The sequence below is a fragment of the Tamandua tetradactyla genome, assembly GCF_023851605.1.
Source record: "Tamandua tetradactyla isolate mTamTet1 chromosome 15 unlocalized genomic scaffold, mTamTet1.pri SUPER_15_unloc_4, whole genome shotgun sequence".
NCBI lineage: Eukaryota > Metazoa > Chordata > Mammalia > Pilosa > Myrmecophagidae > Tamandua > Tamandua tetradactyla.
In genome coordinates, this window is record NW_027518247.1 from 454,779 (window position 1) to 598,957 (window position 144,179).

Below are 144,179 nucleotides of genomic sequence, written 5' to 3' on the forward strand. Positions count from 1 at the left end.
AAATCAATTTAGGTAGAATTGACATCTTAACTATATTTACTCTTCCAATCCATGAACACGATATGCCCTTCCATCTATTTAGGTCTTATGTGATTTTTTTTAACAGTTTTTTGTAGTTTTCTTTGTATAGGTTTTTTATCTCTTTAGTTAAATTTATTCCTAAGTATTTTATTCTTTTAGTTGCAATTGTAAATGGAATTCGTTTCTTGATTTCCCCCTCAGCTTGTTCATTGCTAGTGTATAGAAACACTGCAGATTTTTGAATGTTGATCTTGTAACCTGCTACTTTGCTGTACTCATTTATTAGTTCTAGTAGTTTTGTTGTGGATTTTTCCAGGTTTTCCACGTATAGTATCATATCATCTTCAAACAATGATAGTTTTACTTCTTCCTTTCCAATTTTGATGCCTTGTATTTCCTTTTCTTGTCTAATTGCTTTGGTTAGAACCTCCAACACGATGTTGAATAATAATGGTGATAATGGAAATCCTTGTCTCGTTCCTGATCTTAGGGGGAAAGCAGTTATATTGTTTTTATCATAATATAACAGACATTAAATATGCTTTAAGGAGCAGGGCATAGGTTCTTTGATGAGAATGGGTAGACTGTGATGGTTAAGTTCATGTGTCAACTTGTCCAGATTATGATGCTCACTTGTTTGATCAACACACTAGACTAATTGTAACAGTGAGGATATTTCATGGACTTAAATTATCAGTAAACTGATTACATCTATGGATGATTACATCTACAATCAACTGAGATTGTTTTCAACAATTTGTGAGTACCCATCCAACCAACTGAAGGCTTTAAAAAGAGAAATGATGACTTCAGCAATCAGAAGAGGGAATTTCCATCTGTACTTCATCCAACCAACTTTTCCATCCATGGAAAACCTTCACTGAAGTTCCCTGCTTATGGCCTGCCCTGTGGAATTTGGAGTTGCCCATCCCCACAGTCATATGGGACAAGTCTCTTAAAAACATCAGAATAGTTACAGTTCCCTCCTAACGGTTCTGTTTCCATAGAGGACATTGACTTAGAGAAGGTGATATGTGGTGGTTTCAAGGTGCATGTACCCCAGTAAAACATGTTCTTAAAGTTAATTCATTCTTTTGCATGTGAACCCATTTGAAGTTGGACCTTTTGATGAAGCAAATTCACCAAAGCTTTGATCAACCAGAATCAGAATAAGCCTAATGAAATGAAATTCAGATAAAAAAGAGAAAGCATCAGACAGAGTGTCCTGAGGCTGAATTCAATGAAACCCAGAGGAGACATGAGATGCTATCCAGGACCAACATGTGCCATGCCATATGCTATGCTAAGGAATCACTATCGATCCAAGAATGCCACAGAGTTGGAGTCAATCTGAGAATGTCACAGAGTTGGAGGAAAAATCACTTTGATAAGGCTTTAATTTCATCTTCATTCTGACATCAAATATTTACTAGTAAAGTCTTATTATTTAAGTGGAACATTTCATATCATTTGCTTAAGCAGACTGTGAAATTAAAATGTATGTGAAGAAAGCATCAAGGTGAAATATCGCAGCCACAATTTTTTATCTAAAATAAAATAGTGTCAAAATGTCGATCACTTTTCATCAAAGCATAAGGTAATGAATGTGCCTGTAATAGTTTGAAATTTTGACATACCCCAGGAAATCATGGTCTTAAATTTAACCCATTTCTGTGGGAGTGGACACATTGTGGGTAGGATCTTTTGGAGAGTAGGATCTTAAGATATGACATACCTGTTTCAGGGTGCATCTTGATCCTCTACTGGAGTTTTTATAAGACGCTGAAATTCAGATAATGAAAGAGAAAAAGACACAGAGGCTGATAGAGAATGACAGAGACACAGAGGGAAACCATTGAAGAGAAAAGGTGAAGCAAGGATACCAGGTTGAGTATGGGAGATCAGCAGACACTACCATGTACCCTGCCATCTGACAGATGGGTTCTGGATCACCAACAACCTGTTTTTAGGAAGAATATATCATCTGGATTGTTCTTTTGAGGGTATGGCCTACCCCCTTTAAGTCATCTCCTTTAATCCTGATTCAATACTGTTGAGTAGAGACCTTTGGTTAGATTGTTTCCATAGAGACTTATCCACTGAATTGTGGGTATGACATTTTGATTAGATTACTTCCATGGAGATGTGACCCAACAAATGTGGGTGTGGCCTTTTGATTGGATGGAAATGAAACACTTGCCATTTAATGTAGGTCTTGGTGAGTTTACTAGAGTCCTTTTAAAATGGAGGCATTTTGGAGACAACATAGTTGCTTCAATGCTGACAGAGACATAGACATTTAGAGATGCATGGAGCACCAACAGAGCCAGCTGACACAGACAGGAATTTGCAGATGTAAAAAGAAAACACCGCTAGAGAGTTTGAAACAAGAAAGCAAAGGGCCAGCAGACATGAACCAAATGACTTCCCACCTGACAGAGGTGTTCTGGACACATTGGCCTTTCTTGAGTAAAGGTATTTTTCCATGGATTCCTTAGTTTGAACATTTTGAAGGTGTTAGAACTGTAAGCTTGTAACTTAATACATTCTGATTTTAGAACCCAATTCATTTCTGGTATATTGTATTCCAGCAGCACTTACAAAACTAATAGAATAATGAGTAATTTCTTGAGCTAGTGGTATACTGAAAAAAGTGTTTGTTAGGTATAATACATAATAGGAGCTCTCCTAACTAAACTGTTACTGAGAAGCATTGTAATATAATATTTGCTTCTGTTGTAATAGGGCAAACAACATCATTCAATTCTAGATAATTGACTATCATTTTCCAATTACCATCATATTTCTTTGCTGGCCATGGAAGACTACTAAATGATCTTTGTATTGGTCATATGACCCCCACTCTGGCCCATTTTTGTAACACCACACTGATTTTAACATGTTCACCCAGAAGATAATATTGTTTACTATGGATGACCCTCCTGGATGAAGCCAGGTACACTGGGGACCAATGAGCAACACTTGATTTCACTGTGCTGATGAACAGCACTATTTACTGGTGATAGTAGCAAGATCTGGGTCTTGTAACACATCTACACCTAGCACATATTTGGGAAATTTCTGGAGGTGAGATGCATGATCTTTAATGTTAGTGTAATTTTTACTAACAATATGGCTTTTCCCCCATACCCATCTATCAACTTTATGGGCCCATTAGGTCTCCAGTGATTCCCATTCATGACTGTACACTTTGATCCAGTATTGATAAGGGCTAAAATGTGCAGTTTTTCAGAGGCAAGTTGTTTAGTATCTTATGTGAGGCTTCCAATCACCAACTATCACCTGTATTTGCACACAATCAGAACTTCATCCCTAGTCTTTAGGGTTAGGGGGTATCCACCGTATTATAAAATACTTTTTTCCTCAGGGGTACTGTGAGGGTGATAACAGCTAGAACAGATTTTGACATAGACAGGTTGAAACATTTTCTTCTTAAACAGCTTTTGCTAGAGGCCTACTAATGTAACATTAGGTTGTTTATCTATTACTTCTATTGGAGATCTTACAGCAATGAATTGTTTATGGGTTACACATATAGGCCCCTTCTTCTCTTCCCCTTGTGAGGTCTATTGGTTACTTTCCATATACTTTGAGTCCATATTATTTAAGTCTCATCCAACTCTGCTGTTGCCTCTGCCACACTGTAAATGGTATGGCCAAGTGGTGGGCTTAGAATGGCTATTAAAATCCCATACCTGGCTAAAGATGCAATGTGGAAGATTTTACCCTTACTACTGATCATTAACAGATCATTATAAGGTCAAGGAAAGTGCTTAGCATATGCTACATGCTTCATTCCTAATTATATGACTATATTCTGCAATTCATCCATATATGACCTTCTGCCCATTGTGGATGACATAGCACATTCATTAGGCCAGATAAATCTAGCAGCTCAAATGTACAGCACTAATACACTTGGAATGCCATCTGGTCTTTGCCATGCCTGCTAAAGATGCTGATGAAGAGTGGGATGTGTAGCTATACTAGCCATTTTTCCATTCCCATTCCTGAAAGCATAATACCACATCCATCTACTAAGTCCCATCACCTTAGTAACCAAGTGCTATGCTCTGCTAGCCCTCCTGTTTAGACTTTTCTGTTAATTTTACTAATTCTGTAGGGGTATGTTCCCTTATTGTTGTTTGTTTCTGAACAGGACTATCTTCCTGACAGCCTTTGGGAACCCTGGTTGATTTTATTTGTGTGATTATTATCAACCTTGTTTATTTAGGCTTATTGCAATTTCTATTTCTTTTTCCCACAATCCCTCTTCTGCATTCTCCAGGGATATCATACCTTCATATCCCAGCCTTCACTCTGGATAATGACTCAGACTTTCTACCATTGCATCCTCAGTCCATGCATTTTTTGCCTCTTTATATGCCATTATTTCTATGATAATGATTTCTATGATTTGCACTTTTTTTTGCTAATGCATCAGTGTTGTTGGACCATACTAATTTAATACCCTATTCTAGAGATAAAACTTCTTTAAATATCCTCACTTCAGCTTCCACTTTTGTCCTAAATTGCTAGCTGGCAGAATGTAAAATACCAGAAATGGAATGGCTTTTAAAAAGGGGAATGTAATATGTTACAATTTTATAGTTCCAAGCCCATGAAAAATGCCCCAATTAAAGCAAGTCTATAGAAATGCCTAACCTAAGACATCCAGGCACAGATACCTTGATTCAAGAAGGCCTATGAAGTTCAAGGTTTCTCTCTCAAGTGGAAAAGCACTTGGCAAACACAGTCAAGGTTTCTCTCTCATCTGAAAAAGTACATGGCAAACACAGTGGCATCTGCTGTCTCTCTCTCCAGATCTCTTGTTTCATGAAGCTCCCTGAGAGATGTTTTCTTTGTTCTCCAAAGGTTGCTGGCTGGTGGACTCTCTGCTTCTTGTGGCTATGTAAATCTGTCATTCTTCTCTGCTCTCTCAGAATCTTCAAAGGTAACTGGCTGGTGAACTCTGTGGTTCTCTCAGCCTTGTGGCTCTGCTTGGCTCTGCTGTGGCTTTCTTGTCATACTCAAAAGGCATTCTCTCCAGAAATTGTCTTCTCTTTTATAGGATCCTAGTAAACTAATCAAGACTAACTTGGAATGGGTGGAGACATGTCTCCATCTAATCAAGATTAATACCCAGATTTGATTGAGTCACATCTCCATGGAGATAATTTAATTAAAGTCTCCAGCATAAAGTTCTGAATAGGGATTAAAAGAAATGGCTGTCTTTACAAAATGGGATTAGGATTAACACATGGCTTTTCTAAGGTACGTGAATCCTTTAAAACCAGCACAACTTTCAATTGGGCTTCAGTAGCATATCTGACTGCCTGTAACAATGGCCATACTTTGGAGCAAACTAATTTTCCTTGCACTTTCCATTTGCACTCCTGATTTACATTCCAAATAGCATGCTGACTGGCATTTTGGGGGCATTCCCATATTCACATACTGGGCTAAACTGTTCTAAAATAGGACTACTGCTCCCACATACTAGCAGTTGGCCACCCTGGGATATATCTCACTGACTGTGACATGGTGTTCACGAAATCTCATATCCTTCTGCTTGTTTCATTTTCAGTCCTCTGGCTTATTCTCCAATTGTCTGGCAGTGAACACACAGAAAAGTTTCCACCAGTGTTCATGGGCCCTTAAGACTGAAAAACAAAACAAATCACTCCATATAGCAAAATAGTAACAGTTTATTGGGGAGCACATGTATTTGGAAGCTGCTCCTGTATGTCTGCAGGACATTCAGAGTAGCCCTCCATGCTGCAGGATGGGTTACAGAGGGCTACACAGGGCAAGGGGAAGGAAGGCAAAGAACCAAGTCAGGATTTGCAAAATCATAAACATGTCTCTTTGAAATTACTGATATTGTAGCAGGAATGGCTCTAGTAGAGATAGTTATATTGCTTAGGATTGTACTTTTTCCATGTAAGATGGTCTTATGGTAGGCAGGGGTCAGGGGGAAAGAGCTTGTTTTATCCAGGAATTTATGGCTTTTCTGGTTAATAGCCTTATAGCTCCTGTATTCCAATGTCACAGAATGGAAATCATTGGAACTTCTTATTCATTCACCACCAGTTCCTTTACATTTTTAGTTACTATACACACACACACACACACACACACACTAAGGAACTATATATACATATACATATGTATATACATATACATACATACATACATACATATATATGTAGGATTACTTGCAGTAGTGGACTACAAAATGCATAAAATTTAATGCAAATCTATGAAATCATAATGATAATAGTTCACATTTGTATAACAGTACACAGAGTTGGCAGAATAACTTCATCAAATTGAATGATTATGTCTACATCAATTTACATATTACTCATTATAAACTTTAATACTTCTGTCCTATAGATAAAGAAATTATTCTCATACAGGTTGAAAATATCACACCTCCAGTGACTTTTTTCCAATTAAGACACATCATCTGAGAAAGATATTTTGTCAATTTTATCATGAGATCCTATAACAGAGATCTTTATTTAGGTGAGAAGTGAAGATAATAAGTACATAATGTTATTTTTCCAGGAAATCATCTAAAATTGTGGAGGAAACAGTGCTATAGCATGTTCCTGGATATAATACTCCCCTGTTTCCCCATTTGCCCCTCAGGTCCTATCTACATTCAGTGAACACTCTGTACATCACTGCCATGGGAATGGACACAGTGATTTAGGAACCACTGAAGCATGAGCAGTCATGTTCCTTCCTTCCTAGAATCAGGTGGTGAAAGATCTCCATGAGCAATAAGCCAAAGCAACAAAGAGAAATCTACCATGGCTAACCCTGACTCTCTCAGAAATTAGTTGTTGCTTAAGGGTGGTTATGAGTATGTGTTAGGCCTAATTACAAAGGTGCTGGTGGTGCAGGTAACAACAAGGCAAGAAAGTGATATGGTTTTATGCAGGCACTCCTCTACTCCAGCTTACTAGAGCACATAAATTAGATCATATAAATATCTATTTGCTTGGTGCTTTGGTGTTCAAATTTTGATTCATAGGAGCAAGTAAAAACATAATCATATGGTTTATAACATGAAATCCCATGCAGATTAAGAAAGAAATACAGACATTTTACCATTATTCTTTTACATTTATCTACAAAATATCTAATATTATAGCTGATAAACAATAACTAAATTGTCTCTACTCAACCAAGAGTAATAACAATTAATTCACCAATCACAATAGAGGCATTTGTTTAAATTCTGTATTACAAATTCACACACACATGCACACACATTTTCATTAAATAAATTTAAGTAACACAGTAATTTTTTTATGTAGATAGAAAACTCTAATTTTAATCATATTTCCTAAAGATAGTCATGTTGCTTAAATTCAATCTTGTGGGTGCAGATATATTTTCAGTGGGACTATTTGATTAGATTATTTCCATGAAGCTGTCAACTTATCCATTCAAATATGGTCTTAATTAGTTCACAGAAGTCCTTAAAAGAACTCACAGAGAGAGAATGCAGAACCAACCCAGCAGAAAAATAAAACCAGACACAGACACTTGGAGATACAGAAAGAAATATCCTGGGAGCTACTAAGCAAAGATCACAGAAATAGCCAGAACCTGAAGAAAGCCAAGGGAAGCTAAGAGATGAAATCCAGAGTTTGCCCCAGATAACCTAAGGGAGACCCAGAGACACTTAGTGAGAAAGCCTCTGGAATCAGAAACTGAAAGCAATTGTCCAGGAACATGAACATCAGAAACCAGCCATGAGCCTTGCTAGATGATGGAGGTGAACTGTATGATAGTGGGGCTTGTGGTAAAGGCAACATTATAAATGAGTTCCCTTAGGGTTCTGGTCAAAATTAATGAAAGAGGTAGAATTAATATAAAGTCCATTAGAAAAGCTACTGTGTGTTGCTTATAATGCTATATTACAAGAGAACATCATACACAGAAATATCCCATCACCTTGAGGATTGCCTTTCTTATACAGGGGTGGATTAAGGACATAGCCAGTAAACCAAAGCTGGCAATGGACCATTAAGTACATTCACAATGTAGAAAGCTTACTTCATGCAGTGCAGGTTTTTCAATTCCAGATTGAAATTTCCAAGATTAATGAGATTATAGGACCAGTGTCACATGTAAAAGATTCAATAGCTAAAATCATCATACCTGAAATAGTAATTGAATTACCCACAGTAGAAGGCAGAAAAACAATTCCCAGATCTGCTTCATATACTGATGGATCTGCTAGTGGGCAGCCTCCCAAATGAACAGCCATCGTTGTACAACCCAGTGATGACACTGTATGTTGGAAGTAGGTGCTTTGCAAAGCAGTCTGTGAACCAAATTAAGAGACATTTGATGGTCATAGTGAAAGAACTAGGAGACAGACATATCTTTACTGACATTTGGGCTGTTTACAAAGGCCTCATGTCTGGATGACAACCTGGAAAGAAGAAAAATTATAGTCATAAAACACCCCCTATAGGGATATGATCTCTACTAAGACATCTGGGATGCCTGCCTGTGACAAAACTACCATGTCCCTTCTGACAGTCCTGACATGCTATGCAGAAACATTGAGGCAGATGCCCTCATTTGAGGACAAAGCCACACTAATGAAACTTAAGAAGTGGGCTAGTGGTTTCATCAAAACAGCAGGTACTGAGTGTATCAAATCTTATGGTGCTTAGCTTAGTAGTTCCAACTACCTATCTTTACCAATAACTTATAGACATTACAAAGAAATGTCCATTCTGCTCCCTGAGACTACCATGCAGTTTACTCCAACAAATGTGACACATTGGCTGATCACAGGCTCCATGGCCCAGTGGAAAGTTGACATTGACTCCCTTACACTCTCAGAAGGGGCAAATTAAGATTCACCCTGGTAGATACTGACATGGGACTTCTGTCATCTTATCCAGGGAGGAAAATTAATCAACAAGTAACCATACAGTGCCTGAAAAAGACAAATACCTATACTGGGCATGTACAAAAGTAAACAGTGATCAGCAAGCCCTTATCACTGAAAAATGACCAAACATGGATCATGATGGAATATGGAATTTTTATCTAAGCTGTAACCCTACAGGCACAGGCCTTATAGAAAAAATGAATGGCTTATTAAAGAAGTTGAAAGTTGATTTTTAAAAAATCCCTACAAAAATGGATCAAAGGACTATATCAGGCCCTAAGCTGGTGAAAATGTACACCACAGGCTGCAGCCTGAGGTGTAGTTGAAATGTTAATGGAAGGGCTGATGCAAATATTAAGAATATAAGTAAAACATCAGAGACTTTACATTCTAAAAGGGAGAATAAGAATAATTTAGTGTTGCCTGTACCTCAGACCTTATAATCAGGGGAAATGGAGGTCCTTTAGCCTTTGTGCTGGCCTTTAAAGCCATGCTGGTTAGAAATATTAAGCCCATGAGAAATAGGAGCCACCCCAAACATTGAAATACACCAACAATTAATTTTTTTAAAAAAAGAGTCTGCTAAAAATTTTGCTCCTAATCCAGAGTCTCCTATTTCCACATAAAGCTTATATGCAACTATGTGGGTCTTTTGGAACAAAAATGTAAGGTAGCTACCCTCAGAAGTATGTAATTTTACCATTAAACTTCAAAATGATAGACTTTTCCAATGGCAAAATGTCTCCCACTGACATGGAACACGTATCTCTCCTATGGGATGCTTATAAAACTGAAGGCAGTATGAATGACCCTATTTACCTTACAATTGGACAGGTCAGTGAACATGGTGACAGCAGTATGTCCCCACCACATTATATGATTCTTTATCATACACTCCCAGCAATTAGGAAATGGTTAAAACTAGATATCAATGAGGCATACCCATGGTGGTTTTATCCTATAGCTGTTATTGCTCCAGGTGGAGCTGCAATGGTCACTGAAATGCATATAACAACTTTAGCTAATCATATGGCTCATGTACTTAATGAATCTAAATCGTCAGTGTCATTGTTAAATAACAAAACCACCTATCATGCTTAGGGACATGTGTCAACTTGGCCAAGTTGTGGTACCTGCTTATCTGATTGGACAAGTACTGACCTGTCTGTTGCAATGAGGACATTTCATAGGATTAGGTCATGATCACATCAGCTGCATCCACAGCTTATTCCATTTGTAATCAGCCAAAGGGGAGTGTCTTCTACAATTAGTGATGCTAAATCTAATCACGGGAAGCCTTTTAAGGAGGACTCAGAGGAGACAGGTCCTATTCCTGCTTTGGCTGGTGAGCCTCTCCTGTGGAGTTCATCCAGACCTTCCATCGGAGTCATCAGCTTCACAGCCTACCCTGTGGATTTTGGAGTTTGCATTCTTGTGGTCACATGAGATACTTTTATAAATTTTATATTTACAAGTGTTCCCTGTTGATTCTGTTTCTCTAGAGAACCCTAACTAATACATCTTGGTAGCAGGAGTGGGTCTTAAGAAACAGAATCTTAAAAATGGGTTTTTATGAATGGTTTTCTACTCTGACTGGACTCAGAGACACTAAGGACTCTGATTCCCATAATCAGAATGACACTACCAATCCATGGAGTGAGTTGGAAAAGGAGATAGTCAAAATATCGTCATTCAATTCTCCTAATGCTTCACTTGTATGAAGCCAGACTCTGGGGGATAACGTTTTTGACACCTTTACAGAGTTTTGTAGAGATAAGAGTTATAGAGATGTTGGTTGGTTGTTGTTAGATACACTGTCTACATTAAGGGATGAGAGGGATGGGTTTAAGGCTTCAAATGAGAAGCTTAGGTGCCGTGTGAAAGATGTAAAAGTTTCTATGAGTATCCTGAAGGAAAATCTTATTTTCTATAGCTGTAGACTTGAGATCTCTGAAAATCATACTCAGAATCTTATTGTTTGAGTAGCAACTTTACAATGTAAACTGAAATCTCAGTCTTGCATGGTGTCTGCTGTTAAAATGAGGGCATTGATTGGAAAGGAGTGGGACCCTGAAAACTGGGATGGTCATACGGATTGATAATGATGTTGGGGGTGAGGTTGAAACCTTAGGTCATGTTGAGTCTTCTCTAGATAACCTAGCAATAGTTTTCCCTGAGGACATAGCTGCCCCACCTCCAACCTGCCTTGAGGAATTGGCCACCCAACCTCCTCCTGAAGGGATTAGCCCTAGAGTGATTAATCTTGTTTCACCAGATGAAACTGCAAATGAAGGCCCTGAAGCAAATGGCTTGGAAGATATTTCTAATTTTTTTCATGACCCACCTCCACCATCCCTCATTTCTTCCAGACCTATAACTAGATTAAAGTCCCAGCAGTCCCCTAAAGGTGAAGCATAAAGTATCACACTTAAGGTATGTTATGCTCCAAAAGGACTGTGTGAGTTTTCCAATTTATATAGACAGAAATCATGGGAATATGTGTGGCAATGGATTTTAAGAGTGTGGGATAATGGTGGGAGGAATATAAGGCTGGATCAGGATGAATTTATTGATATGGGACCACTAAGCAGAGATTCTGCATTCAATGTTATAGCTCAAGGGGTTAGAAAAGATATTAACAGTTTGTTGGGATGGTTGGTCAAAACATGGATCAAAAGGTGGCTGACATTACCTGAGGTTGAAATGCCAGAATGACCATAATATAATGTAGATGAGGGGATCCAGAGGCTAAGAGAGATTGGAAGGTTAGAGTGGATTTATCATGCAAAGCCTACTCTTACACCCCAAGAATGTCCAAAGAATGCACTGTTTACCAGAACAGTGAGAAACTAATTTGTGAGAATAACATCATCATCCCTGAAGAGCTCTGTAGTTGCACTTCTCTGTAGGTCAGATATTACTGTAGGAACTCCTGTCACTGAGCTGGAATCCTTAAACACAATGGGGATGAGGGGATCCTGAGTTGGCAGAAGCCAGGTGGCAGCACTTAATCATCAAAGACAGGGTAGACATGGCTATTATAATGGACAGCAAACTCAAAGCAGGAGTCAAAATTATATGACTCACAGAGAGTTGTGGTATTGGCTGGTAAATCATGGGGTACCTGGAAATACAATAAAAGGGCAGTGTATTAAATTCTGGTTTGAGCTGTATAAACAAAAGAGTTCTAGGTGAAGTGAACAGAAGTCTAACCTGAATTACAAAAACACAGAGTCACAGCCCCTTCATCAATTTCCAGACTTGAGACAGTTTACAGACCCAGAGACCCTTGAATGAAGGGGAGTCCAGGTCTCTTTGTGGGAGAACCCTGTTACACTAATTGTACTGTTAATCTTCCTTCAAGCCTTCCCCAAGGAGGCTGATGGTCTTTTACCAAGGTAACTCTGCATTGGGGAAAAGGAAAACTCAGATATTTCAGGGATTATTAGACACTGGTTCAAATGTGACATTAATTCCAGGGGCATGTCGAGATATCCCTTCTAAGGTGAAGGATAAGTTGCTGTATCTGGCCCCTCCTATGACCAAAAAAGAGATACAATGCCTAGTTGGTCTTTTTGGATTTTGGCAACAACATGTTCTTCTTTTGGGTGTGCTACTCTGGCCCATTTATTGAGTGACCAGAAAAGCTGCTAATTTTCAGTTGGGACCTGAACAGGAGGAGACTCTGTGACAAGTCCAGGCTGCTGTACAAGCTGCTCTGCCACTTGGGCCATATGATCCAGCAGATCTAATTGTGCCAGAAGTGTCAGTGGCAAATAGAGAATCTGTCTAGAGCCTTTGGCAGGCCCCAATAGGAGAATCACAATGCAGACTCTTAGGATTTTGGAGCAAAGCCTTACCATCTGTTGCAGATAACTACTCTCCTTTTGAGAAGCAGCTTTTGGCCTGCTACTGGGCCTTAGTAGAGACTGAATGCATAACCATGGGTCACCAAGTTACCATGAGACCTGAGTTGCTGATCATGAGCTGAGTGTTGTCTGACCCACCAAGCCATAAAGTTGGGCATGTGCAGCAGCATTCTATTGTAAAATGGAAATGGTATATATGAGATAGGGCCAGAGCAGGTCCTGAAGGCACAAGAAACCTTTTTCAAAATTTTATACCATTAAGCTAAGTGGAAGCCAAGCATTCTAGAAAAGCATACTTTTCAGGCATATAGTTGAGACAAATTTAAACATCATATTGTACTATCTGTGTTAGTTTTAGGTTTGAGTATGTAAAGAAAGTCCTTTAGATGGTCTGCATTTATGTTTCTTGAAATCAACAAACTGCCCAGGACCAGCTTTGGCATTGCAAGCAACTGACTATGTTTGTTCCTTGTGTGGAAAGCCTCAATGCATTAAGTGCATGCTAAATAATATCCTTTGACTCCTTTGCCTCAAAATCCTTGACTCACACCAATCCTCTTATGTGAAAAACCAACCTGTATCCAAACTTTCCATCCTTAATTAATTCTGACCTTGCCATCCCCGCTCTGAGATACTGCCCAGGCTTTGGGAAGCAATATTCTCCCTAAGGTAAGCAGTATCCTAAGCTTCTTCTTATCACCTGGTCATGTCTGTGATAAATATGAGTCAGCTTTCACATCATATCTGTAAAAAAATATGGACTAGACTAAATATAATCAAGAGAGAGTGAAACTATTTAGAGGTGAGCAGAAGGCCTGAAGATGTCCCTTCAGGCATTGACCAATTGTATGTGTGGGTGAGAAGCTGAGTGCATAGACTGGTCCAGAATTTTGGGTAGTCACATAGTGCTGGAAAACCAAAACTGGAGAAACAATGAACCTCAAACAAAAGACTGATTTCCTTCTCAAGATGTTTTCAGAAATCTAAAGCATCATCTGCAATAATCTAAAGGCACTAAAAAGATGTAAAGCAAAATGGAATGAACCCAGGGTAGTCTGAAGTTGGCTCAGTGACAGAATTCTTGTCTGCCATGCCAGAGACCCGGGTTTGATTCCTGACACCTGCCCATGCAAAAAGAAAAGAAAAGAAAAGAAAGAAAGAACTAACAAAATAAAATAAAAAAGGAATGAACCCAATTTCTGATGTTCAGATAGAAAGACCTGCTTGGGATTTTGTTCTAAGAACAAAGACAAGCATGGGAACTTCTGGAACAAGAGGTCATTTGAAACTGACAACCTATAAACAAATGTCCTTGAGATACTTGCTGATCTAGGCACGTGTATGCTGGTCTAGGGCTAGATGCCCTTTTTGTGCATTTGAAGAGCTGTGACAGAAGCTCAGGATTATGCCTTCCTGGGTTAGGGGTGGATGTGACCCAGTTGCACAGGTCAATGCTTTCTCAGAGCTGTGAAGTATGACTGAGGGCCATGTGCATACATGGGTCTAGAAGTGCCTAAAACTGATGAATTTCAGGGGTCATGAGGCTGTGCAACACTATGGACAGGAGGTGGAGGTAGCCTGGGTATGAAGGTATGCACCAGCAGTTTTATGCACTGTCAACAGCTTGCAGGGTACAGAGGGGGGGAGGTAGTGCTTGGGAGGGGGGGCAGGAGAGGTGGGTTGGACTACCCTTGGGGTAGGGGGTCAGGGGAGTGGGGACATGCATTGGGGGTGGTGTGGTGGGTGTGCATGGAGCACAAGGAGTGGGGATAGGTGACAGGGTTCAGGTGCATGGGATGTGGTGAGTTGTGGATCACAGGGCTTCACTGGTGAGGGTAGTACATTTAAAGAACATGGCCTGGCTTACTTCCTAACCCCATCTCCTGGTCCAAGCCAGTCTCATTATTTCTACTTCTCAGTTCCTCAGCTTCTTCAACCTGGGCCACCCTATGTGGTACAGAAGGCTCTCCAGGCCAGTTGCACTCTTGAATCAAAATCTCAGTTGCCCTCCAGTCCCTTCCCTAATTTTCCTGTGAAGCAGGGCAGAACACAAGCTAGCCTATTTGGACATCTTCCCAGGGCTCCTGCAGAGGCTTTCATTTTGATCAGCATATAGCATATATTTACTAAATTAATTACTAAACATGGGATTAGGCAAGACCTTATGACCAAAAAACAAAAGAAAAATACTAGAAACAAATGCGTATTTTATCAGAACATGGAGTTGGGAAAAAAGTGACTTTAAAATAGCAAGGGATAAGATGGAAAGGGAAAGTCAGAACAGTTTATGTAAAGAATCTTTGCTTGGCACTAATGTGATATATGATGCCATCACAAAAACACATGCTTCTATCACCCAAATACTCAGAATGCCCACCTTGGAAATGATCTTAGGAAATCAAACATTCCTTGACCCTGTTTGTTCAACTTGGGTTGATGTGCAATCTAAATGCTTTCCTTTTGAAAATGTGAAAACCTATGGTGTTCTTACATATTCCACACACTAGATGGCACCAAAGACAATTTTCAAATCACCTAAGCAAGGCTCTAAATCCTGAAGTCTCTAACATTCTTTGAGTTTAGAGATCATTGGTATAATTGGGATTTCAATTAGGCTGGGCTTTATTCTGTTTCTCTCTCTATATATGTTTGTTTGTTTGTTTGTTTGTTTCATAATTGCATATTATCTTTTAAGCCACAGTCCTGTTACTTTGGCAGATAGATAACATACTTCTCTGTGCACATGAAACTGCAATTTTCTGGTGTCATTAAACCATCATCAAACCAAGAGGGCTGACTTTTGTTCATGCCACCTTTTGTTTCACTACACCAGTTAGTTGAATTCACATTCTAACTGACCAATTAAAACACAATTGAATTAAAATTGAGTTCATGTTTTAGACAAATATCAAACTAACAAAAGTTATAGGTCATTTCCCTACAAATGAATCCTGACGTTAAAAAAGAAAAAATAGAGTTTGTGTTGAAAAAATGGAGTTTACAATGAAGTAGGGAAATAGCTTGCAAAGGAGAAATGTCTCATTTGGGAATACGGCAAGCTAAAATACCCAGACCAGCACACTGGAGGGAAACACATAAAATTGAGAAAACCTAATTTAAATCAATTCAAAAGCATCAGGCATTCTGTTATCACCAGATCAAGCACTAAGGAAAGACATGCCCTACTATGTGTGAATAACATGTATGTCATGACCAATGCAGCTCAGTGTCAGGACTGAAGGGAGGCAACAGGGAATTGAGAAAGAAACATGGGAGACAGAGACATAACAAAGCTGGGGCCAGGTGGGACTCTGAGCTCAGATGGAGACTCAAAGACCCCAAGAGGTTCAGCACAGTTTATTTTGTAGGTTTGCAAGGTAAAGAAAGTAAAAATGTAACTAAAGAATGGGGGGAGGAGGAAGCACAAGCAGAACCATCTGCTTCCTTGTGACCAGATGAGTCCTAAAGTTTCCCATGCCCTCCTACTGCCCTAGACTGAAGCAGCTTTGCAACACTTTAGTCTTTTCAGGACATCAAGTGTAATCTCTCACAGAGACAGCTGCACTATATCACTGCAGCAAACATGTGACCTCTGTCTCATCTGTGCCTAACACATATATATTTAGAACTGGTGGTAACATGAATGTAATTGAAATACCACAAAATGCAGACCATGATCACCTACAGCTCAAATGTTATCTACTTGAGTCTATGCTGTTCTTTTACACAAAATGGCCAGCATGAAATGAAGAAATAAAAAATAAAAGATGTGTTCAGAAGGAGAGAAATGTGATCCTCAGTCAAGAGAAAAACAGTCATTCCAATTAAAACACAGGTAACTTAGATATTATGAATATCAGACAAGCCAATGAAACAATGACAATACATGTGCTTCACAAACTTACCATAATTAGATGGTAGACTTTAGCAGACAATTGGAAACCATGAGGAATAACTACATGCAAATTCCAGAGTTGAAACATCCCAAAAAACAAAGAAGCAAAACACAAACAAAACACAAAAAATGCAAACAATCAAACATCCCAACAAGCAAAACACAGACAAAACACAAACAATCAAATTAAAATTCAACAAGTGGTGCTGTAATAATGGGATACTCACATGGAAAAATCATGAAATGTGATCCCATCATACAACATACAAAAAAAGTTCATTTCCAAGCCTTTGAGTATTATGTGGAACAATACTAAATGGCATAACACATGTATAATTTCAACTTAGAATGAGAGGAGAGCAAAATGGAGTAGAAGAGTTATTAGAAAAGATGATATCTGAAACAAAAATTAATAAAGTACATCAATACTCAGATCTAAGACTCTCAGTTAGCTCAAAGCATAATGAATGCAATGTGAATTATTTTACACTTCAGCATAAAAGGAAGTAAAAACTAAATATGCCTAAAATATAGATAGAGCACTCAGAAAAATATCCATAAATATGAGTTCATACTTTATCAGAAAATAACAATAGTTTCATCAGAAAATAATTACAAAAGACATTAAGACAGCATCTTTATAAAGATGAAATTAAATTAAAATTATGAATCTGTTGTCTTCTGTCTAGAAAAAAATATGCTTCAAAACCTTTCTTACAAAAATATCACTCATTACAAAGAGCTTCACTGGTGAATTCTAAATATGTTAGCAAGAAACAATATCAAATTATACCAAGTTGTTCAGAGAATGGAGAAATATAACTTCTTTTCTTATTGGTTCTATGACCAAAATAATTGAGAATACAAATCTAAAAAGGATCTTACAAAAAATAGTATTTCAAACTAATATCCCTTGTAGGGATACATACAAAAATTCTTAAAGTATTAGCAAGTATAACACAGTTTATATAAAAAAGATAATCTATACAAGAGGGATAGTCCCCAGAAATTCAATATTGATTAAAATTTGATATTCAATCATTAAACCATATTTTCAGATTATAGGAGAAAAGCCATCATGTCATCTCAATAGATGTGGTTAAAAAATGTGAGAAATTCAATATGCATTCCAAATAGAATGCATTCCAAATAGAATGCATATTGAATTACAAAAGGACAGAAACATTTCTTAGGCTGATAAAGATTACCTGCATTAGTTATCTAACACAGCATAAGAAATTACCCCCAAAATACAACAGATTGAAACAATATATATTTATTATCTGTGGAACAGAAATGTTACACAACTTAGATAGATCTTCCACAAGGCTGAAACCAAAGCATCAGCTGGGGCTGGCAGATCAACTGAATATGCAACTTGGAAGGGCAGTTGAAAAATGAGGACCTTTTTTAGCTTGCTGGTTATGGTCAGGAATCTACTTTTAGTTCCTAAAGACCACCCTTGGTTCCTTGCCACATTGACCTTCAACAGAGTTACCTTCTTCACAAAAGCCAACAAGAGAAAGAGTCTCCTAGCAATCCATGTAAAAATGGAAGTAACAAAGGAGTCGCTGGTCCATAGCAATTCTGAAATCTAGTCAGGAATGCTCCCAAGTTTCCAGGTTTGGGATACTTTTCCATGTCTCTCAGCTCTACCCTCTGGGCTTTTGGTCCTGCTACACTCAAAGACATCCTTCCTGTTGAGGTCACTCTGCAGAACCATGATAGACCCCTTCTATACAGAATTTTTCTCAGAACTTGTGGCAGATGATCACACACACACATACACACACACACACACACACACACACACACACATAAACAAACAAAAAGGAATGAAAAGATTTACTACTTAATGAGGCTTTCTGAGGAGAGCATTCTGGCTCCAAAACAGGCCCTAAAATGCCCTGAGAATGTAGAGAAAAGTTATCTTTGAATTTTTTAAGTGGTGAATATGGAAAATAAATTGTGATGCTATACAGGAACAACAGACAATTAAACAATAAAATGTAAGAGACATTTGAGTTAAAATTAAAATTGATTATATGAAATGTGTAGCCAAAATCTATACAAACCCTGTCCAACAAAACTGACAAAACGTGTATTGATTAAAGTATAATTTCAAACTACCAACATGATGTCTCAGTGCAGAATTGGGTATATACGCACAAAATTGATGCTTAATAACCAGTATGAGTCAGTTCAACCACATTGCATTACAAACCTAAAAATAATATTATAAACTTCTAGAATATAACAAAGGAGAAATTGGGGTAGATAGAAATTTTCTCAAGATTACTTTAAAAGTAGTTAATGTAATAGAAAAAAATGATAAATTGAACTTTATGAAAATCAAAAACCAATTCCAGCAAAAAGCACCAGTAGGAGTAAATAAAGGCAACACATAAACTGGGGGGAAATATTTACAACTTATATCTGTCAAAGGACTTACATTGAGAATATGCAAAAAAAATTCCTACAATCAATAATAATTCACAAAATATCATGTAAACATAGGCAACCATGGCTGACAGCTTTGAGACTAAAAGAAAGTCCACTTCACGTTGTCATTAAAGCATTGTTTTCTTCCTGAAAATTGGTATTCTACAGCTGGCTAGTGATTCTTGGTCCTCGGCTCCTCTGACATATGACAATGCACCTGGTGGCCACTCCTGGCCTCTCTGTTCTGGTTCCATTGAACTTCAGCTTCTTGTTTTCCAAGACTTTCTCTCTGTCTACCTGAATTCAATTCTGCTTCTAAAGTTCTCTACTAATAAAGACCCATCCTGATAGAATTGGGCCATGCCTTAATTGAGTAACCTAATCAAAAGGTCCTATTTACAGTGGGTTTGCTCTCCCAAGAATGGATTAAATTTACAAACATGTTTTCCTGGGATTCATGCAGCTCCAAACTGCCACAGGGTCCATTACCTTTCTGTATAAATTTGATGACTGAGTTTCCTATTTCTGCAAAGGAGGCTGTTAGAATTTTTGATTGGGGTTATATTGAATCTGTAAATCACTTAAGGTAGAAGTGAAATCTTAATGAAATTTAATCTTCCAATTCATAAACATAGGATGTTCTTCCATTTATTTAAGTCTTCCTTGATTTCTTTAATTAATGATTTGCAATTTTTCATTTATAAAATCACTTATGTTCTTGGTTAAATTTGTTCTTAGATAGTTGATATTTTATTTTCAATTGTAATTGATTTTTTTGACAATTACTCTTTTGGTTATTCATTTGTAGTGTATAGAAACACTACTGATTTTTCCATGCTGATAGTGTACCCAGCTAAATTGTTGAAATTGTTTACTAAATCTAGTAGCATTATTGTGACCTTTTTAGAATTTTCATTGTCATCTGCCCATAGGCAAGGTTATTTCTTCCTTTCCAATATGGATGTCTTTTATTTATTTTCCTTGCCTAATTGCTCTGGAAAGAAGTTCCAGTACAATTCACAGTGAACACGCTTGCTTTCTATCTTTAAAGGAAAGCTTTAAGTCTTTCACTATTGAACATGATAGTAGCTGTGGATTTTCCTATATACTCTGATTCATGTTGAAGAAGTTTCCTTCTATTCCTAACTTGCTAAAGTTTTTACCATGAATGTGTGCTGGATTTTGCCAAATGTCTTTTCTGCATCAGTTGGAGTTATCATGTTTTTCTTTTCTTTCAGTCTATTAATATGTCAAATTATATTAATTGATTTCCTTATGTTGAAAAGATATATAGTACAGGGTAATGATGGTAAACAGGGTGTACAGATTAACTTAATACACAAACCAAAACATCAAAATAAAGGCATCTTGGGGAAAGGGTGCTGCTAAGCCTCTCATCACTCTTCTAGAATGGCTGTGGTTCCTCCCTGAATAACCTTTTTTTTTTTTAAAGCCAAGGAACTCCCATTTCAATAACAGCATAAAATTGAACTACAGGGTAGTGATTCCAGCAGGCCTCAGCTGCTGTGTCCTGGGCCTGAGGAAGGCTGCAAGATGTAGGGTCTCAGTCACAGGGTGAGCCTGGGTCCCCAACAATGTGTCCCCCCATGGATCATTCCAAATGTGATGAGTGATGCTGCAACACAGTCAACCTTCAAAACTTTTGTGACAAAATAGAGCAGCATAGAAAAACAATGAACCAATTTCTGTGTGTGTGAATGGTAGGGCATCACTTTAAAAGTTTATCTTCACCTGGAGAAATGCAGGGCAAAACACAATTCTTCTTTCAGTGAAGAAATTATTAATGAGTGCTCCCAGCTCAACTCCCAAGTTTAAATAGAACCATTAGAACTTCCTCTCTCCCCCATCTGTGCTTAAAAGTAGCATATTCATAAACTGGGGGTGAGGGGAATCAGTTGTTCAATAAATATCAGTAAGGATTCCTGTTCAGTTAAGCTATGCACAGTTTCCCTTAGTTATGGGTTTCAGATCCCTAGGGAGTCATATATTATGTACGGAGGTCTCTCAAATATAGTCATCAACTTCAATAGCCTAGAGTGTTTATGTTTTAAATAAATAGTTCAGGCTTTTCTTATCTCCATACCCAGCTTGAGAATAATGACAACCAGGCAGGTTTTTATTAATGATTCAATATCCTTAATTGTTAATGATTCATATTCTTAATTGTTATTAATGTGATGAGATTTTTTTAATTTCTTCTTGAGTCAGTATAGACAGTTTTTGTGTTTCTAAGAATTAGTCCACTTCATCTAGGTTATCTAATTTGTTGAAACCCAATTGTTCATATTATCCTCTTTGTGATAGTTAATTCATGTGTCAATTTGGTTAAGTTATAGTGAACAGTTGCTTGGTCAATCAAGCAGTGACCTGATTGGTACTGCAATGGTATTTGTGGATTTAAATCAATTAATTAATTGCATCTATACTGATTACATTTACAATAAACAAAGGAGATTGCCTTCACCATTGTGAGAATTCCCTCTGGTAAATTGGAGGGAGAACTGATGATGTCAGCATTCAGAAAGAATATTAGAGTGTGGCCACAAGAATAATCCCTTCATCTCAAAATTCATTACCTTCATTGCATCTGCAAGGTCCTTTTGCCATATGATGTTGCAGATTCATGGGCTCTAGGTATTAGGTTGTATCCATCTCTAGGAAACCATTTTCTTCTCTATAATGATCTCTCAATGAAATAAAGGTAACTTGGTTATTTGGTTTTCATTTGCTTGCATCCCTAATAGTGAAAAAGTATTCACTTAGACCTCATATAAAAACTGAGTAAAACTCAGTAAGTCATATAGAACTCATACTCTTTTTCCTCTTAATGGATGGGTTTTAAATAGTAAATTCAAATGATATGTTAAAAGAACAGGAGTACCTGAAGTTGATTCTTTCTGACTACCCCAAGCACTTAAGACACTCTTGTCCAGTTTGACAAGTTATCATTACTTTATGTGCATTATGCATTTAACTATTCACATGTCAGCCTCGTGACACAATTTTATTCTATTTATTTATTTTTTGCATGGGCAGGCATGGGAATTGGACCCGGGTCTCTGGCATGGCAGGCAGGAACTCTGCTGAGCCACCATGGCCTGCCCTCATGATATAATTCTAAGTGTTCATTTTTAATGCTTACTACAACATCCTCCACAGTTTTGTGTTTACTATGACATGTTATCACCTTCTTATCTAACTCTGACCAAATTTCTATTAGGTAAAGAATTTGGGGATTATAACCCATGAGACAAAATGTATTAGTTGTTAAATTTCCTTCTGTCAGTAAAGAAAAGCCCAGTTAAACCACAACTTTTTTTTTGGGGGGGGGGGAGATGAACTGTTTCTTATAACAGTCAATCTGATGATTGCTGGTTGCCATATGATTTCTCCCACCAGGAGTCACATGACAATTGGTCATTGAAATTGTAAAAGAAATTTTATGTCTACAGCTGAGAGGATTGTGCCTTTTGAATATGACAATCTTCTTGCCTGCACTTTTTGCAAAATGATTTTTTGGTGTCAGTGAATTTTACTCTGACTGCTATTAGTATGATTGTATATTCATTGAAAATTATTGGTAATTTCAATAAAAATATGAATTTTTTTACCAAAGCCAAAGAGAGAGGATCAATGTAAAACCCATGGATCATCTACAAAATTATATCAAATATTGTTAGATAGGTATTGGTTGGGTATAGGGCTGACATCGACATATAACTCATTCATAGTATTTGCTTTTCAGGTGGGAAACAGACATGGAGATTCATACATTTATATTTTTATCTTGGGCTTAAGAATTTGAAGAGATTCATTTTCTGTTGTCTAATCCATCATTCCCTAATGTCATAAATGAACATGCACCCAGGACAAGCCCATGAATATAAAATCTAACAAACCTACAGTGAAGTATCATTATATAGACCACACTCATCTTACTGAACAAAAATCTACCAATAATTCATTGCATCTAATCCACATTCACAAAAACACTTTTTCACACTAGCAAAAGGGCCATTCCAAAGTGAATTTAGTCATTAAAACTAGGCTTTTTGACTTTCTCACCCTGTTTTAGCTGACCTGAACTGATTTTGCCTCCGTGGCAAATCCAGGGGTGGGAGAGTGGACTGCATGGGAGGTCATTCTTTCCAACAAGACAAGGCCAGACAGCAACAATGGGAGCACAAGCTGGGACCATAGAGCAGCAGGATGGGCATGGGAGGAAGCCACAAAGGTGCCAGTAGCATCTCCCATGTCTTTTGAAAGCTGTATTTCCTTGACTCAACTCTTGTACAGTTAATGCACCTATTCATTGTTTTCTATAGTTCTGATGAAGGGTATTGTCTATGACACCCCTCTTCTGCTTTTGCCTGATGGGCTTTGAAACAAAGTCCACCTTCAGAGCTGTGTCCCACTGAACTGAAGTAACTGATCAAAAGTAATGCTCGGCTATCTGCCCAGACTCCCCAGGGACTTAGGAAACTAGGTTTTTGTATTCCACCCTGGCATGACAAGCTGTACCAGGAGCTGGGCCTACAGATCCCATTGCTGTCTGCTGTGAGGTAATAGGAAGGGGGTGGGGGGTTTGTAGTTACTAGACAGAGGGTGAAATTCACCTGTATTAATGCCATTTATCAGACTCTTCCTCCAGGTCTTCCTAGAATGCTTCACAGTGTTCTATTAGACTCCTGAGTTTCAAAATACATGATTCATACAGTTCCTACCAGTTCAATAGTTGTTCTTGCAGAGGGACTGATTCCTGGACCTTCCTACCCTGTTATTTTCCCACAATCTTCAGTAAGTAGCACAATAATTTTAAGATTAAAACTCTTTGGTAAAGGGCGGGCCACGGTGGCTCAGCAGGTAAAAATGCTTGCCTGCCAAGACCGAGGACCTGGGTTCGATTCCCGGTGCCTGCCCATGTTAAAAAAAAAAAAAGAAAGAAAGAAAGAAAAAAGCTCTTTGGCAAAAATCTCCAATTGATTTAAACTTTTCCAATTATGCAGAAGCTGACTGAGGGAATAAGTATATCTTTGATATAAAGTCCTACCACAGGTTTCCAAATTTTCATTTTATTATCAATAGAAATCACTAAGATCATGAACATGGAAAACATATGGATGAACTCACCTTGGAAGTGTGCAGTACTTCCCTCATGTGATAATGATTTTGTGCTTTCATAATAGGCATCTGTAGTAACCTGAAGGTCCCCAAATTGTTTTCAAATGGAACTGTTTAGCATTATGATAAGCATGTTAAATGGCTCAATTAATGAAATCAATATATCTTACTAGTGTTATACCTGAAAATTTAAAATTTACTTTAATTTCTTAATTGCTTCTCCTTTAATAATTGACTAAAATTTTGTGAGTCTACTACCTTCAGATTACAAAAATTTTTCCTTATAGTTTAAAATGGGAATATTTCCTTTCCCAAGTTCTTTCAAAATCAGAATCATCTGCAATTGAAATGCAATAATATTTGACACTTAGATAGTGAACTGGACATAAATATTATGGGGCAGAAATGTTGAATATGTGGCTTATCAATCTTATCCAATGTACAAATCTATTTGTACTGTAGTCATATATTTTCAGCATCAGCAAATAACATTCAATTGCAGAAAATTAAAAACAATCCTTAAATTGTTAAAATTTCAAATACTGTTTCAAATGTCCTTTGTACTTTTCTGAGTTTTATGATAAGATCAAGTAAGTGTAATAATGAGATAGGCACATGGAAAATTAATGAAATGTGATCCTGCCATACAGCATACAAGAAAGATCAGATGAGAACAAAATATGAAACACTTTGTGTTTCACCCCCCTCAAATTACATAAATATATCATCAGAGCTTAAAATGGGTATGTTTCCTTTCTCAAATTTTTTTGCAGATGTAATAGAACTTATTTAAATTTCATGCAGTTAAATAGGCATAAGTATAGTTATAGGAGGTTGTAGGACAATAATTAGTCTGTCCATAAAATAGCTTCATTTGTGAAATGAATGGGGATTCCATAGTTAAGAAAACAGGATAACATCAAGTTAGAGTCTATCTATGCATTTCTTTCTGAGGTTTCACAACATACTATTGCTGCTACTATCTTATGAATAATTATTTTTGGTTTTCATATATATTTTCTTATATTGGAAAAAATACATAATTAAATATCTACCTTACGCAATTGTGAGAATTACTGAGCAATTGCAGAATTTTTATTTATTTTATCATTTGGCATTTTTATTTTCTGTAATTATTATTCCATTTGTGATCAAGGCACCTCCAGAACATAACTGCATAAGAAAACACAATAATTGTTGAGCAAGTTTGCTAATTAAAAAAATGAAAAACACTCTTTCCTTACATGAATATCACCTCCATTCTTATCACTTTGACACTGACACCAATATACTATATTTTTGTATCAGCTTTCTTAATAGAAAATTAGTTTATTTACTACTTTTTCCATTTTATGTCATTAGGAGAATTTATTTTAACTTTCCTTTTGCTTTTATCAGACAGGTTGGCATTCAAAACTGTGCCCCTAGACTCTATAACCAAATTATTCATGGCATGTTTTACTTCATTAGAACCAAATGAATAAATCTGCTGAAGCAATTCATCTAAATCAGCATGACCACCTTTTCCTTCTTTTCTTCTTTTTTGGGCATGTCAACCAATTTATCCCAAATTCTTGTATTATAAGATGATGATGGAATAGGTTCTTTTCTGAACTCTTTTGACTTAACATCCCTCCCTGCTCCTGTGACTTTACCTATCTCATAAACCCTGGCTTTTCCATTTTTAATTCAGTATTTGCTAGAAGTACTTTACGTATGTTCTGTTCTGATATTACGGGATGCATCAATTTCAATTTCAAATTGTAATTATCTCCACAAGGAAGTTTCACCAAAGTATAAAAGACTTTATTAAGAAAGTACATCATTCTTCTCAACATTCTTGCTCATAGGTGTTTGAATACATGTAATGATTACTTGAGATTCTGTTAATAACAGTAATAATTAATTTTTGACTGATGTGTCTGTTGGGATGTGGATACCTTAGATTCTGATACATTCTGTTCCAGGGTATTATCTGCTATGTAAAGGAAGATGTGGTTTTCTTACATGGTTCTCAGTCCTCTATCTTGTGTGCATTTGAATATGTTTTATGTATTACATGACAAATTTAAGTCATCAAAGATGTTTTATGAACATCAATTTTTTAACCATCAATTTGGGTGGCCTTCATGAATTGCTTAGAGGTTATGATGTGTCAGTATGAGCTCAAATTTTATCCCTTATCAACTAAACTTTAGGTCACTTCATATTGATTTTAGAGCACTTTATGCCCATATCATATCTGCCCTTCACCCAATTACATCATATAAAGCAAGAATTGTGCTTAATAATTCTTGATATTTCCCTAAAGAAATTAACCAAGTTTTGGACAAATGCTTTTTTTGTGAATAAGTGTTCTATATTTAATTTAAGGTAAATATACTCTAAGAATCCATTATCTATGATTTGAAAGTGAAAAGAATATAAGGTCCTGACAAAATTTGTAACATCATAAGTTTTATGTTGTTACAATAAGACCCAAGTAAATATTGTACTATAAGACCCAAGTAAATAACAGTTCAAATATGAAGAAACAAAATGGTTTCAAGTGCTAACTATTACAAAGAAAGGAAACAAGCTCACAATTTTTATGTCATTATCACCTTTCATTATGTAAATGATTCAGGTAGTTATTATTTTATCCTATTTAATGACCCTTGTAAGAAGAAATGTGAGATATTGTCCCTGAAACCTTCAACACTAGCTTTCTCTCTCAAATTCAGTATTTCTCAATACTTCTCAAGGAAAAAAAATATTAATTAAAGTTTTTAGGCTAAGAAATTAGAAGTCTTGTTTTTGTGAATTATTAATACTAATTTAATTCCATCATTCTGAATAGGCAAATATCTTCTAGGAAATCATATGTTTGAGGGATTAAGATCAGAAACTTGTTGTCCCTTAAAATAACATGCTTCTTTTACTGTAGTGAGTTGTAGAAGCATCAGAAAAAAATTTAGCTTAAGATATTTAAATGTGTCAAATGTTGATTCTCAAAGTTGTATAGTGTTTTAAAATAAATACAGAATATCAATGCAAAAATCATGTCAACATTAAAGAGTTTAAATTTACTCTGCTATAATGGGTGATATCTTTTTTTTTCTTCAGTAGAATAGTATAAGAAAAAAGTCTAAAAATAAACATTTATATTGAGTAAGACATTTATGAATCTAAAAATAAACATTTATATTGAGTAAGACATTTATGTAATAGTAATATATATTAATTAGAACTCCAGAATATATGTGCTTTCAAGACACCAACTTTTGAAATATTTATTTTCAATAATATACATTTTCTATTCTACTGTATGTGTTTCCTTTCTCATATGTCACTTTAATAGTTAACTTGATGTCTCTGCTTTCAACTTTCTCTAATTTGTTTTTCCAGGCACTTTGGTTAAATCTTTTCCTACAGTCTCCATATATAATTCAGGTTCTCACCCTAACTGTATCTTGGCAAGAAGTAAGAATACCTACAGCAGAGCAGTATCGCATAATTGTCTGCCATTAGTCACTGGAGAATATTCAAACCCAAAGTTGTAGATATAAGGTCCTTTCTTACCTCCACAGACTCTTTATGATTTTCCCTGGATTCCTCTACCTGGACCTTGGACAATAGCAACCTTAGACTTCCCTCACCATCATCACCATCATAAATAGATGTTTTAATTTTGGTATATATTTTTAAATAACAACCTAGATGAAGACTAATTAATTAATTCTGATCACAAACAGATAGATGCTATTTTAAGGAAGAGTTCCAACCTGTGATAAATATAAACATTTTAAATCCAGACTATATCAGAAGAAAAAGAAAAAACAGGTTGTGCTCTAATTTACAATCTACTTCCTTATTCTTCATGAAAATAATTTATTAAATATAAGTGAGCTTTTTTGCTCCCTCCTCCATCATATCTAACTTGAAAGAAAATGGTTTTTGGTCTATATGCCTTTTATTTCTCTCTTCTAATTTGATTCTAAGTCTAAATTCACCATGCTTTCCTCAGTTTCTCCTATTCCTGACTGCCTATAAAGATAATCTGCCCACATTTTCTATACTTTAATTTCACCTTATATTTTGCACATTTTCAATGTGCAATGGAAAAGAATAGAAAGTCCAGAAGTAAACCAACACGTGTATGGTTCATTTATTTTCAACATAGTTGCAATGGCAGTTCAGCAGAGAAAAGATAATCTTAAACAATTTTTACCTCATATTTAAAAATGAATTTAGATCAACACCTCAAACTGCTAGAAAATTTACCTCAATTGGGAACATAAACCTGAATATAAAACCCAAAAGTCTTAACACTCTAAAAGGAAATATAGGATAAAGCCTTTGTGACCTTGGATTGGGCAAAATTTTCTTGGACACAATAGAACATCACTGTCCTTCATTGATGGATTTCTAAGGTGTTCATAACTGTTTCTTTGATGTAGTTTGCTTGTTTTTATAGTTGCTTCAATCTTGAGGTAAATCACATCATGTTATAACATCTTGGCTGGAAATGGAAATTCCGGCATCAAAAAATTCATTGGGCAAATTGTATCACATTATCCTCAGAATTTACTTTTATTATACCCACAACTTCTCCATTTCCCCTTCAACACATACTACATGACTCAAAAGAAATACGTGTAAAACACATATTTGAATATTTCATTTGTCAAAAGATCTTGAAAAGGAGAAATACTGTAGGGGAAGTGAAAATTATCATATCATTTTGAAATTAAGAATCAGAATTTTTTTTTATTTTGACATATTATCATGATAAATTAAATTGTGTCCATAAAGTGATGTTTGGCTCCTAGTGAGCACTGAGTAATATTTTCTTAAATTTAAATGAATTAATAAATTTTAAAATATTGAATAATGCAAAACTTTTGTCAACTTACAATTATTGAAGTTTTCTACTACAATTATGACCATATGTGTGTTTGCTTATACTTATGTAATTGTGGTGTTCATACATTTGGGAATATATGCATTTTGTTCTCTTATTTGTAGCTTTGGCAATATTTTACCCAAATACTCTCTTATAGTTAATTAAATCACCTCAGTTCCTTGGGTATTAATTTCTCCCACATTCCTAGTACTGACTATGTTTGCTTTGTTCTTCCTTAATAACACTTGCCATAGATTACTTAGCACAGTTTCTCAAGGGACTGCCCTGACAAACTGTACTACTTCCATTTTGCAAACTTTTATTAAATTTTTATATTTTTATCACTGTTTCCTGATTTTAGTTTTTAATCCTTTTATAACTATTGTAGGTAGAATTATAATATGGTCCCCAAGCTTTCTGTCTCCAAGTGTCACCACATCTTCTCTGAGTTATTCAATCAAACAGGAGTGCAAATGTTACTGAGAAAGGATTTCACAGATGTAATTATACTCCAAATTATTTGACTTTACATTGGGGAGATTTCCTGGTGGGCCTGATCTAATCACATGAGCCTTTTAAGTCTGGTTCTAGAGGTCAGAGAGGAGGATTCAGAGATTCAATGAGAGGGAGATGGAAAGAACACAGCATGGAATACTGGCATTCTAGTCAAAAGACAGAGATGGGCAGAGTGGATTAAATAGCACATCTCAATTATGTGCTGTTTACAAGGGACTCACCTTGGCTTATAATGGCTAGAACATATAGTCAGAAGATCAATAAGCAAGAAGTGGACTTGAATGACACTCTAAACCAACTACATCCAACAAACATATATAGAACAATTCACCCATCAGAAAAAAATGCATATTCTTCTTTAGTGCACATAGATCATTCTCCATGATGGATTATATTATGGGTCACAAAATAAGTCTGAATAAAGTCAAACATATTGAAATCATTCACTTCCTTTTCTCTGATCACAACAGAGTGAAGATATAATTCAAAATCTGGGGGAGAAATGGAAAATTCACAATATGTGGACATCAAACAACATATTCTCATGGATGGACCTTGAGAACATTATGCTGAGTGAGACTAGCCAAAAACAAAAGGACAAATACTGTATGGTCTCACTGATATGAACTGACATTAGTGAATAAACTTGGAATATTTCATTGGTAACAGAGACCATCAGGAGATAGAAATAGGGTAAGATATTGGGCAATTGGAGCTGAAGGGATACATATTGTGCAACAGGACTGAATATAAAATCTCAGAAATGGACAGCACAATACTACCTAACTGTAATACAATTATGTTAAAACACTGAATGAAGCTGCATGTGAGAATGATAGAGGGAGGAGTGCTGGGGGCATAAATGAAATCATAAAGAAAGATAGATGATAAATATTGAGATAGTATAAGCTAGGAATGCCTAGAGTGTATAATAATGTATGCATTTTTATGCATAAATATAAAATTTTTTATATTTTTATATATATAATATATATTTATATATTTTATATATATAAATATATATTTATATATATATTTATAATATAAATATATTTAATATATTTATATATTTATAAATATATAAATTTATAAATGTACACATTTTAAAAATGTTTGTGCATGAGGAAGAACAAAGGAATGTCATTACTGCAGGGTGCTGAAAATAGATGGTAATTAATATTTTAAAATGTCACCTTATATGTGAGACTAAAGGAAAAAATATTTATTTGGTACAAAATTTATATTTTGACTAGTGCATCTCCTAATATAACTTATGTAGATAGCTTAATGGAACACCATAAGTACTTGGAATCTTGGGTAGGACATGAGATGTTGTTGGTTTGTCCAGAGTGATGCCCCAATGAATCCCAGAGTGATTTGATCAGTGAGTGGAAAAGTATTTGCAAAGCCCCCTTTGGGGAATGGTGAGAAAGGGGAGAAATTCAACTTCCCCAAGTTGAATTCTTTATATTCTCACAAGCAGTGTGGACAACCAAAGCTGTAGGCTGAGCCCCCAGTCTTGGGGCTTGTTCATATGAAACTTAACCCCACAAAGGATAGGTCAAGTCTACTTAAAATTTAGGCCTAAGAGTCACCCCCAAGAGAGCCTCTTTTGTTGCTCAGATGTGGCCTCTCTCTCCAGCCAACACAACAAGCAAACTCACCACCCTCCCCTTGTCTACATGGGACATGACTTCCAAAGGTGTGAACCTTCCTGGCAATGTGAGACAGAAATCCTGGAATGAGCTGAGACTCAGCATCAAGGGATTGAGAAAATCTTCTCGACCACAAAAGGGGGAAGAGTGAAATGAGACAAAGTGTCAATGGCTGAGAGATTCCAAACAGAGTCAAGAGGTTATCCTGGAGGTTATTCTTATGCATTAAGTAGATATCACCCTGTTATTCAAGATGTAGTGGAGAGGCTGGAGGGAACTGCTTGAAAATGTAGAGCTACATTCCAGTAGTCATGTTTCTTGATGATGATTGAATAATGATATAGCTTTCACAATGTGACTGTGTGATTGTGAAAACTTTGTGTCTGATGCTCCTTTTATCTACCTTGTCAAGATGAGTAGAACATATGGAATAAAAATAAATAATAGGGGGAACAAATGTTAAAATCAATTCAGTTTGAAATGCTAGTGATAAATGAAAGTGAGGGGTAAGGGGTATTGTATGTATAATCTTTTTTGTTTTCCTCTGTATCATTTTATTTCTTTTTCTGTTGTCTTTTTATTTCTTTTTCTGGATTGATACAAATGTTTTAAGAAATGATGAATATACAACTATGTGATGGTATTGAGAATTACTGATCATATATGTAGAATGGAATGATATGTTAAAGTTTTTGTTTGTTCTTAGTTTTTTAAATAAATAAATTTAAAAAAACAAAAGCAACATATTCTTAAACAATCAAAGAGTTGAAGAAGACATTAGAAGTGAAATTAAGAATTATGTTGAGATGAATGAAAATCAAAATACAACGTATCAGAATTATGTGATAAATTGAAGTCAGTGCTGAGAGGGAAATTTGTAGTTCTAAATGTATATATGATAAAAGAAAAAGGACTTCAAATCATAGAAATAACCTCAAAACTGAATGTACAAGAAAAGAAAGGCAAACTAAACCCACAGTTAGCAGAGTTAAGGCAATTACAAAGTTTAGAATGGAGAAAAATGAAGTAGAATGCAAAAAGAAAATAGAATCAACAAAACCAAATATGGTTCTTTGTGAAGATCAATAAAATTTACAAACCTATAACTACATTGATACAGAAGAAAAGATAGAACACAAATAATTAAAATTCAAAATGAAAAGGAATCATCAATACTGACCCTGGTGAAATAAAAGGAAGTGTTATGATGATATTGTGAACAATGATATGCTAATAAATTGTATAACTGAGATGAAATAGACAGTGTTAGAAACACAGTGTATACTTACATTGACTTTGAGGAAATAGAAGATCTCAATGAACTAATTACTGGTAAGAGTTTGGATGAGTCATCAAAACCTCCCAACAAATGAAAACCCAGATGGATTCACAAGGGAATTGCACCAAGCATTCCAAGAAAATTTAACTCTGTTGAAACTCAAAAACATTGAAATTGTGGAACTCATTTTCACTAGTTTAAATGTAATAATGTCTCATCATAATCTCTGTGTCCTATAGATCCAACTGTGTACTATACTAAAAAATTAATTCTACATCAGGAAAGTGCAAAACCTTCTCTACATGTGGTCCCCACCTCCTGGACATCACCATCTTTAATGGCCCCATGATCTTTTATTCAATAAAAACCTAAAGTAATCCTACTTCTTGAAAAAGGAGCAAGTGGCCTCTATGTTTTGTACTATGGTGGTCCTGCTGAATCCACTCATTTATAGTCTCAGGAACAAAGAAATGTAAACTGTTCTCATTACAGTCATGCAGAAGAGAGAGAACTAGGCAATTGAAATGACAGTAATGCTGAAATTTTAAGGGCAAATTTCTGTCCTATTGAGGTATTTACTTGGTCTCTCCATAGAGTAGCATCTTTTAATTAGTTTGATTTCTGTTGAGGAGAGTAGCATCCTTTAATTAGTTTGAACTTCTATGAGGAATCCTCTATTACACCAAACATGATCTGGAACATTTCCAAAAATATGTTTTTAGAAATCCATAAAGTAATTGTAAGCCATGAAATATGTTTTAAACCTGTGATTTAAATACATATGTTTATAAGGAAACTAATGTACAAAAAGCAACAACAACAGCAAAAAACATGGTGCTATCCTCCAAATGCTATCAGAAATCTCCAGGCATATTTCAGTCTCAGAGAATTTTATTTTGGAGAGCACAATCAGAAATATAGCAGGAGTCTTAAAGAGTGCTATTTTGGAATGATTAATCCATATTATTGATTCTAGATTTGCCAGCTTTATAGCTGTATATCTGTTTATAAGACATTGAAAATTTAAATCTAGTCTCCTCAACTGCAAAAGAATAATAATTCTAAAACTATAGTTACATTACAGATAAAATAAGATGATATTAGAAAGAATGTATGCAATGTTAATAAATTTTGGCTAAAATCATCAGAATGCTTACATTCTTGCAAATTTTAAATATGCAATATATTTTGTTATGAAAATATTCACTGGTGCTGCATACATTTTAGCTAATCTTATTCATAATATGCTGACAACTAAAAAGGAAAAAGAGAAGTTCAATATTTGGTCTGAGAGCAAAGTAAAGTATTATGACAGAATTAAATTATGGAAAAAAGTACATGCAAACATTGAAGAAAATTTAGAAAATATTTAACATTATTAAAAATGTAAATATCCTAACCATTTTTGAGAGCTTTATTCATAATCTTCTATACTAATCTTCTTTATATGTTTATGTATATAAACATATATAAACATGTATAAACATATATAACACACACACATATAACTTTTGTCAACTGTTTCTATTTAGCAGCTTTTATTTCCTCTGATCATGATTAACTTTCATAATTCCTTTATCATTTCAACTTGGGGCATAAATATTTTCTTGGTACATGAGTGAAATCAAGAATCTCATCTTACAATTGTAAGTGTTGCCCTTCAGTGTATGCCCTGAAATGTTGTAAATTCATAAGGTTAAATATGTATGCAGAGAATAGTTCTTTGGATGTGCCAGCTAACCATTTGAAAACATTACTATTCTGTGATGCATCAACAAGCTTCAGCAATTACTATTTCTTTGTTGACTTTGGTGTGTTAAAAAACTCATTTCCTTTTCCCTAGATTCCATAAGTGTATGCTTTTTAAGAACATGCAAAATTTGAGTTTAATTCTTGATTCACTTGTTTTACAAATTGTAATAGAGAAAAGTTGCAAAGCTAACTGATAATGAATCCACATGTTATGACATATTGGCCAGAGAAGTTGCTAATATTTCCTTTTAAAAATATTTGTACTGGGGTTCCAGGAAGATGGTGGAATAGGGTAGATCTAGCTCAGCTCTGATCAAAGGAAATGTTAGAGAAGGAAGAGGAGGGTGACTGAGCTGGAGATTTGAGAGTGCAACTTGGGAGAATCTTCTGCACCACATATGGTAGCCGTGGTTGCAGAAGCTGAGAAACTGTGAAGCAGAGAACTGGAGCTAATGCAGAAGGTCAGAGCCCACAGGCGTGCACAGACAGGGAGATGGGGACAAGGAAGTAAGCCAAGTCACATTCCTCGAACAGGCTACCCTTATCAGTGCAGCTCCATGACTTGCAACTCACCCCACACCTCACAAACTTGAACCTTAACACCCACCCCTCATTTTCTACACTCCAAGCACCCCTGCCCCACCAAACCCCAGTACACATGGCCACCACTCTTCATACCCCAAGTACAGCCCATCCAACATCTCCTTCACTCCTGCTGAGTGCTAACTCTTCCTCCCTGCCCCTTGCAGGCTGTCACCAGTGCATAAAGAGTGCTGACATTTACCTTGATACCCAGTCTACACCTGCCTCTATCCCATAATGTCACAAACTGCACCCCATATCCCTTGAACTCTGAGCAACAGTTTACAGAAACTGTACATGCACTCGGTCCACAGTTACAGCATTCAGCTCTAGGAACATCACTTTATGACAATCCTAGATCCATGCATATGCACAACCCTCAGTCATGCCCTCAAGCTCTGGGAAAGTGCAGACCTGCACAGCCAGGTCACATCCATAGCCAGTCCATGTAGTCATACTGCCAACTCCCTGCCATAGCTGAGCAAGCGTACACAAAGAGCACCATACCTGAGACTGGGGCACATTGAGATTACACCCTCCAGACCTTTTCACCTGAAAATAAAAGAGTATAAAGAGGGATTTGAAAGAATAAATATAAAAATACAAGATATCACAGAGATTAAAGATTCTGTTGACCAAATAAAAATTTACTAGACACACAACAGCAGATCTATAGAGACAAGAGAAAGAATAAGAGAACTAAAGTACAAGATAACTGATTTTGAACCTCAAAATAAGAAATGGCACAAAAGATGGAAGAATTTGAATTGGATCTCAGGAAAATGATAGAAAAAAAAATCACACAAATATAAGAATCATTGTGTTCCAGAAGGAGAAGAGAGGAGTAAAAGGCTAGGAAGAGTAGTTGAGGATATAATGGGAAAAAACTTCCCTACACATGTAAAGGACATAAAACAACAAGTCAAAGAAGCCCAACAAAGTCCAAACAGAATAAATCCAAATAGCCCTTTCCCAAGATACATATTAATCGTTCTGTCGAATGTTGGAGAGAAGTAGGAAATTCTAAAAGCATGAAGAGGAAAACAACCGACTACATACAAGGGAAACCACAGAACACTGAGTTTGGACTATTCAACTGGTAGCATTGAGGTGAGAAGGCAGTAGTATGATATATTTCAGATTCTGAAAGAGAAAGACTTCCAGCTGAGAATTCTGAAAGAGAAAGAATTCCAGCTAAGTTGTACTTTAAAACTGAGAGAGAAATTAAAATTTTCACAAACAAATCCTGAAAGAATTTATCAGCATGAGACTGGCTCTACAAGAAATGCTAAAGGTAGTTCTGCCAGTGGAAAAAAAGACAGGGGAGGGAGGTCTGGAGGAAAGCACAGAATTGAAGAGTACCAGTAAAGGTAACTTAACTGATAAAAATAGAAAGAAGGAAAACCATATACAGATCTGACAAATAAAATAAAAAAATGATAAGATGGTGGGTTCAAGAAATGCCTTTTCATTTATAAATTTAAATGTCAATGGACTAAATTTACCAATTATAAGATATAAATTACCAGAATGGATTAAGAAATATAATCCATCTATGGGCTGCTTACAAGAGACTCATTTTAGACATAAGGATACAAATAGATTGAAAGTGAAAGAATGGAAAAAGATTTTTGATGCAAGTTGCAAACAAAAAAAGCAGAAATAGCTACATTAATAACAGACAAAATAGATTTTAATTGCAAAGATATCATAAGAGACAAAGAAGGACACTATATATTAATTAAAAGGACAATTCACCAAGAAGATATAACAATCATAAATATTTATGCTACCAATCAAGGAGCTCCAAAGTACATGAGACAGACATTGGCAAAACTGACGGGAGTGATAGTCTGACAATAATAGTAGGAGATGTCAATAAACCACTCTCCACTATAGATAAAACAGACAGACGATCAACCAGGAAAAAGTGAAGTTAAAAAACTTGACAAATGAATTAGACCTAAAAGACATATAGAGGTCATTGCACCCCAAAACACAAGGATATGCATTCTTCTCTAGAGCTCATGAAACATTCTACATATAATTCTTTCAGTGTATTGTTGGATTCAATTTGCAAATATTTTATTGAGAATATTTGCATCTATGTCCCTTAGGGAGAGTAGCCTGTACTTTCCCTTTCTTAGAGTATCTTTACCCAGTTTTGGTATTAAAATGATATTAGCTTTATAAAATGAATAAGGTAATGTTCATTTTTCCTCAAAATTTTTTAGGATAGTTCATATGCTGGGGCACAAAATAAGCCTTTACAAATTTAAAAACATTAAAATTATTCAAAGCACTTTCTTTAATCACAATGGAATGAAGCTGATCTTAATATCCATGAAAAAATAAGAATTTTCACAAATATATGGAGATTAAATAAAACACTCTTAAATGACTAGTGAGTTAAAGAAGAAATTGCTAGAGAAATAAGTAGCTACCTGGAGATGAATGAAAATGAAAATACAACTTATCAGAACTTCTGGGATGTGGCAAAGGCTGTGCTGAGAGGGAAATTTATGCCCTAAATCCCTATATTAAAAAAACAAGAATGAGCACAAATTGAGGATTTAACTGCCCACTTGGAGGAACTTCAGAAAGAACAGTAATCAAGCTACAAAGCAAATAGAAGAAGAGAAATAAAGATTAAAGCAGAATTAAATGAATGGGAAAGCAACAACAACAACAAAAAAACAACAACAAAAATTAAACCAGCAATTGGTCCTTTGAGAAAATCAATAAAATTTTAGGCCACTAGCAAGACTGACAAAAAAGAGAAAGAGAGTGGATGCAAATAAACAAAATCAGAAATGAGAAGGGGTGCACTAACATAGACCATGAAGAAATAAAAGAAATCATAAGAGGATACTTTGAATAGACATATGCCAACAAACTAGATAACTTAGATGAAATGGAAAAATTCCTGGAAAATAAAAAACAAGCTACATTGGCTTTGGAAGAAATAGAAGATCTCGACAAATTAATCACAAGTAAAGGGATTCAAGCAGTCATCAAAAATCTTCCTACAAATAAAAGACCAGGGCCAGATGGCTTCACAGGGTATTTTATTAAACATTCCAAAAAGAACTAAAGCCAATCCTGTTCAAACTTTTCCAAAAGATTGAGGGAAAAGGAACACTACCTGACTCATTTTATAAAGCTAGTATCATTTTAGTACCAAAACTGGGTAAAGATGCTATGAGAAAGGAAAAATACAGTAGAATCTCCCTAATGAACATAGATGCAAAAATTCTCAATAAAATATAAGCAAATTGAATCCAACAACACATTTAAAAAATTACACACCATGACTAAGTGGGGTTTATATCAGGAATGCAAGGAGGGTTCAACACAGGAAAGTTAATTAATGTAATACAGCACATCAACAAATCAAAAGGGAAAAATCACATGATCATCTCTGTTGATGCTGAAAAAACATTTGACAAAACACAACATCCTTTTCTGATAAAAACAATTCTAAAGAGAGGGATCAGTGGTAACTACCTCAATATGATAAAGGGAATATATGAAAAACTGATAGCCAACATTGTACTGAATGGAGAGTGACTGAAAACTTTTTCCCTAAGATCAGGAATGAAACACGATGCCCACTGTCACCACTCTTATTCAACATTGTGCTAGAAGTTCTAGCTAGAGCAATCAGGCAGGACACAGAATTAAAAGCACCCAAATAGGAAAGGAAGAAGTTAAACTTTCATTATTGACAGATGACATGATAATAAAGTTGGAATATCCTAAGAAAACTGTGAAAAAGTTACTTTCACTAATAAAAAAATACAGCAAGTTGGTGTGATATAAAATTAATGTGCAAAAATTGGTAATTTTCTATACACAAGCAATGACCTAACTGAGGAGTCAATTAAGGAAAAAAGTCCATTCAAAATAACAACAAAAGGAATCAAGTATTTGGGAAAGAACTTATCTAGGGATGTAAAGGACTTGTACATAGACAATTGCATAACATTGCTAAAAGAAATTTTAAAAAATCTAAATAGGTGGAAAGACATTCTCTGCTCATGGATAGGAAAGTTAAATACAGTTAAGATGTCAATTCAAACCAACTGGATCAACAGGTTCAGCACAATAACAATCAAAATTCCAAAGATCTCTTTTGAAGACTTGGAAAAGCTAGTTACCAAGTTCATCTGGAAGGGAAAGTGACCCTGAATAGCTAAAGCATCCAAAAAAGAGTAAGGAATATGAAGGATTAAAACTTCCAGACTTCAAAAGCTATTATAAAGCCACAGTAGTCAAAAGAGCATGATACTGGGTAGACAATGGTGGTGCAGTAGCAGAGTTCTCACCTGCTGTACTGGAGACTTGGGTTTGATTCCCAGTGCCTGACCATACAAAAAAAAAAAAAAAAAGAACATGGTACTGGCACAAACATAAAAGCATTGAGCAATGGAATTCAATAGCAAGTGCAGAAATACACCACAAAATCTATGGCAACTGGTATTGACAAGACCCCCAAATACTGTGGACTGGGAAAAAAATAGTCCTTTCAATAAACCAGCATGGGGAACTGGATGTCAATAGCCAATAGAATGAAAGAGTACTTCTACCTTAAACCCTATGCAAAAATTAACTCAAAGTGGATCAAAAACCTAAATATAAGAATGAGCACCACAAACTTTTAGAAGAAAATGTAAGTAAACATCTTCAAACCCTAGTAATAGAAGATAGCTTCCTAAACTTTACACCCAAAGCACAAGTAGCAAAAGAAAACATAGATAAATAGGAACTTCTCAAAATCAAATCCTTCTGCACCTCAAAAGACTGTCAAAAGGCAGCCAACTCCATGGGAGAAAATATTTGGAAATCACATATTGGCCAAAGTTTGATATCCTATACACATAAAGAAATCATACAATTCAACCACAAAAGTACAATCAACCCAATTGTAAAATGGGTTAAAGATATGTATAGGCATTTTCCTGAAAAGCAAATACAGACGGTTCAAAAGCACATGAAGAAATGTTCATTTTCACTGGCTAAAAGGGAAATGCAGATCAAGACTACAATGAGATACCACCTCACACTTATAGGAATGGCTGTATTAAGCAAACAGGAAACTGTAAACGTTGGAGAGGATGTAGAGAAATTGGGACACTTATGCATTGCTGCTGGGAATGTATAATGGTGCAGCCACTATGGAAGACTGGTAGTTCCTTAGGAAACTAAGGAACTGGATGTCAATAGCCAAGAGAATGACCCAGAAATAGCACTACTTGGTATATTCCTAGAAGAGCTGAAAGCAATGACACGAACAGACATTTGCACAACACTGTTCATTATTCACAATTACCAAAAGGTTGGAGCAAACCAAATGCCCATCAACAAATGAGGGGATTTACAAAATGTGGTATTTACATAGAATGGAATATTATGCAGCAGTAAGATGAAATGATATCCTGAAGCACATGACACAATGGATGAGCCTTGAGGACATGATGGTGAGTGAAATAAGCCAGACACAAAGGATAGATACTGTATGATTCCACTTTTATGACCATGGTAAAGGTAAAATCAGAAGCTTCTAATATAGAATATAGGGGACTTAGAGATACAAAGAAGGTAAAGATGTGTGAATGATTAACTAGTGAGGTTGAATTCCAATGTAAGGGAATAAAGAGAAGTAAAGGCAGTTCTCTAGTGGGTCCATAAGTAATATTACCCTATTAAACATGAACAAGACTGAAGAGGGTTGTATACACCTACATGTCCCACTGATTAACACTAGAAATATAATTAGTTCTTACAAGAACTACTTCAAAGGGATGATTCATGTACAAAGAGTGTTTAAGTCCAGGGTACAAAGGGGAAACTGCTATTGCATGCTATTGGCTATGTTCAAAAAGAAAACATCAGCACTACTACAGCAACAGCACAGGTAAATATGGTGGGAGGGACAAGAGTTAAGACTACATTTAGATTTCCTATTGGGTGAGGATGTGTTTATTGGTTTTCTTTCTCTTGGGAGCAATGAAATTATCTAAAATTGAGGGTGTTGATGGACTGTGGACTTTGGGCACTATACATCATGCCTGATGAATGCAGGTGGCTCGAAGGATGGACTGACTGAAAAGTAGATTGATGAATGATGGTGTGTACTTATGAATGAATGTTGTGCTACTACAAAAAGGAACAAAATTATGAAGAATATAATGATGTGAATGAACATGTGGGACATTTGGTGAGGCAAAATAAGCCAGAAACAAAAGAACAATTACAGTATGGTGTCCATTAGTAAATGCTTATAAGAAAACATAGCCCTAGACTGTAAGCTTTTATAACAGACATTTATTCTGTAGTGGTAATTATTATTTCTGGATTTTGAGTGGTGATATATATATATATATATAATCTGATATTTAGAGATAAGAATGAAGCCGATCAGGTCTGGGTTAAAGTAATTCAGAACACAAGGTAAGGAAGACTTTGTCTATATTTTAGAACCACACTTACTATAATCTAACTCAACCTATCTGTATAGCTCATTTGAACTAAACACCAGGAGCCCAGAATAAGAAAGAGTTCCTTTAATCATGTATAGCTTGGATACACCCTAGAGTATACTAAGCAGATCATCAAAAAGCATTGACAAAGTCCCTTGAAGGAGGGGAGAAAAAATATGAAACTATTAAACTTTACCATCAGGGAATTCCCTGATACTGTGTCAAACTTTAGGGACACCCAAATCTATGGGCCATGCCCTTAATCTTGAGGCTTACTTTTGTCAAGCTTATGTAGGTAGCAGAGAAACTTAGTCTATCTATAGGTATATCTGAGAGTTACTTCCGGAGGATATTTTCTGTTGCTCAGATGCGGCCTCATTCTGTCTAAGCCCAATTCTGAAAGTGAAATCATTGCCCTACCCCCTACATGGGACATGACACCCAAGGGTGAAAGTCTCCTTGATGGCATGGGAGATAACTTCCAGTGATGAGTCCAGCCCTGTCACTGTGAGATCAGCAATTCCATCCTGACCAAAAGGGGTAAAAGAAGTGTAACTAAGAAAGTATCAGTGGCAGAAAGAGTTCAAATAGAATCGAGAGGTTACTCTGGAGGTTCCTCTGAAGCAAGCTTCAGTTAGGCATTGCTGCCTATCATAACCTGCCAACCCCCCACCAGGACCATTCCAGCCAATCCTAAAGAACACCTAGAACAATATATAAGATTCCACAATGGTTTCATGCACTAGAGTATACAGTGAAGATAAGATTTAACAAAGGAACATGATTGCTGGATCATTAAATTGATATCTATCTTAGCCCCCAGTATCTTAGAGCAGCTAGAAGTAAAAACCTAAAATTATGGAATTGTAACATTTGTGAACTCTGAAATATGTTCTACAACTAATTGTGATCCTGTGCTTTGAAACTTATTGCTTTTTTGTATATATTTTTCACAAAAAATAAAGTAAATCAATTGTGATGATAAAAAAATATTTGTGCCTTCTAACCTCCTATATTTTGGAGCAACTAAAAGGAGAAATCTGAAAGGATCATGGGGTAGTCCATGACAAATCTGGGATCTGTCCTGTAACTACTTGTTGAAAAGTGCTTTGAAAACTATTGTTTTTTTCATTCTTTGCTTTGTATATATTCTATATTATACAATAAAAATAAAGAAAAATATTTGTACTAAATCCCAAATTAGAATTTTAATTTTCTCTATTACCAAATGTACCTTTAAGGAAGTATGTTTTCCTCATTTTCCTACATTTGATTATTTGCATTTAAACCTATACAATGGTTATTAGGTTTATTTTTTCCCTTTAAATGTTTTGTATCCTTTTAATTTACACTGTTTTTCCTTGTAGAATTAATTCTTCATTTTCTTAAATGATTTTTGAAAGATGAAAATAATGTCCAACTTCTGTTTTATGATTAAAGTTTTAATGAGTTCTCAAAATTTCATCACTCTTAATTGATTCAAAAAACTAAATCGTGCATTATTTTCCTCTACATCCTGAATTTACACAAACATTTTAACTTACATATTGTATCCATATATATTAATGTATTAATATTGAAATTTGTCCTGAACTCTATCATATTTAGAATCTATATATATTACCATTCTTCATTGTTTTGTTTGCAGTTAAGGTCTATGATAAGCATTTATTTTTTAATAAGCTTCTTTTGTGACTGATCTCTCACTGTGTACATCTATTGTGTCTTTTCTTATATTTATAGGTTCTTAACATTTTCTGGTGACTTTTATATACTGTGTTAGCCTTGCTTTCATTTATGTACATTTCTATGACATAGAGAATGTGTGCTGTAGGTTTGTGTTGGCACCGATTATCATCGATATTCCAAATTTTCAGACATTAGTAAGTTAAGGAACTATCTTTTAATTAAATTCACACTACCCTGCCTTCTTACAATATATTCTAGAAAGGGTTTAAGATGAATAAATATCACATAATTTTGTTGGAATGTGATAACGCTAAACTACTAAACATGTCCTTCTATTTTCCTTATCTATATCAGTGTATAGCATGTAAGATGTGGCATGAAATATTTTGTACAAAATTCTGCTTTTCATGGTGGTATGTAAAAAGTCTATGTATCAGAAAGTTCAAACTATAAAATGATAAAGAAAATAAAACTGGAATAGAGTATGACAAAATATGAACAATAATTTTTGTTTGCAAATGCATGGTGTTATGTTATAACAGTAAAAAGAGATTATCTTTACTGAGCACCTTCTGAGTGCCAGACAATATTTTAAGGGCCTTGGATGTTTAATTAACTTAGTTTATCTTCATAAATTCACTCTCTTTTAGGTATCTGCAATATCTAAAACTTACTCTTCTGTAATGGAAAACCATCCCCCTATTTGTTCAGGCAAAAGGCTTAAGACTTATCTAAGCTTTTTCTCTATGACCTGACATTGAGTCACCAGAATAGTATATTGATAGTCTGTGCATAGTATATTAGGAATTTGACTCTTTCTCAATACCTCCTCTTCTATCACCCTGACATAATTTCAGTCTTTAAATTATTACCAAAGCTTTCTTGATCGTCTTTCTGATTTAATCTCAAAGTAGATTCCAGAGTGATATATGTAGATTTTATAGCTGATGGAGAACCCAGAGAAAATATCCCCTTCCCTCTGGTTCTACATATCAATCCCCTGACATCTGAGGGGGCTGACTTCCTCAGTGCGGGTGTTTAGGAGCTGAAAGGAGGTTCCAAGTAAGTGAGGCCAAAGGAGAACCCAGAGAGGACGGCCTCGCAGGACTCAGCTCCACAGTGGCACCAAGACCACCAGTTTCTTGACATCTCCTTTTCCGCTTAGTATCTGAGACTCTTTACCACTTTCTCCTCTGTTAGCCTAAGTACTACTACCACCCTGGCTTCTAGCACATGTCTAATTTTTTTCACAATCAGAGAGAAAATAATTTAATGAAAAAGTAAAACTAGAGGTTTATGTGCTTTATCATCACAGAAGCAAGTCGTACTAAACAATCTTTCAAATCTAATTCTTTTATTCCAAGTTTGAAAGAATTGTTCATTATTGATTTTCTGTATCTTTGGAATTTAATGAGGCTTTCACCCCTGGATGTCATATCCCATGTAGGGGAGAGAGCAACTACCTGACTCTCTCTTATATACTGTTAAAAAGTAGTGGTATCCTACCAATTTTCTTCACAAAACCTAAAAGACTTCCATCACATTAAAAGAAAAAAATAAAAATTTAACCAGAGGCTACATAGCCAGCATATTCTTCCTCCTACTTTGTACTTCTTTCACCTCATTCATTGCAGTTGTGCCTATCATGCTCTTTTTGGAACAGCTGCAGTGACCTCCTTACCCTACCACGTGAGCATTAGTTCTGATGCTGCCTGGAATATTTGTATACTTTTTTCTCCTTGGACTTCCCTTTCCCCAGAAGGGTGCATGGCTTTTTTTCATTCTCTTCCTATTAAGGTTATTCCTTACAACCTATTTAAATTCCCACCTACCCCATCATCCATCAATTCTTCATTTGTTTTCCATAGCAGATATCCCCATCTAATATTCTGCACTTAAAAACTTTTTCTTTTGTTTTTCCTGTACCATGAAAGATCTTTGAGCACAAGATTTTGGGTTTTTTGCCAGTTATTTTCAATGCTGTAATTCCCATCACCTAGAAGAGTGTGTTAATAAATGCATTTGACAGCCTGAATTTTACAGATAATGAAACAGGACACAGAGAAGTTTTATAGCCTGCACATGGTTAGGTGACATGTTAAAGGACAAGCTCAAATTTGAATAAGGTAGACTAACTTTAGAGCTCACAGTCTTCATCATCACTTTTTGATATGAATTTTTCCTACAAAATTATAACAGTCTTATCAGAGTTAAAACATATAATACATTATTTATTATCCTTAAAAGTATTAACTGATACAGAGATGAGGGCTGAATGTTATTGACAGACTTCAGTAGAGCTGCTAAAAGAAAGTTTAATTTTGGAGATAGCTGCTAAATGTTCTCAAGCATGTATTTATACCCTATTTGAAGTAAGAAAGAATACTGTAAAGGAAAGGGTGATTTATGAGGTGATGTGATTGGGCTGGGAGAGAACCTATATTAGTCAGGTACTAGATGGTTGGTGTAAGAAATGGCTTTAGAATCAGGGTGGCTCAACAAAAAGGAAAGTATCATTCTTGGCTGTAATAATGCAGACTCTAGCTGACTAGGCTTTGTGGGAGACTCCTTTTTCCTTGAGGTCTCTTTCATGTTGCTTTTCTATTATCTACCAAGATGATGTCCTCTTCTGCATGGTTGAAGAGGTTTCACATTGCAGTGTCTGCATTCCTATCTGAGGGAAAGGGTAGGTTTCCACATTCAGAAAATTTTCCAAATTTTTGTCATTTTGAAGGATTTTAGGAAAAATTCTATTTCTTTAATAGACATAGGACTACACAGGTTGCATATTTCTTCAATGTGCACATAGAGGGAACTGTATATGTCTTCTAAATGATCAAATTTAACAACTAACAATTTTTTATATTTTATTACTATTCTTTGAATAGTAGTGACTAAAGTGATATCCTTCTTTAATTCCCTTTGTTTATAATTTTTGTATTCTCTCTTTGTATTGTTTGCCTTAAGGATCACTATATGCATGTTTAATTTATCATAGTCTACCTAAAATATTATATCACATAACTTAAAACATTAGAGCTCTAAAATAATAGAGCTTATATTCTTCTTTTGCATGTTATTATTTCCTAAATTTCTTGAAATTTGGATTGCCTCAACAATTCATCAAACTAGTTTGTTTTTGGCAATTACTTTTAAATTTGTTATAATTTTATACATCAACTATTTGATACATTTATCTTAAATTTTATATTTTTAGCATCATTTCTGTTTATCCTTAGACCCAACAGTCATCTATTATCACATTCCTGGCTGGATAATTTTTAAAGCGCAAGTCTTCTGACAAAAACATTTTTTCTCTGCATGTGTGCTTGTGTGTTAATTTTTCTTAAAAGTATTTATATTATTCTTAGAAATGAAAATTGTTTTCAGTGTGTATTGAGTTCTGGAATGTATTTTTGTTTTCCTGTACCTTAAATCTTGCATTATCTTTTGGCTTGTATTTTTATATGTTCAATAATTATGTTTTCTTCTGTATGTGATATGTATTTCTCTCTGAATACCATCATAACTCTATACTTTCCTTTTTTTTCAACAATGAATCTGATACATTTGTATGTGCTTTATGGTTGATTTGTTTTTTGTATTTATCCTTCTTAGGGGTTACTGACATTTTTGGCCCTATGAAATGATCATGTTTCCTTCTGGAAAAGTTTCAGCCATTATTTCCTTAAATATCACTGTGGGGTAATTTCCTTTCTATTCTTGTTATAGAGTTCTAATTAATGTATATTCAAATGTTTGATATTCCACAGTTTTTGGATATTTTTTTCCATTCTTCTTTTCTTTAAATTTCTTTCTGTTTGGATAATTCCTATTGATTTATTTCAAGTTCACTAATCCTTCCATCAGTTGTACCAACTCTACTGATGACCCTTTTTGAAAGAATTATTTGTTCCTGATATTATATTTGTCTATGTGTACTTTTCAAAATTTTATTTCCAGCCATTCGTTGAACACTACCTCATGAAACTCATCTCTCTGATAAAATGTACTATGTATCTGTGCATGTTGTTTATCCTCTCAATCAGATTTTTTTTTCATGGGCAGGCACCAGGAATTCAACCTAGGTCTCTGGCATGGCAGGCAAGAATGCTGCCACTGAACCACCATCATACCACCCTTAATCAGATTGTAAGCTAGTTATTGTCAATGCTTTTTAGTCAAAGGCCACTAAGAAACACCTGTGGTTCAACAAGTTGACTTTATTACTCACTGCAGTGAAGAGGAACATCCACCATGTAGAAATGTGCAAGTTCTAAGTAAGAGGATGTTAGTAAGTAAGAGGGTGTTAGTAAGTTAACCTATTTAAACTTGTTTGGATAAATTGAAGAGGCAGATATGGAAGCAAAGGTTTGTTGTGGGTTGAATCCTTTCAGAAAGCAGGAACTAGTATATGATTATGTATATCAGTAAATCTTATCTAACATAAGTGCAGACAAAAATAATAATAAAGCTGCAGTTTGCAAAGTATAACATTCCCTCATTTGGCTAGAGAAGATGTTTGTTATTTTGTGAGTTATCCAGTGATTTTTTCTGTCCTCAGTCTTTCCCATGAACATTTGGTAGAGACTTACATAGAAGACATTCAATGTGAAGGCAATCTCTTGAATCTAGGTTTCTCTTACTTTTCCAAATGATGGTACAGCCCACACTTGGATTCATCAATTCTTTATAATTTAGTTAATTTATATCTACCTGCTTGTGCTATGTCCACATCTTTCTTCACCCTTTGTCCAAGGTGAAATGGTTCATTTGTCACATGTCTTCTTTAAGGGTCTTATCTCTACTCAGAATTAAAATTTATTGGAGTTTTCAAATTCAACTTTCTCTGGACTCACAAAAAGCTGCAATTTTTAAGACTGTCTAGCTTTTTAAAAATGTTAGATTCAACCAAAAAAAGATAGATTCAGAGCAATTATTTTTGCACATTTCTACATCATGTTTCTATGTCCCCTTTTCAATTTATCCAGTGTGGTTGCTTCAGTTAATTCCTTTCTGAGTAATCCACACTTTGTTATATAATGTCTATCAAGGGTTCTAGCCCTATACCTTGAAAATGTAATGGATCCTCAGAATCATTATAGAGGTAATTGATTTCATTTCATTTGCTTTTCCAATTGTTCTTTCACCCATTCCTTCTTTTCTTTCTCATTTTCTTCTCCTCCTCCCTCTTCTTCCCCTTTCTCCCCAATCTTTTTCTTTCTCCCTACAAGATCATAATCAGGGAATTCAATTTTAAAGTCCTATGGCTTCAAGTAGCTTAGGTCTTTGTAAGACATTATGGTATCACATTATAATCAGTGCTATGTCTATGAAAATGTGTTTGTTTATTGTTGACTTTAGAGGAATTTTGTATATATATTTAGACTATACTCTACTGTCAAAGATCTGTTTGTTCCAATAAAGATGTATGATTCTCTTTGTATAACTGATTAGACGTGTTCCTGATAATTACTGGATTGTATCTTAATTTTATACTTCATAATTAACTATTAGGTTAGTTTCTTCTGAGGCAGTAGATTTGGTGGAAACATAGAACAAACATTCCTGCTGGTAAAACAATAAATTTCATAAAAAGAAAAGTAAATTTCCACTCAATATTTCTTCAAGTATACATATGGTACAATGATAATAAAGTAGAATAAGTAAGTCTAAAATAAATAAGTTTGTTTTTCCCAGAGCTTTAGTTATATACTCAATAAAGATAATCATATTCCCTCAATATATTTTTGGAAGACTAAGAAAGGATGTAATCAATTTCTGTAACTGAACACTGGGAAGGAAATAATGGAATAAAAATGTATTGTGTTGATTCAGATATTGCAAAAGACATCTCCAGAGGATGGATCTGAGAGTGTGAGTGTGCATCAGGTAAGAAAATAACATTTGGGACATTTTTTACATGATTCAAGAAGGATGATTCATTTGATAATGAAAGCTTATTATAAACAATGCAAGGTCATACCAAGTCATCAGATCTTGACAACATGACCTCTCACCCTAGTCAATATAAATTGAATTACAGGAAGACAAATAGCATCAATATAAATTAATCAATTAATAGTCAATATGCATCAGTTGAACATAGTCATAGGCATATAGCTGACACAATTTATCTAAATTTGTAAAATGCTGCATTCAAGGACAGATTCATGCTTTTTTGTGAGTATTTTAAGATATGGAAAATATTTCTATTAACTAAATACAAGACTTAATTCCTTAGCTTTGGCCAAAGAGATATGGACTTACTTCCAACATTCTTTCAGTTTCAGTCAATGCTAAGTATTCACTTTATTAATGACCAAAGTTCCCTCTCATATCATCTTAATATATTCTTCTCTACTAGTATTTTTCTTATTATATAAGAAATAAGAAATAGCTAAAGAAAAACAGCAGCAGCAGCAGCATCTCTACAATAAGAGATCTGGATGATTACAATGAAATGCACAGGGATTCAGAATCACAGATGAGGCCAAAAGTTAATGGTGAATTTGGTAGAGCTGCAAAATATTTTCTTTTTTGTTTGGTTGCTCATGAACCTGAAAATAGGAAGAATACAGTTGAAAAAGAAAGATTTTCTTTGGATGACTGACTAGCAGGTAAATATATTTCCATCACCCTGTTTTTTCCATAATTGTGGTTTCTATAAGCATTTATGTTCCCACATAAATGGGAACATAATGAACAAAACAAAATTCTTTTTTTTTTTTTTGCGTCCCTCCATGACATTTATTCTTCCTGTGTCTGGCGCAGGCAACACGTCTGCTCTAAATGCTTTTCCTGAGCCAGGACAATTCCCACTCTGGCGGGCGTCTGGCACCGGCACTCTTGCACCATTTCAGGAAATTAGGTTGGCGGGGACCGGCAGGCTCTCCCCACCCCCCATCCCCACCCGCGGTCCCGCCTCGGCCTTGCTCAGCCCCTTCCGAGACAGGAACCAAACTAGGCAAGAGCGCCCGCTTCGGCTTTCGGGACGCGCTCTGCAACCCGGCTCTGCCTAGAACCTTTTCCTCCTGCCCTCGCAGCCGGGAAGTGCCCCCTCCTTCCTCCCCTCCCCAGGGGCTTCCCTGCGCCACCCCGGAAGACGCCGGGGACTTCACCGCCCTCGCGGGCCCTCTGGGAGTCCGGGATGCGCCCGCCATCCCGGGTTGGGGGGAGGGGGGAGGCTGAGTCCGGCACAAGGCCCTCGCCCTTCACATCTTCCCCGCCCAGCGGTGCCCGCCCTTCCCCAGCCGGCCCCTGCCCCCATCTCGCACCCTCCCCCCGAGGCGGGGCGACCTCGGGGCCCCCCTCTCCCTCCGGGGTGAGGGTGGGGTGGTCACGCGTACATCTTCATGGCCTCGTGTGTCGTGGGGCAGTAGCGGGCGTGGAGCTGGGCCAGCAGCGCGCGCGACGTGGCCCGGAGGCGCGTGCCCTGGCTTTTCTTGTTCCACACGTGGACGGCGTAGGTGGCGTTGAGCAGCCGGGCCAGCTCCTCGGGGCTGACGTCCTCGAAGTACCTCTTCCAGCTCTGCCAGGGGATGGGGTAGAAGGCCTGGCGGGGCAGCGCGGTGACGCCGCGGCAGCCCCGGCTCTCGCCCAGGCTGCGGATGGAGCACCACCTCTTGAAGGCCCGCGTGAGCAGCTGCGGGTCCTTGTGGCCCCAGACCCAGCCGTTGTAAGTCCCGCATGCACTGCGGAGCGGCCAGGAAGGCGCCGTTGAGCACGTAGCGGGACTACACCCCCAGCGCTTTGCTCAGGTTACCGCGGCTGCTGAGGACGATGAAGTCAGTGGCCAGGTAGTCGCCGCCGAACTTCCACAGGAGCGCGATGGGCGCCGTGTCCGAGAGCACGGGCGGCAGGTACGGCTCCCAGCGGCGCTGCACCCACGCGTACCAGGCGGCCAGGGGCGTGTCCCGGAACAGCTCTTTGGGTCCAGCGGGCGCAGCCGGATATTGGGGAAGCAGCTCAGCAGCGAGATGCCCAGGTGCAGGGGCAGGGAGGCGTTGCCCCCGGGGAGCCCCTTCCTCAGGACCACCACCCGGGACCCCGGGTGCATCCAGGTGGCCGACTCCACCGAGCGCGTGAACAGAAAGATGGGATTGGTGCGGTCCGAGGTCTCCAGTAATAAGATATTATCCGGGGAGGGGTGCCCGAGGATGGCGTGGGGGCTGCCAGCCGGGGACAGGGGATGTCGGTCAGCAAGTTGTAGAGCTGCCCTTGGCCCTTGGGCTTCCCCGCAATATGCCGGTAGCTCAGGACCGAGACGAAAAAGGGTACATTAAGAGCCCTAATCTTTTCTTAAAAATGATTTTTATTGTGCTATAATTATCCAAAGTATATAATCAGTCTTTCTCAGTACAATCATAAAGCTATGCATTCTTATTTAAAATTGATTTTTGAATATTTTCATTACTCCAAACACAAAAATAAGAATAAAAATAAAAGTGAAAAAAAAAACACCCAAAACATCCCATACCACCTATATCCCTGTACTGTTTATTTATTTATTATTATTATTTTCTTATTCAGCTTCTATACACTGGATAAAGGGATTATCAGTTACAAAGTTTTCAGACCCATATGTTCACATACTAAAAGCTCTATAATTATTCAATCATCTTTAAGAATCATGGCTATTAGATAACAGATTCAACAGTTTCAGAAACTTTCTTCTAGGTACTCTAAAACACCAAGAACTGAAAAATGATATCTATATACTGCATACGAATAACATCAGAAAGATCTCTCAACTCTATTTGACATCTCTCAGGCACTGAAACTTTAATTTGCTTCATTTGCTTTCCTATTTTTGGTCATGAAGATTTTCTCATTACCATGATGCCAGGGCCAGACATTCCCAGGAATGATGTCCCACATTCCTAGGGAAATTTACATACTTGGGAGCCATGTCCTATGTAGGGGAGAGGGCTCTGAGTTCACCTGCAGAGTTGGCTTACAGAGAGAAGCCAATCTGAGCAACAAAAGAGGTTTTCTATAGTGGTTTTTAAGCATAATCACTATTAGTCTTAGCTTCTCCTTTGCAGGAATAACTTTCATAAGGGAAAGCCCAAAGATCTTAAGGACCCAGCCATCAAATTGGTGGTCACCAATGCCCATGAACGTATTAGGTCTTCCCCAAGTGGGGAAGATAAATATCTCCACTTTTTTCCCCAGTGCCTCAAAGGAATTTTTTTTCCAAGGGAACTTTTAAAACACTTTTTATTCTTCTCTGCTTACTCTGGGATGTATCAGGGCATCAGAACAACCTGTGCAAACCAACTATATTTTATTTCCTATTCATGGTTCCAAGCAATTATGATATGTGAATAAGCTGACCATGTATATTTAGTGTGCTACAGGACATAAAATTTTTACACCATATAAACATCCCTTACTTTGGTCTCACACAGAAGTTGAAGTTTTAAAATATATTCAATATTATCCTTTATGCTTTAGTCTGATTTACCCTAGTCCTACCCAGATTAGTATCATTCATATTTCTAAGTGAAGTCTGATAAATTTTTCAGTGTTTTTAACAGGAGCTGTATGCCTCAAGGGTAATACTGATGTTCATAGCCACAGACTCTATCCCTCAGTGTCAGGTGTCACACAAATATCCAAAGTTTCATGGGATGTCCAAGTTATACACAAAGAGTTCATCATCTCAAAATTTCAGTCCAGAAATCTTTACAATAGGCCTTCACCTTACAATGTATGCCCTTGAATTCAATTCTCACAGTTTGCACATTATAATTAGTCCATATTAGGGAAACATTATAGTATTTCTCTTCTCATTTATGGTTTATTTTACTCAACTTACTGTCCTCAAGTTTCATTCATCTAGTTGCAGGCCTCATGACTTCATTCCTTCTTGCAGTCACTTAATAATCCATTGCATGCATGGACCACAGTCCCCCTTCCTGTCTTCCATTAAGGTAACCTTAGGTCACCTCCATCCATTGCAATTTTGGACACTGCCACCATAAATACCAGTGTTCTTCTTCTTTGTCTGTGTCTTCTGTGGGGCCTTAAGAAAAGCACTTTTTATAACTGGCAAGACAAAATGCTTTCATCTGATAAATGCTTCCTAAACAAATGAAAGGATAAATAGGAATACTTGTGGACATGGGGACACTAATTGATTAAGTATACTTAATATAGTATCAAGTCCCTTCATATTACATAAGTAGAGTGTTTTATGCCTGAAGCAAACTGGAATTAACTTTACATATTGGTTTCAATTGTATTTATCAAATATTTATGTTAATCATATTGGGAAAATAAGTTAGCTAACTTATAATGTGAGATTATGTTATATTTTTAACTTTATGTTGCATATAAAAAATCATATCTATCTTACTGTTTTAAGTTTCTGATTTTGCCCTCAAAAACACTGTTGGACAATGAATTGGTTATCACCTGATATAGGAAAGTATGAGTCTTTATTATTTTAAACATACACACATACAAACACACATAAACATTGAAATATATCACAGATTTTAAGTTCCTTTTTTGGTTGTAGTTCAACAACAGAGGTAAAGGGCATGTGATAGAAAAATGCATTAAGTATTTTATCATAAACACTTAAAATAAGCAGGATATTTCTACTTCTTAAATTTTTAAAATAAAGTCTAATAAAGTTCAATTGAGTCTAAGAAACTATTAGCTGTTTTAATTTAAGTATTATTTAGATTCCAAAATGATTCTGAAAGTAGAAGTTAGGAGTTAAGAAAATAAGACAGCCACATAAAGGTGTCATTAAACTCACAAACTATGGATCAACCTCTGCTGGTTTGAAATATCATGCACCCCAGTAAAACCATGTTTTAATCCTTATCCAATCTTGTGAGAGTTTCTTTCAATCCTCATTCAATACTGTTGGCTGCAATTTTTTTTTTGTATGGGCAGGCACTGAGAATCAAACCCAGGTCTCTGGCATGGCAGGTGAGAACTCTGCCTGCTGAGTCATCATGACCTGCCCAGCTGCAGACTTTTGATTAAATTATCTCCATGAAGATGTGACATGCCCAATTGTGGGAATGATCCTTTGATTAGAGGGAGTTGACTCCACTCCTTCCAGGTGGGTCTTGATTAACTTATTGGAATCCTTTAAAAGAATAAATATTTTGGAGCAAGTCAAAATGACAGAAATGATGGAGCTGACAGAGAGAGAAAGCTGACAGAAATTTCAGAGGAGAGCTGACAGGCACAGAACAGAGATACAGGTGTTTGGAGATGCTTTGAGCCCAGCAGATGCCTCCATGAGATGTTAAGAGATCCAGAACCTGGAGAGAGCCAAGAGAAGTCAAGAGATGAAAGCCATCCCCAGAGAAGCCAGGTGAGGAACCCCCATAGTAAAAAAGGCTGAAAGTAATGGAGGCAGGAGAAAGGGACGAACAGATGCCAGCCACATGACTACCCAGCTCATAGAAGTGCACCTGACTCATTGGCCTTCCTTGGATTAAGGTATTTTTCCCTGGATGCCTTAGTTTGGGTAATTTTATAGGCTTAAAACTGTAACCATTGACTTATTAAATTCCCCTTTTTAAAAGCCATTCTACTTCCGGCATATCGCATTCCAGCAATTTACAAACTAACACATTGAGTTTTCAAAATGAGCTTTATATTTTCTAAGAGTATCAGAAGTAAATTATTTTAGATCCAATAATAGATGAGGGTAAAGGATAGCATAAGTAGAAATCTCTTTATGTATTTCAAATATGTACTTTTCTAAAACATGCTACTGATTTCAGACAATTGTGAACTTGATGTTTGTCAATTCTGTAAAAAAATGGAAATCTTGTATAAATTATCAACAAACCTTAGGTCATTAAATAATTGCTCTATGTTATTCTCATTATTTGAGTTCAAATGCTGTGTGTGATTAGTAGGTCTTCAGGCTTGAATTGCTCCCTGAATTTTGTTCTTGCTATTCCACAGCTTAGCTAAAGGCCTGAGTTAGAATAAATGGCTGAGTTCAACTTCAGTGAGGGGGTGCTCTTCATCCACTCTGGATTTGCACACCCCCCTGAACTACAAGTCAGCCTTTTCCTGCTGTTCCTCTTCATTTACCTGTTCACTGTTTCAGGGAACCTTGGATTAATAGTATTCATTGGAATAGACTCTCAGCTTCATATACTATTTATTTTTTCCTTAGCAATTTATCATTCATTGACATATTTTATTTCTCTACTGTGATACCTAAATGATCAAAATATTAACTATCTTAACAAAATCATTCCACGTCATCAAGAGACTTCTCCATATTACTCAGTGGCCCGATTAGTGCTTGAATCTCACTGAAATGATCTTTTAAAAGTAAAAAAAAGCTTTTACTTTTATTAGTTCTGTGCTCTGGAAATAGTTTTCTACTTATGACCCTTAGAAAAACATTTTTCACATATTTCTTCTTCAGACTATAGCTCAGAGGATACAGCTTTGGAATGACAATGGCATAGAGCACAGATGCCCCCTGTGCCTGGGTCAAGGAGGATATGTTATCAGACTGTAAATATGTGAAAATCAAGGACCCTTGGGAAATGGTTACACCCAGGAGGTGGGACACACAGGTGTGGAAGGTTTTCTGCCTGCCCCTTGCAGACTGATCCTAAATGGCCAAGATGATTGCACTGTAAGTGACTGTGATGATGGGAAAATAACTTATCAGGATGAAACTAGCTAAGACAAAGATCAACAACTCTGTGCAGGATGCACCTTTGTGGGACAAGGCCAAAAAAGCTGATATGCCACAGAAAAATGATTGATACTAGATTCACAGACACTAAACCACTTATCATGTAAATGCATATCAAAGAATTTGTGAAGCCTAACACATATGGCATAACTCCCAGAAAAATGCACTTTCTCAGTCATGGCTACTGAATAGTGTAAGGGATTGCAGATTGCTATATGGCAGTGATAGGTCATTAATCTCAGAAAAAAAAACTCACTGTACACCAAATCAAAAATAAAAGTACATTTAGGCAAAGCAGCCAACAAAAGAGATGGTTTTATGATTAGATTGGAAACATTAATGATGTTGAAATGGTAGGTCAAATTGACATACTTTGAAGAAGTCTAAGGTGCAGGAAAACTGATAAAGATATCTAATTATCTTTATGTACTCTGTGATTGCATAAACATCACCTACCAGTTCATCCAAGGCTTGTTCTTCCAAGTCTCCAATGTGCTGATTTCACAAAGGTATTAAGAAATTCATTATTCCTATGGAATTGGTTAGATGTGAAACCATGTTTTTTTGTGATGAAGAAACATTCTAGTTTTATGTCTTATATAAAAACCAGCTCATGTTGTCCTAGTAGGGAATCATAATCTCTTTACAATTCTCTGGCATAAGCCCATTTATAAGTCAGAATCCTTTGACTAAGAGGAAAGTGGACAACCTTTGAGGAAGGACTGTAAGCCAAGATAGATACTGTATATTCCTCCAAGAATTCACTTAGTTAGCTTACAGTTATCTTCCAAGGAATACAGTCATTCTTGAAGTTATTGTTACTGACTCTTAACTGTCACTAATTTCCAGAGACTGTAAAACACCACTGAGGTACACACTCCTGATGTGGGCTAAGCGCATCTATCAGTGGACCCACAGGGACCAGGTACACAGGCTGTTATTATTTACCCAGACTCAGAAAGTGTTTTGGGTGAATATGGATGGAATAAAACAGAATGTTCATATTAGATATTTTTACATGATCCCCAGAATGAAGATGTTCTAGTTTGCTAGCTTGGCTCAAGAAGGCTGGTGAAGTTCATGGTTTCTCTCTCAGGTGGAAGGGCACATGGTAAACATAGTCAGACTTTCTCTCTCATCTGGAAAGGCACATGGTGAAGACAGTCAGGGTTCCTCTCTCATCTGGAAGGGCACATGGAGAACACAGCGTCATCTGCTAGCTTCTTCTCCTGGCTTCCTGTTTCATGAAGCTCTCTGAGAGGCATTTTCCTTCTTCATCTGCAAAGGTCTCTGGCTTGCCTCTCTCTGAACACAACCTTTGGGGATATTGGGGAGATCACCTTTTTCTCAGCTCCACCCTCTCCAAGCATTGGAACTGCACCCAGATTAATACCACATGAGGATTTAACCAAATGTGGAACCAGCCAGCCATTTCAGAGAAAGTCAGGACTGGACATGGATTTATCAAGGAAGGATTTGTGGAAACTTCTTATGTCTGATGGGCATGATCTAAGGCTACTGTGTTCTTTCCTGGTCTTTTCTGGCTGGTGGACTCTGCTTCTCATGGCTATGTCATTCTGCTCTGCTCCCTCTGAATCTCCCATTCTCCAAAATGGCTCTTATTTTATAGGACTCCAATAAACCAATCAAGACCCACCCAAATGGGTGAAGCCAAGTCATCACCTAATCCTGTTTAACAACCACTCTTAAGCAAATCACATCATCCAGGGAAATGATTTGATTACAGTTTCAAACATACAGTATTGAATAGGGATTATTCTACCTTTATGAAATGGGATTTTGATTAAAACATGGCTTTTCTAGGGGGCATACTTCCTTTCAAGCCAGAGGATAACTATTATTATCTGATTGTTTAAGTGGAACCCACATTTCATTCACTGCTCAGCTGAGATTTTCACAATCTGTCATGTAATCACTCGCATAAACACGCTCAATTCTACTATTCCACTTGCCCTCCATTCTACTATTCTGACTGTAGCACAGGTTCAATTTAGCTTATTCCTTTGCCCTGGTCCTTCACCAAAGCTACTTATTACAAGTAGAGAAAATTCCCCAGCATTCCCTCTGTGGCCTTGATCTTGCTTCACCTTTTACCCCCTCCAAAAACAGAAATAATCAGATAAGTTCACCCACTTGTATACCAAGTTGAAGGGACTTAAAGTTCAAATATCCATTACCAGAAGACACCAAAAGAAAGCCCAGATTCTCAACAGAAAAAAGGGGTGTTCACAGCCAAGAGGACTCACTGACAAGGGCCTGGACCATCAAGATGTTGACAGAGCACAAACAGCTATAGCTAGTACCTGTGCTCAAATCCAAAAGTGGCTCTGGAATCAGATTGTGGCTTTTCAGTTAATCATTTCTGACACCATGTTTATGGGAGCCAAGAAATAACAAACTAAGCTGTAAAATATTCATATTTTCTTCCCTCCTATCAAAACTGATAATGTGCCACAATGCATCTTGTTCTGCTCTTACACCTAGACTTTTCTGCTTCTTTCCTCATTTTGTCAGGCAATGACACAGGTTTTTCCCTAATAAAATCCTTGTACATTTATTAACATCTTCACATCTCCCACACTGTCACTTTAAGAGTACCTGGAAGTGCTACTAGAATCTTATTTTCTGTCACTGTTACCTTAGGCTCACTGGATTGGGAAGTCATGCTCCCAAGGGAAGAGTGGTTTACCAAAGGAACAGCATCTGTGTCTCATCAATTGGAATCTGAACTGCCCCTGGCCATCTATGACTCTACTGGCCTTGAACAACAGGGATCACTCTACCGAGCAGTGTGATTGATCCCAATCACCGGTGGGAAATAAGAATTTGCTACAAGGAAAATGATTTGAAAATCCAGGTATTTAGAGGTATACCTCTTAGTAATGTCTTAGAATACCATTTAAAAGGGAACATACTATCGCACAGTAAAAACAAGATGATCAAACACTTGAGTCTCACAAGAAGGAAAATTTGGGAAACTTAACCAGGTAACATTCCCAGTCATATGAGAGACTAGGAAAGAATTAATAGACCAGAATCATGAAGAAAGCCTGTAGGCAATGATTTTTATAGGCAAGCATTTAATGATTCCATTGTATATGTAATTACATAATTATTTAATAGTTATAATTTTGCATGTCTCAGTCATACAAATATTTGTTACTTCACTTTCTTCTGTCTCTTGTTTAGACACAAAGCTGACTGTAAATACAAGAACCATTAGAAATTACAAGAAGACTGTAATCCTGGAATGCTCCTTCTCATGATCTATTGTGTGAAAGACCATCAAAAATTTTACATTTTCTTTATGGAACATTTAATTTCAAGAGATTTTTTGCATGAACACCCATGAACAGTTTTACTTTATATAATATTTAATGTATTAAACTCACATCTCAAAAGCATATCTTATGAACCAATTCCTCTTCAGATGTTAATTTTTATGTATAATTAGAGAAATTAAATTTATTTATGAGTTTATATATAAATATATATTATAAAACAATATATTATGTAATAATTAGAAAATATAATATAACATTTAGTATAATAATTATACATTTGTATAATTTCAAATTAGTATGGGAGAACATTTTTAATGTTTAAAACTTAATCTATAAATGGCATATTTCCAACACAGTGATAAAAACTTATTGCTAAACTTATACATATTCTAAACCCTCAGTGCCTTATTTTAATTAAGATACATTTATTTGTATTACACCTAAGATTATTATAAGCCTTGATTTATCTTCTTATTAAAGTTTTACTGATATTATCCAGACATGATTATATAGCTTATATAGTCTTTCTGAGATACAAAATAATATTAATATACACTTGGATATATACTTAGATAAGGGTGTATATTTATACTCTTAGATCTGGGTATATATTGATTTTTGTTTGGACAATGGAATTTGGATGCCTCTCCTAGGAAGATCAAAATGTAATTGGCCATCAGTTTTAGGTTCATTTTTGCAGTTAAATTTCAAGACTTACAAAATTTACACATCTTAATCAAAACTTTTTCACATCAGTTTGAGTTTTGTAACCATTATTTGTCTCTGATTTAGTATTTTCCAGTTTCATTTGGCTGATATTAAATAACTGATTTTCTGTCATTGAAACATACAAATTTTATCTACTTGCACTTAAAAAGTGTGTGTTTCATCAGAGCTGATGTCAGTAATAGGAGTTATTGAGTGTTGCATTTTAGAAATGGCCTGAGTCAGCATAAATAGATTTCCTTTCAGAACAGTTATCTAAATCAAGAAGTTTAGAATTCTACTGCTTCTATTGTGTTTCTTTTGGGTTTCTGTGTGTGAAAACTGACATGAAATGTATCCCTGTGACTTAACTGTCCAAGTTAATATGCATGGATATCAGTGCTGACTGGTCAGTAATGGTTCCACGTATCACTACTGCTTTTAAATTTGGGACTACATGGTTAAGTAATAGTTTCTTGCATTTTTTTATTACTTACACTCATAGACACCAATATATATTTATAATTTATTATCATAATTTATATTAACATAGCTTTACTTTTTAAAAATCAATCAAAATTACAAGGAACCTCTCATATCTCCCTCCTTTTTATAATTACCTGTTTGTATTCTCTCTACGAACATTGTTCTTTTTAATAACTTATACACATAGACCTTCATATCTTACCTTGTTTCATTTTTCCATGTTATTATCTGAATTATTATAATAATTGCATTTTGGTATTCAGAACAGCACAATTTGGATGGCAAAACAAAATAAACTTTAAGCCCCTAGAATATTACAAAAATCAAACCTATAGCATCTTGACTAATAGAAAGACCAAACATAGGAGATAAAGACATTGATAAGATCATGTCTTCTGAGACTATTTTGCACCAAGTGATCCCTGAGTGCTACAGTATCTCTGTGTTAAAGCTCTAGGGGAAAGGGTAAACTTGAAAATATTTCAAAATTCTGTGGAGAGAAGAGAAAGTGATTGTCTTACAGTTTTCAATAATAGGAAAATATTAGAAATTAATTCAGCACATTTGCTCTTATTTTTATGAAATTACTTACTACATAGATATTTATAATATGTATCAATGTAACAAAAATCAAATATGGTTTTTCTTTAAAATAAGAGTGCTTTTAGGTTTTAGTTTTGTTTTTAATAAAAAGTAATATGAAATTTTATCCAAATTTTTATATTTTATATTAGACTTCTATATCATAGTTTACCCTTAATTTCTTATGTTAGGTTTTGTGAATTGTCAGTGTCAAGGTGGGAAGTTCTGTAACTCTGGAACAATCCTTGATCATGATGGATCTCTATAGAAGTTGTTCCTGAGATACAAAAATCCTGACCACAGGATGTTTGCTTGCATCTTCTTCTTTTTGCTTTTTACTATTTTTATTGAGATATATTCATGCACCATATAGTCCACCTAAAGTATACAATTAATGGATCATAATATCATCACAAAGTTGTGTGTTCATGATCGTGATCATGTTTAGAACATTTTTCTTAAAGGTAGAGAATCTGGACTTAATTGAAAAGCTTATACAGAGCCTCTTTCACATCCTTATTCCTCAGACTATAGATCATGTGGTTCAACATGGGAAACACCACAGTGTAAAATAGAGAAATTATTTTGTCCCTATCCAGGGAATAGCTAGATCAGGGATGAGCATATATGTAGAGAATAGAGCCATAGTATAAGGTGACAGAGGTCAGGTGGGAGGAGCAGTTGGAGAAGGCTTTGAGGCAGCTCTGGGTGGAGCAGATCCTCGAGATGATGATGATGAAGAGGTACGTGACCAGGATGAACAGAGTGGGGGCAAAGACATTGGAGGATAGGATGAAGAACAGTGCAGCCTGGTAGCCATCCTTCTCCCCACAAGCGAGCTTCACCAGAGGAGGCAAATCACATAAAATGTCATCAATGATGTCCCCACATAATATCAAAGAAAAAGTTGTTTTGGTAATTAAGGTTAAGTTAGTAAACCCACCAAGATATGAGACAGCCACCAAAAATGCACATAGCTTTATGGACATTGCCTAAGAATAAAGCCGTGGCTTTGAGTAGTCATAAGCCATGGTAGCAACAGGAAACAGTCACTGTAGGCCAGCCCAGTGGAGAAGAGGAACTGTGCTACACAGCCAACAAAGGAGATGCTCTTGCCTTCAGAGATGCAGGTCACTAGAATCTTTGGGATGTAGACAGAGGAATACCAGAGATCCAGAAAAGCCAGATTTCCAATGAAAAAATATATGGATGTGTGAAGCTGAGAGTCATTGCAGATTAACACAATGAGAGTGGCATTTCTCACCACAGTCACAGAATAAACTCCAAGGAATACCCCAAACAGAAGCAACTGCATCACGAGATCTGTGGTGAAACCCATGAGGATGAACCGAGTCACAGTGGATTGACCCTCTCCATGGCTACAAGGGATCTCACCTAAGAGGGTGGAAATTGAGTGTTCATAATGAATCATTGTGCTGAATAAATTGAAAATATGCTAAGTAAATGCCATCACACCACTGGCGCTTCTAGAAGTTTAGAATGAGTCAATCAATACATATACATATTTTAGATTTTTAAATTTTCAATAATCAATCAGATTTGACAGTTGTATATTCAAATGTACACATTGTTTTTTTCTTCTAGAAGATACTGTTCAACTCAATGAAAGAGGATTATAATTCCTATTGTGTTGTGGTTTTGTTCCTCATGTTGACTTGCTTTTCGGCTAAATGTATGATTTCTAACTTGAAGTGTGAGTTTTTTCCTCTGAAAGACTGGACCATATATCAATTTTAATACATTTTGTAAAGAACCATATTTTTCTTGTGGTATATCCATAGCTTGGTACAGTATTCAGCCATTGTGGAATCATATTTCAGAATACTATCTATACTTATAGAAAATACAACAGGATATTATAAGGAAAAAACATAGTTACAAAACAGTATATGATAAAAAATTTTAAAATATATAGATAGAGAGAAGTATGAGATACAATAATGTGATTATAAAGCATGTGGGATAAAGTCCATTTTATAAATATTCAACAATAAATGTAAGACATAAAAATTATTTAAAGAACCAATTTTTCATTTAAGTAAATTTTTGTTTAGTACTAGAACATTATCAATTATTTTCTTTATGATCTTTATGTTTTATTTTTAAGGATTTTATTTAATAAAAATTAAGCAAAATATACACATTGCAATATGATTATGTGACTCAGTATTCAACGTACAAAGAGAACTGCCCATGCTTTTCAGGATTCTCTTTAAATAAAACTATAACATTCTAGTATACTGTCTACACAACAACTAGATACTTGCAATCTACTTAAAGAACAATTCCAGCCCCACTAACTGCCCACCAGTCATTTTGTAGCTAAATAATGCATAAATATCAGTGAATATGATCATCCTCTGGAGGTCCAACCTGTTGGGACCTAGAAATATGCTCTGTTTATACTAGACTCTGATACTAGTACTAAGTTGACTTCTTTCTTGGCAAAATATAGAGCAATGGAAGATTGATCCAATTAAGTATTTGTTCCTACAACCCCTAAAGTTAGTCTTGTTAAGGTCTGATGATCTCCAGGTAGATAAATGCAATAATCAAATTTCAGTTCTCGTCTGATTTGATCTATCTGCAGCATTTGACACCTTGTCACTCCCTCCTGCTAGAAACACTCCCTACACTTCTTTTGCAGGTCATCATGCTTGCTTGGTTTTCCTTCTACTTCACTTGCTACTTGTTCTCAGCATTAATGACCCTATCTTTGAAATTTGAAGTGTCCCGAAATCGACCTTTGGCTCTCTTTCTATTCTATGTCAACTCCTTGGTGATCATATTAGATCTGATCATTTTGAATGTTCTCTATTTGTGAATGAGTCTGATTTGTGCCTCTGCCAACCGCTTCTCTCCCTTGAACTCCAGACCCATGTATCCATATGCCGATTTAACATTTTTTATTGGCTGTCTACTGGATATCTCATTCAAAACTGAGTTCCTGACAAACCTTTCCAGACCTGTTTCTCCAGATTCCCTACACAGTAAATGGCATTTGTACAGTTTAGAGAACACAATTTAACAGTATTTAATATCAAGCCTTTCTATATTTTATACCATGTCTGATTAATCAGCAAATACTCTTGGTTCTACCTTTAAAATATATCAGAACCTGACCATTTTTTCCCAGCTCCAGGGTTTCTATGCTAGACCAAGCCACTAGCATTTCTACTTTAATTTTTACGGTAACTTCTGGAAGGACTCTCATTTCTGTCATCAGCCCACTTGAGTCAGTTTTCAACAGGAAGCCAGAGCAGTCCTGTTAAAATGCCATTTATATCCTGTTCTTCCACCACCCTGAACCTTCCAGTGACTTCTCAACCTAGAGTAAAAGCCAAAATTAGCACAAGAGTGTCTAAGCTCTATAAACTGTGGATTTCAACTCTCTAATCCCACTATTCTCTTCTTCTCTGCTTGCTACACTCTGGCAGTGCTCCCATCCTTTCTCCTCGAATAGGAAGAGCAAGTTGATGGAGTTTGCAGTTCTCCATATTTCTATAAATCTTATCCTAGAGGCATGCTCATGACTAGCTGCCTTACATTATCCGGTTTCAAATGTGCATAATTTTGCCTCTTTTTGGGGTCTTCCCAGTCTACCACAATGTCAGCCACTTCTCTGACATTTCTTTTGCCCTTTTCCTAATTTTTTTATTTTTCCCACTGCTTCTCACTATGTAATATTTTATACATCCTTCTATATTTAACCTGCTTTCTTTCACTTTCATTATAATATGCTTTTCCCCATGTGATTTTGATGGAAAACACATCAGTTTACTGCTTATCTCACATTCATTAGTAGATTTATTATGAGATTATTTCAGCAGTTTATTTTATATGAATCACTTAGTATGAATGAGAACTATTTTATACATAGGCAGAATCTTTGCAAACATGGAATCTTTGAGAACTAAAAGGGGCTACCTTTGTGAAAGAGTTATAAACACCTGGACTCCCTCTCAGTCTTAACCCTCTCTGATTCTAATATTCTCTGGTCCTCATACTGATACCAGTACTTCAGAATTTATAAAAATCATAGCAAAGGATTTTCAATGCTTTACTCTGAGTCAAGTCCTGGCTTCATATTCCACATGAATTACTTCTTTTTTATCCATAAATACTCAATGTAAACATGTTTATGGGTTAATATAAATGATTATACAATTGATTTGAGATTTAATAAGGTGCTAGTAGTTACACAGTTAATAAGTGGTGATGTTTTCTTCAGAGACCTCAGAATTGAACTACTAAACCACCTCTTTCTTATGTGATATCAAATTAGTAGTTGCTGGTGAGTTCTGTGTTTCCTTCTCTTTTTGGTATTAACTCCTTAATTAAAAACCAATATGGTAATACAGAGAGATTCAGGTGCTGTCTGCATATAGGTACCTCTTATATACAGGTTTACAGAAATGTTTCCCAGCAATGTCCATATCATCAATTGGGAGTTTCCTGCATCTCTTACTTTTGCAGCCAATCTTGATTCAACATGGAAACATTCCACTTTACCCCCACCTGGAATCAGAACCCTTACTTGTAATTTTCACTGTCACAACCAATGCAGGCTCGCACTGTGGATCCAGGAAACTGGCACCTGCTCAGTCTCCCTAGTTTATTTGATCTGTAAAGTACCTCAGGGGTTCATAGCTTTGTAAGTCACTGCAAAAGCAATAAACCATGTGCTGACTCATTAGGAAAATATTGCTCAGTGCAAAAGATGGGGGAAAAAGTGATGATAATTACTATGTATTGAAAACATACTCTTTAGAGCCAAGCTTCCTAGAAATTTTATATGTTAAATGACTATATGATAAATGTCTTGCAATTCCCTTATTTGTAAATAAGAAAATATATTAAGTGCCCATCATCCATGGGCTCATCCTGTATGTGCAATTTCTGAAACACCTGGAGATGTCATGCCTAGATCATCACTGAGAAACCCAATTTGGCCACAAACACATTGATTGGATCAGTTAAGCTTTGTTTCTAATAGTAAAGTTAGTGACAATGAAATGGAGAGAGCAAAGAAGGAAGAAGGAAAAACAATGGTTGGGTCCTAATCCAGGAACTCTATCTGATACTTACATGCATTATTTCCTATTTTAACAAAAATTATGAGGTAGATATCACTATCATTATCACCATTTTATCTTTACTTTTGTGGAGAGGTTTTATGGTTCAGAAAATATTTTGTTTTTTAATTAATTTTCCCCAATCATTCATTTCCATAATTGTAAAATGGGGATAATGCTCAATGGATTCATGCCAACTGAGCTGGAAATATTTTTTGAGTTTCTTAATTATTCTTAACAGCAAGCATATTTGCCTTTTTACTATGTGCCAGGTATTACATTTAGTGCTTGATGTGAGTTAGTTTTTAGAGCCCTTCAAGATATGTGCTACCATTACAGAGGCTTTTTGTTAAAGTTAAAATAGAAGTGCAAGCTGTTTTCAATGTTATTATTAATAAAATACAATGTCATGGAAGATAAATATTGGGAGAATAAGTTTACTGCATGATTTATTTAAACTAGTGTTTTAGAAAAAAATATTAAAAGTTAAGCACTAAAGAAGTTGACATAAGTTCATTTCTTATCACTACCCTATGAGGTAATTCTGTTTTATAGATGAGAAAGACAGGTCCTTCCAGAGAAGCAACATGGTTTCTGGAAGGAGAAAGAAAATCAGTGGGCAAAGCATTCTGTGACTCAGACTCTGTTCTGTGCTTTTACTACTGCAGGAAATGCCTCTAAGATTCCTCCTGCTGTGACATAAAGCCTCCCCTTTTATGTTTTGCTGCTAGTTGTATCTTGAAAAGAAGGAGAAAATAATTTCTGATCTCCTGCCCTTAAAGCTTAACCATTCAGAACAGTGTCTGATAATCTACTGTGAGGACAGCATAAGTAAAAATGACACAGCTTTGCAATAAAAGTGAACATCTATATCTCAGGAAGCCTTTTGGTTGGAAATGTCTGACTTCTCTGAATGAACTCCACACACATATATGTGCACAAATATTTGATTTGGTCAGAGCCACCATTCTGATTTCTTCTCTTGCCATCATTTGTAGCCCAAAGAACCTTCACATTCAACAGCTTTGTGCTTGCTACTCATTCTCTCCATTTAGTGTTTTGATCAAAATTTCTCCCCTTCTTAGCTTGATGTTCCATAATCACACAGTTCAAAATATCCCTTCTCCTTTTCCACTAACACTCCTTATCCTCTTTCCCTGCTTTACTCTTTTATGGAACATTTACAATATGGCTCAACATACAATGGGCTTATTTTATTTGTTCTGCATTTCCATCTACTAGGAGGAGAGCTCAAGAGACCAGAATTTGTTGCCAATGGTTAGAACATCATCTAGCACAGAATAAGAATTAGTACAGATGATATTTGTTAAAAAGATGAATGGACAGACTTCCTTAATTCTAGAGAAGCACACCATAAAATTCCCATTCTGCTCTGTTCTAGTGAAGACATTTAACTCCTACATGATTTGTTTATCATCCCACATAACTGCTGGAACTAGAAATCTCTAGTCATCCTGTACTCTTCACAGGCAAGTACAAGAATAAAGCAAGAGTAACTAAGCATACAATACACAGTCTGACTAGTGAAATACATGGGGAAATTTATTTCATGATAGGATGTGCTTGTGAGCTGTGCAGTTTCCATTTGAGTGGCAGATTGTCTTTCATGTTGAAGAAAAAAAGGAAACCATGTCATATAAATATGAATTATGCATGATTTGAGGGGAGTCAAATCAGAGATAGTTCTTCTGTAAGTACAGACAGCATGTGTGAGGCAGATGACTTAGATTCAAGGTCTGCTCAGTGCTCATCCACCACGAGATCTTATAGAAATGATTTAATCTTGTTAAGTCTCAGTTGCCTCCATGAAAAACAGGGAATATAATGATAATTACTAGATGGGACTGTTGTAAATATTATGGATGATGGAGTTTTAAAAATAATTAGTGGGGGGCTTGGCCCATGGAAAATATTCCAGATAGCAGGGATTCCCTGATTCAGATATAGCAAGTACTGTTGAAAACTTGCTGAAATTTGAGTTACATGAGCATCAAAACTAATAGTGAATTTGTAGATTATATTTGGTCCAAAGAATCCCCTTTCTGCAATATTTGCCAATATTAGAATGAGAGCAGCTCTACTTTACAGGAGTGGGAAGAGGAAAAGAATTATTACATTAAAAGGTTTTTGCAGAAGAGTATGCAATTTTGGTAGGCAATATAGGCTTGTCAGCATGAGATGTGGAGTAAGGAGGACTTGGGTCCAATTCAGATTCTAATCTTTCCTAGTTTGGTCACCATTGATAATTTACTTGATCTTCCAGAGAATCATGTTACTCCTATGTAATTTAAGCATTTCTATATCAATAATATCCCTTATAAAATTAGGTTAGGATTTAAAAGAGATAGTCTATTTAAAGGCCTTAATAGGCTGTCTGACATATAATCACAGAAATTATGCATTGGGTATTTTATTTTACATTGGGTGTTAATGTTACATAATTGTAAAACATTGGATTTTTATATTATTGTGCAAAAGAGTGCAGATTGTAAAATTAGTGGCAGCTATTGCCCCTTTTTTTCCCTCTGGTATTCTTCTGAGTTAGTCAAGCCTAATCCCTCAGGGTGCAGAGCTTTCTCGATGACCCCCAAATTTTGCAGCATGGAGCCCCACCCCATCTCTTCTTGATTACTTTATTACTCTGACTTATACCCCATTACTTTAGAAATATTTTTGGACTTTTATAAGGTCACGTATACATTTGAGAACTTAATTCTATAATTTGTATCACTAGAAAATGCTCAAATCCACAGCAAACAGTGAAATAGTTCACCAGCTTTCAGTTTTCCTTGGGGCTCAAACATAGGCCCCAGATCACAAGTTACAATTTTGCTTTAAGTAAGGAATGCTTTACTGGGGAGGACCCCAGAGCCTTTCACAACCTGAAAGTCATGGTAAGCTTTTGCGTTGCTTTAACTTTAAATGTACTGTATGCCTTCCTGCTTTTTGGAAGAAAAAAGCAAGCTGAAAGAAGCATAAACTTTTTCATTATTTATTTTGAGCATGAGTATAGAAATTTTTCTTTCTATAATCTCCATCCTCTTGGGTTTTTTGAGATATTCATAAAAGCTTACTCCTTTGGTAAATGTTTTTCAATGGCTTGTCTTATGATTTCCATGTCAATTATGCAGTTTTTCAGCTTTCTTTAATGCAAGGTGCATTTCCTAACTGCTTAGAATAGAGAATTATAACATTCTTTTTACTCTCAGTAGTTTTGGAGACTGCAATAGAATGAAGGAGGTTTTAGATCCTCCTCTCATATAACCATACCAAATGGCTATAGAATCATTATGGGAATAAAACAAAATTTGTATGCCAGCAGTAGTACCTGAATCACATCAACTTACCTAGAATTCACAGCAAAATCATCATTCTAAAATTCTCATAGTCAAATCAGCTATTTCTAGAAACATTTGTAACAATTAGTGGGTCCCAAGTGTATTAGATTCACGGAATACCTCATAGATTTATGGCTTTGGGAAATGGCTAACAAGGCAATTAAATGAACCTATTCATTGAGAAAGTCAGATCAATCTTATCTAATAAGACTCAAAAGGGCTTGTTTAGAGACTGCAATTCCCCATTGATAGATGCATTCAGTCATAACCATCCTTCACATTATATATTGTTTTAATGAATCCAAATGAAAATAAAATAAATGCACATGGATATTACACACATACATTCACATATATATATACATCTTAATATTAATAAAAATACAGACACTAATATATCTTTAATGTGCTGATATCTTCCATTTTTCCATCTTGCTCTCTGACCCAGAAGACCAACTTGTTGGGACTGTATTGATGACTCTTGGGCAATGTAGGGAAGAAGTGAATTGAAAGGAAAGAAAAGATCAAGTCAGAGTAAGTTCTTAACCCAGGTTCTTTCCCTGCGAGGTCAGTGAGGACCGCACTCCTCCCTTGAGCAAAGCCACAGTATTTGTCTTGTGCCACCAACACAAAACCTTTTTCTCTCAGGATTCTGGTAACTGCTCTTTCCTCCTGTCCCTTCAGGCCAAGCTATATCAGCATCTGTAGTACAGGGCTACTGTGTCTTCTGTAGTTTTTGCATACTGCATTGCTTTGTAAAGATGGTCCCTTTACTAATTCTTCTTAAATTACCCCATTTATATGGCCAGTGTTAGAAGATAGATCCTGAAATTTAAAGTAATTGATATTAAAAATAGCCCTAGAATCAAACCCTCAGATGGGCTGTCTGGATTAATTTGATCACATATTTAAGAATTCTCAGATAAATTTCCAGCTGGGGAAATGGGACACTGGTAATCTTTGCTGTGAGGGGTCATCATGATAATTTATTATCAGTGATATCATTTCATGGGATGTAGACAGAGAGTAGGGCAGTGAAAAATCTATTGATTATGGTACACAATGACTACCGTGATAATACTGATTATAAAAATGAGGGATCTTTTGAATTGAAATATTAATATACAATTGTAAGGTTCAAAGGGCAATTGGAATACTTTACCTGCAACTTTGAAGACATTTCTATTTGCTCACAGTCCATTAGGAAAAATGTATTTGAGTTCCAAGCCAGGACCTGACTGTAAAGATAGAAGAATTGCAATACCAATTAAATGCTAAACATTACCAGAGGCTCTATGCAGGCTGATCGAATTCTTGGAAGGAAGAGCCAGGACCATAAAATATGCAATAGGGTTGTCGGGCAGTCAAGGATGAGTCTAATAACAAGCATCCCTCCTGAAGCAGCAATCCGTATCCTTCCCTTGCCTGAGGGAACCAGTTCTACTCTGAATAAAAAATTTTTGCCCTAAGCATTTAAAAAAATGAATATATGTGTATGTATATATGTGTTTATGTAAGTGTGTATATATATGTATATGTGTGTGTATGTGTGTGTGTGTGTGTAAAATATATGGGCACGGCCACCACTGGGGGCGCCTGGCTCCTGCGTGTCACCTCCACTGCTTGTAGCTTCTCTTCCATGGAGCTCACATATTAACATCACATATTAACCATTAAAGTAAAAGTTGGTGACTCTATGCTAGATGTTGTGATTGAAAATAATCTAGGTATTCATGGTGCTTGAGAGGGAATCTTAGCTTGCCCTACCTATCCCCCTCACCCTTGAAGGCACATATTTGATAAGTTACACGCAGTCACTTTAACTAGTGGCATGCTTCATCCAGCCTTCAGACTAACAGGCTCATCACGTGGGCTGACAATTCTGTTAGACAAAGTCTATGGACAATATCACTGTTCAAGTACCGGACACAGTGGCCTATACCACAGTCCAGGAATATGGATAAGAATTCATAAACTAGAATAAATAGGAATATGTTCATGAAATTTTACCTATTTTTATAATTATCATTTCTTAATGTAATTAAATGAGATGAATTTATTATTATAACTAGCTTTGCTATTTGAATTCACCTTGTATAACTACTGAATTTTATACTGCTAAAAGTATGTAATCTTTATTTTGGTTAATTTATAAAAACCAAATTTTACCCAAAAAAGCTAATATGATAAAACCTAACATATTTTACCTTCTATTTGTTTAGTTACATTAGCAAAATATTTTCATATAAATCTTATGTCTGCTTACCATGAAGGTGGATTAAAAACTTGTCATTATCCTTCTTTGATCTGGGTGAAGATGGGGAACTAAAATTTCTAGTGCCAAACAACTAAGTAACTATGTGATCAAATTAATCCAGAACCTCCATTTGAGGGTTTGATTCTAGGGTTATTCCTAATATCAGTGCACACATTTGTGTGCAGTGGAAGTCAAATATCTCACCAGACAGGATGAAATAATCCAACCTGCCCTAAGTGGATGCATGTTCTGTGTTTACAGGCATAATGACCATTGTGAAGACAGGAACTTATACAATATGACCCATGGAATGTTAAGAGGGTTCTGTGGCCTTCTAAAGGCCTTCCCTATTATAAACTGACAAACCAATCCAAGATATCTATGTTATTGATTGATTAATGTCTAGGAGGCATCATTATATGGAAAGGGATCAGTTTAATTGTAGTATTCTTAATGCTCCATTTATTAAATGTTTAACCTAAACTTAAATCCTCTTAAGTTGTACATATATTTTCTATTGATTAATTAAATTTCTTTAGATATTTATCCTTTAATTAAACATTAAATACAGATGAGCCTTTTAAAGGGTTCATATACTTATTCAAGTCAAAGTATTCTCAATATAATGATGACAGTCCATATTGAAAATGTTCACTAAAACCTAAATAAAAACATCAAATATTTAGGCATAATTAATTTCCTCATTATGTCTATTTTTGCATTGTAATTTCTTCTTATTATTGTCATACATATTTATAATCTTCCTATATTTTAGTCACTTTCATGGAAGTAAAGTAATCTTTCCAGGGAAAAATAAATAAGAGTACTTTCTCATTCTAGCCAACTTAGAAGATCTACCCTCTCAAATTTTTGCTTCATAGTTGAAGAATGGAATAGTTCTTCTCTTGAAGTAAATAAAATAGGAACAATGTGTCAAAGGATTGCTTCTTCTTTTTATAGTTAAGCTTTAAATGTCAGTATGACTTTAACATGTCATTTTAAACATATTTTTTGTCTTTTTACCATCTATCTTCCTCTAAAAAAATGCACTTTCAATTCTCACTTAGCCAGATGAAGAAAAATATCTTAATGTTGTTATTATTATTGCTTAATACATAAGAATTATCCAAGACTAATTTAATTCTGTAATAACTATATTCTAATTAAAAAGGTTATCTTGAATCTCCAACTATAAGATCAGAAATTGAGCCAACATAATTAATTTTTCATGTATGAACTGATATCTAATTCAGAATATTGGAATTATCCTGTTTCTACTTGGTTCTTTTGCATGACAACTGTTGATGGTAGTCATTATGTGTATGCATCAATGCTGATTATTCCTTTCTGTTGCTTGTAGAGTTCCTAATTCTGCTGAGACTATGTAAAAAATTCCATAGTTTACATTTTCATTTGTTGCTTATATCAATAAAGCATGGGTGCATGTATATAAATTTGCATTTCTATATATTTATATATACTATGTATGCTTTTAGCCATATTAAATAAAGTACCTTAGTTTTAAAGCCCAATAAAATGAAATAATCTACTATATTTACCCTTCTTTTTTTTACTTGTTTCTCATACTCACCATATACATTTTTTGAGGATCATGATTTTCTTAGCTTTCATTGTTTCAATATATTTTAATTAAAAATAGGTATTTTTTACTTTTTTATTTTTATTTTTGGTGCATAGAATCTCACAACTTATCACCAAGAAAATCTTTAGGTTGATTCCTTTCTTTTGTTCCTGCCCCTGTCACTGACAGTATCACCCATGTTTTTTAGATACAACAGGATGTTTCAGGCACGTAGTATTTATTCTCTTACCTAAGACATAGTTCCAGCTACCACCTAAGATTTCCTCATTCTTTTAAATGGGTAGTTGTACCGGGGCTAAAATTTTAGATCCAAACTGTGCACATGCATATCAGAGTTTATACCAAATTGTCTTCTTTTAGCATAGAAGGAATGGTGGTCTTAAGTATTTCTCTACTGATTCAATGGCTATTGTGTTGACTGGGTGATCATGCATTGGAAAGAATAAGATTGGAAAATAAGTGGCAAGCAGGTCTGGAAGAGATAAAAGGTGTATCTCTGGGAAAGAACCAGGTATAAGTTATTCATGCTTATTTTAAATACCCAATATCAAGTATGAATTACAAAGAAGAGAATAATTGGGTGGACAAGATAACCCATGCTGAGGATATTGGTAAGCCTTTCTTCTAAGACCCCTATATTCAAATAGTGGACTCATTAAAAATTAGCCATGGTAGCAAGAATGGAAGATATATTTGAATTCAATTATTATTGAATCTCCTCCCACTAAAGATAAAATGGCTGCTGTCACTATAGTGTGTCCAAGCTCATAACAACAGAGGCCATAAATGAGCTACTGAAATGACACTATTTCCTAATAAGATGAAAAAGCCATATGTGGTCAGGTCAATCACACTTTTCCTCACTTCAAAATAGGTTATTTCCTTCTCTACATGAAATGATTTTGCCAGCACCCCATTCATTTAGGATTTATATTCATGGATTTCCAGAATGCCTTAATCATAGCCTTGGTAGGTATTCCACAAACCAATAAATTTGAGAATCATCAGTGTCTGTCTCAATTCAGGCCTACTTCCTCAGGTTACTTATATAAAATGGCCTAATTAATTTTTATATTTGTTCCAGATATACTAGAATTTTACATAGGTAAACAGAATTATTGACTGCCACCCACCTCGGACTATGGCTACTTCAAAGTCTTTCCTTTCTCCCTAAATGGAACTAGAGCAAACTGTTTTACACTGAAGGCAAACAACCAGAAAATTATGCCATTTTACAATTTTCATCATATTTCACAATGAAATCAATGGTGTGTCCTCTCTGTTTTACCTTGATTAATTTCAATTTCTTTCTTTTTAAACATCTTCATTCTGACAGCACTAATCAGAGTCACTGCCATCTCTTCTCATTTAACTGTTACTACTCTGTGTCTTTTGTTTTCTGGTACCTCATTCCATCTGGCATCCAAAGTGATTTTAAATCATTTATCAAATCATAGTACATTTCTGTCTAAAATATTCCAATATTATAATCAGAGTAAAATCCTAACTTCCTACCATCACCTAAAACCTTGTTATACAATATGTGGTTCAAAAGCCCGTAAAATGAATGCCTCATGTATCTTTTTCCAAATGAACACTCTTAGCATCTGGCCCATTATCTATGGAATTAGTGTGACATTTAAACAAGAAACTTATGTGATTCCTTTGCATATTAATGTTTTGGATGCAATGATTTAGAAGACTCTATATAATTTAGTCATGAACAATTTTTCTTTTTTTATTTACATATCCCTACATATCTCATAAATTACATGCCTAAAAGTAAACTAAGCAAAGTTCATATTTCTATGAATTTTGAAAGTTAACATATCCTTGTAAACTACAAATAGATTTTAAAAAATACAAGCATCCCAGACACCATGCTCATTCCCTCTTCCAGTCACTTGAAACTCCTCACTGAAGGTAATCACTATCTTGGCTTTTAATATCATAGTTTAATTTTATGTTTTTAAAATTCATATAAAGAAAATCATATCACATGTACTATTCTTTGCTTTCTTTAATGAAAGTTGTGGGTTTACAAAGCAATCATGCATAAAGTACAGAATATCATTCCATACCAAAAACGTGCATTGGTGTGGAATATTTGTTACAATTGATGATAACACATTTTTATAATTATACCATTAATTAAAGTCTATAGTTTAACTCAGCGTTCATTGTGTAATGGAATTCCATAGAGTTCCTTTTAAATTTTTATTCTGTTGCAACATATACAATCTAACATTTCTCCATTTATAAAATTCATATATATATTTCATTGCTGTTAACTGAGTTCAAAATGTAGTGCTATCATCACCACCTTCCATTATCATGCATACTATTTATACATAGATATATATATATATATATAATCATGCATAAATATAAAAATTACAGAGCTCTCATATACAACCATATTGTTGACACTTTGCATAGTGAGGTATATTTGCTATAATTTATGAAAGAACATTTTTATAATTCTACTATAACTATAGTTCACTATTTACAACAGGGTTCATTGTGTTGCACAGTCTTATGTTTTTACTTTTAATTTTTATTCTAGTAGTTACACATACAAACAAAAATTTTCCCTTTTAACCACATTCACACACATAACTCAGAATTGTTAATTACATTCACAATATTGCTACCATCACCAGCATCCATTACCAATACTTTTCCATCATCCAAATAGAAATTCTGTACACTTTAAGCATTAACTCCCATTCCCTACCCCCAACCCAAGCCCTAGTAAACCATATTATAGATCCTGGCCCTATGACTTTACTTATTCTAATTATTTCATGTCAGTGAAGTCATAGAATATTTGTCCTTTTGCTCCTGTCTTATTTCACTCAACATGACATGTATCTGTGTTGTCCCATTTATCAGAACTTGATTCCTTTTTAATGCTGAGTAACATTTCATTGTATGTATTTATCACATTTTGGTTATCTTTTCATTGGTTGATGGACACATGGGTTGCTTCCACTTTTTGGCAACAGTAAATAACATCATTATGAGTATTGGGGTGCAAATATCTGCTTGAGTCCTTGTTTTCAGTTCTTCTGGATATATACCTAGTAGTGGGATTACCAGATCATATGGTAATTCTATGCTTAGCTTCTTGAGGAACTGCCAGACTTCCAGAGAGTTTGCACCAGTTTACACTTCCCCCAGCACTGAATGAGTGTGCCTATTTCTCCACATCTCCTCTAAAATTCTTGTTTTCCATTTTTTTCTTTCAACAGACATTCTAATTTGTGTGTAATGATATCACATTGTGGTTTTCATTTGCATTTCCCTAATGGCTAATGATAATGAAAATCTTCTCATGTGCCTTTTGGCTGCTTGTATGTATCCTTCGGAGATATGTCTGTTTAAGCCTTTTGCCCATTTCTTAACTGAATTGTTTGTCTTTTTATTGTGAAGTTGAAGGATTTATTTATATATTCTGGACATTAAACCTTTATTGAATAAGTTGTTCCCAAATATTTTCTCCTATTGTGCAGATTGCAATTTAACTTTCGTGATAAATTCCTCTGAGAAACAAAAGTTTTCAAATTTGATGAAGTCTCATTTACTATTTCTTCCTCTGATGCTTATAATTTGGGTATAAAGTGTCAGAAATCATTGCCAAAGACAAGGTCCTAAAGGTGCTTCCCTATGTTTTCTTCTAAAAGTTTGAGCATTCTCACTCTTATATTAAAGTCTTTTGTTCATTTTGCACTGATTTTTCTTTTTTTTTACTTCTTTTTATTAATTAATGAGAAAAAAAAGAAATTAACCCAACATTTAGAAATCATAGCATTCTACATATGCAATCAGTAATTCTTAACATCATCACATAGATACATGATCATCTTTTCTTAGTACATTTGCATTGGTTTAGAAGAACTAGCGACACACCAGACAAAGATATAGAATGTTAATATAGACAAAAGAAATAAAAGTAATAATAATAGTAAAAAAGAAAAGAAAAACAAAAAACAAAACAAACAAATAAAAACAAACAAACAAACAAACAAAACCTATAGCTCAGATGCAGCTTCATTCAGTGTTTTAACATGATTACTTTACAATTAGGTACTATTTTGCTGTCCATTTTTGGGTTTTTGTATCTAGTCCTGTTGCACAGTCTGTATCTCTTCAGATCCAATAACCCATTATCTTACCCTGTTTCTACCTCCTGCTGGACTCTGTTACCAATGACATATTCCAAGTTTATTCTCGAATGTCCGTTCACATCAGTGGGACCATACAGTATTTGTCCTTTAGTTTTTGGCTAGACTCACTCAGCATAATGTTCTCTAGGTCCATCCATGTTATTACATGCTTCGTAAGTTTATCCTGTCTTAAAGCTGCATAATATTCCATCATATGTATATACCACAGTTTGTTTAGCCATTCTTCTGTTGATGGATATTTTGGCTGTTTCCATCTCTTTGCAATTGTAAATAACGCTGCTATAAACATTGGTGTGCAAATGTCCATTTGTGTCTTTGCCCTTAAGTCCTTTGAGTAGATGCCCAGCAATGGTATTGCTGGGTCATATGGCAATTCTATATTCAGCTTTTTGAGGAACCACCAAACTGCCTTCCACAGTGGTTGCACCATTTGACATCCCCACCAACAGTGGATAAGTGTGCCTCTTTCTCCGCATCCTCTCCAGCTCTTGTCATTTTCTGTTTTGTTGATAATGACCATTCTGGTGGGTGTGAGATGATATCTCATTGTGGTTTTGATTTGCATTTCTCTAATGGCCAGGGACATTGAGCATCTCTTCATGTGCCTTTTGGCCATTTGTATTTCCTCTTCTGAGAGGTGTCTGTTCAAGTCTTTTTCCCACTTTGCAATTGGGTTGGCTGTCTTTTTGTTGTTGAGTTGAACAATCTCTTTATAAATTCTGGATACTAGAGCTTTATCTGATATGTCATTTCCAAATATTATCTCCCATTGTGTAGGCTGTCTTTCTACTTTCTTGGTGAAGTTCTTTGATGCACAAAAGTGTTTAATTTTGAGGAGCTCCAATTTATTTATTTCCTTCTTCAGTGCTCTTGCTTTAGGTTTAAGGTCCATAAAACCGCCTCCAATTGTAAGTTTCGTAAGATATCTCCCTACATTTTCCTCTAACTGTTTTATGGTCTTAGACCTAATGTTTAGATCTTTGATCCATTTTGAATTAACTTTTTTGTAGGGTGTGAGATATGGGTCTTCTTTCATTCTTTTGCATATGGATATCCAGTTCTCTAGGCACCATTTATTGAAGAGACTGTTCTGTCCCAGGTGAGTTGGCTTGACTGCCTTATCAAAGATCAAATGTCCGTAGATCAGAGGGTCTATATCTGAGCACTCTATTCAATTCCATTGGTCGATATATCTATCTTTATGCCAATACCATGCTGTTTTGACCACTGTGGCTTCATAATATGCCTTAAAGTCAGGCAGCACGAGACCTCCAGCTTCGTTTTTTTTCCTCAAGATGTTTTTAGCAATTCGGGGCACCCTGCCCTTCCAGATAAATTTGCTTATTGGTTTTTCTATTTCTGAAAAATAAGTTGTTGGGATTTTGATTGATATTGCATTGAATCTGTAGATCAATTTAGGTAGGATTGACATCTTAACTATATTTAGTCTTCCAATCCATGAACACGGTATGCCCTTCCATCTATTTAGGTCTTCTGTGATTTCTTTTAGCAGTTTTTTGTAGTTTTCTTTATATAGGTTTTTTGTCTCTTTAGTGAAATTTATTCCTAGGTATTTTATTCTTTTAGTTGCAATTGTAAATGGGATTCGTTTCTTGATTTCCCCCTCAGCTTGTTCATTACTAGTGTATAGAAATGCTACAGATTTTTGAATGCTGATCTTGTAACCTGCTACTTTGTTGTACTCATTTATTAGTTCTAGTAGTTTTGTTGTGGATTTTTCTGGGTTTTCGATGTATTACATCATATCATCTGCAAACAGTGATAGTTTTACTTCTTCTTTTCCAATTTTGATGCCTTGTATTTCTTTTTCTTGTCTAATTGCTCTGGCTAGAACCTCCAACACAATGTTGAATAATAGTGGTGATAGTGGACATCCTTGTCTTGTTCCTGATCTTAGGGGGAAAGTTTTCAATTTTTCCCCATTGAGGATGATATTAGCTGTGGGTTTTTCATATATTCCCTCTATCCTTTTAAGGAAGTTCCCTTGTATTCCTATCTTTTGAAGTGTTTTCAACAGGAAAGGATGTTGAATCTTGTCAAATGCCTTCTCTGCATCAATTGAGATGATCATGTGATTTTTCTGCTTTGATTTGTTGATATGGTGTATTACATTAATTGATTTTCTTATGTTGAACCATCCTTGCATACCTGGGATGAATCTTACTTGGTCATGATGTATAATTCTTTTAATGTGTTGTTGAATACGATTTGCGAGAATTTTATTGAGGATTTTTTTTTTTTTTTTTTTTAAAGGAAAGACAGAGAGAAGGAAGGAAGGATAGAAGGAAGGAAGGAAGGAAGAAAGGGAAACATCTTTTAAACATTTTCTTGTTTTATTGTATTCTGTTTCTCCGTTTTTGGTACATGGGCTGGGGCCGGGAATCGAACCGAGGTCCTCCGGCATAGCAGGCAAGCACTTTGCCCGCTGAGCCACCGCGGCCCGCCCTTATTGAGGATTTTTGCATCTATATTCATTAGAGAGATTGGTCTGTAGTTTTCTTTTTTTGTAATATCTTTGCCTGGTTTTGGTATGAGGGTGATGTTGGCTTCATAAAATGAATTAGGTAGTTTTTCCTCCAATTCAATTTTTTGAAGAGTTTGAGGAGAGTTGGCACTAATTCTTTCTGGAATGTTTGATAGAATTCAGATGTGAAGCCGCCTGGTCCTGGAATTTTCTTTTTAGGAAGCTTTTGAATGACTAATTCAATTTCTTTACTTGTGATCGGTTTGTTGAGGTCATCTATTTCTTCTTGAGTCAAAGTTGGTTGTTCATGTCTTTCCAGGAACCCATCCATTTCATCTAAATTGTTGTATTAATTAGCATAAAGCTGTTCATAGTATCCTGTTATTACCTCCTTTATTTCTGTGAGGTCGGTAGTTATGTCTCCTCTTCCATTTCTGATCTCATTTATTTGCATCCTCTCTCTTCTTCTTTTTGTCAGTCTTGCTAAGGGCCCATCCATCTTATTGATTTTCTCATAGAACCAACTTCTGGTCTTATTAATTTTCTCTATTGTTTTCATGTTTTCAATTTCATTTATTTCTGCTCTAATCTTTGTTATTTCTTTCCTTTTGCTTGCTTTGGGATTAGTTTGCTGTTCTTTCTCCAGTTCTTCCAAGTGGACAGTTAATTCCTGCATTTTTGCCTTTTCTTCTTTTCTGATATAGACATTTAGGGCAATAAATTTCCCTCTTAGCACTGCCTTTATGTGTTCCATAAGTTTTGATATGTTGTGATTTCATTTTCATTCGCCTCTAGGTATTTACTAATTTCTCTTGCAATTTCTTCTTTGAGCCACTCGTTGTTTAAGTGTGTGTTGTTGAACCTCCATGTATTTGTGAATTTTCTGGCACTCCACCTATTATTGATTTCCAACTTCATTCCTTTATGATCCGAGAAAATATTGTGTATGATTTCAATCTTTTTAAATTTGTTAAGACTTGCTTTGTGACCCAACATATGGTCTATCTTTGAGAATGATCCATGAGCACTTGAGAAAAAGGTGTATCCTGCTGTTGTGGGATGTAATGTCCTATAAATGTCTGTTAAGTCTAGCCCATTTATAGTAATATTCAGATTCTCTATTTCTTTATTGATCCTCTGTCTAGATGTTCTGTCCATTGATGAGAGTGGTGAATTGAAGTCTCCAACTATTATGGTATATTAGTCTATTTCCCTTTTCAGTGTTTGCAGTATATTCCTCACATATTTTGGGGCATTCTGGTTTGGTGCGTAAATATTTATGATTGTTATGTCTTCTCGTTTAATTGTTCCTTTTATTAGTATATAGTGTCCTTCTTTGTCTCTTTTAACTGTTTTATATTTGAAGTCTAATTTGTTGGATATTAGTATAGCCACTCCTGCTATTTTATGGTTGTTATTTGCATGAAATATCTTTTCCCAGCCTTTCACTTTCAACCTATATTTATCTTTGGGTCTAAGATGTCTTTCCTGTAGACAGCATATAGAAGGATCCTGTTTTTTAATCCATTCTGCCAGTCTATGTCTTTTGATTGGGGAATTCAGTCCATTAACATTTAGAGTTATTATTGTTTGGATAATATTTTCCTCTACCATTTTGCCTTTTGTATTATATATATCATATCTGACTTTCCTTCTTTCTACACTCTTCTCCATACCTCTCTCTTCTGTCTTTTCGGTTCTGACTCTAGTGCTCCCTTTAGTATTTCTTGCAGAGCTGGTCTCTTGGTCACAAATTCTCTCAGTGACTTTTTGTCTGAGAATGTTTTAATTTCTCCCTCATTTTTGAAGGATAATTTTGCTGGATATACGAGTCTTGGTTGGCAGTTTTTCTCTTTTAGTAATTTAAATATATCATCCCACTGTCTTCTAGCTTCCATGGTTTCTGCTGAGAAATCTACACATATTCTTATTGGATTTCCCTTGTATGTGATGGATTGCTTCTCTCTTGCTGCTTTCAAGATCCTCTCTTTCTCTTTGACCTCTGACATTCTAACTAGGAAGTGTCTTGGAGAATACCTATTTGGGTCTAATCTCTTTGGGGTGCGCTGCACTTCTTGGATCTGTAATTTTCGGTCTTTCATAAGAGTTGGGAAATTTTCAGTGATAATTTCTTCCATTAGTTTTTCTCCTCCTTTTCCCTTCTCTTCTCCTTCTGGGACACCCACAACACGTATATTTGTGCGGTTCATATTGTCCTTGAGTACCCTGATACACTGTTCAAATTTTTCTATTCTTTTCCTGATAGTTTCTGTTTGTTTTTGGAATTCAGATGTTCCATCCTCCAAATCACTAATTCTATCTTCTGTCTCTTTAAATCTATCATTGTAGGTATCCATTGTTTTTCCATCTTTTCTACTTTATCCTTCACTTCCATAAGTTCTGTGATTTGTTTTTTCAGTTTTTCTATTTCTTCTTTTTGTTCAGCCCATGTCTTCTTCATTTCCTCCGTCAATTTATCAATTTCGTTTTTGAAGAGGTTTTCCATTTTTGTTCGTATATTCAGCATTAGTTGTCTCAGCTCCTGTATCTCATTTGAGCTATTGGTTTGTTCCTTTGACTGGGCCATATTTTCAATTTTCTGAGCGTGATCCGTTATCTTCTGCTGGCGTCTGGGCATTTAGTCAGATTTCCCTGGGTGTTGGACCCCACAGGTTGAAAGATTTTTCTGTGAAATCTCTGCATTCTGTTTTTCTTATCCTGCCCAGTAGGTGGCGCTCGTGGCACACGTTCGTCTATGGGTTCCGCCAGTAAAAGTTGCTGTGGGTCCTTTAACTTTGAAAAACTCTCACCGTGGGGGAGGTTCGGCAGCCGAAGTGGCTTGGAAAAGTGCCAGCCGACCCGGGGGTCTGAACGCTGGGAGGGTCGCTGGCCGCCGCAACCCGAGGGGACCACCTGCCCAATTCTGCTAGTTGGCCTGGGAAGGAGGAAGGGAGGGACTCCGGCCGCTTGCTGTCCCACCCGGGAAAGCCCGCACCCCTCAGCGATCTCACCGGAGCTGGTTCTCCCAGACAGTCAGCCATTCCAGGATGGGGTACACCGTCCCTTTGATGTCCATCGTGGCTCTGGGAGCTGCTCTGTATCGTCTCCACTCCCCCAGTAGCTGTTCTGGAGGAGGAAAGGTGAGGGTGGCAAGGCTGTCGAGGCCGGTGGCAGAGGAGCCAGTGAAGGTGGAAGAGGGCACGGTGGTTGTTGGAGAGCCGCTGGAGCAGGAGGAGAAAGGGAAGGATAAGATGGTGGATGGAGCACCGCCGGAGCAGAAAGGGGAAGAGGGAGAGGAGGGCAGGTGGGCTGGCAGGCGGAGCGTGAGTGCCGCACCCAGCCCTGCACTGATTTTTCTAAATGTCATGAGGTAGGCATAACCTTCCTTTTTATTCCAAATGGAAATTCAGCTTTCTGAGCACCGTTTGTTGAAGAGATTATTATTTCTCAATTCAGTGTCCTTTGCCACTCTCCGAAACGTCAGTTGGCCATAAATATAAAGGTCAATTTCTGAGCTCTCAATTCTATTGTATTGGTCTGTGATGTCCTTGTGCCAGCACCATGCTGTTTTGATTACTGTGGCTTTGCAATATGTTCTAAGATCAGAAAGTGAGTCCTTCAACTTCACATTTCCTTTTAGTATAACTTGAGCTGTTTTGAGCCCCTTGCCTTTCCATATACAGTTGATGATTGGAGTTCCCATTTATGTGAAGAAGGTTGTTAGAATTTTTATTTGGATTTATTGAATTTATAAACTGCTTTGTGTAGTATTGAGAACCTAAATATATTTAGTCTTTCACAGCAGGGACCTGGAGTATCCGTCCATTTAGTTATGTCTTCATTAATTTATTTTAGCAATGTTTTGTTGTTTGCTATGTGTAAGTCCTATACATGCTTGGTTAGATTTAGTCCTATATACTTCATTCTTTAGTTGCTATTGTGAATGAATTTTTTTCTTGACTTATTTTTCTGATTGTTCATTACTTGTGTATAGAAACCCTAATAATTTGAGGCTATTGATTTTTTACCCTCTCTCACTTTGCTGAATTCATTTATTAGTTCTAGTAGTTTTCTTATGGACTTCTCAAGATTTTCTGTGTATAGGGTCATATCATCTTTAAATAAAGGAGTTTTTACTTCTTCTTTTCTAATTTGGATTTTAATTTGTTCCCTTGCCTAATTGCTCTGGAAGATACTTCACTATAATTTTGAAAATCAGTGGTGACTGAGGACATCCTTCTTTTGTTCTTGATCCAGAGGGAAATATTTCATTCTTTCACCAGTAAGTAGGATGTTAGCTATAGACTTTTCCTATATGTCCTTTATCATGTTGAGGAACTGTCCTTTTATTTCTAGTGTTTTTTATCAGAAAAGGATGCTGTAGTTTGTCAAATACCTTTTTCTACATCACTTGAGATATTCATGCTATTTTTTCTATTCATTCTGGAAATGTGATGTATTATATTAATTGGTTCTCTTATATTAAATCAGCCTGGCATGCAAGGAACAAAGTCCACTTGATCACAGTGCATAATTGTTTTAAGATGCTGTTGGACTCAGGCTTCTAATATTTTCTTGAAGATTCCTGCATCTGTACACATAAGAGATATTAGTCTGCATTTTTATTTTCTTGTGATATTTTATCTGGCTTTGGTATGAGAGTAATTTTGGCCTAATGGACTGAGTTAGGGAGTGTTCTACATTATTCAATTTTTGGAAGAGTTTGAGCAGAATTGGAGTTAAGTCTTCTTTGAACATTTGACAGAATTCCCCTGTAATCCATCTTGTCATAGGCTTTTGTTTGTTGAGATATCTTTGATTACTGATTCAATATCTTCACTAGCAATTGGTTTGCTAAAATTTTCTATTTATTCTTGCTCAGCATAGGTAGTTTGTGTGATTCTTAGAATTTATCCATTCAGTTTAGGATATCTAATTTATTGCTATACAGTTGTTCATGGTATTCTCTGAGGATACTTTTCATTTCAGTATGGTTAGTAGTAATGTCTCCCTTTCCATTTCTGATTCTTCACTTATATCTTCTCTCACATTTTTTTGTCAGTTTCACTAAATGTTGATCAATCTTATTGATCCTCTCAAAGAATTAATGTTTGAATTTTTATCACTCTACTGTTTTTTTCCTTTCTATTTCATTTATTACCACTTTAGTCTTTATTTTCTTTCTTCTGCTTGTTTTAATTTGTGTTTCTCTTTTATAGTTTTTACCTATAGCTAGGCAATTGTGGCTCTTGAAAATACTCTGACTTTAAGAAATTTGTATTGTTTCTCTGATCTTCAATTTCCTCCTATTTAAAATTATATAAATATATTTAGTAATCCTGAAAATGCAATTTACTTGTGGCAAAATAACTAGTAAAATGCTTCTCATATAATAAAAATTCATGTTATATATATATCATATATTATCTTATGTTCTGGATTTCCAACACTGTGATGTATAGGACATTTAATTTTATTTTCAAGGGGATGGTCCTTTGAGAGCAAAGTGGCCTGAAAAATGGATATGATAAAAACTAATTTCTCTGTGATTGAATTTGTGTTCCTCAGCCTCTCTCCCCAACCAAAGATCCAGGTCACTTTTTTATTATGTTTTTGTTATTTTATTTATGGACTGTAGCTAGTAATATTACCATCATCACTACTATCGAGATAGAACCTCATCTTCATACCCCCACATACTTTTTTCTCAGTAATTTATCCTTTTCAGACTTCTGCTACACATCCACCAATGTCCCACAAATGCTGTCCAACATGGTGGGGAAACTGAAGGCCGTTTCATTCTTTGGTTGTGCTGCTCAGATGTACTTCTCCCTCTCCTTTGGAATGATCAAATGTGTGGTATTATGGCTTATGACTGATATGTAACCATTCGTCATCCTCTTCACTACACTGTCATCATGGACCAAAGCACCTGTGTCCAACTGGTTGCCATTTCTTGGTTCATCAGCTTCCTTGGTTCCATGGTGGTCAAAGTCCTCACCTTAAGCTTGCTGTACTGTGGACCCAATGTCTTGAATCACTTCTTCTGTGAGATGCCTTCTGTCCTGAGGCTGGCCTGCACAAACACTTCATTTACTGAGATGGTTGTTTTTGTCTTCAGTATCATCATCGTCTTCATTCCCTTCCTCCTCATTGTTACTTCTTATACCTGAATCCTTCTGTCTATCCTCAGGATATGGTCGGTCTCTGGGAGGAACAAGGCACTGTCCACCTGTGTCTCCCATCTGACTGTGGTGTTTTTATTCTATGGAACTGCCATCATCACATATGTGAGACCACAGTCAAAGTCTTCCTGGGCTGGGGGAAAGATAATTGCAGTTTTTTACACTGTGATCACACCCATGCTCAATCCCTTGATCTACAGCCTAAGGAATCAAGATGTGAAAGGAGTTATAAGGAGAGATATTGCAAAACAGAGGATATAAGAGCTGTAAACTGAACACGAAGGCTAAATGACAATCTAAGATAATTCTATTCTGTGTGTGAATGGAGAAAAGAAAAAAAATTGCTAGACTGTCAAAATCTGCCCCATATTAGTTACACTGCAATAAAAGACAGAGGAAATTCTGCTAGAAAATTCATCAAGGAAAATGTTTCTGCTGTGGACACACAGCAGCCATAAGGTGACAAAACAACCCCCTTCATTAAATAGTTACATTTTTTTTGCTCAGTGAGAAAACGTGGTTCTCTAAAATCATAGACCATCTTAAATTAGTCATGCGAAATTGTATCAATAAAGAGAAAACATTTCACTACTGCTTCCGGGATCTAATTCACTCTGATACAAGGAAACAAGATCAATTTCCAGCCCAGGTGCAGAGCTTCAAATGAAAGGTTGTAGAACTCAACATTCTCCACCTTAATTTTGTAGTTTTTAAGTGCTTTACTTTCTGAGGCTGCTCCTGCAAATGCCATGGTATGTCTTCTGGAATTATTCTTTATTTTCAGTTTGAATTTGGTTAGTTAATTGTAAGAACGATAATACAATGTTGAAGGGTTTTAATATCATCACGGTAGGGGTACAAGATAGAAGAAACCGGAGACTTCCGGAGAAGATGGCGGCTTAGTAAGACGCGCGGGTCTTAGTTCCTCCTCCAGAAAAGCAACTAAAGAAAGAGAAACAATATGAAACAGCTCCCGGAGTCACGACAGAGACCAAAAAGACAGCGTACCCCATTCTGGAACAGCTGAACGGGCAGGGAGAATCTGCTGCGGTGAGATACCTGAGGGGCGTGCATTTTCCCGGCCGGGGCGGCTGGCGACTGGGGTCCCCTCCATGCATGTGGCTCCCCGGTCTGACTGGGAACGTTGGATGGCGGGGCCCTCCCGTCACCGCTTGGCGTTTCGGGCCAGCTGGGCAATTAGGACTGGCACTCTCCCAAGCCGCGGCGGCCAGCGACCCCCGCCTCCACGCGCAGTTTCCCTGGCCGACTGCCGTGCAGACAGACGAGTGCCACAAGCGCCACCTACTGGGCAGGAAAAGGAAAACAGAGCCCAGAGATTTCACAGAAAAAGCTTTCAACCAGCTGGGTAACACACCCAGGGAAATCTGATCAAATGCCCAGACACCAGCAGAAAATAATGGATGACGCTCGGAAAATTGAAGATATGGCCCAGTCAAAGGAACAAACCAATAGTTCAAATGAGATACAGGAGCTGAGACAACTAATGCTGGATATACGAACAGAAATGGAAAAACTCTTCAAAAACCAAATCAATAAATTGAGGGAGGACATGAAGAAGACATGGGCTGAACAAAAAGAAGAAATAGAAAATCTGAAAAAACAAATCACAGAACTTATGGGAGTGAAGGACAAAGAAGAAAAAATGGAAAAAACAATGGATACCTACAATGGTAGATCTAAACAGACAGAAGCTACAATTAGTGAACTGGAGGATGGAACATCTGAATTCCAAAAAGAAACAGAAACTATCGGGAAAAGAATGGAAAAACTTGAGCAGGGGATCAGGGAACTGAATGACAATATGAAGCGCACAAATATACGTGTTGTGGGTGTCCCAGAAGGAGAAGAGAAGGGAAAAGGAGGAGAAAAACTAATGGAAGAAATTATCACTGAAAATTTCCCAACTCTTATGAAAGACCTAAATTTGCAGATCCAAGAAGTGCAGCGCACCCCAAAGAGAATAGACCCAAATAGGTATTCTCCAAGACACTTACTAGTTAGAATGTCAGAGGTCAAAGAGAAAGAGAGGATCTTGAAAGCAGCAAGAGAAAAACAATCTGTCACATACAAGGGAAACCCAATAAAACTATGTGTAGATTTCTCAGCAGAAACCATGGAAGCTAGAAGACAGTGGGATGATATATTTAAATTACTAAAAGAGAAAAACTGCCAACCAAGACTCCTATATCCAGCAAAATTGTCCTTCAAAAATGAAGGAGAAATTAAAACATTTATAGACAAAAAGTCACTGAGAGAATTTGTGACCAAGAGACCAGCTCTGCAAGAAATACTAAAGGGAGCACTAGAGTCAGATACGAAAAGACAGAAGAGAGAGGTATGGAGTAAAGTGTAGAAAGAAGGAAAATCAGATATGATATATATAATACAAAAGCCAAAATGGTAGAGGAAAATATTATCCAAACAGTAATAATACTAAAAGTTAATGGACTGAATTTCCCAATCAAAAGACATAGAATGGCAGAATGGATTACGACCCAGCAATACCACTGCTAGGTATCTACTCAAAGGACTTAAGGGCAAAGACATAGACGGACATTTGCACACCAGTGTTTATAGCAGCATTATCTACAATTGCAAAGAGATGGAAACAGCCAAAATGTTCATCAACAGACGAGTGGCTAAACAAACTGTGGCGTATACCTACGATGGAATATTATGCAGCTTTAAGACAGACTAAACTTATGAAGCATGTAATAACATGGATGGACCTAGAGAACATTATGCTGAGTGAGTTTAGCCCAAAACTAAAGGACAAATACTGTAAGGCCCACTGATGTGAACCGACATTCGAGAATTAGCTTGGAATATATCATTGGTAACAGAGACCAGCAGGAGTTAGAAACAGGGTAAGATAAGGGGTAATTGGAGCTGAAGGGATACAGACTGCGCAACAGGACTAGATACAAAAACTCAAAAATGGACAGCACAATAATACCTAAGTGTAATGTAACTAGGTTGAAACACTGAATGAAGCTGCACCTGAAATATGGTTTTTTGTTTGTTTGTTTGTGTGTTTGTATCTTTTGTTTTTGTTTTTTTTCTTTTTCCTTTATATATATATATATATATTATTAGTATTATTATTTTAATTCTCTTCTCTATATTAACATTCTATATCTTTTTCTGCTGTTTTGCTAGTTCTTTTCCTAAATCGATGCAAATGTACTAAGAAATGATGATCATACATCTATGTGATGATACTAAGAATTACTGAGTGCATTTGTAGAATGGAATGATTTCTAAATGTTGTGTTCATTTCTTTTCTTTTTTTTGATTAATAAAAAAAATTTAAAAAAAAGATAGAAGAAACCGAATAAAATAAAAAACTCAATAAAAGTCCTATTAGATGTCACCACTATACATCGTACTGCCAGTTTTCCTAAAGGGTATCTTTTCCATTGAAGTGAAAGCAATGTATTTAGTATCTCAGTTAGTAATTATAAGGACTATAAAATGCTCAAGGGGTGGAAGGTCATAGTGAAAATAATTACACCTTATTGGTACCACCTTTTCAGCAACATCTGAAATCTGAACTGCTTCTTTGATATCATATCCTAAGTAGCCTCTCCTCCTCCATTCATTGGCATTATGATGACTCTTCTAGCCCACTTGACCTTGCAGAAATTCAGCTCACAGCAGTCACCAGCAAGTGTGTGTATTTTTCAGCATGTACTTTATGTATAATCCTGTTTAAATCCTGACTAATGAATCTAATCCAATCACCAGACTGAAGTTAGTCATAAATCCAGTTCATTATTAAAGCTCCCCCAAATCTCTTCCTTAATTCTAATCTCATTTTCTGGAGTATGGAATAGCAATTAATTTTAATCCTACTGCTAATAGTTATAAACTAAGAGAACACAGGCATCCCGTTAAGTCATACATATCTACAGTTTTATCATCGTAAGAAAACTGAACTCACAGTACTGTCCTATTAATCTCAGGTAGAGGACACCTATGCTCCATAGGGTCTCTGAAATCTAGAATTGAGACTAGTTTTTGGAGTTCTCTAATAGAGCACAGCATAGTCATTCATTTGTTCAATGAATATATGTTGATCCCTTATTATATCCCAGGACTTGGTCATAAAAATTGAACTTATCTCGAAGTCTCATAGTCTACTGATGTGGTGATGGTATTAAGATTTATATGATTTAGTGTTTGTCTTAGTTTGCCATGATTGCTGTGTAAAAATACCACACACTAATTGGCTTAAACAACGGGAATTTACATCTCAGTTTTTGGAGGCTAGAAATCAAACATTAAGTCATACGGAGGATCCTGCTTTCTCTAAAGTCTGTGTGTAGCATTCTGATGGTGGCTGACCAGCAACCCATAATGCAATATCTGCTTCTGTCACATGGTTGTCTGTCTTCCCTTCTCCTCCTACTATGTCCAAATTTCTTTTGTTTGTAAGGACTCCCATCATATTAGATAAAGGCCCATGGTGATTCAGTTTGACCTTACCTTAAGTAAAAACATCTTTGAAGATCCTATTTATAAATGGGATTACATCCACAAGACTTGGGGTTAGGACTTTAACATGCTTTGGGGGTCAGAGTGTCATGATTCAGTCCATAATGTTAGAGCAGAATTATATGTGTAGAGAATTATAGTCTCTAGCGCAGATGAGAACTTCCATTTATCAAACCCCCAAGGTGCTTCAGTACCTCACTTAGGTTGTTTACGGATTTTATCATATGAGCCAGGGCACTTTTGAGAATGAAAGATAACACTATTCATAATTACTCCATAAAGATGGCCAAAAAACCCCCCAGAACTTTCCTGACAAGAGGGGCCACTGGCAATGGTAACAAGAACTTGCCCACCTTATATGACATTACCTACCTTATCTTCTTCCCACTGTAATTTCTGATCCATGCTTCAAGGACAAATCAGATGCCTTCTCTTTCATAAAGACTTCCGTGGTTTCAGGCCCTGAATGCCCTCCTAAGAAGAAGCACTGTCTTTCTAGTGTGAGCTCCCACAGTGCTTTTTATGATTTTATGTTTCAGAATTCTTATTTACTGTGACACAAATTTTGACTTTATCTTATTTCCCTACAAAGGTAAACTTCATGAGGTTTAAACAAAGATTGCTTTAAAATCCTCACCTGAGACCACCTAGTGTGAGAGTGGAGGAAGCAAAATGGAACTTCAGTTTAATCTCACAGCTCCCCTTTTAAACATTCTGCATCTATTTTTGCCTCCCACAGCCCCTAGTACAGTGTTCACCAATTCCTTGTCGATTAAAGAAAACACTAATGCACATGATTTTTGTAGAATACAATACTGAATGTGATTGATGTGTTTACCTTTGTTATAATTTTATTATTAGACTAAATTTTTAATGTATGTAAGAGAACTCAGCACTTTTCAAACAACAGACATCTATTTGATTTGAGCAAACTAATAGGATAAATTCAGTATAAATGTTAGGGTTCATTTTATGGATGAAGATACTGAAGTACAAAAATGTTAAACTATTTCTTTGGGATAAATATTGGTAGGGCTGGGAGTGGGACAGACATAATCCAATTTCCATCCCATTTTCCTTGCTATTATAAATTGATATGCATACTTCTACCACCAACTTCAGGGGAAGCAAAATATTTAGCTTTCCCACTTCATTGTATCATTTTGATGCATAATTATGGTTAGTTGACAAATAAATGAAGGAAAAAATTTTTTTAAGAACTAGTATTTAATAAGCATTTTTATGTAGCAGATATTTTATACATTTTAAAAATGCCAAAAGGGAAGCATTATTATTATTATTCTCATTTTATAGGTGGAGAAACTGGACTTTAAAGGGATTGAGTCACTTTCCCAAAGTCACACGGAGAATTGCAAAACCTGCCAGGAGTTCATTTCTTTCTAGTCCAAAGATTGAGTGTTTCTTCTAGCCATAGTGGAAAATTCAGACCTTTTATTTAGAATAACAGATTAAGATTATTCTATCATTTAATGATGCCAAGTTTTTGACCTGTCTGAGTTTTAGTTTCATGATTTTCTTGCATGGTTGTTGTAGAAACTTCATGAGATATAAAGTGCTTTGTTCACTGACTGGCACACAGCAGACAAATATGAAAAGTGGTTCTCTAACAGCAAGGTCACTAATTAGAGATGTAGAGATCAGATTCAAACATAGATCTTCCTGATTCCAAAGCAAATGCTCTTTTAATTATAGTGTGTGCTTGCTGTTTTAGTTTCCTGGATGCTAAAACAAGTGTCATGTAAGGGATTGTCTTAAACAATGGGCATTTATTACCTGATGATTTTGAGACTAGGAGAGTCTAAAATTGAGGTGCAAGCAAGGTGATGTTTTCTCCAGGAAGACTGTTGTTTTCTGGGGCGAGCTGCCAGTGGACCTTGGTCCTTTGGCTTTTCTACAACATAGTAATAGAAATGTTACCATGTCTTCTCCCCTTCTTGTCTGTCTTCTATTGACTTCCAGTGTCAGGCTGCTTGCCATGGATTCTCTCTCCATCTTGCATTCTGCTTATAAAGGTTTCAAGTAATCTAGGTTAAAATTCAACCTGATTTAGTTGGGCCACACCTCAACTAAACTGATATCTTGGAGAGATCTTATTTATAATGCACCACACCCAACAGAATGTGGATCAAGATAAAAATTATGCCCAAACTTCAGTGCACAACTCAACTGATATCAGTCCACCTTCCTGGAAACAAAAAAGACATGTTCTTTCTATGTGCAAAATACATTCATTCCATCACAATATCCCAAAAAGCTTTAAGTCATTTCAGTAAAAATGAAAAGTACAAAGTCTCATCAAAATCAGTTATGGAAGTGGTCTATCCTAAGACAAGATTTCCTATGTCTAATGGACCTGTAAAACCTAGATGTCAAATTATCTCCTTCTGATATACAACAGTGAAACAAGCACAGGGCAAACATTCCCATTCCAGATGGGAGAAATTAAAAGGAAAATAGGGGTCACAGGTTACAAGCAAGTCTGAAAACCAACAAGGAAAACCCTCTTAAATTTCAAGGTCTAAGAGTCATTTATGGATTGATGTTTTGCCCTCTGGGCCAGATTAAGAAGCAACCCCACCCCTTTCAAGTCCTTTCATAGGGACTATGTTCTCTCCAAACACCAGAGCACAGAGCCAACCTTCACTGAGTTTTTGGGTTGTGGCAGAGGATTCCATGAAATCATGGGCTCAAGTACCACCAAATCTGAGCATTGAAGTGGCTGCACATTCCCAGAACAATAGGATGCATTATCCACCTCCTCCAAAACAGGGTTAGACACACACTATGCACAGATATGGGAGAGCATGCTCTCTTGGCCCAGAGAGATCTTTTCAGTCCAGACTTTTGTTTCCATGGCCCTACCCTTGAAGTTACTTTATCTTTCAATTCATCCCTACTCTGTTCCTTTACTCCAGACTGGCCTTGACTCTGCTTGCACAAATTTTGCAAAATTCTTGCTGGTTTCCTGTGCAGTCCAAGCAGATTCAAACCATTCAGGTAGAACTTTCCATATATCCCTCTGGAATAACTGTATTTCTAATATTGATTTCCACTGAAATGGCTGACTGGACCTGTGATTTTGAGACTAGGAGAGTCTAAAATTGAGGTGTAAGCAAGGTGATGTTTTCTCCAGGAAGACTGCTGTGTTCTGGGGCAGGCTGCCAATGGATCTTGGTCCTTTGGCTTTTCTACTTCATAGTAATAGAAACATTACTATGTCTTCTCCCCTTCTTGTCTGTCTTCTATTGACTTCTATTGCCATGCACTTTTTAGCAAAATGTTGTTCAGTTAAACACTAAATGAAGCCTTGTCCTCTGGGGACCCACTTCCTAAAAATTTAGGGAATTCTCTGATAGAGCTACATTTGGCCCTAGTCTCAGTGCACACTGTCTGGTTAGGCTCAGAATTTTTCAAACCATCAAGCTCTGGTTTCTTTGTGCTTAAGAGTTCACTTCTCAGCTTATTCTTTTCCTCTTGCATTTTACTGTAAGCTTCCAGGACAAGCCAGGCTGTAATTTCTGCATTTAGTTTAGAAATCTCCTCAACTAAATTTCCAAGTTCAATGCTTAACATTTTCACTTTCAATCTGACATCAGAGCTCAATTTTGCCAAGTTTTCGGCCACTTTATAAAAATGATCTCCTTTTTTCCCAATTTCTGATCACTCATTCATCATTTTCTTCTACGTCCACCTTGTAAGTAGCATTACTGTCCATATTTACTAACAGTCTTTTTGAAGCGAACTAGGCTTTTTCCTTCACACCTTTAATAATTCTCCTAGCCTTTACTCATTACTCAACTCTAAAGCTCTTTCCACAGTTTTAGAAATTTGTAAGAGCTTTACCCCTCTCTTGGTACCAAAAATTGATTTAATTTCCTGGCTGTGAGAACAAATAACATACAATAAGTTGGCTTAAGCAACAGGGATTTATTACCTCTTAATTATGAGGTAAGGAGAAGTCAGCAGGATGATTCATTCTCCAAGAAGACTGAGGTATTTGGGGGCTGGCTGCTGGCAATCCTTGCTCCTTGGCTCTTCTGTCATAGGGCAATGCACATGGGGATGCATCCCCCCTTCTCCTCCATGTTTTGTTATCTTCCAGCTTCTGGCTGCCCCCTGTGGCTTCTCTCTCTGACTGATTTGGCCTATGCTTATAAGGACTCTAGCACTCTATATTAAAACTCAGCTTGATTGAGTTGGGCCATACCAACAATGGGAACACATCCACCGGAATGTGAACCAGGACCAAGAGTACGTCTACCCTGGAGTACACAATTCAATCCATATCAACTGGTTTATAATTAATGTTGTAAGAATCTGTTCTTATTTTTCACCCAGCATGTTATTTACAAATTGCATTCCAAAAAAAGACACTGAAGGCTAGATTCCAGATGGTTTACAAATTGCCAGCTCCACATCCAACCATGAGACACAGGCTGTTCTATCTGTACAATGTGACATTAATGACATGTTTTTGTCAATTCATCATATGAACTGGGTAATTCTGAGCCAAGTCAATTACATTTCATGTACAGTAACACCCATTAGAAAACGTGGTTCATCATGGGTCTTTACTCCCTAAAACTTTTTAGTGACTTTCTTGAGTGGACATGTTGTATACATTATAACAACCATTAACTTCCACTGACCTTTGACAATACTGCTCTGGTGAAAGTGCTTCACAGAAAGACCTTTGATTTTAAGTATTTATAACTGATAGTGTGGGAGAACCAGAGTGGCTCAGCAGGCAGAGGTCTCTCCTACCATGCCGGAGACCCAGGTTCAACTCCTGGTGCCTGGCCATGCAAAAACAAACAAATGAACAAGCAAAAAGCCAAACCAAACACACAAAAAAGATGGTGTGAGGGAATTTTAGCACACTTGAAAAAAACTTCGTTTTTCCCAAATCAGAGACTGCTGCCTTCACCTACTTCTGATATCTGATATTTTAGGATTTTAATAAAAATTGTAGCCTTGAGAATATGCAAAGAAGAGTCCCAGTCTATTTTATAATCAGTAACTGATACATCAGATTTATTGACACTATCTTTGATAAAGATCAGAGAATTGTGGTGGAAAGTGTAGAGACTCTTGGCAACCAAGGAAGAAACTAGGGTACAACTGAGTTAAGAAGAGAGGGAGGGAAAAGAATAGGATAAGTCTTAGATGGGAGAAGGATGATTAAATCTGTTATATGACAATTTTGCTAACATTAGCCATGGGATTTCTCTGACCTGTAATTTTCTTAAAGTTCCAGAATCCTAGGGTTTCCCTTAGGACCAAAGGGATATCAATATGTGAAAATGAGAAAATTCAGATGCCTTCCACTTTGAATATTAGATAGAGGAGATCAAAGGAATCAAGTGATGATGAAGTGAAACTAATTATTTGGCAGAAGGGAAACTGAGGACAGAAAAGAAAAGGGTCTTGTTAAAAGTCACATAGTTAACAGCAGAGCCCTTAAATTTCCAATTTCTTAAAACTTGCACAACTCCTGATGCTTTTATTGCTTACACCAAACTCAAAGAGAAAATATAGTAACTGGAAAAACAGCAGACTCCTTCTTTGAAAAGCATGCATCTTTGGTTTGTATCCTCAAGAACCTGGCACATACTTATTATGCATAAGTTTTGTTCTAGGTATGTATATGGATGGATTTTTGTATTCAATTAAGTCACCCTTCAAACCAATCCCATTCCCCATGTATTTAACACAGTTTTCTCTTGTTTTCATTCAGTGTAGAGAATGTTTAAACATTTGGCCCTAGCACTTATCCTGCCCCTGAAAAAACAACTGTTTTAGAGTGACTGAATGTTTCGTGTTTTCCACTTTCAATTCCTGCCTCTATTTACAATCAATATTTGAATCACCTTTAAGTAAAACAAAGAAAAAACCAATGTACCTTGTTCAGTGTGTCTTTCAAAAATAATAATTCATATTTCTTTCAGATTGAAGAGTTAAAAATTACAGAAATCCTTTCAACTATAAGATTCTTTCAGTAAGTAGATGGTAAGGTGGGTAATATTTCTTAAAAAACTATTTACATTTTCTATTTTCTTTCATCATTCTTCTATCACTTTCATTTGCCTGTGATAATAACATATTTTCATTTTCTTATTGAGGTTTTTTTCCCAATTACTTTTTTAAAAGCAGCTTTTACATCCTTGTTCTGCGTATTGTAGATCAAGGGGTTCAATATGTGGATAATAGTGTAGAGTATAGACACGCACTTTTTTTGGTCCAGGGAGTAGCTGGATGTTGGCCTCAGGTACATAAACATGACTACTCCATAGCAGAGGGTGATACCGATGTGGTGAGACCTACAGGTGGAGAAAACCTTAATGTGACCTTCAGCCAAGTGCATTCTGATGATGGTGATGAGGATGAAGGCATAGGAAATGAAGATGATAAGGATGGTGCTGAATTCAATGAAACCACACAGACTAAAGAGTAAGCTCACACCAATAACAGGTGTCTGAACAGAGAGGGCCAAGAGTGGTGCAATTTCACAGAAGAAGTAGTTGATGATATTGGAACCACAGGGACTGAGGTTGAAGGTGAGGGAAGTATGGGCTACCAAATCACCAGACCAACCAGGTAAGAGCCCAGCATGAGGGCCAAGCAGACCTGCTTGGACATGAGAGTGTTATAATGGAGGGGTTGACAGATGGCTGCAGAATGGTCACAGGCCATGGTTGCCAGGACATAGCATTCAGCATCCACAAAATTTACAAGGAAAGCAAACTGGGTGGTACAGCTGGAGAAGGAGATGACATCACACTTACTTAGGAAGTCAGATGACATGCTGGGGGCAATGTCCAAAGAGTAGCCCAGATCAATAAAGGAGAAGCTGCAAAGAAAAAAAATGCATGGATGTGTGAAGCTGCATGTCTGTTATGGCCAGGATAATCATTCCAGCATTCCCCACCATGCTGAACAAGTAGACCACCAGGATGACCACACAGAAGATGATATGCATTTGAGGGTCCTGAGTAATGCCCATAAAAATGAACTCAGTCACCACTGAGTGGTTTCATTTATCCATTTCTTTGGTTTTATGGTTGCCTTGATTTGATTTATTGATAATAGTAGTTAAGTTCCCTGTCATTGTAAACAGTCAACTAAAGATAAAAAAAAAAATCAGCCCGAGATACTATAATAATTGTTTATAATTCTAAGTAAGTGAAGGCTTTGTTTGTGCTGATTCTTAAAATTCCTGCCAGTAAAAATATTCTATGAGGGGATGGGCAGGAAATGGAGTTGTGGGAAGGGGCTGTGTGATTTCTGCAGGATCAGGAGCTAGATGCATCTTCTCCTAGAACAACCAGGACCAATGCTCCCTCTGTGATAGCAGTGGCTCTCCAACCACCACCATGCCCTCTTCCGCCTTCACCGACTCCTCCACTGTCCTCGACAGCCTTGCCATCCTCACCTTTCCTCCTCCAGAACAGCTACTAGGGGAGTAGAAATGATACAGAACAGCTCCCGGAGCCACAACAGAGATCAAAAAGACAGCGTACCCCATCTTGGAACAGCTGACTGTCTGGGAGAACCAGCTCCAGTGAGATCGCCGAGGGGCATGGGCTTTCCCAGGAGGGGTGGCAAGCGGCCGGAGTTCCTCCTTTCCTCCTTCCTGGGCCAGCTGGCAGAATTGGGCAGACAGTCCCCTCAAGCCATGGCAGCTGGTGCCCCCACCACACAAGGCCCCCGGACCAACTGAGAGAATTGGATCAGAAATCCCCAGACCACAGAGAATGGTGACTGGGGGGGGTCCTTTCCAAACACGTGACTTCCCAGTCCAGCTGGGAATGGTGCACTCTCCCAGGCCACGGCAGTTGGTGCCCTCCCGCCACGCTTGGTGCCCTGGGCCAACTAGGAAATTCGGATGGGCACTACCCAGGCTGCGGGGGCCGGCAACCATCCCCACATTCCGACCCCCGGGCTGGCTGGCACTCTTCGAAGCCGCTTCGGCTGCTGAACCTCCCCCACGGTGAGAGTTTTCCAAAGTTAAAGGAGTCACACCATCTTTTACTGGTGGGACCCGCAGAAAAACGTGTGCCACGAGCGCCACCTACTGGGCAGAATAAGAACAACAGAACCCAGAGATTTCACAGAAAAATCTTTCAACCTGTGGGGTCCAACACCCAGGGAAATCTGACTAAATGCCCAGACGCCAGCAGAAGATAACGGATCATGCTCAGAAAATTGAAAATATGGCCCAAAGGAACAAACCAATAGTTCAAATGAGATACAGGAGCTGAGACAACTAATGCTGAATATACGAACAGAAATGGAAAATCTCTTCAAAAATGAAATCGATAAATTGAGGGAGGACATGAAGAAGACATGGGCTGAACAAAAAGAAGAAATAGAAAAACTGAAAAAACAAAACACAGAGCTTATGGAAGTGAAGGATAAAGTAGAAAAGATGGAAAAACAATGGATACCTACAATGATAGATTTAAAGAGACAGAAGAAAGAATTAGTGATTTGGAGGATGGAACATCTGAATTCCAAAAACAAACAGAAACTATCAGGAAAAGAATGGAAAAATTTAAACAGGGTATCAGGGAACTCAAGGACAATATGAACCACACAAATACACATGTTGTGGGTGTCCCAGAAGGAGAAGAGAAAGGAAAAGGAGGAGAAAAACTAATGGAAGAAATTATCACTGAAAATTTCCCAACTCTTATGAAAGACCTAAAATTACAGATCCAAGAAGTGCAGCGCACCCCAAACAGATTAGACCCAAATAGGTGTTCTCCAAGACACTTACTAGTTAGAATGTCAGAGGTCAAAGAGAAAGAGAGGATCTTAAAAGCAGCAAGAGAAAAACAATCCATCACATACAAGGGAAACACAATAAGACTATGTGTAGATTTCTCAGCAGAAACCATGGAAGCTAGAAGACAGTGGGATGATATATTTTAAGTTACTAAAAGAGAAAAACTGCCAACCAAGACTCGTATATCCAGCAAAGTTGTCCTTCAAAAATGAGGGAGAAATTAAAACATTCTCAGACAAAAAGTCACTGAGAGAATTTGTGACCAAGAGACCAGCTCTGCAAGAAATACTAAAGGGAGCACTACAGTCAGACACGAAAAGACAGAAGAGAGAGGCATGGAAAAGAGTGTAGAAAGAAGGAAAGTCAGATATGATATACGTAATACAATAGGCAAAATGGTAGAGGAAAATATCCAAACAGTAATAACACTAAAAGTTAATGGACTGAATTCTCCAATCAAAAGACATAGACTGGCAGAATGGATTAAGAAACAGGATCCTTCTATATGCTGTCTACAGGAAACACATCTTAGACCCAAAGATTAACATAGGTTGAAAGTGAAAGGTTGGGAAAAGATATTTCATGCAAATAACAACCATAAAAGAGCAGGAGTGGCTATACTAATATCCAACAAATTAGACTTCAAATGTAAAACAGTTAAAAGAGACAAAGAAGGACACTATATACTAATAAAAGGAACAATTAAACAAGAAGACATCACAATCATAAATATTTATGCACCGAACCAGAATGCCCCAAAATATGTAAGGAATACACTGCAAACACTGAAAACGGAAATAGACACATATACCATAATAGTTGGAGACTTCAATTCACCACTCTCATCAATGGACAGAACATCTAGAGAGAGGATCAACGAAGTAATAGAGAATCTGAATATCACTATAAATGAGCTAGACTTAACATACATTTATAGGACATTACATCCCACAACAGCAGGATACACCTTTTTCTCAAATGCTCATGGATCATTCTCAAAGATAGACCATATGTTGGGTCACAAAGCAAGTCTTAACAAATTTAAAAAGATTGAAATCATACACAACACTTTCTCAGATCATAAAAGAATGAAGTTTGAAATCAATAATAGATGGAGTGCCAGAAAATTCACAAATACGTGGAAGCTCAACAACACACTCTTAAACAACAAGTGGGTCAAAGAAGAAATTGCAAGAGAAATTAGTAAATACCTCAAGGCAAATTAAAATGAAAACACAACATATCGAAACTTATGTGACGCAGCAAAGGCAGTGCTAAGAGGGAAATTTATTGCCCTAAATGCCTATATCAGAAAAGAAGAAAAGGCAAAAATGCAGGAATTAACTGTCCACTTGGAAGAACTGGAGAAAGAACAGCAAACTAATCCCAAAGCAAGCAAAAGGAAAGAAATAACAAAGATTAGAGCAGAAATAAATGAAATTGAAAACATGAAAACAATAGAGAAAATCAATAAGACCAGAAGTTGGTTCTATGAGAAAATCAATAAGATGGATGGGCCCTTAGCAAGATTGACAAAAAGAAGAAGAGAGAGGATGCAAATAAATAAGATCAGAAATGGAAGAGGAGACGTAACTACTGACCTCACAGAAATAAAGGAGGTAATAACAGGATACTATGAACAACTTTATGCTAATTAATACAACAATTTAGATGAAATGGATGGGTTCCTGGAAAGACATGAACAACCAACTTTGACTCAGAAGAAATAGATGACCTCAACAAACCGATCACAAGTAAAGAAATTGAATTAGTCATTCAAAAGCTTCCTAAAAAGAAAAGTCCAGGACAGATGGCTTCACATCTGATTTCTATCAAACATTCCAGAAAGAATTAGTACCAACTCTCCTCAAACTCTTCAAAAAAAATCGAAGTGGAGGGAAAACTACCTAATTCATTCTATGAAGTCAAAATCACCCTCATACCAAAACCAGGCAAAGATATTACAAAAAAAGAAAACTACAGACCAATCTCTCTAATGAATATAGATGCAAAAATCCTCAATAAAATTCTAGCAAATCGTATCCAACAACACATTAAAAGAATTATACATCATGACCAGGTGGGATTCATCCCAGGTATGCAAGGATGGTTCAACATAAGAAAATCAATAAATGTAATACACCATCTCAACACATCAAAGCAGAAAAGTCACATGATCATCTCAATTGATGCAGAAAAGGAATTTGACAAGATTCAACATCCTTTCCTGTTGAAAACACTGCAAAAGATAGGAATACAAGGGAACTTCCTTAAAATGATAGAGGGAATATATGAAAAACCCACAGCTAATATCATCCTCAATGGGGAAAAATTGAAAACTTTCCCCCTAAGATCAGGAACAAGACAAGGATATCCATTATCACCACTATTATTCAACATTGTGTTGGAGGTTCTAGCCAGAGCAATTAGACAAGAAAAAGAAATACAAGGCATCAAATTTGGAAAGGAAGAAGTAAAACTATCACTGTTTGCAGACAACATGATACTATATGTCGAAAACCTTTGAAAATCCACAAGAAAACTACTAGAGCTAATAAATGAGTACAGCAGAGTAGCAGGTTACAAGATCAACATTCAAAAATCTGTAGCATTTCTATACACTAGTAATGAACAAGCTGAGGGGGAAATCAAGAAACGAATCCCATTTACAATTGCAACTAAAAGAATAAAATACCTAGGAATAAATTTAACTAAAGAGACAAAAAACCTATATAAAGAAAACTACAAAAAACTGTTAAAAGAAATCACGGAAGACCTAAATAGATGGAAGGGCAAACCATGTTCATGGATTGGAAGACTAAATATAGTTAAGATGTCAATCCTACCTAAATTGATTTACAGATTCAATGCAATATCAATCAAAATCCCAACAACTTATTTTTCAAAAATAGAAAAACCAATAAGCAAATTTATCTGGAAGGGCAGGGTGCCCCGAATTGCTAAAAACATACAAAAAATACAAAGCTGGAGGTCTCGCACTGCCTGACTTTAAAGCATATTATGAAGCCACAGTGATCAAAACAACATGGTATTGGCATAAAAATAGATATATCGACCAATGGAATTGAATAGAGTGCTCAGATATAGACCCTCTCATCTATGGACATTTGATCTTTGATAAGGCAGTCAAGCCAACTCACCTGGGACAGAACAGTCTCTTCAATAAATGGTGCCTAGAGAACTAGATATTCATATGCAAAAGAATGAAAGAAGACCCATGTCTAACACCCTATACAAAAGTTAACTCAAAATGGATCAAAGATCTAAACATTAGGTCTAAGACCATAAAACAGTTAGAGGAAAATGTAGGGAGATATCTTATGAAACTTACAATTGGAGGTGGTTTTATGGACCTTAAACCTAAAGCAAGAGCACTGAAGAAAGAAATAAATAAATGGGAGCTCCTGAAAATTAAACACTTTTGTGCATCAAAGAACTTCATCAAGAAAGTAGAAAGACAGCGTACACAATGGGAGACAATATTTGGAAACGACATATCAGATAAAGTTCTAGTATCCAGAATTTATAAAGAGATTGTTCAACTCAATAACAAAAAGACAGCCAACCCAATTACAAAATGGGAAAAAGACTTGAACAGACACCTACCAGAAGAGGAAATAGAAATGGCCAAAAGACACATGAAGAGATGCTCAATGTCCCTGGCCATTAGAGAAATGCAAACCAAAACCACAATGAGATATCATCTCACACCCACCAGAATGGCCATTATCAACAAAACAGAAAATGACAGGTGCTGGAGAGGATGCGGAGAAACAGGCACACTTATCCACTGTTGGTGGGGATGTCAAATGGTGCAACCACTGTGGAAGGCAGTTTGGTGGTTCCTCAAAAAGCTGAATATAGAATTGCCATATGACCCAGCAATACCATTGCTGGGTATCTACTCAAAGGACTTAAGGGCAAAGACACAAACGGATATTTGCACACCAATGTTTATAGCAGCGTTATTTACAATTGCAAACAGATGGAAACAGCCAAAATGTCCATCAACAGAAGAGTGGCTAAACAAACTGTGGTTTATACATACGATGGAATATTATGCAACTTTAAAACAGGATAAACTTATGAAGCATGTCATAACATGGATGGACCTAGAGAACATTATGCTGAGTGAGTCTAGCCAAAAACTAAAGGACAAATACTGTATGGTCCCACTGATGTGAACTGACATTCGAGAATAAACTTGGAATATGTCATTGGTAACAGAGTCCAGCAGGAGTTAGAAACAGGGTAAGATAATGGGTAATTGGAGCTGAATGGATACAGACTGTGCAACAGGACTAGATACAGAAACTCAAAAATGGACAGCACAATAATACCTAATTGTAAAGTAATCATGTTAAAACACTGAATGAAGCTGCATCTGAGCTATAGGTTTTTTTTTACTATTATTATTACTTTTATTTTTTTCTCTATAATAACATTCTATATCTTTTTCTGTTGTGTTGCTAGTTCTTCTAAACCGATGCAAATGTACTAAGAAATGATGTTCATGCATCTATGTGATGATGTTAAGAATTACTAATTGCATATGTAGAATGGTATGATTTCTAAGTGTTGGGTTAATTTCTTTTTTCCGTTAATTAACAAAAAAATGATAAAAAAAAAAAGAGAGGGGATAGCATACTTTTGTATAAAGGAGAAGCCAGAGAAAGGGGGAAAGTGACATCAGGGAGGTCTGAGCATGTTTTTTAGAAGGCAGGATGAGAAGTGACATAGGCAAGGCCAAATGTGTAGGGCTAGCAATATTTTCTTACATTAGTCTCTTGTCTATCAATCAGTAAATTTCCCTAAGACACAATATTTAGGATAGATTCAGTAACTTGGGTAGAGACATCTTCTTGCCAGTTTGTATATTTCCTATCATGGTAGGTTAGATATAAGTAGGTGTTCATTTGTCCGCAAGCAAGCCTTGCTCATCCTGCTGCTTCTGTCATGCTCCAACTTCATCATAATCTTATTATCCAAGGCCATTTGCATGAAGAGTTTCTGTGAATAAAACCCATATTTATTGTGTCCTGCCAAGGCCCCATGCGCCATCTTCCTAACTCTCCAGTTACATACTCATACACTCTGCTCTACTCTCCCTTTTATTCCTTGAGCTCCTAAAGTGATTTTTCCTTCTGAACATTTGTCCTTTCTATTCTGCCGTGAATGCTGTACCATTAACTCTTTGCTTGGCCAATTCCTCATTCTTCAGTTCTCAACCTGACTGTCACATCATCTCACATAAAATAGATGCATCTCATTTATATCTTATCCTTTATTAGTGATCATAATTGCCTTTTTAAATCCTTTAAAGATCCAAGTGGAATAATGCTATAACTTCTTGTTTGAAACCAGTTCTGCTGGGGATAAAATACCATAGAGTTGGCCATGATTTACAAAATGCCAAGAAATTTTAAGTGCACAGGATTCCAGATTGTGAATTGAGTAAGAGAAAAGGAAACAAGATTTATTGCCATGCTCTTTCAGGGATAGTTGTGCTGATTTGAAACTATTATGTATTCCCAGAAAAGCCATGTTCCTTTAATCCAATTTTGTTATTGCAGATCTGTTGTGTGCGGGACCTATTGATTAGGTAGTTTCCATGGAGATATGACTCACTGAATTCAAGGGAATCTTAATCCTTTCTGGAGTCATTTATGAAAGAGAGCCATTTAAAACCAGAGCTAATATAGACAGTAGAGAGATAAAAATCAAGTGATGAACACAGGGACAGAGACACCCCAGGTATGCTAAGAGTGGATCCAAAGGAATCAGAGAGATCAGAGAGATATCCCCAGAGGAGCAAGAAAGGACCTGAAGATGCTCAGAGAGAAAACCAGTGGAATCAGAAACTGAAAGCAGTGCAACCAGGAGAAGACCAGAAAACACATGCCACATGTCTTCCCAAATGACAGAGGTGTTCTAGACATTATCAGCCTTTCTCAAGTGAAGGTATCCACTTCTTGATGCCTTAGTTTGGACATTTTCATGGCCTCAGAACTGTAAATTTGTAACCAAAAAAATCTCCTTTGTAAAAGCCAAAAAATTTCTGGTATATTGTATGCTGGCAGCTTTAACAACTGGAATAACACTATTGAGCAAGGCCAAGACCTCATAATGATAAAAGGCCTGAAATTCAGATATTGACTTTATCTCCAAGTGAGACCATATTTCCATTAGTGTTGTTTGTTAATATATCATTTAATGAGTCTTTAGAGTCTATCTTTAAATATTTAAAGTCAGCCTTTAAAGACTCACTTTAAATATTTAAAGAGTATAATATAACCCTTCTTTGGGGAGTTGTATATATAGGTTCTGCACACCCTTGGGTTCCACCACTACCAGGAATCTGGAAGGAAATGACAACTTCAAGTGGAGGGGTTTGTACAGCTGAGATTTCATACTTGACTGTCAGTACTCTCTAATTCTGGGCATGGGCCATGACTGGGACCACAGGGATCTGGACCCAGGGATGGACCACAACAGGATCTAAGTTGAGCATTCATTGCACAGAATATTTAACACCAGGCTGAAAAAGAAACACTCCTGTGTGACAGAGGAAATTCCATCAGCAAAGTCACAAGGAACCCACAGTCTTTATGGACCTTGTATTAGCCATTACTGGAGGATGAACTGGTTCCTTTTATTGGAGAGGGGCATTAAAATTCTATTTCTGCATCAATTTCCAAAGGTGATGATAGGATGAGCTTCTGACCATGAGTTCAAAGGCCTCTCTATAGGGCCATGTGGACTGTGATGCTCTGTCCATACTGAAGTCAGATCTTCTTCCCATAGGGCTGATATGGAGGTGTCTGTGGCTCTGAGACAACTTGATATTTGCACCCCAATATTCATAGTGGCATTATTTGCAGTAGCCAAAATTGGAAGCAAATCAATCATCCATAAACAAATGAATGAATGAATGAAATGTGGCACATACATATGATGGAATATTGTTCAGTCATGAAAAAGAATGATGTTCTGATACATGTGACAACATGGATGAAACTTGAAGATGTTATTTTGAGTGAAATAAGCCATACACAAAAGGACACATATTGATTATCTCTTTTACATGAAATAATTTAATTAAATGAATTCATAAAGTGAGAACGTAGGTTACAGTTTATCAGGTGCTAGAGTGGATATAGAGAATGAGAAATTAATGATTAATTACTGCAGAATATCTGTTTTGTGTGATAGAAAATTTTGATTATAGTTGGTCATGATAATGCAACATTGTAAACATAGTTAACACCATGGAGTTATATATTTGAACAGTATTAAAAGGGAGATATCAGTTGTATATATGTTATCAGAATTAAAAAACACAAACATTGGACTGTACAGCACAGTGAAACCAAATTTAAACTATGGGCCACAGTTAAAACTACAATGATAATAATATTCTTCCTATTGTAACAAAGTTATCACACTAATGTAATGTGTTAATAATGAGGTGTTATATGCAAACTCTGTATTTGCTACCTGATTTTCTGTATATCTACTTCTGTAATAAAATAATATTTTAAAAATAAAAAAATATTCTATGATCAATAGGGCAATTCAAATGATTTTGGTGAAAGTGATGGTCATATGTCTTCTCCAGGTGCCCATTAAAAATGAAGTTATTAGCTTCTTGGGGATATAAAGTTAGGATTTTATAATTTCCTTGGTGCTGTCAGGTCATTTATCACATGGCATCAGATGCTTGACCTGGTCTGTGCAATTATCCATTTTATTAATTAGTAAAGAAGAGTTGTTTATAGCATTCTCTACTTCTTTCTAAAACAAAACAATGATGAATTCAGGTAATATATAAATGTAAACTCTCATTTCAGGTAGGCATAGAAAGGAAGCACAAAATGAATTTCAAAGTATAACTAAATTACGCATCCATATACAGAAAATGAAATATTTGTAGTAGAGGGTGAGGAATATATCAAAAGCATAATAATATTTTTTAAAAAGTCAGGAGTTGGGCAGGCCACAGTGGCTCAATGGTAGAATTCTCACCTGCCATGCCAGAGTCCCATGCAAAAAAAAAAGTAAGGAGTTATTGAACACTAAGTACATGTCAGACTTTTACTGAGTGTTTTACAGGCACTGCACAATTTCATCCTCATGACAATGAGGCAAATGTCATCATTACTCCCATTTTGCATGTGAAAAATAAATAAATAAAGGTTAGATATTAAGTAACCACCAAAGTTAATAGTCAATAAACCATAGAGCTGGTCTGTCAGGCCCTAGAGCCCACTACACTTTGTTGTGTTCCATGGAGATGTGATTTTTTGGTGGTTAAACTTTTATTTTTGTGTTTGCTTTTCCTTTCCTGCTTTGGCTATCATATGCATGAACATGGAACCTGTTCTCTAGGTTTCCTTGATTTTTGCAAGCATTCAGTGGTCACACATGAAGCCTAATTAACGTGAAGACACAGTTGTATCTTTGGGAACATTCAGTTGCCTAACCAATAGTATAAATCAGCTAACAGATAAGTTTAAAAGAGCCCTCACTCAGGAGAGAATAGAGAAAGGGTTGTTCATTGCTGTGGTCACACAGAAGCATGTATTTCTTAAGTCTTTCCTCCCTTTTATGATTATCAGGCCCCACTGCAAGATTTCCTAGAGAGAAATGGGGGAAAAATAACTTATAAATGAGCAGTACTTCATATCTAAAGTTGAAGGGAGAAGTTAAACTGTAATTGCCTTAAAGAGTTTGCTGCTGCTCACAAGAAAGTAGAGAAGTATTTTATATGCCTTTCACAGAAATGTGGCCACTCATAATAAGACACTTTAAGTCCTAGAGTGAATAGAAGTAGGACGCTCATCTTTTAAATTTACATGGAATATAATCAACCATAACAAAAAACAGTTTCTAATAAATAAATAACACCATATATTGGTCCAAGAGCTTATCATTTAAAAGTTTTTATATTTATTCCTGTTCAATTCATTCTTAATATTATGAATATGCATATCATGTTGAATAGAGACAAAGAATGAAAAGACAAATTAGATCCCAAGAGAAAGTATATTTCTGTTAAAGAACTGATTATTAAACTCTGAATAATAAGAAAACTGTCAGCCCAATGAGAATGGCCCAAAGATTTAAACACTTAACCAAAGAGGATATATGTGTGGCAAATAAATACATGATCCTCAACACCATTAGTCATTAAGATAATTCACATTAAAATCACAATTATTGCCACACATTTATTAGAATGAATAGATTTTAAAAGAGTAATATATCAAGTATTGACAAAGAAGTTGATGGACTGGGACTTCCCTCACTATTTGGTGGGAATGTAATATAAAATGGTAACATTGCTTTGGAACATGCTTCAGCAGTTTCTTATAAAATCCAACATGAAGCTGTCCACCTTATGATCCAACCACACCACTCTTAGACTCTTAGCCAAAATAAAAGAAAGTACATGTATATATGAAGGCTAATATACAAATGTTCATAGCATATAGACAACAGCCAAATGTTTGGCTGTTTTTTAATAGGCCCAAACTGAAAACTGACCAAATTCTCATCCATAGGTGACTGTATATAAAATTGTGGCATTTCCATAAAAGAAAATACTACTCAGCAATTTAAAAAGGAACTTTTCATGGATACATCATGCTGGATATGTGATGAATCTCAAAACAATTATGCCATTGTTTGAAAAAAGCCATATATAAAGGTATATAAATGATATGATTCCATTCATAAAACTTCAGGAAATGCAAGTTAGTAGAGACTGAGAGAAAGCACATCAGTCATTGCCTGGGGAGCAGATGTGTTAAGGGGAAAAGGAGAGAGAGATTACAAACAGGCATGAGGAAATTTTGGGGGATGATGCATAAGCTCACTACTTTGAGGTGATGATTTCATGGATTTTTCATATAACAAAACTATCAAATTGTGTATTTTAATTATATGCAATTTATTGCATGTTCATTATACCTCCAAAAAGCTGTTAAATGATGAAAATAACAAATTACTGGCCTCTTCTAATTCAGCTCATTCTCACTGCATGCGAGTGCATATATCATTTCATAGGTAAATTTGTTGAAGAAAAAATGCATCATACAAGGAGGACTTGCACTATTACTCAATAAGTAAGTTGCAGAATCAACCATTGAGTATAGGACTGTTAGTTTCACATATAGTGCTCTGTTGGTTTCTTTTCCCACCACTGTCCCACAAAGCAATGTGAAAATCACACATCAGGGGAAAAAGTTAAAAAAAATTTCTTGGTTGCCTACTCTTTTTTTCCTATTGTAGAGGGATAGAAATAAACCTATTGTTAAACCTAGGACAGTTCACCCAAACTGATCATTTAATAGATGAAGAAACAGACCCAAAGATCAATATTGAAAATTGAAAATGCAGGTGTGGCATCAGACTGCAGCAATGAGAAAAGTGTGAGATTCTTGGTACAAACCCAACTCCAGGAGTCAGGAATCTGCTCTGCAACTGAACTATGTGCTAGCCAATTCACGTCATTCAACTGGAAAATGTGATTGTGACATCATCTCTTCTTCCTTAGATTCCAGGTGCTGGTTAAATGAGGCAGTTTATGATAAGGTTCTTTGCCAATCATAAAACATCCTGCTTTCTGCTGTTTTAGTGTGAATGGACAAATCAAGGCTGTGTGATTTATCTTCAGTGATTTCTAGCATGTTACTTACATTTTTGGAGTCTCAGTTTTTTTACCTATTAAATAGGGTTAATAATTTTATTTTAGCAACTTTATGTAAAAATTGGTTATAACATACACATATTAGTTAGAATATATATAATGCTGAATTCAGTGACTGCATGTGCTAGGTGCTTAGTGCTCCTGGCAATTGTATGTTAGCATAGATGTTTTTATGCAGTAGATGATGTGCTCTTTTATCTCCTAGATAAAAGAGGTGTCATGCTTTTGCCACAGAGGTAACATGAACATCTATAACCTGTAGGAAAGATGTCCTATTACATCTACAATATTCCCATTAAATAATAAAATGAGTAGAGAAGAAACTATAAAATTCAGAACCTAGGATTGACAAAAAAAGTTTACAATTTCCTGTTCAGTATCATGTAGTAAAAATTCAGCCCATCTCTGACTATTGAAAACAATGATAGACATAAATAAGCAAATTCCAATGAATTCAAATATTTGACAGGAGATCAGCAAAGGTATTTTCCTACAGAAATAAACACAAGTCCAATATATTTCAGATTTCTAAGTATCACCTGCTTTTGCATGGTTTTATGAAAAAAATACCGGGGTAAGAGTTTGGAACTTTAGGCTCCAGTCCTGTTTCTGTCACTAACACTTTGTGGCATTGGTTATTTGCTGCACTTTATGTAGCTTCCTTAACTCTGAGATAGATGGAGTGGGAAATGCAGACTCTCTGACTCCATGGAAACTTCAAATTCTTGCATTCTCTGAATCCAAACTTATTGTAGAATTCCTAAAAGCCAAACCCATTGCTAAGGTACCCTTTTGAAATGTTAAAATGGCATGGACCTGGCACCAAGCAGAAGTCATACTCAAAGAAGTACTGGGTGCTATAATTTGTCACCTCCCCAAGGTCACAACTCTTTCCCTTTTTCTCCCAAATACCAAGTTGTGACCTGACCTGCTTTCTGCCTGTTGGTGAGAGGTTGAATATCTCCTCTTTTCTTGATTGGGTATACTGAACAAATATCCTTAGAAGAATCCAAAGATGGCAAAATGCTTCTGTAGTTGTCTTTGACCTACTTGTTATTCCACCCTTACACCTGTGTGTGTGGAAGTTATTAAATCTCAGAGTTGCATTCAATCTCCAAAAGAAACATGATGAAATGCTTTCTGCACCCACAGGAGACTCAAAGCTTTGATTATCTGCCATCCCCTAAAGATTATACTCTTTTCTTTTTATCTTACTGATAAAAGAAGAAAACACAAAGGAAATATTTCAGACACTTTAGTTGAGCAATCACTCAGAAGTAGCATTGATTGCTTTGCCCACCCTAAAGCTGCCTACCATATGTGATTTTGTGATCGCTGAGAAATATATTTTGCTAATGCTTGAAAGCCCTTGCAAACCAGATACTTTACAACTCTCATGGAGGGACTATATTTAAAATGTGTCTTAATCTGGCATACATTACATGTGTCTGAAATGTAAAATTACAGAACAATCAAATTTGATCTTGTCTGAGAGCATAGTTTGGTAGTCAGAGTAATGAAAGTGCATCTCTTGAGACCTTTTATTCCCTTGTGATTCTGTGGGGCACCTTCACTTATGTGATTCAGTTGAATCTTCTGATCATAATTATATTGCCTCTGATTTCAGATGAAATAAATGACTCTCTGATTTACAGATGGGAATGAGAGAGAATTAATTAGCTTTCCTGTGTCCACAAAATTAATTTTATATTTTTATAATTTACTAAGCTCTTCCTTTTCTGTGTAGTTTTTCTTATATTTTTAATGCGTGGCTGGTTTAATTGCACTCACGTTTTACACTGGTCAAAGAAAGTGATTACAATACCATAATATATACTTTAGTAACTAATTGATTAGACATGGCTGCTTGCACAGGTACATGATTTCTCCATAAATGTGACAGTTAAAAATGCAATCTGATACAGTGTGTTATCTAGGTACCTCAACCAACCTTGCAACTTTCTTGTTCATGATATCCATTTAAAAAAGCTGAACAGTTCTGATTTTCCTTTGAGTTACTGAAGAGTTGTATTTGTGACAAGTTTGTTATATGTAAAATTTGTGAAATAATGCACCGTGTTGATATGTGAACTATGTTTACATGTAGAATGGAAGTAGAGTCGAGGCTTAGATAACCCTATCAAGTCCATATATAGCTAGCAGAATATGTGAAAGTCCTGTGAGGCATGGGTAATTCTTTGTGGTTAGAGATTGCATTGCAAGTCATACGGCTTTTAAGCCCTTGCTACAACCCCCACTAAATCTTATAGCATACCCCCATCATGTGACACCCATACATTTCCATAATGTCATCACAGGAAAACACTAGTCAATTGAGAACTTCTCTTTAAACTCCAGCTTTCTGATATTAAATAATTTTTCTTAAATAGTTAGTTTTCTCAAGAAAGGGGTGATATATAAATCACTAAGGTGGACATTTGGCCACCCCACCTTTCCCCTACTAATACTTCTGATTCAATACTTTTCCTAGCAACCATTACACCCAAGGATACCACACACAACTGCTGAATTAGTCAATTTGTCCATTCTTTTCCTTTTAGTATATCAACCATTAACCATTGTTACAGTTTATGTGTTATCCATATTTAATGCAAAAGGACATTTTTAAGACTTCTTTTGCCATTTTTTGGATGCAGAAACACAAAATGGTTAGTAATTCACATTCTGGAATCAGGAAAAACTGTGCTAGCTGATTTGTGATCTGTATTAGCTATTTGGACATCCTGGTTAATTCTTAGGAACCCAGTTTACTTCTGTGTGATGGAAATTTTTTTTAAATATGTATGCTTAGGAGGGCACTTGGCAAGTAGTACATGCTCAATTAATATAAGCTGCTATAATTATTTATCCCTAGTCTTCTCTATTTATGACCAGGGAGAGGAGTGGCTGAACAGGTTTTCTCTATCATTTAAAATGTTGCCTCTATCTTTTCACTGACCATTTGTAAGCTCCTCTAGAACCAAGGTCATGTCTTTATTAGCTATATTTCCTCAATTAGTTGCTCAATAAATCCTTGTGGCTTGTTTATTTGGCTTTAGAGAACCATGGTACTCAAGAAGGGTCCATTGTAACTTAACCTTCAGTGGTGCATCTCATACCAAGTTCCTTAGGCTGAATACCACTGGATTATCAGAATTCTCCATGGAGATCACATTGCATTTCTAGCTCTTATGGTCATAATCCTAGTGGCAGGGTGATACAGCTTCACATGTCTGATGCCTCTTTGAATGACACTCAACCTGGGATTGGAAATAGGTTCTCTGCTCATTGTAAGAGATCTCTGGGGTATCTTGCATCATAACCCAGGGCTTACTAGACCCTACCACTGATCCTGTTCACATTCTAATCACAGCTTTGTGGTCCAGTGGTCTTACGCTCACTTTGCTATTACATAGATTCCTTCTACTCTGTGTCCCTCCCAATGATCTCTTAGTGCCCTGTCATAATCTTTTCAGCCTCAAATCACACTCTCTTTATGCAAATCTCAGTTTGATGTACAGTCTGTTCCCATATAACAACTAATTCACACTTAGATGAAACAGGGTGATTGATTATTAAATAAATCTTCATTGTGTGCCAGTTATGTTTCAGACTTTGTGCTGATTAGAACCTACTGCATTTTCCTTACTGAAAAGAAACAAATAAATAAAATACAAAAGACAAGACTTAGCAAAAATAATGCATAATACTTCAATTTTCTGAATTGCTGCAGATGAAGCAACACATCTTCATGTCTCCCAGCATCTAGCTCAAATTACATTAATTCATGGTACAGAAAAGCAAATTAGAGTGAGTATCTCAAGATGGTATACTTAATTGAAATGATGTTCAGATATTTGCACATCTCAATTTTAGATTTTGTTTCTCTTATATGGGAGATGCATTTGGTCAATAGAGCCCCTACTAAGTGAGAATCTAGACTGTACTGGTTGGTAGCCATTTCTTATTCTGGAGAGTAAGAAAGAATGTGATAGTGGATTATGCTATTGTTTATTAATTCCAGGCATTGAGTTATATTCCAGGCACTGAGCTCAATAATTCATATTCATTATTTTATTTTATCTCCTGAGTCACCCTTGAGGTAGGCATTAGAATTTCCACTTAGATATATAAAAGTAGTGATCCAGAAAGATACAGTGGATTAACCAAATCATAATCAGTGGGTCAGAGAAACAGTTACAGTGAAAAAAGTGCTAACCTCTCCATCTCCCCATACCTCCTCTACTGAGACCCCTCACCTTAACTCAGGTCACATAATTTCTTATAGTACACATATCCCTTATAGGCAGTGGGACCACAGGTTGAGGGAATCTGCTATTGGGTGGATTCTTTCAATTTGCTCAAGGAGCAAAAACCACTAACTACTTGGAGAGATAGTAAAAGGATGTTTAATTGTAGAAATTGGGACTGAAAATCCATTCCCCACTGGGCCCTGGTGTCCCAAAGGTGAAGGAGAGAAATATGAAAAATAATAAGTCCTTAGTTCAGAAGGAAGAAATGAGTCATCCTCATGAGGTGACATGAGAGCTGCTTCCTCAAAGACCAGAGAACATGCTATATATCTTATTATCAGATATCAGATTATGTATCCTTTCCTAATATCAGGATATTCCCTCCAGAGTCCAGTGTAGGAACCCTACAATTAGAAGTTGTTGTGGGCAATATTACAGCTGCACCACAGCAATCTATTCTATAGTTTGAAATGTATTTTACTCTGATTTAAGAAATTGAGCTATTTGCCTTTAAAGAAAGGTAAAAGAAAGAAGATATCTCCCTTAAAGGAATGCGGAATTTCTGCAGAATAATGCAGAAATGCAGAATGACTTTCATATGAAGGAGTTCAGTTTTCCTATCTAGTTCCTATCTATATAATAAACAACCTCCCCTAAGGTATATTCTAACTATGTCAACTGCTTAACTTGAAAGAATTACAGTTAGTGTGTTCTCTAAAACAAGTTTTTTTCCACTTTTGCTTTTTTTCATGAATTTAAGCATTGAGCAGGAACAAACAAAGGGAAAAAGGAGAATTCAAACAGTTACAATAGGTGAGTAGAAGATATAAAAGATGTTGTCCATATAACTTCATGACACAAAGAAAAATATCACACTCCTATTAATTCCCATAATCACTCAATTGGAACAAAATCCCAAGAACATTACATGTCTAAAAAATTACTAATTCTTTCATCTATTAATTAAGGATATCATTTAAAATGATCTCAAATATTAAGAGAATATGAAGTATGAACTCAGCTTAACTTTATGACTTTAGGCAAATTAATTTTTTTAGGTTTTTATTTTAGTAACAGATATACAACTTAATATTTCTGATACTAACCATTTTCTATTGTAAAATTCAATGGTATTGAATTCTCAATATTGTGCTACTTTTTCATCAACTCAAACAGAAATGTTGTACCTGATTGTTAATAACTCCCTATATCACTCACCCTCCCATTCCTGATAGTCTGTAATCTACTTTTTGTCTCTATGACTCTGTTTATTCTAGGTATTTCATATGGCAAGCTTACCATTTGTACCTCACATTTGCCATCTATCAAAAGGGAAAAATAACACTATCTATTCCAGAAGATTTAAATAAAATAATGCAAGTGAAATGCTGCCTGTAATTCTTAGATCCTCTGCCTCATGGCAAAGCACATGGTGGCATCTCTTGGTCTCTCCTCTTCTCTTCCAGGTTCCATTGACCTTCAGCTTCTTACTTCCTGTGGCTTTCTTCCAGTCTGTCTTAATTTCATTTTCTTATAAAGGACTCTGGTAACAGGATTAAAACACATCCAGATTGAGGTGTGACACACCTTACCTAAAGTAGCCTCATCAAAAGGTCAAATTTAAAATAGATCCACAGTCACAGGAATGGATTAAATATAAAGACCATGCTTTCTGGGGTACATGGAGCTTCATACCACCACAAGAAGGCACTGTGGTATTGAAGAACAGCAAATGACTTACCTCCAAGAGGCAAGTATTTGGGAAAGTAAAATGGTACTGACAAAGTGGAAAGCAGCATGGCAGTTCTTTTTACACTTAAATATAGAATTGCCATATGTCCCAGAAATTCTACTTCTTGTATTAAAGACTTTGAAAGCAGAGACTCAAACATGTACACCAATGTGTACAGCCATAAAAAGGAATGATATTCTGATGCATGCTACAACATGGATAGACATTTGAAACATAATACTGAGTCTAATAAGCAAGGCACATAAAGAAAAACACTGCAATATTTCACTTATATATATGAAAAAAGGCAAATTCATAGAGACACAAAGTAGATTTGAGGTTACCAAGGGACAAGAGGAAGAGGAAAAGGTGAGTTGGTACTTAGTGGGTGTTTTAGTTTGTTAAAGCTCTTGGAATGCAGCATATCAGAAATGGATTGCTTTTTCCAATAGAACTTTATTAGGTTACAAATGTACAGTTCCAAAGCCATGGAAATGTCCAAATTAACTCATCAATAGGAGTATACCTTCTATGAAGAAAGGCTGATGTCTTCTGGGTTTCCTCTGTCACATGGGAAGCTGTCTGCTGGTCCTTTCCTCCCAGGTTCAATTATTTTTAGGTTCCATGTGTCCATGTTTGTTCCTCAAGGGACACCTCTCTGAGCTTTCTTGTGAGTCTTCTTTTAGTGTCTCCAGGGTGTTTCTCTTCTTCACTTAACTTCATCTCTCTGCTCTATGTACCTGTCTCTTTGTGTTTTCTGTTTTTATTCTCTTCATAGATGACTAAGTAAAAGGATTAAGACCCACCAAGAATTGGGTAGATCACATCTCCATGGAAAAAAAAACAAATTAAAAATTCTGCTGCCACAAGAATGGATTAAAAGAACATAGTCTTTTTTAGGGTACATACCAGATTCAAACCAGCACAGTGGGTATAAGGTGTTTGTAAATTTGGGAAATTTAAAAACAAAATTAAGAAGAAGAAGAAGAAGAAGGAGAAGGAGAAGGAGACTTATGCATTAACCCAGGATTTACCACTGACTAGCTGAGAAATCTACATATGTCATCTGATTTAAGATTATACCTGATGATGTTCACATAGGACAATGGATGTTATGGCACTTTGAAAGTTTTATTGTACTCTCTGAACATGCTAGATTTTGCTACAGATGAGTCTATCAAGCCCATATCCCATTGGAAACTAGGGGGCCAGAGCATGTGTAGACATCTCTGTGAAGAATGGAAATAGTCACTGTTCACCCTTCTCCCCAGGTGTGTCCACTAGGTCCTTTATCTCCAATATTAGCAAAGGTATCAATTTACTTTAGTCCCATATTTCAATTTCAGATCAGTTTAAGATCAAAATGGATATGGTGGTTGGCAGGATAAAATGATATTTTCTATTTGATTTTGTTGCAATAACCATGTAGTAATAAAGAGATAATAATTTAACTACTTTCCATGAAACTGTAATTATATGTAGTTTGTATTTAATTGTTCAGAACAGCACAAGAATCCTCAAAGAATAATTTATGGAGAATTGTGTGAAAAATGGCAGAGTAAGAAGATCCAGGAATCAGTTTTTCCATGAAAATAGCTACTCAATTGTCAGGAACTATCTGAATCAATGATTTTGAAACTCCAGAGTCTAGTAGAACACTGTGAAGCAACCAGGGAGAAGAAAGAGAAAGAGGTTTGTAAATTGCAGTAAATACCAGCTGAGTCCCAAACTCCCTGCAGTGGCTATGATCCCCCATAATCCACTCTCATGATAGCCACAGTGGGAACTAAAACTCAATTGCTGGTGCCATAAGGGGACATAAAAACATAGTTCTCTAAACTCCATATATTTGTGGTTTGATAGCTGATCACTGCTTTTGTTGAGTTTCTTTAGATCTCTAGGAGTTGGCTCTGAGGGCGGTGACTGTTCCAACTGCCTTTAGGCAAAAGCACCAGAGGAATCTTAAAAAAACAGTAACCATTCTCAAAACTATGAAACAATTAAAGGCATATATTAACTGGGCAAAGGCTGAACCAAGAAAATGCAGCTTCAAATGCCAATGAAGCTTCTGGTATCCCAGTTGGTCCCTCACCCACCCATTCCCTGGTGCAGTGTGCAGCCAGGCTGTGCTTCCATTGTAGGTCCCTGGCCTTGTTCCACAGGTAGCAGAGAGACCCCCTCAGAGCATACTGGGGTACAGGTAGGGTGGAACTCTGAGGGATTGAGCCGAGGATTGTGTTTCAGGCTCACCCCACCAGAGTTTGTCCTGAGTACACAGAATAGGTGTGTAGAAAGATGGGATAATATGAGAATACATTAAGCTGAAATGACCTGGGGCAAAGGACTACCTGTGTTCACAGGTGAGAGCATCAGATGAAAGTCTGTTGCAAAGGGAGTAGAAAGGACCTTCATTCCATGCCCTGTAAATTGTAAGTGGGGGGGATTTCTAAGGTCAAGAAAAAGTACAGGCCCAGGAAAAGAGGGCCTTAAGGCTTCATGAAGGATCAGATAAGACAGGACCCTGAATTTCACAAAGAAACAGGAAATAATGTGACAAGCCAAAGGGACAAGTTAAAAATCAAGAAACCATCAACAAAGAGGACCAGCCATTCAACTTCACAGAAAAAGATTTTTAAAATGATCCCCAGTATATGTTAAAGGAAATAGAGGAAACTAAAGGATATAGGAAAACAAAGACTGAACAATATGAGAGATTCTTCGAAATTCTCAATAAGAACTAAACAGAAATACTGGAGTTGAAGAACATAATAACTGAAATGAAAACTTACCTAGATGGCTTCAACAATAAATTGGAGGTGGCATAAGAAATAACCAGTGGTATCAAAGACAAAATAACTGAAATGATTCAGGATGAGCAACAGAAAGAGAAAAAGAATTAAAAAGAGGAAACAGAACCTAAGTGGCATGTGGAATACCATCAAGCATACCAACATATACATTATAGGAGTCTCAGAGGGATAGGAAGGAGAAAAAGGGACAGAAGGAATATTTGAAGAAAGGATGGCAGAAAATTACCAAATTTAACTAAAGGCATGAATGTGCCCATTCAAGAAGCCCTACAAACACCAAACAGGATAAACTCAAAAAGAACTATGCCCAGACATGTAGAAATCAAATTGTCCAATGCCAAGGACAAGGAGAGTGCTGAAAGCTGTAGGAGGAAGCAGATAGTTATGAACAAGAGAATATTAGTAAAATTAAGTTTCAATTTCTTATCAGAAACAATAGACAGAGGCAAGCAGGTAGTGGTATAAAATATTTAATATGCAGAAAATTTAAAAAAAGCCAGCCAAGTATTTTATATCTGGCAAGACTTTCTTTCAAAAATGAGGAAGAGATTAAGACATCTCTGTTAAGCAAAAGCTGAGGGAGCTCATTACTAGACCTGTCCTATAAGCAGTACCATTGGGTGTTTTTCAGATGAAAAGGAGAGGGCATTAGACAGTGAATCAAAGTAGTATAAAGATACAAAGACTTCTCCTAAAGGTAAACATAGGTAATTATAAATGTCAGTACTCTTGAATTTTTGGCATGTAAATCCACATCTTCCTTCTCACAGGTGCTAAATTGCAAATGTTTAAAAAGTATGATAAATCTATAATTTGGACACACAACATACAAAGATACAATTTATAACAAGCATGAAAATGGGGAGCAGAAGGGTATAGAACATGTATATATATGCCATTGAACTTGGTATCAAATCATATATGATTGCTATAGATTTAGGATGTTAAATTTAACCTTATGGTAACCACAAATAAAATAAATAAATAATACACTGAGAAAGAAATGAGAAAGGATGCAAAATGGTATAATACCAAAAAATCAGATAAATATGAAAGCTGGCATTAATAGAAGAATTGAGGATCAAAGAAGGTATGAGATTTACAAAGCAAGTGAAAAAATGCTCAACATCATTAGCCTTTAGGGAAATGCAAATCAAAACCTCATTGGGTGTCATTCCACACCCACCAGAATGGAAACTATTTTAAAATATCAGAAAATTACAAGTATTGGAGAGGATGTGGAAAAATATAAACACCCTTTCGCTGCTAGTGGCAATGTAAAATGGTGCAAGTGCTGTGGAAGACAGATTGGCAGTTTCTCAAAATGTTAAGTATACAATTACCATATGGCCTGGCAACCCCACTTCTATGGGAAAGAAAAAAGAGAACTGAACAAAAGGACTCAATGAGATATTTTCACATCAATGTTCATAGAAGCATTATTCCCAATAGTCAGACTTGGAAGCATCCCAAGTGTACATCAACCAATGAATGCATAAACAAAATATGGTATATACACACAATGGAATATTATTGAGCCATAAATAAGCATGAAATTCTGATACATGTAAACCTTGAAGATATAATGATGAGTGAAATGAGCCAGGCATAAGATGATAAATATTATATGCTCTGACAGGAAACAATTTGAATAAATAAACTCATAGAGTCAGAATCTAGAATTTAATTTACCAGGGGTAGGGAATAGGGAGTTTAGGCTTAAAATATACAGAATTTCTATTTGGGATGATGGAAAAGTTTTGGTGATATATGGCACTGTGAACATATTTAACAGATTGAATTCTACATTTGAATGTTGTTAAAGGGGAAATTTTAGGTTGCATACATGTGTCATGGTTAGGTTCATGTGTCAACTTGGCCAAGTGGTGGTACCTGTTTATCTGGTTGGGCAAGTGCTGGCCTGTCTGTTGCGATGAGGACATTTCATAGAATTAAACCATGATCATGTCAGCTACATCCACATCTGATTACATCTGTAATCAGCCAAAGGGAAGTGTCTTCTGCAATGAGTGATGCTTAATCTGATCACTGGAAGCCTTTTAAGGAGGATTCAGAAGAGAAAGGCTCTTCCTGTCTCAGCTGGTGAGCCTCTCCTGTGGAGTTCGTCCAGACCTTCCATCAGAATCATCAGCTTCACAACCTGCCCTGCAGATTTTGGACTGTGCCTGCCTGTGGTCATATGGGACATTTTTATAAATTTTATATTTACAAGTGTTTCCTGTCAATTCTGTTTCTCTAGAGAATCCTAACTAATACATTATGTCACTAGAATAAAGTTAAACTATGGACCCTAGTTAGCAATACAATTATAAAAATGCTCTTTCATGAATTATAACAAAGGTTTATATTAATGCAAGGTGTTAATAATAGGATGGTATGTAGTAACTGTGTTTTAATGATTGATTTTTCTTTTAAAAATTAATGATTTAAATACAAATTGTCATACTCTCCTAAATAATAAAAAAATTCAATTTGATTGAAAGCACCATGATTTGGGGCCTTATATCAGCTTACCATTTATTCTCAATATTTTTAAAGTTCCTTTTATTAAAGTATTGGTCTTTACACTAATAAAATATTGTTTATTTTTTTAAATTAAATAACTCACTTTTCTTTCATATGGTATGAGTATACACAATCCAAATCCATTTTTAATCAATTCAGGTGAAATTAACATTTAACCAATGGTTGTATTTTCATAATATCTACTAACATCAACAGTCCAGAAGTTTTATTTCTCAAAGCTTAAAAATATTTTCATTTTTTAAGCAGAAAAAATGTTTTAGTTTGCATTCTTATTCTGGATATGTCTCTTCTTTTTTATCTCTCTAATGTCACTTAGCATCTAGGAAATCGAGAGGTAATTTTTTAAATGGATTTTTTTAATATGGCAACATTATTTTTCTGGGCTAAAAGCATTTTCAAGTGTTGCCAGAGGCATTTGTGTCTAGCTTGTTTGACAGCTTTTACTCATGTTGAAAATAGATTTTGGGAAGCTAAATTTAATTCAAATATCTGTAATTACTATGATTGATTCTAAGTACAAGGAAGCTAACAACTTATAAGAAATGTTTTTAGGCATTCTTTAATTCAATTTTATAGTTTGGTAAAACCCTTTCAAGGGAAACATAGGGAATTTAAGATTTGGCTACAACTGCTATTTCAAGAGATACGTAGGACATCATTTTAAAAATTCTACTATTTATCAGCTTCCCTATCCATTTTGAATATAATTAGATTTCTTACTGACAATACCTCATGGGTTATTGAGAGCCATTTACATGTATAAGATTTCCTTAAAATTAGGTTTATTTGTTTATTTGGTCAAATCCTATTTTGCTTATGATTTAAATAGCTTACCATTGCAGAAATTTGGCTAGAAATTAATATTTACCTTTTATACTGAGCATGATTTTATGAATTTTATCAGTATATCCTCTTTCATTCTTCATTTTTCCAACATGTAGAAGCTTAATCTTCTTAGCTTTCTCTCATACTTCTGGCCTCGTATAATCATTTTAACTACAGTTTTCGGGTTTCATTTCATGTATCATTTTTAAATTAAAAAATCAGTCTCTTACTTGAAAATTTATTATAACTTTATATGGCAATTGGATAATTATATAATGTTTTCCTCCCATTGGGACACCTATCATGAAATAATAACCAGCTTATCTAGCATTACCTTCAAACCCAACTACCTAATAATTTGCATATTTTTACCTACCCAGAATAAGGCTATCTAAATTAATAATTACAGCCATGGCAGCATTAACAGAATCTATAATGTATTTTGGCTAGCAAAAATTTTTAATTTGATTAACCATAATACAAATATTAAGTAGTTTGAAAATCCATCACTAATATAAACATCCAGATCCTATTATAATTCATCACTCTTCTAGGTCTTTTTGGTAACACAGAAGCATATGACGATAAGTACTAGCCATTTAAATATTTAAAAGATAACGGGTTAGAATGGAGTTACAAGTTAATAATTATTATACCACTGTACATGCACACTAGAATTGAACAGTTAAGAGAAAGGATAGCAAATGGAGGGAGCCAAGTTTCTTACAGATGGAGTGAAAGATTACAGATAAGTAAGTGGAAAAGGCCAAAATGATATAGGTGATAATGGATTAGATGTGGAGATATCAGTATGAATATAATGTTTAGATTAATATAGGTACAGGTGGTTATATGTAGAAATATTTATGAGTATATACACATTTATTTCCTTAGTTTGTTAGCTGACAAGATCTAGAAGCAATGACACCACAGTAGGAATAAACATGCCAAATATACCAATCTTGTTTTCTCATGCTACTGTCCAATAAAAGGAATCATGTTCTCTTGGAGAAATGGCTGATTCTAGTATTGACACAGGATATATATAAAATGAGCTTAGAGAATCATATAGTGTCAGAAAGTAAGGAGGTGCTGAACACACACAGCTACATACATGCAACAATGGTGATATATGAAAGGGACACTGGGGCCATCTGATAGAATACCTAATGGGCAAAGATGGAATATTTTGAGCAACAAAATGAATATATTAGTATTGGATAATAACTAAAAGTATAAAATAAATACACTGAGTCTATACCTATATAATTAAGCAATTGAATAAAATAAATGGGGAGAACAGACAAATCTCCCAAGCAGAAAATATGCAAATAATTTATGTAGATACTCAATCCTCAAAGAGATGGAACATAATTCTTCATTCCTTAAGTGTGGGCTGCACCTGGTGACTTCCTTCCAAAGAGTACAATATGGAAAGTGGAGAATAGGAGTAACTTTACAGTGGAGAAATCTGATGAACACTGCCTCAGCCTCTGATGAGGGTCAGCATCAACAGTGTAGTCATATAGACAGCATTTGCCCCTGATATGATGTGTGGAAAATGGCACTTTATTTCTGTGGTCTTCCACCCTAAAACCCAGAACCCAAGCCTAATCATGAGGGAAAACATCAGCCAAATCCCAAATAAGGGACATGTACAAAATACCATACCAGTAATACTTAAAACTGTCAAGGTCATCAAAAGCAAGGAAAGTTTGAGAAATTTCCATATCCAGAGGTGCTTAAGGAAACATGACCACTAAATATAACATGCTATCCTGGATAGGATGCTGGGACAGAACATGATTATTAGGTCATCACTAAAGTAAATAAAGAATGGACTTTAGTTAATAATGTGGAAATATTGATTAATAAATTGTAACCAATGTACCAAAAACAAACATGAGTTTCTAATAATAAAGAAACTGGGTGTATAGTTCATGGAAACTCTGTACTATCATTGCAATAATCCTGGAAATCCAAAACTGTTACAGATTTTAAAAATATTAAAATATATAATGCAAGAGAAAATATGTAAATTGCACAATATATCAAGCAATAGAAAGTACAGTGAAAGTGCAGAAGCAAGGCAGAGAATGAGATCTGGAAGAGTTGGTGAAAGACTTTACAAAAAAGATAAAGTTCACAAAGAACTGGAAAGAAGGGTAGGAATTTTAAAGATGAAGACCTAAAAAGGGAAAAGAGTAGAGCACAATGGTGAAAGCAAAATAAGCAAAGATGTCTAGGCAGGATTTCTTTGATACCAGTTTCCAGGCAAATGGGTCTAAGAGAGAATTCTGGTTGTTGTAGTTTTCATTAAGCTAGACTATTTTGAACTTGAATGGAGTTAGTCCAGGGACATCAACAGGTAACTAAAGATTCAAGAAAAGGGACTGTCTCCAGAATCAAGAACCAAGACTGAGGCAGAGAGGTGAGGTTAGGCTGCAAACTGAAGGGTGCCCAAAAGAAGTCAAACAAGATGGAGAAAAAAGACCCTGAATGGTAGATGAGAGCCAGTTAAGATTTTTGGTGATTTTGCCCCAGAGAGGAAAAAAACATGTGACCTCATGCATGGTTTTCTGAGCAAGTTGTTAAAGGGATTTGTGATGGTTTGGAAGTTTTATGGACCCAAGAAAAGATTATTTTCTTAAAGCTAATACATTCTTGTCAGTGTAAAAACCTATTGTAGGTAGAGACCTTTTGATTAGGTTATTTCAGTTGAGGCATGCCCCAGGTGGGTCTTAATCCTTTTAATGGAGTCTTTTATGAAGAGAATGAGACAGAGAAACACACAGAAGGCAAATAGAAAGACAGAAGCTCAGAAGGGAAGCCACAAACAGACAGGGCAGGCAGAAGCTGAAAGCAATGAAACCCATGACAGAAGGAACAGCAGATGCTGGCATCTGTGAGATGAGGAATCCAGGAAGCTGGTTCACCTGTTAATGCCCCGATTTGGACCTTTTCATGGCCTCAGAACTGTAATCTTATAAACTAATGCAACTTAATTTTTAAAAGCCAGCCCATGTCTGGCATATTGCATTTCAAAAGCTTTAGCAAACTAAAACAGGATTCTACTATGGAAAGTGAGAAGCATGTTCTGTCAGAGAAAGATCATTTATTGCACAGCAATAGGCAATATTTGGAGTCTATAGAATGTTCAATTGTTACCAGAACTTCAGAGATTCAGTCATGGGCAGCAGAAACATTTTTGATGAGGTTTTTTATCTGAGCTATAATATAAGGAAAAGACCTACAGAGGAAGACAATTCTAGTTGAAAGGATGAAATTAAAGAAGAAATTCTGAGATAGAGATGGAATCTTTAAGAGAAAACAGTTGTTTTCTGGATTAGAGTAGTAGCAGAAACTATAAAGAAAAAATGGATATGAATTAATAACAGATTGTAGACAGTGTATGGAAGGGTGGTAAAAATAATTAAAGCTTTGAAATTAGGCAAACTCATATAATAACTATGACATCATCAAAAGTGATTAGGAAGATGGAGAGGAAGTTCATGTAGGGGATGTCACATGATGAATTCCTCAGTACATATAAATCATTGATCATTCTAGGTCATCTCAAAATTCAGTGATAAGGGTGTTATTACAGTGGCTCAGTGGCAGAATTCTTGCCTGCTTTGCTGGAAACCAGGGTTTGATTTCTGGTGCCTACCCATGCAAAAAAAAAAAAAATCAATGATAAGAAAGTTTGTCCTGTTGACTCCTGTATCTAGTAGATTGTGTGCAAAGTGAGGTCAGAGATCCCTTTTCTTACTCATCACTTTGTCATGCCTAGAACATAGCAGAAAGTCAGAAATTTTTTGTTGAATAAATGAATTTGTATTTCCCTCAGTGCCAAGCCCAGAGTCTCTTGTATTTTGTCAGTGCTTAATTAACGTTTGTTGAAACAAATCTTTGGTGAAAATATTTTAAGCTCTAGTCAAAGTTTTTCTAAATATCAATGATATTAACATAACTTAAATGAGAAAACAATTATTAAAGTAAGAGGGAAATTCATGCAAATATCCAGCTACTCCAAGTACTTTGCTTCATGAAGATTTTAATCTCAATTTAATTGGGAAGTGATTATTTCTGGTTTATCTAAAATAACTTAATCTAAGTGACAGGAAAAGAAAGAAGCAGTCATTTCCAAATCCTCCAAAAACCTCTGCTAAACTAAAAATGAGTTAATATTCTCCCTCACATTTCTCCTTGAGTGTATAGTTTCTGAATATGATACATATATTTCCAAAATAAACAATACTTTTCTTAAACAATGCTAAATTGGTATTGATTAACATAATTTGTTTACTTTCCCATGTGCAAAGGATCAAGTCTTAGCATGTTTTCCTGTTTTCATTTGCTAAAGCTACCAGAATGCAATACACAAAAGAAGGATTGACTTTTAGTAAGGGGATTTATTTAGTTAAAAATTTATAGTTCTTAAGAGGAAAGGCAGCATGTTATCATTACCATAGGGAGAAATTGAAAGGAGCACAGGGGTCATGGACCCAAACAGTTCTGAAAACCTGCAGGGCAAACTACCTTGGATTTCAAAGTCTGAGAGTCATTTGTCCTCAGAGCTTTAGAAAGTAGCAGTCTCACACTTTCCAAGAACCTATGCAGTGGCTTGCTCTCTCCACCTTTTTATCAGCTCCACCCTCTGCAAACATCAGCTCCACACTCTCTGCTGTCTCCAGGGCACATGCTCCACACCTCCAGAACAATGGGGTGGCAGCCAGGCTCTCCCCAATCCCCAAGGAATGTGCTCTACTCTTGCCAAGGTCTAAGGCAGCACAACTCTTCCTGAGCAGCAAGGTAGAAGGCCCAGCCTCTGCTTCTGGAGCAAACTCAACCTCTCCACATGTATGGGTGGGTCTGCTCTCCTGGCCTGAGGTTTCTTGGCTTCAGCATCCATGGTACTCTCTCTGAAAACTCCAATTTGTCCCTTTTCTGCCCCTTTTTGTCCAGATTGACAGTGGTTTTATTCATACCAACAGTCTCTTCAAAGCATTATAGGTCTTCTCTATTAAGCTCCTCACAATTCTTCCAAGATCTTCCTCTTACCTATTGAAAAACCATTCTAACATGTTTGGTCTTTGCAAACTGCAGCTGTACCCTGCTTCTCCATACCAAAATTTGTTTTAATTTGCTAAAGCTGCCAGAATGCAATGCACCAGAGATGGATCAGCTTTTAATAAGGGGATTTATTTAGTTAAAAACTTATAGTTCTTAAGAGGAAAAGCAGCAAGTTTTCATCTGAGGTTCTCTGTTACGTGAAAAGGTACATGGTGATGTCCACAGGTCTTCTCACCTGGCTCCTGGGTTCCAGTGGCTTTCCCCAGGGCAATTAATTCCTTTCTGCATCTCCAAATGTCTGGGCTGAGCTGTGAGTGCTGAGATGAGGTATGCTGAGCTGCTGAGGTCTCTTCTGATGTTTTTCTTTTAAGTCTCTAGCTAATTAAATTAAACCTCACTCATTGTAGAATGCACCCCTTTTAGTCTACGGCAAATATAATCAGCCATAGATGAATTTCACATACTAATGATTTAAGTCCACAGAAACAGAACAGTGGGCATCATCACCTGGCCAAACTGACACCCAAACCTAACAAACACACTTCCCTACTGCTAGATTGGCAATTATCAAAATGAGAAGAAATTAAAAGTGAAAAGGATGGAGGGGATCTATAATTCTTGAGATACATATATACTACATGCCTGGTATTTTCTTACATCCTACATGCCTACTATTTTCTTACATTTCTTAAATTCGACCCCCACAACAGCTCACTGAAATGTATATTCTTAATTTAAGAGGAACACAGAATTTAAATAGGTGGAAACGCCTTTCCAAGTTAAAACATTTCTTAAGCAGCAGATACAGGATTTGGATTAAAAGTTTATGCACTTTCACTCACAACCCACTGCAATGGACAGTGTGTTATACTACTTTCTACTAAAGTCAAAAGAAGGCAATAACTAAGAGATGTAGAGACAGTGTTAACAATTGCCCCTCTACCTGTTTATCTGTCCGAGTAAGTGAACTACTTTCAGAATTAGTAACATTTTTACAATATTAATAATAACAATTTTAGAAACAATTTCATTTCTAGAAACAAGGAAGTTAAAGGGAAAGTCTTCCCCAAATTCTTAAAGTGAATTTTAGTTCCTAAAAGAAGGAACAAAGTAAAAATATTTGGGTCAGGTTTTATATAAAGTACATCTTAGAATTTTTTCTCCTGCCAGTTTCACTGACACCATCTTATGAAAATACAGTCAAATTAACTTTTCTAAAATGTAAATCTGTTTAAATCAATCCTTTAAATAATGCCAGTATCTTCTGCATGAAAACAAATCCCTTTACATAGTCTACCAATCCCTCCTGATCCTGCCTGTTGTACCATTACTGACTCTTCAATGCTGGGCTTCACTTCAGCCCCAGACAACTATAATTGTGCCCTTTACTTGTGCCCATGCTGTTCCTTCCACATCAACAACAGACCCATTAACCTCACCCCACCCTCTGTTTTTATTTGTAACTAATTCCAATCATGCCATTCTTCAGGTCCACATTCAGATATCATCTCGCCCATGAAGTCTTCCCTGACCTCTCCTGAGGAAGAGGCTATGGACACCCCTTTAAGTAGTAGTTATGTATTCACTGTCACTCTCCTCTACTAACTGCTAGATGTTTGAGGGTGGTATTATGACTTTTTCTATCTGAATTTATAATAATATCAGAAACATTAGGACTCACTAACTGCTTGGTGAAAAATGGAATGATAGTGCCTAGTTGTTAGGAAAGATTTTACAAATCTAGGTTCTCTGAAAGCATCTTTTGGGGAACTTGTTTTGACTGATCCAAAGTACCACTGTATCCTTCTCTATCACTACCTATGGAAAAAAATCAGGATTCTCTGTCTGCTATCTTCTAGCCACTAAAAGTGATAAGAATACGAATAAACAGTTCACTGTATGAAAGAAAAGGGATGTGTTTGGAGTTATTAAACATAATAGAAGACTTCCAAATTCTTGTCCCTTGATCATGTATTGTCGCCATTCCTATGTTTTAAATTTATTTCTTAAATATAATGACTTTATAAAATTTAGGACTACTATTTTGTCCTAAATAAGATCAGAAAGAAGAGTCTGGCATTTGGGGGGTCCAGAATGCAAAACTCTGATTCTAAGGGGAAAAATTCAGATTTAAGCCAGAATTTTTAATAGGTTTTACTTTTAATAGGTTTTACTTCAACACTTATGAATATGTTGGTGCCACTGACATTCATAACAAAGAATATCAAGGACCAAAGGAAAAAAAATTATTTTAAAAGCTACTTTAACACTTAAAAATTATACAGATAAAAACAAAACCTAACCTGGTTAAAATTGAATTGTTGGAGACAAAATATCCAGATTTCAAGAAAGTTCTAATTCTGTTCTTCAAAACAAGATTATTAAAAAGTAACAGGGGAGTTCCAGGTCAAGATGGCAGCTTAACAATGTGCGCATTTTAGTTCGTCCTCCAGAACAACTGCTAAATAACCAGAAACAGTACAGAACAGCTCCTGGGGCCACGTCAGTGACCAGACACACAGCGTACCCCAGTCTGGACCAGCTGGACCAGCTGCGAGCACTCCCTAAAACCATGAGTTCCCAAAGCTGCAGCGGCCAGTGACCCTCCCCCACAGGCTGCTTCCCAGAGGGGAAAGGAAAGGACTTTACCAGCAGCAGTGACTGGGCACAATCAAACACCAATTGTGGAACTAATTAACAAATTCTGACTACTAAAAATAGGCCCCCAGCTTAGGTGAACCCAATCAAAGCGGAGGTTGCTCATTTTTGCCCTGGCACCAAGGGGGCAGGACTGATAGAAAAAGGGGGAAAAAAAAGAAGGAAACAGGTTTTTGTGGCTGTGTATCTACAAAGGCTTAACTGCCTCTGGATACAGCGGCAGGACTTTTCAGGCTGCAACTGCCCCAGGCATAGGCAGAAGTGAGCTCTTTTGGGGACTTATCTGGAGCCTGTGCCTTCCCCAGGGGAGGGGTGAAGGCCCACCCAGGTGGAATCCCTCCATCAAGGAATTCAGACACCAGTGCTTGGTAATTTGAAGCCATTAAAACCAGCCTACAACCTCGCCTCTGTCTCCAACAAACCCCCAGCCAAAGTTAAAGGTACTGCATCATCTTATGCTGGTGGGACCTGCAGTCAGACAAGCGCCACATACTGGGCAGGATAAGGAAAACAGAGTCCAGAGACTTCACAGGAAAATCTTTCAACCCGCTGGGTCTAATGCTCAGGGAAAACCGATGCAGGTGACTCTTTCCTCCTGATAGGAGGCCAGTTTGGTCTGGGAAAATCTGGCTGGGGTCTATAATATCTAAGCAGACCCTCCTAAGTGTGTGTGGGGGAAAGGTACCACACAAGCAGGTCAAGAAACAAGAAAACAAGAACTGAAAAATTCTCCTCTGTTAAACAAAACTTAAGCTAAAGGTTCAGATAAAGCTGAGCAGAATGTCAAAGAACAGATAGACAACAAATTCATCCAGCAAGAAAACCCTAGATAAAAGAAGTGAAAGCAATCGCCAGAATAAACTAATTAAGGTAATTAAATGCCTAGACGCCAGCAAAAAATAACAAATCACACTAAGGAAATTGAAGATATGGCCCAGTCAAAGGAAAAAACCAACAATTCAAATGACATACAGGAGCTGAAACAACTAATTCAGAATATACGAACAGACATGGAAAACCTCATCAAAAACCAAATCAATGAATTGAGGGAGGATATAAAAAAGGCAAGGAAGGAACAAAAAGAAGAAACTGAAAGTCTGAAAAAACAAATCACAGAACTTATGGGAATGAAAGACACAGTAGAAGAGATGAAAAAAACAATGGAAACCTACAATGGTAGATTTCAAGAGGCAGAACATAGGATTAATGAACCGGAGGAAAGAACATCTGAAATCCAACAAGAAACAGAAACTATAGGAAAAAAAATAGAAAAATATGAGCAGGGACTCAGGGAGTTGAAAGACAATATGAAGCACATGAATATACATGTTGTGGGTGTCCCAGAAGGAGAAGAGAATGGAAAAGGAGGAGAAAAACTAATGGAGGAAATTATCACTGAAAATTTCCCAACTCTTATGAAAGACTTAAAATTACAGATCCAGGAAGTGCAGCATACCCCAAAGAGAACAGATCCAAATAGACATACTCCAAGACATTTAACAATCAGAATGTCCAAGGTCAAAGAGAAAGAGAGGATCTTGAAAGCAGCAAGAGAAAAGCAATCCATCACATACAAGGGAAGCCCAATAAGACTATGCACAGATCTCTCAGCAGAAACCATGGAGGCGAGAAGACAGTGGGATAATATATTTAAATTATTAAAAGAGAAAAACTGCCAACCAAGAATTCTATATCCAGCAAAATTGACCTTCAAAAATGAGGGAGAAATGAAAACATTTTCAGACAAAAAATCACTGAGAGAATTTGTGACCAAGAGACCAGCTCTGCAAGAAATACTAAAGGGAACACTAGAGACAGATACGAAGACAGAAGAGAGAGGTGTGGAGAAGAGTGTAGAAAGGAAGACTATGAGTAAAGGTAAAAGGAAGGAAAATTAAATATGACATATAAAATCCAGAAGGCAAAATAGTAGAAGAAAGTACTACCCATACAGTAATAACATTGAATGTTAATGGATTAAACTCTCCAATCAAAAGACATAGTCTGGCAGAATGGTTTAAAAAACAGGACCCATGTATATGCTGTCTCTACTCAAAGGTCACGAGGCCAAGGACACAAATGGACATTTACATGTTTATAGCAGCATTATTAACAATTACCAAGTGATGGAAACAGCCAAAATGTTCATCAACAGACAGTTGACTAAACAAACTGTGACATTTACATAAGATGGAATATTATGCAGCTGTAAGACAGAATAAAGTCATGCAGTATGTAACAACATGAATGGACCATAAGGACATTATGCTGAGTGTGATTAGCCAGAAACAAAAGGACAAATACTGTATGGTCTCACTGATATGAACTGACATTAGTGAATAAACTTAGAAATTTCCTTGGTAACAGAGATCATCAGGAGATAGAAATAGGGTGAGATATTGGGTGATTGGAGCTGAAGGGATACAGAGTGTGCAACAGGACTGAATATAAAATCTCAGATATGGACAGCACAATACTACCTAACAGTAATGTAATTATGTTAAAACACTGAATGAACCTGCATGTGAGAATGATAGAGGGAGGAGGACTGGGGACATAAATGAAATCAGAAAGAAAGATAGATGGTAAAGATCGAGATGGTATAATCTAGGAATGCCTAGAGTGTATAATAATAGTGAAATGTACAATGTACAAATTTAAGAAATGTTTTTGCCTGAGGAAGAACAAAGGAATGTCATTATTGCAGGGTGTTGAAAATACATGATAATTAATACTTTAAAATGTCACCTTATGTGTGAGACTAAAGCAAAAAATGTTTATTTGTTACAAAATTTATATTTTGACTAGAGCATTTCCTAATATAACTCATGTAGATAGTTTGATTGAATGTCATAAGTACTTGGAATCTCAGGTAGCACATGAGATTTTGTTGGTTTGTCCAGAGTGATGCCCCGATGAATCCCAGAGTGATTTGATCAGTGACTGGAAAAGTATTTGCAAGCCCCATTCGGGGAATGGTGAGAGTGGGGAGAAATTCAACTTCCCCAAGTTGAATTCTTGATATTCTCACAAGCAGTGTGGACAACCAAAGCTATAGGCTGAGCCCCCAGGCTTGGGGTTTGTTCACATGAAACTTAACCCCACAAAGGATAGGTCAAGTCTACTTAAAATTTAGGCCTAAGAGTCACCCCCAAGAGAGCCTCTTTTGTTGCTCAGATGTGGCCTCTCTCTCCAGCCAAGACAACGAGCAGGCTCACTGCCCTCCCCCTCTCTGCATGGGACATGACTCCCAGGGGTGTGGACCTTCCTGGCAATGTGGGATGGGGATCCTGGAATGAGCTGAGACTCAGCATCAAGGGACTGAGAAAAACCCTAGAATGAGCTGAGAATTAACATCAGGGGATTGAGAGAACCTTCTCGACCAAAGGGGAAAGAGTGAAATGAGACTAAGTGTCAATGGCTGAGAGATTCCAAACAGAGTTGAGAGGTTATCCTGGAGGTTATTCTTATGCATTAAGTAGATATCACCTTGTTATTCAAGATGTAGTGGAGAGGCTAGAGGGAAGTCCCTGAAAATGTAGAGCTGTGTTCCAGTAGCCATGTTTCTTGATGATGATTGAACAATGATATAGCTTTCACAATGAGACTCTGCGAATGTGAAAACCTTGTGTCTGATGCTCCTTTTAGCTACTATATCAGCAGAAGAGTAGAACATATGGAATAAAAATAAATAATGGGGGAACAAATGTTAAAATAAATTTAGTTTGAAATGCTAGTGGTAAATGAAAGCGAGGGGTAAGGGGTATGGTATGTATAATCTTTTTTTGTCGGTTATCATTTTATTTCTTTTTCTGTTGTCTTTTTATTTCTTTTTCTAAATTGATGCAAATGTTCTAAGAAATGATGAATATGCAACTATGTGATGATATTAAGAATTACCGATTGTATATGTAGAATGGAATGATCTCTTAATGTTTTGTTTGTTAATTTTTTTAATTAATAAAAAAGTTTAAAAAAGTAACAGAAATGTTGTAATTGCTGTGTAAATATCAGTGAATTAAAAGGGTACATAATGTTAAAATGATTATAAATTTAATCAGAAAATTACAGAATGATAATTTTAAGTAACTTTAGAGACCACCAATTTAAAAATCTTGTTTTATAAAAAGCGAAAGACTGGAACCAGAATTTATCAAGAGATTTGCTCCTGTTCATCAACAAATAGCATATTCATGATTGGAAGTCATGAATAAGACATTTTATTCCTTGGCTTATATTTTTAATTATACTCTATTAACCTGAAATAAGGTTTTTCAGAGATTTGAAGATCAAAATCAATGTATCTGAATATTTTAAACCAATGAGATTAGAGATAAGTAAGTTTTAGCTTGCATAGATTATTAGCATTTTGTGTGAAAATTAAGATGATCATGGCAAATTGGAGAGTTAAAATAGAATATGAATCCTGTTGCTAAAAGGAAGAGAAGAGGTAAGAAGAAAATGCAAAACAACACACATACACAAAATGCTAAGTAGGCTTCAGCAATACTGACCAATTAGCGCACAGTATTGCTTGCAAAACCTAAAAAAATGAAGATGTTTCACCAATCAGCCATGAAAATGATCATGAGTCCCCTGATGTTGAGCTTGCAAAGCTGAGCACACAAATATGTACATAGGGCAGAAACTGTGATGGGTCACTTAGTGAGGTAAGCAATTTTCATGATACACTGCAATGATCAGAGCATGGACGTAGAAAGGAGCCAACAACTAAAGTGTAGAGACCAACATTCAAGGTTGTCCCTTTATCCCTTAACCTCTCTCAAGTAAGTAAATTACTACTGCCTGCTCTTCCCTTGCACACTAAAGCATGAGGAAGTTAGTGGCCAGCAGTCCACTTTCTTTCCGGTGTTTTCCCAAATCACCCTCCTGTTCTTCAATGTCTCTGGTTTTCTAAATTTCAAAGAACTCATACCCCCTTTGACTTCCTTGTTATGACACCATGCTTGGACAAACGTTGTTAATCAAATTATGCTCTCTTCTCCCATCTGCCACAGGACCGGCCTTATTGTCCCTCAACTCCCATCTTGCTTATGACAGAAAATACTGCGCTGAATAATTTTCATTCCCTTGTCTCCAAGTGCCGTATCTTGGAATATTTCTCTAGCCTGGATGACCTAGAGGGCTAAAACACTATCAATAAATTATTATTATGGCATTACCATTCTTAATTGCTATAATTTATAACATTATTTGTTTCAAGAAAGTAAATTATAATGGACCTTTTGAAGACTTCAGACACTATCTTGAGAAAGGTCAGTTAAAGAGTTGAGTTTTAACTACCTAGTAGAGAAAAGACTAGTACTTAGACTAAGATAAAGACAGTAGGAATGGAAAAAGGCTTCCATATCCAAGAGATTTATAAGTAGATTTTCTGAGTATGAAAAGTGCCTAGAAGTAGAGGGAAAGGAAGAGTCTTCAAAACTTCACATGCTTTCATGTACTAAATTCTCATGAGCACTTGCTTCTTGGTTACCCTACTATTTCCTGGCTGTCCAATACCCTCAACCTATGCACTAGGGCAAAGTAGACTTTTTGCTTTAAGAAGTCATTCCCACACTTTACTTTAGATTGGCTCCTGTTGGTCATAAACCTTTCACACTGTCCTTTGATTTCAGAGCAACTAAAACTTTGAGTAATCTAAATTCCATCCCTAGATACCAAGAGATAATTTTTATGTATTTGAAAGAGAAAGTATCCCCAAACATTAACAGTTAAATTGCCATTTGTAAATCAGCTAGTAACAAAAAATGTTTTGCAATCATATATGTCTTGCCTACTATTTTAGGTCCTGCAATCATGCATGCAGCAATACTCTCAAACAATTGTATCAACTAACAGTTAATTACAGGAAGTTCAGTACCACTTTAAAATTTTGCCAACTAATAATAATGGTGATAATGGTAATTCCTCTTCATAATTTTTATGATTTGAGAAGGGCCATAATTTGTAAAATGATAGCCAAGTCCTACCTAGATTTACAAAATGCTCTATATATGCATGCATGCCAAAAGAAGTGATTACAGGAAGAGAAACACAGTACTACTACTTCATTATATGCAAACAGAACTAGTAAAAATGAATGTATGGGTATGCTGATTTATGGCCTCTGTACTGGCTATGCAAAATAGCATAGTGGTTAATTGCCCAGAATTGAAACTAGACACCTGGATTCAAATCCTGGCACATCTACATGGTAACTGGAGGTGCAGGGATCTGTTTTCAATTGGCAATAACAATAATAGGGATTAAGGAATAACTCATTTAACACATGTAATGGGCTTCAAAAAGTGATCTTTTAAGTTAGAAGTTGTCTGTTAAAAAAAGGTAAATCTTTGGTTTCTTTGCTTTCTCTGTTTTCCTCCAACACAGGATCTAATCTATTAATAAATTCTATCAGCTCTACTTCTAAATCCCATGCTAAACCTGACACCTTCTTACCACTGTCTTAGTTGGGGTTTTCAGAAGCAGAGCTGAGATAGGAAATTGTGAGCAAGTCATTTATTTGGGAGATGAACCCAGGAAACACGTGTTGAGGAGTGGCAATGAGAGAGAAGAAAGCAAATAAAGGGTGTGTTATCAAGTAAGTCAGCAGTGAGAAACAAGCTTAGTGCTGCTGGGGATTCCAGAAGTAAAAGAAGAATGCATGCCTCAGAGCTATCCCACCCAATGGGTGAAGGGGCTGGGACACTCAGAAAGCCTTCTTCATCCTCTGTTGGCTGCTTCCAAAGGCATTACTTCCTGCCTCTTCAATGTAATCTCCTCCTGCTCCTGTACTTGGTATGATACGCCATATTTTATCAAAATAAACAGGCCAGACTTCTGTATGGCTGACACTCTCACATAATTCAATTACTCATATGACCCTCCTCAGAGAGGCTTTTGTGATCATCTTATTTAAAATAGTTCCCCAAAGTGCTTAAAGAAATAAAAAAGTATGTAAAATGTTAGCAACTTTGTCATATATATCTACATATTTTTCAGCAAGTTCTATGAGTGCAGTTTAAAAATTAGGATCTAGAAAACACTAGAATCTATGCAAATCATTATAATTTTATTATTAATCTGTAAATTGGGGATAAAAGATCTATTCTTAGAGCTGTGAGACTTGAACAAAAGTAATGCAAATATGCTTTGAAGCAGTATACATAATACAAATGCAATGTTCTTTTTTTTTTTTTTTAAATATGACAAATAGAGCTTTATTTTCATATTCTTATACACTGTCTTGATATAAAAATACTCATTATGGTGGACTCTCTTAAGAGTTTTGCTATCTTATATTAAATTCTTTTTTTTTTTTTTTTATTAACGGAAAGAAAAAAAAGAAATTAACACAACATTTAGAAATCATACCATTCTACATATGCACTCAGTAATTCTTAACATCATCACATAGATGCATGATCATTGTTTCTTAGTACATTTGCATCAGTTTAGAGGAACTAGCAACACAACAGAAAAAGATATAAAATGTTAATATAAAGAAAAGAAATAAAAGTAGTAGTAATAGTAAAAAACAACAACAACAAACAAACCAACAAGCAAACAAAAACAAAAAAAAACCCTATAGCTCAGATGCAGCTTCATTCAGTATTTTAACATGATTACTTTACAATTAGGTATTATTGTGCTGTCCATTTTTGAGTTTTTGTATCTAGTCCTGTTGCACAATCTGTATCCCTTCAGCTTCAATTACCCATTGTCTTACCCTGTTTCTAACTCCTGCTGAACTCTGTTACCAATGACATATTTCAAGTTTATTCTCGAATGTCCATTCACAACAGTGGGACCATACAGTATTTGTCCTTTAGTTTTTGGCTGGATTCACTCAGCATAATATTCTCTAGGTCCATCCATGTTATTACATGGTTCACAAGTTTATCTTGTCTTAAAGCTGCATAATATTCCATCGTATGTATATACCACAGTTTGTTTAGCCACTCTTCTGTTGATGGAGATTTTGGCTGTTTCCATCTCTTTGCAATTGTAAATAACGCTGCTATAAACATTGGTGTGCAAATGTCCGTTTGTGTCTTTGCCCTTAAGTCCTTTGAGTAGATACCTAGCAGTGGTATTGCTGGGTCGTATGGCAATTCTATATTCAGCTTTTTGAGGAACCGCCAAACTGCCTTCCACAGTGGTTGCACCCTTTGACATTCCCACCAACAGTGAATAAGTGTGCCTCTTTCTCCGCATCCTCTCCAGCACTTGTCATTTTCTGTTTTGTTGATAATGGCCATTCTGGTGGGTGTGAGATGATATCTCATTGTGGTTTTGATTTGCATTTCTCTAATGGCCAGGGACATTGAGCATCTCTTCATGTGCCTCTTGGCCATCCGTATTTCTTCTTCTGGTAGGTGTCTGTTTAAGTCTTTTTCCCATTTTGTAATTGGGTTGGCTGTCTTTTTGTTGTTGAGTTGAATAATCTCTTTATAAATTCTGGATACTAGACCCTTATCTGATATGTCATTTCCAAATATTGTCTCCCATTGTGTAGGCTGCCTTTCTACTTTCTTGATGAAGTTCTCTGATGCACAAAAGTGTTTAATTTTGAGAAGCTCCCATTTATTTATTTCCTTCTTCAGTGTTCTTGCTTTAGGTTTAAGGTCCATAAAACCACCTCCAGTTGTAAGATCCATAAGATATCTCCCAACATTTTCCTCTAACTGTTTTATGGTCTTAGACCTAATGTTTAGATCTTTGATCCATTTTGAGTTAACTTTTGTATAGGGTGTGAGAGATGGGTCTTCTTTCATTCTTTTGCATATGGATATCCAGTTCTCTAGGCACCATTTATTGAAGAGACTGTTCTGTCCCAGGTGAGTTGGCTTGACTGCCTTATCAAAGATCAAATGTCCATAGATGAGAGGGTCTATATCTGAGCACTCTATTCGATTCCATTGGTCGATATATCTATCTTTATGCCAATACCATGCTGTTTTGACCACTGTGGCTTCATAATATGCCTTAAAGTCAGGCAGCGCGAGACCTCCAGCTTCGTTTTTTTTCCTCAAGATGTTTTTAGCAATTCGGGGTACCCTGCCCTTCCAGATAAATTTGCTTATTGGTTTTTCTATTTCTGAAAAATATGTTGTTGGGATTTTGATTGGTATTGCATTGAATCTGTAAATCAATTTAGGTAGGATTGACATCTTAACTATATTTAGTCTTCCAATCCATGAACAAGGTACGCCCTTCCATCTATTTAGGTCTTCTGTGATTTCTTTTAACAGTTTTTTGTAGTTTTCTTTATATAGGTTTTTTGTCTCTTTGGTTAAATTTATTCCTAGGTATTTTATTCTTTTAGTTGCGATTGTAAATGGGATTCGTTTCTTGATTTCTACCTCAGCTTGTTCATTACTAGTGTATAGAAAAGCTACAGATTTTTGAATGTTGATCTTGTAGCCTGCTACTTTGCTGTACTCATTTATTAGCTCTAGTAATTTTGTTGTGGATTTTTCTGGGTTTTCTACATATAGTATCATATCGTCTGCAAACAGTGATAGTTTTACTTCTTCCTTTCCAATTTTGATGCCTTGTATTTCTTTTTCTTGCCTAATTGCTCTGGCTAGAACTTCCAACACAATGTTGAATAATAGTGGTGATAGTGGACATCCTTGTCTTGTTCCTGATCTTAGGGGGAAAGTTTTCAATTTTTCCCCATTGAGGATGATATTAGCTGTGGGTTTTTCATATATTCCCTCTATCATTTTAAGGAAGTTCCCTTGTATTCCTATCTTTTGAAGTGTTTTCAGCAGGAAAGGATGTTGAATCTTGTCAAATGCCTTCTCTGCATCAATTGAGATGATCATGTGATTTTTCTGCTTTGATTTGTTGATATGGTGTATTACATTAATTGATTTTCTTATGTTGAACCATCCTTGCATACCTGGGATGAATCCTACTTGGTCATGATGTATAATTCTTTTAATGTGTTGTTGGATACGATTTGCTAGAATTTTATTGAGGATTTTTGCATCTGTATTCATTAGAGAGATTGGTCTGTAGTTTTCTTTTTTTGTAATATCTTTGCCTGGTTTTGGTATGAGGGTGATGTTGGCTTCATAGAATGAATTAGGTAGTTTTCCCTCCACTTCGATTATGTTGAAGAGTTTGAGGAGAGTAGGTACTAATTCTTTCTGGAATGTTTGATAGAATTCACATGTGAAGCCGTCTGGTCCTGGACTTTTCTTTTTAGGGAGGTTTTGAATAACTAATTCAATCTCTTTACTTGTGATTGGTTTGTTGAGGTCGTCTATTTCTTCTTGAGTCAAAGTTGGTTGTTCCTGTCTTTCCAGGAACCTGTCCATTTCTTCTAAATTGTTGTATTTATTAGCGTAAAGTTGTTCATAGTATCCTGTTATTACCTCCTTTATTTCTGTGAGGTCAGTAGTTATGTCTCCTCTTTCATTTCTAATCTTATTTATTTGCATCCTCTCTCTTCTTCTTTTTGTCAATCTTGCTAAGGGCCCATCAATCTTGTTGATTTTCTCATAGAACCAACTTCTGGTCTTATTGATTTTCTCTATTGTTTTCATGTTTTCAATTTCATTTATTTCTGCTCTAATCTTTGTTATTTCTTTCCTTTTGCTTGCTTTGGGATTAGTTTGCTGTTCTTTCTCCAGTTCTTCCAAGTGGACAGTTAATTCCTGCATTTTTGCCTTTTCTTCTTTTCTGATAAAGGCATTTAGGGCAATAAATTTCCCTCTTAGCACTGCCTTTGCTGCGTCCCATAAGTTTTGTTATGTTGTGTCTTCATTTTCATTTGCCTCTAGGTATTTACTAATTTCTCTTGCAATTTCTTCTTTGACCCACTTGTTGTTTAAGAGTGTGTTGTTGAGCCTCCATGTATTTATGAATTTTCTGGCACTCCGCCTATTATTGATTTCCAACTTCATTCCTTTATGATCCGAGAAAGTGTTGTGTATGATTTCAATCTTTTTAAATTTGTTAAGACTTGCTTTGTGACCCAGCATATGGTCTATCTTTGAGAATGATCCATGAGCACTTGAAAAAAAGGTGTATCCTGCTGTTGTGGGATGTAATGTCCTATAAATGTCTGTTAAGTCAAGTTCATTTATAGTAATATTCAGGTTCTCTATTTCTTTATTGATCCTCTGTGTAGATGTTCTGTCCATTGATGAGAGTGGTGAATTGAAGTCTCCAACTATTATGGTATATGTGTCTATTTCCCTTTTCAGTGTTTGCAGTGTATTCCTCACGTATTTTGGGGCATTCTGGTTCGGTGCGTAAATATTTATGATTGTTATGTCTTCTCGTTTAATTGTTCCTTTTATTAGTATATAGTGTCCTTCTTTGTCTCTTTTAACTGTTTTACATTTGAAGTCTAATTTGTTGGATATTAGTATAGCCACTCCTGCTCTTTTCTGGTTGTTGTTTGCATGAAATATCTTTTCCCAACCTTTCACTTTCAACCTATATTTATCTTTGGGTCTAAGATGTGTTTCCTGTAGACAGCATATAGAAGGATCCTGTTTTTTAATCCATTCTGCCAGTCTATGTCTTTTAATTGGGGAATTCAGTCCATTGACATTTAGAGTTATTACTGTTTGGATAATATTTTCCTTTACCATTTTGCCTTTTGTATTATATATATCATATCTGTCTTTCCTTCTTTCTACACTTTTCTCCATGTCTCTCTCTTCTGTCTTTTTGTATCTGACTCTAGTGCTTCCTTTAGTATTTCTTGCAAAGCTGGTCTCTTGGTCACAAATTCTCTTAGTGACTTTTTGTCTGAGAATGTTTTAAATTCTCCCTCATTTTTGAAGGACAATTTTGCTGGATATAGGAGTCTTGGTTGGCAGTTTTTCTCTTTTAGTAACTTAAATATATCATCCCACTGTCTTCTAACTTCCATGGTTTCTGCTGAGAAATCTACACATAGTCTTATTGGGTTTCCCTTGTATGTGACGGATTGTTTTTCTCTCGCTGCCTTCAAGATCCTCTCTTTCTCTTTGACCTCTGACATTCTAACTAGTAAGTGTCTTGGGGAACGCCTATTTGTGTCTAATCTCTTTGGGGTGCGCTGCACTTCTTGGATCTGTAATTTTAGGTCTTTCATAAGAGTTGGGAAATTTTCAGTGATAATTTCTTCCATTAGTTTTTCTCCTCCTTTTCCCTTCTCTTCTCCTTCTGGGATACCCACTACACGTATATTTGTACGGTTCGCATTGTCCTTGAGTTCCCTGATACCTTGTTCAAATTTTTCCATTCTTTTCCGGATAGTTTCTGTTTCTTTTTGGAGTTCAGATGTTTCATCCTCCAAATCACTAATTCTATCTTCTGTTTCTTTAAATCTGTCATTGTAGGTATCCATTGTTTTTTCCATCTTTTCTACTTTATCTTTCACTTCCATAAGTTCTGTGATTTGTTTTTTCAGTTTTTCTATTTCTTCTTTATGTTCAGCCCATGTCTTCTTCATGTCCTCCCTCAATTTATCGATTTCGTTTTTGAAGAGGTTTTCCATTTCTGTTCGTATATTCAGCATTAGTTGTTTCAGCTCCTGTATCTCATTTGAACTATTGGTTTCTTCGTTTGACTGGGCCATATGTTCAATTTTCTGAGCGTGATCCGTTATCTTCTGCTGGCGTCTGGGCATTTAGTCAGATTTCCCCGGGTGTTCGACCCCACAGGTTGAAAGATTTTTCTGCGCAGTCTCTGGGTTCTGTTCTTCCTATCCTGCCCAGTAGGTGGCGCACGTGGCACACGCCTGTCTGTGGGTTCCACCAGCGAAAGTTGCTGTGGGTCCCTCAACTCTGGAAAACTCTCGCCGTAGGGGAGGTTCGGCAACCGAAGCGTCTTGGAAGAATGCCAGCCGGCCCGGGGTTCCAAACGCGGGGCGGGTCACCGGCTGTCGCAGCACAGGAGAGCGTCCGGCCAAATTAGCTAGTCGGCCCGGGGCACCAAGCGTGGCGGGAGGGCGCCAGCTGTCGCAGCCCGGGAGAGTGCACTGCTCCCAGCCGACGGGGGAGTCACGTGTTTGGAAGGGATCCCCCGGTCACTGTTCTCCGCAGTCTGGGGATTTCCGACCCAACTATCTCAGTTGTTCCGGGGGGGCCTCGTGTGGTGGGGGCACCAGCCGCCACGGCCTAAGGGGACCGCCTGTCCAATTCTACCAGCTGGCCTGGGAAGGTGGAAGGGAGGGACTCCGGTCGCTTGCTGTCCCACCCAGGAAAGCCCGTGCCCCTTGGTGATCTCACCGGAGCTGGTTCTCCCAGATAGTCAGCCGTTCCAGGATGGGGTACGCTGTCCCTTTGATCTCCCTCGTGGCTCCGGGAGCTGCTCTGTATTATCTCCGCTCCCCCAGTAGTTGTTCTGGAGGAGGAAAGGTGAGGGCGGCAAGGCTGTCGAGGCTGGTGGCGGAGGAGCACGGTGAAGGCGGGGGAAGAGGGCACCGTGTTGGTTGGAGAGCAGCCGGAGCAGGAGGGGGAGGAGGGGGGTAGGGAGGTCGGGCGGCTCGGCTGCTGCGGGGCGCGTGCGCCGCGCGGCGGTCCGGCGGAGAAAGAGAGGGTGTAGGGAGGTCGGGCGGCTCGGCTGCTGCGGGGCGTGTGCGCCGCGTGGCGGTCCGGCGGAGAAAGAGAGGGGGTAGGGAGGTCGGGCGGCTCGGCTGCTGCGGGGCGCGTGCGCCGCGCGGCGGTCCGGCGGAGAAAGAGAGGGGGTAGGGAGGTCGGGCGGCTCGGCTGCTGCGGGGCGCGTGCGCCGCGCGGCGGTCCGGCGGAGAAAGAGTGCAATGTTCTTTTAACTTCACAATTTTTTTTCATATTTTGTGCATACAGAAAACTTTTTAAGCTTTCTTGATTTCACCCCCTGCCTCCCCTCCTTAACTATTTTATTTCATTTTTTTGTTACTTCCTAAATTCCTTTGACACTTTATATGCCTCACCATCGCTTATGTGTATTATTTTTCCAAGACTTTCCAGCTATTCTATTTCTAGCCCCCTTCCTGTTTTCCTCTTGGGGCTCCTTCCTCCCTTGTGCTGTATTCCAGTGTTGTCACTCATTAAACTCGAAGCTAATAAGACCCTGAACTGCTGCTGCTCTAGGACCCGAGAGCTTGGTGCTT

The 144,179-nt window shown here is 36.5% G+C and overlaps 1 long non-coding RNA gene and 4 pseudogenes across 1 annotated transcript; 1 reads left to right on the forward strand and 4 right to left on the reverse strand.

Annotated features, from left to right (window-relative positions):
- Positions 1-25,655: 25,655 nt before the first annotated feature.
- Positions 25,656-50,322, reverse strand: LOC143672805 (protein SGT1 homolog pseudogene; annotated as a pseudogene).
- Positions 50,323-50,498: 176 nt separating this feature from the next.
- Positions 50,499-58,545, reverse strand: LOC143672806 (lactosylceramide 4-alpha-galactosyltransferase-like; annotated as a pseudogene).
- An 11,150-nt stretch (positions 58,546-69,695) lies between these two features.
- LOC143672814 (uncharacterized) lies at positions 69,696-71,901 on the reverse strand. Its single transcript, XR_013170044.1, has 3 exons — positions 71,659-71,901; positions 70,555-70,630; positions 69,696-69,872 (listed from the first exon to the last, which is right to left on the reverse strand). It is a non-coding gene; the product is annotated as an uncharacterized LOC143672814 (long non-coding RNA).
- A 13,544-nt stretch (positions 71,902-85,445) lies between these two features.
- LOC143672807 (olfactory receptor 2B8-like) lies at positions 85,446-86,373 on the forward strand (annotated as a pseudogene).
- A 10,384-nt stretch (positions 86,374-96,757) lies between these two features.
- Positions 96,758-97,696, reverse strand: LOC143672808 (olfactory receptor 5AR1-like; annotated as a pseudogene).
- Positions 97,697-144,179: the final 46,483 nt, after the last annotated feature.